The 125,283-nt window shown below is 45.3% G+C and overlaps 1 protein-coding gene and 1 long non-coding RNA gene across 3 annotated transcripts; one reads left to right on the forward strand and one right to left on the reverse strand.

The window, feature by feature from the left end:
* Nucleotides 1-18,149: 18,149 nt before the first annotated feature.
* LOC122424913 lies at nucleotides 18,150-115,715 on the reverse strand. Its single transcript, XR_006264610.1, has 3 exons — nucleotides 114,945-115,715; nucleotides 109,503-109,560; nucleotides 18,150-18,323 (listed from the first exon to the last, which is right to left on the reverse strand). It is a non-coding gene; the product is annotated as an uncharacterized LOC122424913 (long non-coding RNA).
* A 4,415-nt stretch (nucleotides 115,716-120,130) lies between these two features.
* Nucleotides 120,131-121,240, forward strand: LOC122424880 (ATP synthase subunit gamma, mitochondrial-like). 2 transcript variants are annotated; one of them, XM_043443135.1, is made up of 2 exons: nucleotides 120,132-121,051; nucleotides 121,088-121,240. In XM_043443135.1, the coding sequence occupies exons 1-2, from the start codon at nucleotides 120,162-120,164 to the stop codon at nucleotides 121,089-121,091; spliced, it is 894 nt and encodes a 297-aa protein (XP_043299070.1). In that variant the 5' UTR covers nucleotides 120,132-120,161; the 3' UTR covers nucleotides 121,092-121,240. The 2 variants fall into 2 exon arrangements, with proteins under 2 accessions (XP_043299069.1, XP_043299070.1); XM_043443134.1 differs by having other exon boundaries at nucleotides 120,131-121,240.
* The last annotated feature ends 4,043 nt before the right edge of the window (nucleotides 121,241-125,283 follow it).

Here is a 125,283-nt window from a genome sequence, read left to right on the forward strand (position 1 = left end):
AAGAGGCCACTGGAGTGTTGGGGAGGGATGTGGGCCTTCCTGGGGCTGCGTCGTCCAGCGAAGAGTAGCTGGTCCCCACCCCCACCTCTTCCCAGCCATCCCACATGTGCAGAGCCTGATCCTGGGCACCTGGCCACGGTGGGCCTCCCTGCTCCCGCTCCCAGGGCCAGCCTAGGGTGCCTGGGTGATGGTTCAGTTGCAGCTGTGCCCCCCTCACCATGGCATCAGGCTGTGGGGAGCAGACACCCTCTCGAGGACACCTGGGGTGAGGTAAGGGTGTTATGTCAGGATTCAGGGGACACCTCAGGAATCTGGGGCTGGATCCTCAGGTGAACCAGGACGTCCAAAGGCATGGACACTGGGGATGGGCCAAGGGTGGCGGCGGGGGAGGGGAGGTATAATCTCTTCCCCTCTCCTCCCCGCATCCCTGCTTGTTTCTCCCTCCTCTTCCTCCCCTCCCCTCCCAGACCCCTACCTTCCTCCCTTACCCTCCCAGGGTGATTAGTAGTCTGTATCTCCAAAGATGAGTTGGTTTCCTTGGGCAGCCATAACAAGTCACTACAAACTCGATGGTTAAAATCAATAGCAATTGATGCCCTCAGAGTTATGGAGTCTGGAAGTCTGAAAGCAAGGTGTCCACAGGGGTGGTTCCTCCTGGAGGGTCTGAAGGATAATTCACTCCTCCCTTCCCTCCCAGTTTCTGGCGGCCAATCCTGGGCATTCCGTGGCTTCAGTGCATATCACCGCAATTGCTGCCCTGCCTTCACATGGCCTTCCCACTATGTGTCAAATCTCCCTCCACCAGTCATCAGACTGAGAGCCCCGCCTAACCTCAGGGTTATCTCATCTCTAGATCTTTAACATAATTACATTGACAAAAACTCATTTTCCAAATAAGGTTCTGTTTTGAGGTTCTGGGTGAGTATATATCTTTTTGGGGGGTGTGCTACTTATAACCCACTAAACTCGCCCTTTTCTCTCCACTGGCCCTGTTTTTATTTCCACACCCTTTCCCCACCCCTTCCTTCCTTTGCCTCCCCCTTCCCCTTCTCTCCCTCCTTCCTTCCCTCCACCACTCTCTCCCCTCACCTCTCCACTGACAATAACGTCGTGTGACTTTATAGAGCTGATATCCAGCAACAGCTAGTCTAGAAATTTTAATTAAAAATTCTTGGGAGAAAGGATTTGCTTGGGACATCCTAGTCAGGTGTCCAATCAGATGTGGGCTAAGAGGCAAGGTTCATCACCAGATGGCTAGTTACCAAGTGCGGGCAGGATGAGCTGGCCCCCGTGGAAGGTTGTGATGCCCCGCCGGACCTGCCTCTAAACGGATCCAGCATGTGTGTCGTCAGAACTGGCTGTCCAGTGACTGCGGCTAATGGGGCATCAACAGAACTTCAAGATCTCTCTCTCTTGCTTGGATTTAATAATTCCACTCTGTCTGGAAACTCACTTTTTCTGGGACTATATTTTAACGCCAGGAGGTATAGCTTTTCTAAATTGCTTGACTGTAAGACTCACGTAGGGAAGGAAGATGTTTTGTTAAAAATGTAGATTATCAGATGCCTTCTCTAGAATCTGCATTTTGACACTCTAGAAGATTCTTATAGTCAGTAAATTGTGGAAAATATCACCATAGGGTACAGTGTCTTTCCAATGTCAAAAATTCTATTTCTTATTCCCCCAAAGCCTGTCGCCTAAGCACAAATTCCTTTGACCAACCTAAGGAGAAAATTTGGTAAAATTGTGCAATGCCAGATGGGGAATGTGGCATCCGTGTGGTTAAGAATGTGGGCTTTGGTCTACTGCACAGACCTGAGCCTTCTGGCCGGCAACCCTGGGCTCTGTGACTTATCTAAGCCTCACAATCACCTGTAAAGTGGGGATAGTAACAGTCTCATTGGCTTGTTGTGACGATTAAAGACAGGAGTAAACACAGATTTTTTGAGCACTCCCTCTGTTGAATGCTCAAGCTGGGCCTGTGCCAAAGCAGCCAGCCCTGCAGGTGGAGGCTGTGGCAGAGAATGAAGGGCCTCATCCCTGGGGTTGGAGCTGCCACCACACCTGGCCAGGTAGCCAAATGAGCTTTACCTGCACAGAATTGAGATTCTCTGAGGGAAGAGAAAGCGTGGGTGGCAAGGGATGAATACTGGGTTAGAAGAAACCATGTCTGCCACATCTTCAGGCATCTCAGAGTGCTTTAATTCTCCAGGCAAGAATACTGGAGTGGGTAGCCATTCTCTTCTCCAGGGGATCTTCCCAACCCAGGGATTGAATCCAGATCTCCTGCATTACCGGCAAATTCTTTACCATCTGAGCCATCAGGGAAGTCCTTTAATTTTTGTTAAAGATTCGCAAGTTGAGAGAGTAGCACAGTGAGCCCCATGGACCATGGCCCAGCTGCAACAACCATCTTTTGCCATTTGTATTTTGTTTCTTTCCCTTCCTCACCACCTTTGGTGCCCACAACCTTGGAGTAGTATAAATCAATTGTTCCATTTTTGTTTTTTATTTCTTAAGTACCCTTTGTTTCTTAGAGCACTTTTAGGTTCACGCTAAAGTTGAAGGGAAAATGCAGAGATTTCCCTAAGACCCCTGTCCCCCTTATACATAACCTCCCCCACTATCAACAACCCTCACCCGAGGAGTACATTTGTACAACCGATGAAACTACACCCACATATCTTTATCACCCAAAGTCCATAGTTCACTAGGTTTCATTCTTAGTATTGTGCACTCTGTGGGTTTGGACAACTGTATAGTGACATGTAAGTGTTCCCCTTTTAAGTGCCACAGTGTGTAGTTCTGACAGATACCACCTGCCGTGACATGAGCCTTCTGATGGGATGTTGTGGAAAGCACTGGGCACCACCTACAAAGGAGTGTTGCCACAAATGCTGAGCCTGAACTGAAGTAAGCTCCAGAGTTTGCAGCAACTACAGGGAACGGTGGGGGCAGGGTATGTTCAAAATCACCACCTAGAAATAGTTATATCTATAAGGGAGGACATTCTACAGGCCAGTAACCCAGTTTTCTTTTTTAACTAATGAATAGCATAAAAACAGAAGGAAAACTGTTACAGATTAAAACAGACTAATGAGGCCTATCAACCACATGTAATGTGGGGGTCAGGAGAAAAGTTAAGTTTTTATTGGGAATAACCCAATCATAAAGACCGAGGGATTGGGCATTAAATGGTACTAGAGGATTACTGTTAGTCTGGGGGGGGGGGCAGTATTATAATGGCATGGTGGTCATTATTATCATTTAGATATTCACCAGCATTTCTGTTTCCACTCCAGTATTCCTGCCTGAGAAATCCCATGGACAGAGGAGCCTAGCAGGCTATGGTCCATGGCATTGAAAAAGAGTTGGACATGATTGAGTGACTAAATAACAATGATAACAACAACCAAAAAAGCGTTTCTTTTGACCTCAACGCACAGGACAGACTCAGAAGTAACCCAAGGTCTTGGGGCTCCACCAGTACGTCACTGGTTGTCCGGTATTGTACTCAGCATGGCTCAGCCTCAGCATCTTCATCTGCAAAGTGTGCAGGATGGAGGAGCTTTCATCTGCAGCCTCCCACCTCCTACCCCCAGCACCCTGACAAGGTCAGTTCCAGGGTCATCTCCACCCTTCTCCATGCTGACACCCTCCTGAAATCCAAGAGATTCAGTACGGGGACCTGATGGTTTAGACAAACCATGCTTCTGTGTATGTATCACACTAACTTCATTGTTTCCAGAGACAATATTATTGATTCCCATTTAGCTTGTGGGCCACTCTGAGATTCTTATCTCCCCTCACCCTGACAGCCTGCCTTGGCTCAGGCTCCATCCAGGGAATGACACTTCTATTAAATGCCCTCTGATTCCCATCTCCTTATTTTTCTACTTTGTCAAGATTATTTTAGCTAATAAGGTCCATGTATTATTTATTATTCAAATAGCTGTGGTCACTCTAACTCAAGACAGGTAGATCCCAGACTGGTTCTGGTAACCACAGACTCACAATAATAAAAATGCCTTCCGATTCCATACAGTAGCTCAAACTTTTAAAGTTCATTTGTGTGGATTATGGCCTGCTTTTAACTTCATAGTCACCCTAGATTAGGGCTAACAGGCATTCTTATCCCCATTTCACAGACTGAAAAGCTGAGGTTATAAGGAAGTGAAATGAGAATTGAAGAGTTAGGAGCCTGAGTTCCAAGCCCAGTTTCTACTACATCTTTATGACCTTGGGCAGTGCTGGGGCCCCACCAGGCTACAGTTGAGTTGACTGCACATCAGAATTATCCAGGACAACCCCAGTTTGCACCTGTTAACCTGTGTAATTATCATCCATGACCCCTTTCACTCTAAAAATATGTTCCAGCTTGAAAGATAAATTATACGGTTCAAAAGCCCTAGAACGTGAGGAGCATGGACCAAACCACCAGGTTTCGATCTTGGTTGCACAACAGAATCACTGAGGGAGATTATTTAAGCTTCCAAAGCTCAGAAACTGCCCAAACCAAATACATCAGAATAATTTCAGGGGTGGGACCAGGCATTGTATTTGGTTGGAGCTTCTTAGGTGATTCTAAGTACAGTCAGGGCTGCGACCAGTGACAGATGCTCTCATTCTGTATCAGCATCACCTGGGAGTTTGCTCCACTGAGGATGCACTCATTCCATCTGAGCCCTACTGACTGAATCAGAACCTGTATTTGCCCAATATCCCCCAGGGATCCACCTGCAAGTCAAGTTTGAGAAGCTGAGTGCTTCTAAATGACTTGGCCAGTATCACTTGGCTGGTGAGAGCCCCAGCAGGGCCTCCCAGTCTTGTGTCACCTCAGTAGGTCCCAAGGTGGATGCCCTAGCTAACTATGCAGGTTAACACTTGGAGATACCATAATGTAGGCTGACATAGGGGGCTGGGTGTGATAAAGGGATAAAAAAGGCTGCCTCATATACTCTTCACAAGGAACAGGTGAATAAAAACCTTGATCAATTCAATGGGTTTGACCATCTTTGGCAGCTTGTGTGTGTTCTCAGTCACTCAGTCATGTCTGATTCTTTGCGACCCCATGGACTGTAGCCTGCCAGGCTCCTCTGTGCTTGGGGTTTCCCAGGCAAGAATACTGGAGTGGGTTGCTATTTCCTACTCATGGGGATCTTCCCGACTTAGGGCACAATCAAGGTCACATCCATTCTTATTATACACATCATTGGTCCTAAGCTCCCACCTGTCTAACTAGCAGCATACTCACTGCCTCGCTCTCTCTCCTTTGCCCTCCCAGCACTCCTGTTTTACAAAAACTGCAGGTCCTTACCTCTTCAGAGGGATCAAATCTGTGCCCAAGGATGCAGAAACTGATGGGTCTACTCAGAACCCAGTTTCAGGTTCAAAACTTTCCCTCTCAAAGTTGATGTAGGAAGTTCATCCTGCCCTAAGTGTTATATCTGACTGCTGATATACTCAGAACCCAGTTTCAAGTTCAAAAACTTTCTCTCTCAAAGTTGATGGGGGAAGTTCATCCTGCCCTAAGTGTTATATCTGACTGCTGGCAGATATAGTCCCTGATGATCAAGGTGCCTGGTCCAGCCTCCCAGAGTCTTAAGAGGGAATCTCACAGTCTCTATGCAGCCACCCTTGACCAGAGCAGCCCAAGCAGGGTTCTGCATTGATGGGGCTGAATTTTCAACTTAGAGTAACTGACAAGAAGGACCTCTTACCCCGAGATGATTTCCCCCGGCAGGGGGGCGGGGGGTGGGGGAGGGTCTTTGGTATCTATCCTGGTAGCTGACCTGAGGTGACACCAATGCCATCAACACAGAGTTTAGCACTGCTCAACCTCATGAGGGTTTCCTGGTTCTCCCAAGAGGTTTCACGGCCTTCATGCAAATTTGCCTACCCTGTCCCAGAGCTTAGTATACCAGGAGGCACGGAAGGGGACAGATGGGCATTACCAGCCATACAAAGGCCTGGTGTGCCTCTGGTGGGGCCAAGGGGCCCCCACCTTCTGTTTCTCAGAGGGTCCTTGTAGCTTTCTTCTAGACCAATGCATTGTTGGCAATTTGAAAAGTCACCCCCTGCTCCAAAACTAACTACAGAGTTTTGAGGTAGCCATACTCCATGCCAGCATCATGCTGGTCAAACTGCAGGCTTTGTCTCTGCCCACAGCCTCCCCAACTGCCTATTTCACTCAGAGTAAAGTCCAAAGCCTACAGATTCCCAAGCAATCTGCCCTGGGGCCACTTTCTCTCTGCCCACCTCTCCTGGGGCTCCTCCCCGTCCCTGCCTCACCTCTGTCCCCTCTCCACGAGGTATGCCAGCTCCTCCGACACAGAAGGCACATTCTTATCCTAGAGTCTTTGCCCTGCCTATTACCCTGTCCGGGTGCTTTACCCCCAGACACCAGCAAGACAAACTCCTGCCTCCATCAAGCCTTGCCTCAAATATTGTCTTCTCCTTGAGACCTATGGTAGCAGTTCTGTTTAAAATTACAACCAGGACCCATGCTGCCAGCTCCCTCTCCACCCACCTTATCTTGTTCTGTTTTTTTGCAACTGAATTTGCCTTCTACCATACCACATACTTTTCCTCTTTATTCTCCTCATTCCTTATTGTCTGTCTCCCTCTGGTAGAATATAAACTTCGGAGCAAAATAGAGAACTTTCCTCTTTCATTTGCTCATGGATATGTCCCTAGTGCCTAGAACAGTGCCTGCAGCATGGAGGCCCTCAGTAAATATTCACTGAATGAATGAATGAATGAATGAATGAATGAATTTTCAAGATGTCTGGAGGTCGGGAGAATTACAGTGCCCATTTTACAGACAAAGAACTGAAACTCAGAGGCAGGAGGTCATGCAAGAGCCAGTTACTAGCACCAGGGCACACAGGCTTTAGAGTCAGTCACTGGGCTTGTTCAAAGAATCCCACAATGCCACTCCAGGGCATATTAGAAAACTCTAATTCAAAAAAGATATACGCACCCCAATGTTCACAGCAGCACCATTTACAATAGCCAAGACATTGAAGCAACCTAAATGTCCATTGACAGATGAATAGACAAAGAAGATGTGGTACATTATACAATGGAGTACTATTAAGCCATTTAACAGGATGAAATAATGCCATTTGCAGTAACATGTATGAACCTAGAGATCCTCATACTAGGTGAGGTAAGTCAAAGAAAAACAAATATCATATGACATCAGTTATATGTGGAATCTAAAATATGACACAAATGAACTTACCTATAAAACAGAAACACACAGACATCAAAAACAAACTATGGTTATCAAAGGGGAAAGAGGGGAGAGATAAATTAGGAGGGTGAAACTAACAGATACACACTACTAAATATAAAACAGGTGAACAACAAGAACCTACCGTACAGCACAGGGAACTATACTCAAAGATCGTGTAATAACAAATAAGGGGAAAGAATCTGAAGAGGTATATTTAACTGGATCACTTTACTGTATGCTTGAAACTAACACAACATTGTAAATTAACAATATTTCAATTTTTTAAAAAAAGGATCTCAGCGCACACAAAAATATGGCTACTTTAGGTACAGTTGAGGAAGAAGAATTTAATTCTGTTTTGTTTTTAGGAGAAAAATTCTGGAAGTAGTAGAGTGGAGATGAGAAGGATATGACTTTGGTCACCTAAGAATTTGGGTCCACGTTATAATTCTGTCCTTAAAAACAGATTTGGAATCTGCACCCCAAGCTGCTAGAGAAAAAGAAGACCAGACTGATCTTCCTTTCTGGAGACTTCAAAGTATTAGCCTGTCTATTGAATGGAGATAGTGTCACTTGAGGTCAGCTACTAGGAAAAATTCCAAGATGTACTGTAAGAAACTACCTTAACACACAGGGGTGGAAACAATAAGCCTTTCTTACTGCTCTCTGGGCTGTTTGTCAAACTAGGTGTGTCCACGGATCTGGGCCTGGCTCAGCTGATCTCCTCTGGGCTCACCAAGGCAGCCGCAGTCCCAGGCCGGGTGCTGGGGCTGGCTAGCCTCCCATGGTCTCAGTCACATGTCTGGAAGGCTGTCGGATGGGGCGATGGAGAGGCTGGGGTATTGTGCCCCTCATCATCCAGCAGGCTAGCTCTGGCTTGTCCATGCGGCAGCTGCAGCACAGTTCCAAGAGAGCAGTGGAAGCATGCCAGGCTGCCTGACTTGATGCAGTCAGCCACAGTCAGTCGGCTGCAAGTTGTTAGCTGGGGGCCAGCACAGATTCAAGGGGGTGGAGAAATAGATCCTACACCTTGATAGGATTTACTGCAAGGATTTGGTGCAAGGAAAGAGGCCTTGTGGTCATTTTTGAGACACAAACAAACAGAAAAACAAGTTGACTTAGGGTAACAGAGATGCACAATATAAAGCTATAGGCCAAGCGATAGGTAAATAATGAGGGTTAGAAAGTAAAGTGGGCAGAAGAGAGAGTCCTATGCCAGAAAACTAGTTTATCTTTTGAACACATATTCAGTGAGCATCTCCTATAGACCAGGCACTGTGCTGGTCCTGGGGGTGATAGTGGGGATGGATCTGGAACCAACCCCCCCCAGGGGGGGGGCGCATTTTAGAGCAGGACACAGATCAGGGAGGCCACCTTTTAATTCACCATGATCAGTGCAAGGGATCTGTGGGAACTCATAGGAGGGGAGCCTAACCTGTCTGGATCAGGGAATGAAACATAGATGCTTTCAGAGAACAAACTCTGAAACCCAAAACAAGGTTCATGGCACCAATGATGCCCCAGAGAGGTGCAGAAGGGGAATGGCATGTGCAGAACCCCAGACGCAAGAAAGGGTGAGACTATGGGACTTCCCTGGCAGTCCAGTGGTTAAGATTTCGCCTTCCAATGCAGGGGGTGCAGGTTAGACCTAGTCAGGGAGCTAAGATTCCATGTGCCTCATGGCCAAAGAAACAAAACATAAAACAGAAGCAATATTGTAACAAATTCAATAAAGACTTTAAAAATGGTCCACCTCAAAAAAGTCTTGAAAAAAAAAGAGGGTGAGACTTGTGGATTCAATAAAGCTGGAGGGAAGGAAGATGGGAGTTGAGGGGATGGGTGGAGATGCAAGAGAAGCTAGGGAACTGAGTCTTCACATGGAAAGATCTGATCTGTATTTAGAAAGACCACTTGCCCTATGAGCATGAAAGATGAACTTTTTTTTTTTTTTGATTGGGAGTGCAGTGGAGGAGGAAAACAAGATGAGAAGTCCAGTTAGGCTGCTCCAGCAATCCAAGGATGAAAAAGAGACAGATTAGAGAAAGATTTCACAACAAAAACCTTCAGGATGGGTCCTTGCCACAAGGAGACAGAAAAATTTACAATGTTGTCTGGGATTTCTGGCTTCAGCCAGTTAAATAGATGGAGGCACTATTCAACAGGATAGAAAATCTTGGCTAAAGGAAGTCCTCTTAATTGAGCACAAAATTTGATTCTAAGCCTCCCAGCAGCAAAGGCAAAGAAAAACCAAAATAAATGACCTCATCTCACTGCTCCTAACAGGATGCAGAGCTGTGCAGCATGGAAACCAAATTTTCTCGTCAGGTGTATGGGGGGATTCCACCGCGGGGATCTTCACGGAAAGGACCACAAACCAAAGACAGACAACAGTTTTATAAAAGAAGCAGAAATGTTCTTGCGGGATTGTTCTGTGTATTGACCTCTGATAAGGGCTGCGAATAAGATATTAAATCACAGCTGTGTAGTCATTTGTGCAAGGAAGTCTGTATAATGGCCTTGGGGTCTCTCATTTGCTGAAGAGCTTTGAGTTCTTGGCATCTAGAGAAGTGAGGGGTTGGATACAAATGGAAGGAACTTGAACTGATAAATACACTTTATAAACTTGCAACTAAGAGTTCATGACCTTAGTGTACAAGTTAGTGCCAGGATAATTTTAAAGGAGAAAAATACAAAAGCTCCAATTCCAGCAAACACCACAAACAACATAATCAAGTAACTTAGAGTTTCATTTTTAAATGTTGAAACAGTTAGAATCCATTGTGGGGTTTCTTTTAATTAATTACATTTCTTCCTGATTAACCTGGGTTTACTATAGAAACTGGAAAAATTCAGAGACACAGGAATGGAAAAACCCTAGATCACCTCTGATCTGAGCAAAGATGACCAACTGCTGCTAATACTGCAGTGTATTTATCTTTTCAGTTGTTTTTGTAGGCCCACAAATAAGCAAACACTTTTCTTTTAAAAAAGTTGGGATAAGGCTGGATCAATTGTTTCATATCCTGCTTTTTCTCAGTCGCATTTGCCAATGACAAATAGAAAAGGAACTTACTTTCTCATGACCTCTCTTAATTTCTCAAAATGTATGTCTTTTGTCACTTATGCAGACTTTCTGTAGTCTCTTTGCTTGTTCTCACTAGCTTCCTAAAAAAGAGAACTTGATTTTTTCTTGCCAAGGACTTAATTGTGTCATTTATAATAGAAATCTCGGGGCTTGGCATTTTAGCACAGGGAGAAAGAAATATGCTTAACGCCGTGTGCTTCACAGAAAGCACTAGAATAATTAGCCACCCAAGGCCACTTCTGAACAGGCTGTGGCCTTCCGGCCTCCTCTGCCGGGTAAACTTCCCTGGGGAAAATTCTCCTCCGGTAACTACTCCACAGGGACATAACCTCCATTCTTTCTTTCTCCTTCCTGCAATGTCACTACAGTAGATGGTAAAAATGGCCACAGTACTTTATTATTTCTCCCATCAAGAGAGAAAGTCTATCTCCTTCCCCGAGGATCAGAGTCTGTGATTTGCTTTGACCAATGGAAGTGGCACGTGGGACAGTGGGTCAGTTCTGAGCCACAGGCTTAAGACACCATGCAACTTCTCCTCCTGTTGCTCCCTGCCATCAACATGCAAACAAGCCTGGGCTAGCCTGTTGGGTGATGAGAAACCACATGGAGAAAGGCTCCAGGTGTTCCAGCCAACACCATTATAAACCAGCAACCCCAGCAGACCATGGTGAGCCTGGCTGAAATCAGCTGAGTCTAGTCCAGTTCAGAAGAACTGAAATTGATGAGATAAAGTTGAGAACTAGGGGACTTCCTTGGTCATCCAGTGGTTAGGACTCGGTGCTTCCACTATAGGGGACGTGGGTTTGATCCCTGGTTGGGGAACTAAGATCCCTGAAAACTAAATAGTTGTTTTGAGTTAGAAGGCGTTGGGGTTGTTTGCTATATAGAAAAAGGCAACTGATATAGTCACTGAGCATATGTGAAGTAGATTTAAGCACATTTTTGAGTATAAGAATTCGAGAGTTCAAATGTTACACTGATGAGACTAGATAAGTCTCAGAAAGGCAGCTTCCACATGTGTTTTGATCCCTGTGGCAGCTCCATGTCTAACATGCTGGGCACACAGTAGGTGGTGCCTAAATGATAATAATGGCATTTATCGAATGCTTCCTATGTACCCAGCTCTATGAGACATGTTTTTATGTTGATTATATTATTTTGTGCTAAAACTGACACCTTCCCACCCCCTAAAAAAGATGTCTGCTCCTCATCCTCAGAACCTATGGCTTTGTTTACCTTACACGGCAAAAGCGACTTTGAAGATATGGTTAAGGATCTAGAGAGGGAGAGATTATCCCGGATTATCTAGGTGTGTCCTATATGATCACAAGGGCCTTAAAATAAGGAAACAAATCAGAGGAAGAAGTGACCATGGAACTAGAGGTTGGAGTGAAGCCCTTTGAAGATGAAGGAAGCAGAGAAAGGTTCTAAAGGAGGTGATATAAGGAGGACACCCTAGGCAGAGGGGTTGGCGAGAGGTGAAATGCTGGGAGATGGGGGGGGCGGGTGGGGATGGGGAAGGGTGGGACTGAATGTTCAAGGTTCTGTGAGCTTTGTTAGGAGCCTATTATACAGAGTGAAGTAAGCCAGAAAGATAAACACCAATACAGTATACTAACGCATATATATGGAATTTAGAAAGATGGTAACGATAACCCTATATGCAAGACAGAAAAAGAGACACAGATGTATAGAACAGACTTTTGGACTCTATGGGAGGAGGCGAGGGTGGGATGATCTGAGAGAACAGCATCAAAACATGTATATTATCAAGTGTGAAACAGATCGCCAGTCCAGGTTGTATGCATGAGACAAGTGCTCAGGGCTGGTGCACTGGGAAGACCCAGAGGGATGGGATGGGGAGAGAGGTGGGAGGGGGGATCGGGATGGGGAACACATGTAAATCCATGGCTGATTCATGTCAATGTATGGCAAAAACCACTACAATATTGTAAAGTAATTAGCCTCCAACTAATAAAAATAATTGGGAAAAAAAAAAGAGCACTCACGCTAGGAGCCAGGGCAAAGACGACGTATACTCAGGTGGGATGTCAGTGCTCGCTTCGGCAGCATGTATACTAAAATCAGGGGGGATGTCAGCAGACTCCATTGAGCATAAACAGCTCTGGGCCCTCTGGAAGGACCACAACTTGGCTTGGTCTCAGATGGCCTGGGGACTGTGGAATCCTTCTGACTCTGCCCAGAGGATTGGCTGGAGGGAAATAAAAGGCTTTTTCTTGGAGAATTTTGTTGTTGTGTCTGACTCCCGTAACTTTACCCGTCATGCTCCTCTATCCATGGGATTTTCCAGGCAAGAATACTGAAGTGGGTTCCATTTCCTTCTCCAGGGGATCTTCCCAATCCAGGAATTGAACCCTCAGCTCCGGCCGAGTCTCCTGCATTACAGGCAGATTCTTTTACCACTAAGCCACCAGAGAAAGCCCCATTGGAGAGCTAAAGTTCACTCATCCAGGAGTGGCTTACTGGGTTAATGGTGTAGCCCAGTGAGAAATCAAGGGAAACAGTCTTTTAACTCAGCTATCTATTGCTGCATAACAATTAATCCTTAAATTTAGAAACTTCCAACAACAAACAGTATCTCACTGTTTCAGTAGGTCAGGATCTTAGGAGCTGCTTAGCTGAGCGCTTCTAGCTTGGGTCTCATTTAAGGTTGCAAACAAGATGTAAGCTGGGGGCTTTCCTGGTGGTCCAGTGGTTAAGAATCTGCCTTGCAATGCAAGGGACACCGGTTAGATCCCTGATCTGGGAAGATCCCACATGCCTTGGGGCAGCTGAGCTGATGGGCCACAACTAATGAGCCCACACTCTGGACCCTGTGAGCCACAACTACTGAAGCCCATGTATGCTAGAGCCCGCACTCCACAACAAGAAAGGTCACTGCAATGAGAAGCCTGTGTACTGCAACTAGAGAACAGTCCCCGCTCACTGAAACTAGAGAAAGCCTGCTTGTAGCAATGAAGATCCAGCACAGACAAAAATTTTAAAAAAAAAAAAAAAAAGTTAGCTGGGCTTTACTATGTGAAGAATTGGCCAGGACCTTCTGATGACCCACTCACGCGTGGCTCTTGGCTCACTGCCTTGGTGTCTCGCCCCATTGGCCTGTCCACGTAGGGCTGCTTGAGTGAACTCACAACATGGCAGCTCGCTTCTCCCAGTGCAGGTGATTGGAAAACAAGGAAGAGGCCATGGTGCCTCCCGTGCCCAATATTATATGTCATCCAGTGTCACAGCTGCCACATTCCATAGGAACAGAATGAGTCTCTGAAGTCCAGCTTGCACAAAAGGGAGAAGAATCAGACTCCATCTATTTTTAAGACTTTCTCTTACTTATTTATTTAGGTTGCACCTCGTGGCATGTGGGATCCTAATTCCCCCACCAGGGATAGAACCTTCGCCCCCTGCATTGGAAGGCCAAGTGTCAACCACTGGATCACCAGGGAAGTCCCCTAGGCTCCCTCTATTGAGGGGAGAAATATTAAAAAATATTAGACATATTTTAAAACCACTATAAGCAAATCTAGAGTAGTGGTTTTAGGAATGTTCTTTGGTAGGACAGTCTAGGCAGGAACAATATGTCCAGGTTAATGGTTCTCAGATTTGGGTGTGAATACGATCCACATACGGGTGCTTTTTAAGAGTTAAGATTCTTTCCCATACCCACCTTCAAGATAGTATACACTGGGAGCTGGGACCCAGAAACTGGCATTTTTTTATAAGTCCCTCAGAGTATTTTAAATCAGGTTATTGGGGTCCAGGAATCTCCATTTGATAAGTCTCCCAGAATTATTCTGACACTGGTAGCCTGTGAAAACAATACCATTGGAATTGGTGATAATTGCCCACTGGAACAGTAGGGTCAGAAATTTCAGTACAAATGGGAATAGCCACGTGGATAGACGGGTCAAAGGCTAAAGAGGAAAGGAGCAGCCCTCGGACCCAGCTCTCCGTGCACATGCCCCTGATAGAGCAATCACAACCTGCTGCCCACTCTCCTGGACAGAGTCCTGGAAGCCTCCTGGTCCAGCACTCCAGCCAGCTGCCTTCCATCACTCAGAGTTGCCACAAGACTTGAAGCTTCTTTGCCATCCTTGTCCAGGAATATCTGTCTGGTTCAGAAACTCCTGGCAATACAGCGATTTCCTCAGCGTGCTCAGGGAAGGAGCAGAGCTATTATGTATTGTACAGTTGAATGGGGATGATGTTGGGAGGGTCTGGGACCTCAGGGGGCAGGAGTGGCACTTGACCAGCACTTAGCCCTGGGAACCTGTAGTCTGAGTCAAATGCTGGAACACTTAGCACAGAAGCGATCCTCCCCTGAGGAGCAGGGTTTATTAGGTGGCCCCCGAGGCGGCTCTTTGTCTAGTGCTGTCTGGTTCTTCACCCTTGTTGTCAGGAAACTTGCCAGGAGCCCCTGTGAGTTTCCAGCCATTGTCTGGGTCCCTCTTGTCCTCTTTTTATGGGATGGTTTATGTCTGCTCCTCAGTCCTGGGAGTTGCTAAGCAGCTGCTGGAGCCTTTCTGTTTTAAGCTGGGCCACTATTGTGGCTCTCTTTATCCCCATAAGGAGCCGTGACCCAGGTGGCTACAAAACTGCCGTGAGAGTCTGCGGTGTTATTGGCTCATAAAAGGGCAAGGAGCACACAGAGCCACACAGTGTGAGGAGCAGGTGATAGTGTTAGACCCTGTCATCGACACTGTGGCAAAGCCTCCTGCAAGTTCACCTCCAGTCCTCAGGGATCTGACCTCTCACAGACTCTGGCCTTGGGCACTTTGGACCACAGGTCTTTGTGGTTGTTGTGTGCTGGGGTTTTTTTTAACCCAATTTTCAGAATCAGAGAAACCATTCCCCAAGAGAAAGACTTGACATGGCAATAGCTTGAACCCCTGAAAGACCTACCCTCCCCAATTCTTCTTCCTCTCTGCTGCTTATAATCCACTGAACCATTTCTAAGGCAAATGTAACTATATAGCTTTCTCCACCCCTCCTCCCACATTCAGTCATGCTCTGTTTAAAAAAAAAGAAAGGTTAGAAAATAGAGATATGGAAAAAATTCACCCTATACCCAAAGATAATGACTATTAACATCCTGAAATATTTCTTCTAGATGCTTTCTCTCCACAAGTATATATTTGTGAGTGTGTGTGTGTGCATATAGTTGATCCTTGAATAACACAGAGTTAAGGACACTGACCTCCTGCGCCGTTGAAAATCTTCCTCCTGCTGTCTCTGCCTCAAAAACAAAGGAATTTATAAATGACTCACCCAAAGGCAGGAAGCTGAAACAGTTTGGATGGGATCAGGACTCCAACTCTATTTCTTCTGACTCCACATATTGTGATCTCTAACTGAATACAAACTTTCCCCCACATTTAACTTAAGGATCTCTAAGATGAAAATATAGATACTATATTTATTGAAAAAAATTCATGTATGGATGAACTTTTGTTTAAGTGGAATTTCAAAGTTCAAACCTGTGTTGTTCAAGGGTCAACTCTATCTATTAAACTACCAACAATTTGAGTAGGATAATTCTTTGTTGTGATGTTCAGCAGTATCCCTGGCCTCTACATTTGTGATAACCAAATGTATTTGTTGGCATTGCCAAATGTACCCTGAGGGGCAAAATCACTCTCAGTTTAAAATCACTGATCACACATACGCACATTTACAAAATGGAATCATATTGCAAATACAGCCTTGTCTTTTTTTTTTTTAACAAGTTATTATGCCATGAACTTATTTCATGTCAACCATTAAAAACCTACTGTATTATTTGTAATATCTGCAGAACTGTCCATCAGTTGGACTCATGTGAAGTAATTTATGTCATCAATCCCCCATTACTGGATCTTCTGTGTAAAACTGAAATTATATGGCACACCCTACATGATAAACTGCTTTTTATATTTAAGATGTCATGAACATCTATCCACATCATAGCTGTGGGATGGTGACCAAATTATTCCACCTCTCTAAACCTCCACTTGCTCATCTGTAGAATGGGAATGTTCTGGGAGGATGACATACCAGAATGGGTGCCTGTGCCCAGCACAGAGAATGTTCTCAAGAGAGGACCAGAACTTTCATTCAAGTCCTTGCTATCATCACCATGTTCTGGTTTTTTAATGGCTTTTGGTAGCCATTCCCCATAGGAAGATACCATACATTAGTAAATTGCCTCTGAGGATGGACTTTTGGGGGGTTTCTGAATTTCCATACTTATCAACAACCCTGTTGTTAATACAATCATAGATAGCTTCTCCTGATGCTTTGAGAAATCAACGAAAGAGAAGAAGCTGATCCACCTGTGCTAACCTGGGATGAGTGAAGCAGAAGACTAATCATATTTCTCATGGCCAAGTTCTAGAAACATTAGTAAGTGCTATGGTCCTACACACCTTGCACCCTCAGGCCCTGCCAAGCACTAGTTACTTGGTCCTAAGTCAAGACGCTAACCACAGGGCATGACTCCCAAACTAAACCCTGGATGGTTTTATTCTGCTTTTGTGTTGAGCCCAAGTCCCCTTCATCTTGCCTAAAGACCACCCCAGGATGGTCTTCAAACACCATGAGATTCCCCTTCTATTCTTTAAGTTATGAGTGTGCAGTGTGTGATATATACAACACATGTATGCATATGTATGTGTGTATGAAAATGTATTTGTACCATTTAAAGAGCAATAACAAAATAAATCCCTCTGTATCTACCATCCAGATCAAGAAACAGAACACTTAATACCAAGAAGCACCCACGTGCATACTTGCCTCTCCTTCAGGGAGCTTTCCTCGCAGCTGAGGACTAGAAGGAGGAGGGCCCTTGGAAATAGCGGTCAGCAAAACAGCCCCTACCAGGGTTCTGCTTGCTTGCCCCCGAGCTCGTGGCCCTGGTAGCTGGTTATCTCTGAGAGCTTCAGTTCCTCATCTTTGAATGGAACATTGTTTTGCAGAATAAATGAGATGCTCCTTTGGATAAACACCGAGTCTGATGTCTGGCATCCGAGGAGGTGCCAAACCACAGAAGCTGTTGTTTTTATCGTGGTGGAGCATTTCTGGACAAGGAAATCGGAGATGCAGTGCTCACCTGGCTCTTCCAGTCCTGAGCTGTGTGATTCCAGGCAGAGCAAGTCCTGGGTCTCAGTTTCCTCGGGTGGGAGGTAAAGACAGGAGCCTCACTAGAAAATTTCAAACCTCCTTTCTTCCCAACCCTGGCCTTTTGGAATTCTACTAATTCTTAAGCCACAGAGAATGGGGGTAGGATGAAGCACAAACTTAATACAAAGAATCAGTAGATCCACAGCTAGATCTTAGAAAATGATAGTGTGACTGGCTCAAGGTCACATGACCAGGAGGTCATGCTCTGGTTAGCAGTGATGATATTTTAAGCACTTGTGGGAGATCGGTGCTTGAGAAGCACATTGACCCTCTTTAATGTGGTGATGACACATGTGGGCATCCTCCAGTTAATGCCTGGGCACGTGTTCCTTTAGACCAGCCCTGTCTCCTTCTCTTCCACTCACTCCCTTTCTGCTCACATCCTGGTCCTTTGTACTTTCTAGGTCTTCTGAGGGCTGTTTGGTTTCTCAGTGTCAGACTTCAGGTGGTGAATGTGCCTCTCCCTCTGTTGGAGAGAATTCTCTTTCAGCTGTGACTCTCTGAGCTCATCCAGCCTCTTCCACAATAACCTTGGCCCTCATTCACCCATAAACTGAGAACTTATCTGCTCTCTCACTCCTCTAGACTTAAGAAACGACCATCTTAAGGTGAACTGGCCTTCAGAGGCAAGTAACTCCCAGGTAGAGTAGCCATCCGCCAAGGGCCAGAAAACAACACTGCTAAGACCAAGGCTCCAAAGGAAGAGTCTACAGGCCCGATAAGGTCTTCCTGGGGCCCCAGTGATGACATCTGTTTGTCCCCAGGCCTCTTTCTTCTGCAAATCCCAGGAGCTCTTCTCCTCTCTGTCCCAGACATGAATCCCTCCTGTCAGGGAGAAAGACAACACGTTGAAAATCTCCCTGTAAGAGGCAACAACCACAACACATCCTGCAAAATCCTCGCTCAGTCCTGACTGCTGCTCTAAATAGTGGTGCTAAGGTAGAAAGAAGGAGCAATTTCTTTACTCCCAAAGAAGGGCTATTTTTATTACATCCCAGGAAAAGAAAAATTAGGGCTCCACTCACTGCTTCTGACTGCTTCTGGGTCTGACAGACCAAAAAGGAAACATTTCCTGTTGACAAGAATTATCAAGTTTCTCCCACTGGCCATGTTTACTTTTTCCTGACTTTTGTTGAAATCTCTGCTCTGGATCTCTCCCTGTGGAGGACAGGGACTTGCAATGCGAACTCTCAGTTATTTTTTAACCACACACTTCTGCGAGGGTGCTTGACCTCCAGCCCTTCACAAGTGGGCTGTCAGTTTCCGGTCATGGCATCACATTGATTTTGGCTACCACCAAGGGTCTCTGCTTTATCCTCCCAGTTATACCCGTTAAGTCTGGGAGGGGTTTTGCATAAAGGCTATAACGATACAAGAAGTCTTAGATGTGTACATATAAAGTCAAAGAAAGAGTAAAACATTATTTACTTTCCCCAGCAAGTCATTCTTTGGCAGGAAACTGGGCTCTGGGAACCTCTCAGCACTCTGCTCTCCCTGGATTCCCCACCTCCCACTGCCCTCTGCTTTCAGTCCTGCCAAGCTCTCTGCACCCTTCTGCTCCTTTCTGCTCTTCTTCCTCCCTGGGTCCTGGTTCCATAAGAAAGTAGTGGCAGCAGTTCCGTCCTTTAGAGTCCTCTGGGGAAAACAGCTGGATGACAGAAATGCTCCTTTCTTTGACAAGACTGTGGTGCACTACTGTGCAAACAGAGACCCTGTAGTCTCCTTTCCCGGGCAGTGTATCAGTAGAAAAGGAACTGGGGGAACAGAGAGTCTCATCTTCCCCTGGCACTGCTGACGCTGCTTCTGCAGTGTCCCATGCAACCTGGAGCTGAAGAGTGGGACTTTGTGGCATAGAGCAGGATGCAGCTTGCCCCACGATCACAGAAGAGTAATGGCCTTATGTTAAACCAGTGCTAATGGAAGACGGGGTTTATGGTGTCTAGGAAAGCATTTGTCTGATGAGCACAAAGATGAGCAAGGTTACATTGGGAAGCACCTCTCAGACTTGATGTGTGCTACAAGGTGACAGAGTGAATTGTGGGCGCTGTAGGGTATAATCATGGTTCGCCAGTTGGGCCACAGCTTTAAAAGGAGGTGATTTGGGAAAACTGGGGGAACTTGAATACAGTCTCTGCATGTTACATAGTATTGTATCAGTGTTAAGTTCCTTCCGTGAGATCATGGAATATCTGGCTATGCAGGAGAATACCCCTTGTTCTTGTTGGCATGTACTAAAGGATTTACAGGTGAAATTACATCAAGTTCTTCAACTTACTTTCAGATGCTTCAGACAATAAATAAATAAATAAATATGAACAAACATACATAGATATTTACATAAAATATATCAAGAATTTTACAAGAGAAAGTCATGTTTGTCTTGTGTTTCCCACTGAAGAGTCTAAATATATACATATTTTGTCCTGAGCATATTATAAAATATAATAAAAGTATAACTATATAATATACAGCAGGTGTATATGTATATAAAAATATATGTACTGAGAAAGAGGGAAAAGAAGAGAGAAAGCACCCATGGGAACTCACTATCAATTGGTGAAACTGGCTGAAAGGACATATACATTGTTTCAATTTTCCACTGGTCAGAAATTTTTCTAAATAAAACATTGGTAGAGGAAGTACACTATCTCAACCAGTGAAGTAATCATCACTGGGAGGCAAGACGCTGTCCATCTGTCTTAATTTGGGTTTCCCCAGAAGCAGATCCTGAGATAAAGGTTTAAGTGCAAGTCATTTATTTGTGGAAGTGATCCTGGGAAACACCAGTGGGGAAGTGAGAGGAGGGGAGGATGTCAATAGAGAGGACGTTTCCTAACCACTTGCCTCCCACAGTAAAGGGAGTTTCAGCCCGCTGGGGAATTCTAGAGTCCTGTAGAACATCCCAGAAGAGAGGCAGGGAATTTCTGCACCAGTGCAGCACTGGTAACTCCCACGGGTGTGGGCTGGGACGATGGCAGCAGCCAAAGGCTCCCCAGTGCTTAACGGTTAGCCAGGCCCAGCTATGGTGAGCCTGGCTTTCCAGACTCCTTCATCATCCATCCATTCAGTCATCCAACCAATTTCTACCTAGTGTCCACTGGAGCCAGGCCCCGTGCTAGGTGCTGGGGTTTTATTCATTTGCATTAAGACAGATACAATCCTTGCTTCTACAGGGAGGTGTAAACAAGTCAGGAAAGAAACAAAAGTCAGGACACAGAAAATAACAAGAGTTGGAGGAATTACAGCCATTCATTCAGCGAATCCTCAAACTTTTACTAGGCTTATACCTTGTGCTAATCATAATTCTTGACATGGGGACACACAGATGAAACAAGATTTGTAGGTCCTCTGACAAATCATGGATTTTTTTTTTTTTTTTTTTTTAAGAAAAAGTCTAATTAAAGGCCTATTGCTGCAGATGGGTGATGAGGCATTGAAATCCAGCTGCGGAGACACTGAATGGCCCCATCATTTGCATGTACTTAGAGAAGCCTCCCTCCTCCCCTCCCACCACCCCACTGCGCCCAGAACGCTAACCCTGCCTGTGAACCAACCCAGAGGAATAGCCTTCTATGAAATGAACTTGCTTCTGAAACAGCTACAGTAGAAGGGTGCACTCTGCCCCCGTCCTTGGGACACAGGTCTTCTGGGTGGTGTGGCAGCTGTAAGGGGCCCAGTGACCCCCCGGGGGAGGAGGGAGACCTAGGGTCCACTGAGAGACACCACATGGCTTTCACTTCTGCCCAGCAACCAAACGTCGCCCCTGATCACATGAAAGTGGAGACATCAACCAAAGCTGGTTCCAGTCCTTCTAAACACCAAATGACTTCCTTGTACAAGATTCATCATTTAACTGACGCTGGCAGAACACTGTGTGACTTCAGCCTCAAACACATCCGTCTTCTGTAACAGTGTCCGTCCATCAGGACACAGAGACAAAGATAAGAGGAAGTGTGTGGCACGAGCTACAGACATCAAACTCTGGGATTCGGGAAGCGGCAGCTCTTTTAGGGAAGAGGAAAAAAAAGCAGGAGGTGTAGCTTTGAGAATTGCAACCCTATTGTTCTGAGTTGTTTTTTTCCCAGAGTGGTGTGGAATGGATCCTTTTCTTTCGGTCAAGCTTTTATTGCTTTCCTGTAATTTGGATGAGGAGGGAAACCAACACTTTGTAACAAGAAGCCGGAGGAAAGCCATGGTGTGCTGGTTTCTGAATGGTGCTGGCTGGTGGTGGTGGGAAAGGCTCAGCCCCACCCTTCCCTGGGCCAGCTCTGGGCAGCCCCGCTCAACTTCATTCTGGGTTCAAAGGCCTCCTCAAAGCTCCTCCTTTCTCTCTTTTGCATACAGTCTGTCTGAGTCCTACAGGCCTTGCATTTGTCTGTACAGGCCATGCATCTCCTCTCCTGGCCACCCCTGGTGAAGCTGGCCCAGGACCTATCATCTCCAGCCGGATGTCAGCAAAGTCCCTAACTGGCCTTTGAGCTCAGCCTTGCTGTCCTCCAACCCCTCTCCACAGCAGTCTTAGAGAGCCTCCTACAATGTACATCTGCTTCTGGGGACCTCCAGAGCGCCGTGTGCTTCTCAGGATAAAGCCCTCACTCCCTGGCACAGCCTCAAAGCCCCCATGACACTCCACTTCCCAGCTTCATCTCCCTTTTGCTCCACCCTGACACCCAAGCAAACCTCTGCCTGACCTGTCGAGAGCATATGGAGACATCCACAAATGTTGCTCTCTCTGCCTGGAAAGGACTTCTTCCTTCCAGGCCCTTTCACTGTCCCAGATCATCATCATTTCTTTTTTTAACTTTTTATTTTGTACTGAGGTATAGCCAGTAAGTTAATGTTGTGATAGTTTCAGTTGAACAGCAAAGGGATACACAATGGATATACAAGAATCCATTCTCCTCTACACTCCCCTCCCATTCAGGCTGCCGCGTAACATGGAACACTATACAGTAGGATCCCAAACCTTCTTTTCACTGAATCAGTTTTTCCTCCTCTTTCTAGGCCTGCCTGGACCTCACCTCCTCCAGTGGGGCAGCCTTGAGCCTGGACACTGGGGTGAGCGTTTCCTCCCACCCAGCTCTGCCCGCCCCATCACAGCCCTGCCTCACCAGCAGGGTATGCTTGCCTCTATGCCCACCTGAGCCCTGGCACCACATCTTAGCTTTCCTGGAATGTCTCACAGAGTTCCTGGGGTGGAATGCAGGCTCGATTAATGCATACAGGATATACTGGTAAATAAATGAATAGATCTTTGTTAAGACATTCAGACCGCTGCTGAAATGGGGTTCTTCATTAGTGCCAGGAAGAGTGTGGACCATCCACTGGTGACCAATTGGTTACAAATTAAGTATAGAAATTGAGGGTGTTTAGAAATCTTTATAACAATTTACCTGAGAACTTTCATGTCTGCTCGACCTATTACTAAAAATGTTGGCCTTGTATTTTGTTTGTTTGCTCTATTTATGTATTTTTTATAGTTTTCTATTGTATTTTTTCTATTAATTTATTTTCATGGTGTTTTATGCAAGCATTGGGCTTCCCTTGTGGTTCAGCTGCTAAGGAATCCACCTGCAATGGGGGAGACCTGGGTTCTATCCCTGGGTTGGGAAGAACCTCTGGAAGGAAAGGCTACCACTCCAGTATTCTGGCCTGGAGAATTCAATGGACTGTATAGTCCATGGGGTTGTAAAGAGTCAGACACAACTGAGCGACTTTCACTTTCATGCAAGTATTGGTTTGCAGGGGGTTAAAAATCTAAAACACTGATCCTTGTATATGTATAATTGAATCATTTTGCTATACATACACCTGAAACTAACACAGCAATGTAAATCAACTGCAATAAAATGAAAATTAGAAAAAAATGAAATCAATGAAAATCTTAAAGGTCTTAAAATCTCTAAAGTTCTTTATAACCCACTAAAATAAGGAATCACAAAATAAAGAAATCTTCAGAATACAACATAAAAAAACACAAAGCTGGGTCCTTTACCCCAGATCATTTGAGAAGAACTGGTTTTATACCCTTCCTGGGATGATGAGATAGAAGTGATGTGTGTGTTGTGGTGGGGTGGGGCTGCGAGGGGTTGTGTGGAAAAGGAAAAGGAAGAATTCGAAGATAAACCTGGTTGAATCGGCATTTACAGGGAATGTTTTTGCATAGGATGTCATCAAAAAACTTTCTCAGAATCACACAAATCAGACAATAAACAGCTCATCGAACAGTCTCCTGAGCCCTGAGCCCCAAAAGGAAGAATAAATTGCAGCTATTAAGATCATCCTGTTTGCCTAACTGACCCAGACAGCCCCATGTCACTGGGCCCCCCACCATCAAGACATGTCTCTCTCACCCACACTGGAGACATGACTTTTAAATTTGTTTCCTCACTTTCCCCCAATCTGGCTTCCATTAGAGAACTATTTCCCAAATTAACCTCTGTGCCCTCCCCAGTAAAGAATGCAAGAGATTTCCACCAACTCTTTTCTCCTGTTTCCAACATGCCACATGTGTTTAAGAAGAGGCAGCGATTTCCAGGCGAGAAGTGGTTGGGAAGGGATCATTTCGGTAACTGTTCTTTGAAAATCTGCACAAAGTTGTTTTTTTTTTTAATGAGAGGCATCCCTTTGCTCCCTGAATGATCTCTCACATTGCCATCCTGAGGCCAGTGTTTAACTGATGTTAAAGAATTTCACATGAAATCACCTTCCAAGTGCTGAGCAAGTAGAAAAATGATGTCTATGGAGCCAAGAGGCTGCATGGTGGGAGACCAAGGTAACGGTTGAACTTTATCTGCGTTCGTGAGGGGAGATCAAATAAGTCACCAGTGGCCCCAGCAACAGTGTTACCATTCTCCACAGTTGTTCAGAAAAAGGTCAGAACACGGTGCTGATCATGCATTCAAAGCCCACATCCAGTCTCCCCCAGAAACGGTTTTCTTAGCCGTGTCCTCCAGAATCAGACACACTGGGTTATTTCCTTGAAGGCAGCACTAACCACATGTTAGTGAAAAAGTTCAAGGTCCAAAGTATAATTTCAGAAACTATGAACCAAGTTTCCAACTCACACATTGAGGTAAATGGACACAGACTGTGAGTTCAGAATCAGAAGCAATGCTTTTCTTTAAAGCTGCCATAGTCCCATCCCTTCATCCACACCCTGTATTCACATCCTTCTATGCTAACTCTGGGCTTGGCTGTGAGATTTGATTTGAAAAGCGATTGTGCCCTGCTGCTTGCCTTCTCCTGCTGCTTTTTGGAACCCTGAGTCTTTCATGGGAACAAGCTTGGGCTTACCCACCAGAGGAAGAGGGGGCACATGAAATGGAGATGAACCATCCCAGGTAAGTTCCTTCAGGACCAACTAGCCTGCCTACAGTCAGGTATGTGAGAGAGGCCAGCCTGCTAGATGAGGCAGCCCCAGCTGAGCCGCCCACTGATCACAGAGACCAGCTGAGCCAGTCCAGAGAACCACCCAACTGATTCACAGAATTATGAAAAATAAGTTTGTCATTTTACAACAGTAGGGTGGTTTGCTACATAGCAGAAGTTAACTGCTATACACATCCATCCATTTGTCCATCTGTTCATTTGACAAATACTTGTTTATTCCCTCCTGTAGGGTCACTGTGATAAGAACAGAGGCAAGGGAGCCTCACCCAGGAGCCCCTTGAAGCCAAGAATGCAGCTATGTGTCTCTGTATCCCAGGCCTAATAGAGTCTGGCATACAGGAAGTACTCAAAAACTTTGTCTTATAAACACATAATTTGGAATAAATCCCAAGGGGAGAATTATAGATCTCAAGCTTTGGAAGTGCATACTGCTTGACTCAGCAATTCCACTCGTGAGCATTCAGCTGAAGAAAATATTTTCAGGATGTGTGCAAAAATTTAATTACAAGAATGTCCTATCACAGCCTTGTTTACAGTGGCTTCATTTGATGTGGCTGAAAATCCATTGGTTGCAATAATGATTTGGTCTCTATGAGAATGTGGTTTTGAAAAAAACATTATCAGTCATGGGCATGGGTAATTGTGATCCTTGATGGGGTAGCTGTATGACCTTTCTGTATCTTTATTAGACACAAAATATTGAAATATTTTTCAGAAATGTAGAGGTTTTTTTCCTGGTTTTAAATTTCAAATTCCTTTGGGGTTGCTATTAAGAAGAAGCAGCAGCAGAAACTAAGGTTTATGTTGATCAATAGATAGTTGGTTGGGTGGCAGCAGAAGCATAAAATGGATACTTCTTGGGAATTCCCTGGTGGTTCAGTGGCTAGGACTCCACGCTGTCACTGCCAAGAGAGATATGTCTCTGCTTACATCAAAAGATAGGCAGGATTGTCCAGAGAGCCAGAAGACACAGAGAGAGACAGAGGTGGAGAGAGAGAGAGAGATTTTTAGAGACGGGTTCACATGATTTGTGGGGACAGCTAAGTTTCAATTTGTTAGGAGGAGCTGACAGCCAGAAACTCAGATGGGAGTTGATATTATTATCTTGAATCTGAATTCTTTAGGGTAGGCTGCCAGGCTGAAACTGAGGCAAGATTTCTGTTACAGTACAATTCTTCTTCTCCAAGAAATCTTGGTTTTTTATCTTAAGGCCTTCAATTGATGTAGGCCCACCCAAGTTATTAAGGGAAGCTTCCTTTAAAGTCAACTCTTACTGAGGAAACCAGATCTGAAAGAGACACGTGCACCCCAATGTTCATCGCAGCACTATTTATAATAGCCAGGACATGGAAGCAACCTAGATGCCCATCAGCAGATGAATGGATAAGGAAGCTGTGGTACATATACACCATGGAATATTACTCAGCCATTAAAAAGAATTCATTTGAATCAGTTCTAATGAGATGGATGAAACTGGAGCCCATTATACAGAGTGAGTAAGCCAAAAGATAAAAGAACATTACAGCATACTAACACATATATATGGAATTTAGAAAGATGTAACGATAACCCTATATGCAAAACAGAAAAAGAGACACAGAAATACAGAACAGACTTTTGAACTCTGTGGAGAATGTGAGGTGGGATATTTCAAAAGAACAGCATGTATACTACTATTGGTTGAAACAGATCACCAGCCCAGGTGGGATGCATGAGACAAGTGCTCGGGCCTGGTGCACTGGGAAGACCCAGAGGAATCGGGTGGAGAGGGAGGTGGGAGGGGGGATCGGGATGGGGAATACGTGTAAATATATGGCTGATTCATATCAATGTATGACAAAACCCACTGAAATGTTGTGAAGTAATTAGCCTCCAACTAATAAAAAAAAATAAAGTCAATTCTTAGAAGATGTGAAACACAGCCACACAGTATCTTTATAGCAAGCTTCTAGACTAGTGTTTGACCAAACACCTGGGCACCACAGCCTAGCCAAGTCAACACAAAAATGTAATCTGCATTGTTGTGATACAAGTTTTTGAAAAATCCAGTTACAAAGTAGACTTATTGAGTCCTAGGTTCAAAGATAAAAATAATAACATGCATGTACAGAAATTAGAAAAGGTTGTCTAATATACTAACAAAGTTGTCTTTTGTGTGTGTTGGGGGGGCAGATAATTGTGGGTCTCTCTCCTCTCTGCTTGTCTGGCTTTTCTGTTTTGCCTGGAAAGAGATGGCTTTGCTATTGAAGGAAAACAAATAAAAGGCAACACTGAATTAAAGAAAAGAAATCTTGCCAATGCTTTCAGCCAAAGACTACCAGGAACATGCTTGCCATTAAATAAGCTGGGTTTATGACTTGTAATGACAGGGAGTGCACACCATAGAAATTAGACGGAACCTAGTATCAGATTCGGGCTCCGGCTGGGGAATGTGGAGGAAGGTCTCATGAAGTAAGCTCACGTTAGGTTGGGTGCTGGCAGAAAGCAGTAGTTCAATGATAGGGGATCACAGCATCTTAACTCTATAGAAGGTAGAGTAAAACTATAGAGCAGCATCATTCACTCCTGTTAGCCGAGAAAGGGAGGTGTTTGGTGTTTCGTGGGATGCAACGTGACTCCGACTGCAAAATGACTTTGTCTGATACCGATGTTCTGTGAGATTGTGTCTGACCAGCAGGACTGTCAGACCATTTCCTGGATCTCAGAGATGACTTTTTTCCCTTCTCACTCTAGATTGGGATAAGAGTAGGAACTTTATTTGTACTTAAAAATAAAAAATCAGATTTATTTTTAGTGACTGATTCTTTTTCTGTTTATTTAACTGCATATTCCTGAAAGTTTTTATTTAGCAAATTGAACTAAGATTAATTTTTCAATCACTGGCACACACGTCATAAATTTTGAGTGTTCTGTTCTAGGAAGGAAATGAATAACACTTAGGCCATTTCCATCTTTTTAGGTGATGGCTGCATAGGTTGTTTCCTTCTTAATCCAATCCCAAACAGAGTATTATTAATGGCAAATATGAAGACATTTAAAAGTATACAAGTAAAAAACAAAAATCTTCCATTAAAAAATTGACTTTATTGCTGAAAGACGCATAACAAATTGCAAAACCATTCCGAACAAAATTTCCCCTTTGCACACAAAAATTTCCCTTTTGTATAAACCTAAGAACGAAACATTTTCATTATCAGTGGAGTCAACATCCTAATCACACTGACAGCTTAATCAATTTGCTTTAGGCCAAACGGCTCTTGACCAAATTGTTTGCTCTGATGTGTAACAGTAAAACACTGGAAATAACCTAAACACCCAACAAGAAGGTTAATAAACCATGCTAAATAAATCATGGTTTGTCAATACAGTGAAAGCCATGCATTTATTTAGAGCAATGTAAATATGGATTTATTGCAAAGGCAGTAAATAAATTCTTTAAAATGCTAAAGAAAAAGAGTTACAGGCACAAATAAGCCCAATTTAGTTGACTATGTAGCAAACTCTAGGAATTTAACCAATAGAGAAAGACACTCTTTTCCCTTTAAAATCATCCACATTTCCACTGTTTGTTCAGTTCCTCAAACCTATTGTGTCCTAAATATTCTTTCCTGGCTATTTCAGAACATAGTATCAAGCAGAAACTGAATCCACTTGGTTCCAAAATGGTAGGGGTGATTCCACTGCTAAACCTGCCCACCAAATCCTAGGAAGAAGAGACTGACACATAAGCTGGCGTCAACCCAGGGATAAAGTGCTTTTTTCCAGACAGAGATTTTGGTCTCTAATAACCCATGATGCCCTCCTTCTCCTGGAATTTAGTTTTTAAAAAATCTTTTTGAACAGCTTTATTGAGGTATAATTGTCAGACAACATACTGTATATCGAGGAGTTTTGATATATTCATCTACCCATGGAACTATTAATAAAACCATAATCAGGATAATAAATCTATCCGTTCCCTCCAAAAGCTCCCCTGTGCCCTTTTGTTTTCTTTCTATCTTGTCCCAATGCCCCCTTCAGGCAATCACTGATCTGCTTTCTGTCACTGTAGATTAGATTAGTTGGCATATGGTGGAATTTTATATTGTTGCCAGTAGTTCATTCCTTTTAATTGTTGAGTAGTATTCCATTGTATGTATGTAGCATATTTGGTTTATGGGTTCACTGGTTGATGGAGTTTTGGATTGTTTCCAGCTTGGTGAAGCTAGAAATAAAGCTGCTATGAACATCTGTGTCATGGTCTTTGTATGGACACACAGGATGGAGAGAAATAAAACTGCAGGAGCCAAAGAATCCAGAAGGTAGACCAGGAAAGACGGTGGGTCACATTTGTTTTTCGTAGGTAAAGACAGTTGACCATCCATAGCCATGGGTTTCACACCCCAGATTCAACCAACCGCAGGTTGAAAATATTTGGAAAGAAATTCCAGAAAGTTCTAAAAAGCAAACCTTGAATTTGCTATAAGGCAGCAACTATTTTGGGCTTCCCCAATGGCTCAGTGGTAAAGAATCCACTTGTAATGCAGGAGATGTAGGTTCTACCCCTGGATCTGGAAGATCCCCTGGAGGAGGGCACGGCAACCCACTCCAGTATTCTTGCCTAGAGAATCCCATGGAGAGAGGAGCCTGGCAGGTTACAGTCCATAGAGTCACAAAGATTTGGACATGACTCAGCACGCTGGAAAAGATTGGAGGCAGGAGGAGAAGGGGATGACAGAGGATGAGATGGCTGGATGGCATTACCAACTCAATGGACATGAGTTTGAGCAAGTTCTGGGAGCTGGTGATGGACAGGGAAGCCTGGCGTGCTGCAGTTCATGGGGTTGCAAAGAGTCAGACATGACTGAGCAATTGAACTGAACTGAACTGAGCAACTATTTCTATATCATTTACATTGTATTAGGTATTACAAGTAATCTAGAGATGATTTAAAGTATAAGGGAGGGTATGCGTAGGTTATATGCAAATACTATGTCATTTTATATAAAAGACTTGAGCATCCATGGCTTTTAATATCCACAGGTACTGGAACCAGTCTCCTGTGGACTCAGAGGTACATTTGTACCTAGGAGTGGGATGGCAGGGTCATACGGTATGTTAATCTTTTAAAGAAGCTGCCAAACTGCTTTTTAAAGTGGTTGTACCATTTTACATGCCCCTCAGTAGAGTGTGTGAGGGTCTGGACTTTTTTAAAACCCACACAGAAGTCTGAGGAAGAGCTATCCTTTACATAAGCATCTTTAAGAGACGTGGGTGGAAGTTGGGGACAGAACAGTATGCAGAAACCAGCAATGGTCCACAATGAAGTGGGGAGGGCCTGTCTGATGGGTGAGCTGGCTGGCTCTGCATCTACTCCCTGCTCTTTGTCCCCGCCTGGGAGTGGGTGTGGGAGAGGAGGGGGAAAGAATTCCAATGAGCTGCTGTGACTTGATGCAGTTTTGCTGGTGTCAATAAATATTTGTTGAATTAATAAATGAATGTCAAGGGAGGCCAAAAGGGAAGAGGCACAGGGCTCGTGTTCCAAAGAGGGAGATGAAAGTGCTTGTGGAGGAGGAGCAGAGTGGAGAGCCATGGCTGGGCTGACACAAGACTCTCATTTTACAAAATGCCTAGAATCGGGATTACAGAGCCTTTTCATTACTGGGGAAATGAGGTCCCCAAGGCTTGCATTCTCAAAGCCGCAAAAACAAATCGCTGTTTTTAAATTTCACAGTTAAAAAGATATTTGATGTCTCTTGAGCCTGTGGGCAGAGAGAGATTCTGATAGGACTCCTTGATTGGATATAACAGAACATGAGACAATAGAAAGAGGCTAGTTTCTCAGGGCCCACCTTCTTTCCTGGCCTACCTTCTAGATTCTTCTGTGCTCGCAGTTTTATTCCACTCCATCCTCAATTTCTCAGCCTCTCTCATTCACTGAAATAATGGCTCTGGGATCCTTGCTGGCTTCCTAGTTGCTACACCCAATAGCCTTTCTCAGATTCTCACTCCTGCTCTCGTGGCAGCACTGGGTCCTGCTGCCCATCTTCTCCTTCTGGATCTTTCTCTTTCCAGGGCCTGCAGGACACTATTCTCCTGACTACTTCTCCCATAGCTGCAAGCTGACTTCCCTGCAAAGCTGACTCTGAGATGCAGATGATTAGGGGTGCTCTGTGTATTAATACCCATGGAAGTGGGGAGTAGGAGCAGAATGAGGGGGAAGCTGAGCTCTGATTCAGTCTCAGCAAAATCCTCAGCCAGCCCCCTGGGAGCTGGGGAGCTGGTATGGCATTCTGAAGCCTGAGCTAGAGCAGAAGGGCCAGCTCTTTAGGGTCCCTGCAGAGCAGCCACGGGATGAGGGATGCCCTTGGAAGGAGAGGAGGCTTGGAGGCAGCAGTGTTCTTCAGCCAGAAGCCACTTGACAGCATCCCCAGCAGCTGGGGGAATCAATCCTTCCCTGCTGGGGATCTGGGCAGCTCATGACAGCATGCACTGTATCTACCTTCCCTCCAACTGCTCCATCCCGGGCATTCCTGACCCCTTAACCATGGCCTCAGGCTATAGCCTTCTGCTCTTCTCTATTTACCATCTCCCTTTTGTAAAACACTAGCAAGAAGAAGAACTAAAAAGAGGAGCTAACATTCAGGGGCTGCTGTCCCAGGCACTGTCCTAAGCATCACCGATGTATTATCTCACTTAAGTTCACAGAAACCCAATAATGTAAGTAGACTGAAACTCCATTTTACAGCCAAGGAAAGTGCCAGGAAAAGTTCCTTAAAAAACTATTTCTGCCATGTCATCTCTAAGCTCAAAGATCTTCAATGACTCCCAGCTAGGATAAAAGTCTAATCTCTTAAATCAGCACTCAAGGCCCTCCGCCATTTGCTTTGAGCATATCTTCATTCGTCATTCATTCACTTCTTCGCTGGTTCATTTATTAGAGACCTAAGGTGTGAGGCTGTGTGCCAGGTGCTGGGGACACAGTGCTGACTGGACATGACTCCTCTGCTCCTTTGGAGCCTTATATTCAGACAAGAAACAGGAACATTATTCAAATAATTGCCAAAACTTTGTCAAGTGCTAAGACAGAGCTTCACAGTGTATTGAGAGCTTGAGAAACAGTGACAAAGAAACACCAGGGACTCTCCAGGAAGCAGGCACTCTTTGAAGGCCACGGATACAGCCTCCTATACCAATCACCTCCCTCCCCCAACTTCATATCTCACTCTCTTTGTGGGGCCCTATCCAAGCATCCCCGCTTTGGGATCCTCCACTTCCTCCTTTGAGCATCTAAACCACTTGGCCAGTAAGAGCCTTGCTCTTACTGTAAAGTACCTCTCTCTCAGATAAATTTTAAGAATCTTGCTGATACTAGTTATCACTTATTCAAGGGCTCATTCTGCGCCAGGTTTTCCATATGCTTAGCATTGCCCAATCATGCAATAGTTCCCTGAAAACCCTGCTTCTTCTCGTTGCCCCCATTGTCTTAGTTCTCCTAGAAGTCAACCTTGAGCAGGACTCCAGTACAAGTAGTTCATCCCGCAATTGAATGAAGTAGAGGAAGAGTGGTGGGGAAGGTAGTCAATAAAAGGCAGACCTGCTACAAAGTGAGGAGAAGGCAATGGCACCCCACTCCAGTACTCTTGCCTGGAAAATCCCATGGATGGAGGAGCCTGGTAGGCTGCGGTCCATGGGGTTGCTAAGAGTCGGACATGACTGAGCGACTTCACTTTCATTTTCACTTTCATGCATTGGAGGAGGGAATGGCAGCCCACTCCAGTGTTCTTGCCTGGAGAATCCCAGGAATGGAGGAGCCTGGTGGGCTGCCGTCTATGGGGTCACACAGAGTCGGACACGACTGAAGTGACAGCAGCAGCAGCAGCACCAAGTGAGTTAGACCCACAGGAAACTGGAGCTGGATCCCCTGGGGAAATTCTGGGAAATGATGTAGAACAGTCACACCTCAGAGTCACCGTATCCAATGGGGAGGAAGTTGGGGGTATTTATTCACCAATTCCATCAGACATGGGTTGAGAGCTATGTTTGCATCTGTGTTGGGGGAGGGGAGGGGAGGGCAGCATTAACTTCTGGGCACTTCTGGCCACTTCAAGGGCAGATAAAGTGATGGTCATGAGAAGCCAAAATCCCCTGGTAAAGAAACACAGGTATTGGGGTGCCCTGAAGAGGTAAAGGCATGAGGCCCATTACTCCCATATTACAGACAGGTAAATCAAGGCCTGCAGAGTCTGGCCTGAGGTTTCAGGGCCAGAAATGATCAGTGCTAAGAGTCTTTCTGTCTCTGAAACAATCTAAAATGTCCCTTGAGAGGCATTATCTTGTGTTACCCTTCAGTAACCCTTCCTGCTCTTCACACAGGCTAAGAACCCAAAGGAGACTCCACAATGGCTTCCTGATTGATGAGCCTTAAAGACTTGTTAAAACCACAGAGTAACATGCTCTTAAATGTGCCTCCTTCCTTCATGGGAACAGGTTCCATGTCCCAGTTTCCTTATAAGATCCTGTGCTTCTCAGATCCCTTGTCACAACATCCTCTCTGGGATTTTGTCACGTGAAGACAGGGAAACTGAGGCCCGCGGTCCTTGCTGGCTTCTCTGTGTGAAGCGGAAGCCAGAGCTGGAGTTGCTACTCCCTGGCCTCCAACAAAATCCAAATGCCCATCCAATCCTTTTTCCCCTCCATGAAATTCCCCTAACTCGATTAAAGAAAAAAAATCAATCAATTTACATGGTAACAGAAAAGGACAGGGTCATGTATAAAATATTCCCCCATCTGTACCAGAGGGCACGGCCTACACGCTTCAAGAGCGCAGCCAAAGGCCCTGGGGATTTGTTTTTCTTTCCCTGACCCGAGGACTCTGATCTCTCACTTAACCTCTGACCTCTTCAATTCAGATAACCGGGGAACTGGCAGCTGGGGCTGGGGGAGCTCAGAATGCCACGCTGCTCTGCCTCAGGCTCATTCTGGCCATGGAGATGAACAAAGGGAGGCGGGGAGCCCCAACAAAGCCCTCCAGAGCCCCAGAGTCCGGCTCCCAGGACGGCAGCCAGTCCTGCAGGGACTCCTGCTCTGTAATCACTTCCCCACCACATCCCCCATCCGGCAACGCAGGGGGCCACCTCATTATAGCTAATGCCATTTAGAGCCAGCTCTGCGCAGGGAAAAAATCATCAAGCAACATGAAGTCCTTGCTTTGACTCCATTTTCCAAACTCACATTGAAACAGGTTTCACCCAAGCTCCATGACCTCCCCCACAATCCAAATAGGCCTTTTTAAATTTTTTTCCACCTCAGGCTTCATTTAAAACAGGGCCAGAGCCTGGATTTTTAACAGCAGCTACTCAGAGGTGGGTATGAGCCACTTATTTGAAATTGAATCAGCCGTTTTTATTAAACCATATATTTTCATTCTTGCCAGCGAAGCTGGGAGAGGATTTTTGTCCTCTCTGGTATACTCCCCAGCGCAGTTTCATGGCAAAGAGAGCTACATAGCCAGCCCTGCAACCCCAATTACCCCACTTCCAGAACACAGCTCTGGGGCCACGTCCAACTCTCCGCTGCAACTCCAGAAACAATGCACTTTAAAGATCCCCACCCCCCAAAACTCATTTCTAACTTGGTGGTTCCTTCCCCTGTCCCACTCCCCAGCCCCCACTCTTGCAACTGCTCCAGGTTCCCAGCTCTGTGGCTGCTCCCTGAGGCGACTTACTGGTGACTTGGCAGCTAGCAGTGACCACCATGGTCAGTCGTGCCCCAGGGCTAGATGACTGCTTAATCTCTGCTCTGGCAACAGGCTGTTTGCTGCCCACTAGACAATTAGACGTCTTAGTGACAGGCATTTCTTTGGAGTCTCCAGTTCCCAGAGGCACGTGGGTGGGCCTTTTCCTCATTCATTCATTCATTCATTCGCTCACACATTCATTCACTCATGTGTTCATTCAGTCTCTTAGAACAGTGGCTGGGAACCCAAAGCTGATGCTCTGGGACAACCTAGAGGGGTGGGATAGGGAAGGGGGTGGAAGGGAGGTTCAAGAGGGAGGGGACATATGTATATCTATGACTGATTCATGCTGATGTATGGCAGAAATCATCACAATATAGTAAAGTGCTGTGCTGTGCTTAGTCGCTCAGCCGTGTCCAACTCTTTGCAACCCCATGGACAGTGGTAATTAACCTCCAATTAAAAATAAAATTAAAAAAAAAACAAACCAGTGCCTGGCACTTAGGGACAGCCTGTCTGCAGTTGTCATTTGGATTCACAGCCGACATTTACCAGGGGCCTCCTAGTATGTGCCAGGGACTGGAGATGAAATAAGTAAGACCTAGGCCCTACCTTCAAGGACTTCATGCCATTGAATGTGGTTTTCCACCCCAACCCCAGAGACTCTGCTTTACTTTGATGTGGGGTAGGGGGCAGGTCTGCACAGTAAGGGCCCCCGGTCATTTCTAGGACACAGTCATAGCTGCACATGGCTCTCTGGAGGGAAGGGCAGGCCGCACAGCTAAAGCCCAGGGTGAGGAGACCGAGAGCAGAGTGCTGTGCCTACAGCGCTGACTGGGGGCTGGAGGCCTTCCTAGGGGAGCTGAGACCTAGAACTGTGAGCCACCACAGGCTGGGCCAAGGTATTGGGAAAGGAAAAAGGGGCTGAAGATTCTAGGAGATGGGACTAGCACAGGTCAAGGTCCAGACTGGAGACAGGGATAGGCAGGGGCTGTCATCCACATAAGGGGTTTGGACTTTGCTCAAGAGCACTGGGGAGCAGAGGAGGGAAATGATTAGGTTTGCATTTTAGGAAGCTTCTTTCTGATACAGAGTGGATGGAAGGCAAGATACAATCCAAGTGAGACACAACAGAGGCCTAAACTAGGGATGTGACAGTCTGATTTAGTTTACCACCCCCAGGAGCAGGAAGCTGGAGTATCTGCCTACCAACTCCTATCTGGCACTGGTCCTGCTTCTGGGAGGGGTTGATCTCTCAGCATTCTGGCCTGCCTGCCCTCTGCCCTCAAGAACGCTCCTGGCCAAAGAAAGCTCCCTGGCAGAGTCTCAGATGCTGGAGTAGGAAGGCAGTCATGTACATGGGTATGGTGAGAGCCAAGAGGATACATGCAGGGCTTTACCTGACTAGGGCTTCACCCAGTGACTGAGGGGATCAAAGACTGTAGCCAGTCCCTCCTAGGAGAGGCTGGTGAGCGTGGTGTGATCGATGGGAGACGGGAGTGAAGAGGCAAGGAGCGATGCCAAAGGGGAGTGCAACCTTGCAGATGCCAACCGACCAAGGGCAGGCCCATTAGAAGCTGGGACCCCAGGGGAGATCAGCACAAACGAAGGCAGATACCAAACAACAGCCCTGTGAGTGGACGCACAGGGCAGAGCTGTGGGATCTGGCTGTTGGAGTCTCTTGGACTTCTGCTTTTCAGGAGGGAGCAACCTGCATTATTTGTAACAGGTCAGAAGTCAGGCTCAAGAAGACGCCCTGCTGGCTAGTCAAAACCGAGTTTTACAGTGTGGAGATTTCTTAAAAAACTGGAAATAGAACTGCAATATGACCCAGCAATCCCACTTCTGGTCATACACACTGAGGAAACCAGATCTGAAAGAGACACGTGCACCCCAATGTTCATCGCAGCACTGTTTATAATAGCCAGGACATGGAAGCAACCTAGATGCCCACCAGCAGACGAATGGATAAGGAAGCTGTGGTACATATATACCATGGAATGTTACTCAGCCGTTAAAAAGAATTCATTTGAACCAGTTCTAATGAGGTAGATGAAACTGGAGCCCATTATAGAGAGTGAAGTAAGCCAGAAAGATAAAGAACATTACAGCATACTAACATATATATATGGAATTTAGAAAGATGGTAACGATAACCCTATATGCAAAACAGAAAAAGAGACACAGAAATACAGAACAGACTTTTGAACACTGTGGGAGAAGGTGAGGGTGGGATGTTTCAAAAGAACAGCATGTATATTATCTATGGTGAAACAGATCACCAGCCCAGGTGGGATGCATGAGACAAGTGCTCGGGCCTGGTGCACTGGGAAGACCCAGAGGAATCGGGTGGAGAGGGAGGTGGGAGGGGGGATCGGGATGGGGAATACGTGTGAATCTATGGCTGATTCATATCAATGTATGACAAAAGCCACTGAAATGTTGTGAAGTAACTAGCCTCCAACTAATAAAAAAAAACAAACAAAAAAAAACCGAGTTTTAATTCTGGTTCATCCCCCAGCCCCAGCCTGTGCCTCCTGCCTTCTCTCCCTGTAATACCATCTCTAACCTCACCCTCCATTTCTTTTCCTTGTCTCCTCTGCCCCATGCTATGCTATGGTATGTCGGTTGTAACTATCTGGTGGTCAGCAAAAGAAATCCACTTAGACCAATGCGAGTCCCAGAGGCCATTTTACGGGAAGGATACAAGGGGAAGAAGCTGAGGGCAGGGCGTGTGAGCAGGCTCCCTGTGGGTGCAGAGGCAGGGGCCACGAGGACCTCAGGGACAGAGAAGACCTTTCTCATTTTCTTCCTGAGGTCATAGTGACCCTTATCTTGGTCTCTCTCTCTCTGTTCATCTGCTCCATCTCTCACTCTTGTTCCTTCCTGCCACCTTTCCTCTGATATGTCTGCCTAGGTGAGCACGTGGCCACTCTGACCTGTGCACATTCGGTGAGCTCTTAAACTGACATAAGTGAACTTCAGTCTTTGTGTCTCAATTCCTACATCTCAGAGGAGAATAACCTGGTTTGTAAGTAATAGAAGACCCAACTCAAACTGGCTTCAGGAAAAAAAGCAAATTTATAGGCTCAAGTAACTTAAAGTGTAGGCTGCAGGGGTGGGGGGCTTTCTCAGTGGCTCAGCAGTAAAGAATCCACCTACAAGGCATGAGACGAAGGAGACACGGGTTCAACCCCTGGTTTGGGAAGATCCCTTGGAGGAAGGTATGGCACTCCACTCCAGTGATCTTGCGGAGAAAATCTCATGGACAGAGGAGCCTGCAGGGCTGCAGCTCGTGGGGCCGCAGGGTCAGCCGTGACCGAGGTGACCAGCACGTGCGCACACAGGCTGCAGGCACAGCTCGTGCTGTTTCACTGGGGATTCCCGCATCAGCACTGTTCGGCTCTGCGTCAGTTTCATTCTCTGGCACGTTACCTCTAGGTTTAGATCCTCCACTGTAGCTATCTCAGTAGAAGTTCCGTTCAGTTCAGTCGCTCAGTCGTGTCCGACTCTGCGACCCCATGGACTGCAGCACGCCAGGGTTCCCTGTCCATCACCAACTCCCAGAGTTTACTGAAACTCATGTCCACTGAGTCGGTGATGCCATCCAACTATCTCATCTTCAGTCGTCCCCTTCTCCTCCCACCTTCAATCTTTCCCAGAATCAGGATCTTTGCCAATGAGTCAGTTCTTTGCAACAGGTGGCCAAAGTATTGGAGTTTCAGCTTCAGCATCAGTCCTGCCAATGAATATTCAGGACTGATTTCCTTTAGGAAATCTTTCTATCTCAGTAGAAAGAAGGCTCCTTTCTACCAGAAGTTCCAGTCACATTGCTAACGCTGACTCTCTTTGAGACAACCAGGATCACAACTTCACTGCTGAACCACTGGCTCTGTCCAGTGGATGGAAATGCTAATGGGCCAGACCTGAGAAACATAGGTACCCTCGTACCAAATGGACTAAGAATGGGAGGAGGGTGTTTCCCCGGAGGGAAAGGAGGGACTGGTAATCATAAGGAGGTGGCATGAATAATCAGAAATAATAACCAACATGGCCAAGGGGTGATACCAGCCCTGCTACCTTCCTGGGAGGGCTGAGAACAAGGCAGTTCCCTTATGACAGTGTGAGAACTAAAGCCATCACCAAACTTACTGTCATTTCACCTGAGCAATCTTTCTGAAATCTGCCTCAGTCTCTCCAAGACCCAGGAAAAAGCCAGGGCTGACTAGGCTGCTTGTGCTCTTACAACCATTAGCATTGTGAAAATATCATACCACTGCCATGTCTACTGGTAAATATCCACTAGCCTGAGTCCTCACCTCCCCCTACCCCACCCCACCCAGGCCCCCCAGGCCCCTCTCCTGGAACCCCCAGATTGCCAGGGTCTAGCAACTAAAGGGTTAGCACTGAGTACAGCAGGGACACCAAGACGTTGCCCCAGCCCCTTCTGGCTGTTTGATCTCAGAACCTGCCACATGTTCCATTGCTCTAGGGCCAGCAGTTAAATATTTCAAATATCACTTTGATTCTAGCAACAGCTTTCTACCTGTTCTCCTTCAGGCCACTCTGTCCCTCAACTCCACAGTCCACCCTTCACACAGCGGCCAAAGAGCTTCCTAGACTCCAGTGGCCTCCTAATCATTCCCTGATGTGTCAGTTCCAATTCTTTCGCAGGTCTCAGCTTGCCCCTGAGGATCTTGTCCCAAAGCCTTTTTCAGCCTTATCTTCCCATCCACTCCCACTCAAACTCCCTGCCTTTCCAGAGGGGCATGCCTCTTCATGCCTCACTGCCCATACCCGGGTGGTTTTCTCCATCTGATGCCCTTGGTAAATTTCCCCATTACCCAGAAATTTACAGAAGGCCCAGGACGTGTCAGGCACCAGCTTGGAGTAGAAGGAAAACAGAGGAAAAACAGGACAGAGAAATGCTGTGAACTATAGACAGAGCAGCTCAGCCCTGGGGGGCACTTCACCACAGTTGGAGGAGCTCCCTGGAGGAAGATTCCTGGATGGTGGGTAGGAAGTTATGAGGTCTGGGGCACGGAGATGAACTCCAAGGAAGCACACCTCCCACTTACCGAGCGCTTTCCCCTGCGCACGCATGGCCTGCACTCACCCCACTCCAAGCGCGATCTCACTCAGCCACAGGATGGCTGCAACTTATACACAGATAAGTATGGTAATTTTTTTCCAGCTTATACACAGATAAGTACGGTAATTCTTTTCTACCACCTCCCAGCAGCAGGGATATGAATTGATTGTCAGAAGCTGTTTAAGGGCCTGTGATTGAGGAGATGATCTGAGATAAGCTGCTCCAGTGAAATAAAGGCCAACAGCTGCCTGCTTCCACGTCAGCCAGCCGCTGAGCTTTTCTAAACAGCAGCACCTGCCCCCCAGCCCTACACAATCCCAACCCTGAGGAGGCAGGGAGCTCTCTCCCCACGCCTTAGGGGAAGGAGATCCTATTTTGTGAGAGATGAGATGTTATGTTGAAGACTAAACCCAAGGGTGTCAAAAAGTGCAAGAGCTGGGGCTAAAAATGTCAGCTTCCTGTTCTTCGTGGGCAGGGTCTCAGCTATGAATAAAAATTTCACGGAAATCTCAGGATGGAAAGGAAGGAGGAGTTGGAGGAGACTCAACCCCACCTCAAGTCAAAGCATGTGAATTTCCTAGCTTTCTCTGAAGCATTTTGCACAGAATCAGTTCTTTCATCAGAAATCTCATCCATTCATACACTTCTTCATTCATTCAACAAATACGAAATGCAGAAGAGCCTGGGCTTTCGCAGTTGACAGATGAGTTCATTGGGTTTGACCACTTACTAGCCATGACCTCAGGCAACTGACCTCACCTTTCTGAGCCTCTGGATGCTAATACCTACCTCATAAGACTATCTGAGGATTACTGAGATAGGGCCTAAACCCAGTGCCTGGCATGTACAAGTGAGCAATTGCTGCAGAGTGCCAGGGAGTTGAAGAGGAGCTTCAGAGAGTTCAAGATGGAATCACAGAGCTCCTTAAGGCGCCCACAGGCCAGGACATAGAATAACCATGCCGCCAAGGTGTTAATGTTATAAGAGGCACAGAAAAGCTGGCATGGCAAAAGCTTTCTTCCAACTGAGAGGACAAGGAAGACAAGGGGATCAGGACCCACTTTTGAGCTGAATCCTAAAGGCTGCACTGAGAGAAAGAGTCTTCCCGGGAGGAGGCGACTGTGCAAACAAGTATATGCCTATATTTTTAGGACCTTGCTAGGCCAAGTATGGCTCATAGGTGAGCAGGGGAAGCTTGTTCAAAACAGTAGACTCTTAGGTCCACCCTGTCTCACCAGATCAGAATCTGCATTTGAACAACCTGGAGGCTTAAGTGCAGATCAAAGTTTGAGGGGCTCTGGGCAGATATCACTGACCTCTGTGAAATGCCCTTGTGGCAAAGAAAGAGGAAGAGAGATGACCTCCCTACATGTTTGGGCTGATGACAAGGGTGTACAGATGTGCCCATGCTGGACCCTTGGCTGGGAAGTGCTTCCCGGAACCAGGGGCCCCCAGGAGCACAGCCCCAGAGGCACCTGGCAGGTAAGTGCTTCAGCCTAGAATGTTCTCTGGAGCTGCATTTGAACCTGTTGCCTCAGGGGCAGGGTTGCAGTCCTGGCTGGTCACTCTTTCATCCATTTATTCCACAAGCATTTGGGGGCACTTTTATGAGCCAGGTGCCCTGCCAAGCTCTGCCCTAAAGAGAGTCCTCAGGCAGGTTCCTTGCCTTCAGGCAGGTCCTCTTGGCTCCCAGCTTCTCTACTTGTCAAGTCCAGCCTGTGTGCATTGATAACCTGAAAACACAGCGAAAGCGACTTAGGAAGTGGGGGAGTAGGACAAAGGGGCTCCATCCTGAAGGAGAGTATGGAGACAGTGTGGGTCAGACCTCAGGGCTGTCCCCAAAACCAAGACTGCCAGGCCAGTCATAAATTCCCAGGGACTTCCAGCGCTACATTGGCACAGACTAAAGGAGGTTCCAGCAGCCTGCGGACAGCTCACGAGTGAGTCAGCGACGGCTCAGGTGCAGGCTGGGGAGACAGCGTGCAGAGCAGCAGAGAGGCCCAGGGAGTAAGGGAGGAGCGCTGACAGCATCCACCACACTCTCTAACCGCCATGCTCAGCGGAGGTTCCGAAGACGGCATTGTCATCATCACCACCGCCATCAACATCACGTCACCATCACCGTCACGTTAGTCTAAACCTCTCCTTTTTGGAGCGCTTCTTCTGTGCCAAGCACTGCCCTACACATTGACTGCATGGTCTCTCATTTCACAGATGGGAAGGGTCTCTGAGGTCTTTTCAATTTTCCTAATGTCCACACCACCCCTAGGCCACACACCACCATTATTGCTTTGATCTTTCCTATTATAAACAAAACAATTAACATGTATGAAGGCTGCAGACATGAACTATGGAACCAGAATGGAGAAAAATCTCAGGCAAGCCAGAGTGTTTGAGGAATCTTCACCCCACCCCACCCTCGAGACTTCCCTTCCCTGCCAGGCTTTTGATAATTATCTGGAAGACAGAATGATTTCACTTCCCAGGCACTTGCACTCGGACTTCCCATTGGTCCTTTCATGCGCCTGGAAAATTCTGTGCAGCACTGGAGACACACAAAATCACACAGACTGGATTTTATGGTGATTTAAGGCATTTTTCAAGGGTATTTTGGACTATACATGATATCCAGCTGACTTTGGAGCCTAACCCTGTGTTAGGTTCTATAGCACAGGGTTAAGTCCTGTAGGCTCCATTAAGTCTGTAGCACAGTCAGTATTTTGAGACTGTGACACAGAGAGGGCATATAATCTGCTCGGGGCCACACAGCTAACTGGGGAGGGGGTAAAATTGCAAAGTAAAGCCACAGAAGTACCAAGTCTGTGTTCTTGATTGCAGGGCTATGCTCTGCCTGATGCAGAAGAAAAGGGAGCACGTGAGGGGCCTGGTCACTGTGGACAGCGCTCTGTGCAGCCCTTGGCTCTGCCCCTCCTTGGCTCCACAGAGAGGAGATAATCCCTCATCCATCTTTTTACCCAGCCTCCTGTGGTCCCTATTGGCAGCAGCTGCCCGACACCACCTCTGAAAGATGCTTAAGACTCTGCCAACCCAGTGTTTAATGCATGCAAAGCCCTTTCCAAAGAAGTCACTTAAAAAGATTACAGAGGACAGGATCACCCCTCCCGCCTCCAGCTTAGGGAGTCTTTGCAGCTGGCCTGGAGCTAAGCTAAGGAAGCAGAGTCTTTAGCAGCCTGAAAATAAAGTGAGCCTTCATTTGAGAAATCACTCAGAATACCAGCTGCAAGGGCTCCATTCATTGATTTGCTCAGTAACTATTTGCTGTACACGAAACAAGTGCAGGCACTGCTCTGGGCACTGGGACAGCCTGGGGACACAGTCCCTGCCCTGCTGTGGCTGACGTTCCAGGAGAAAGTCCCCACTGTTAGGAGCCCTGCCTGCCCACGTACTTCCCTCGTGGTGGGGGTTCTCTCTCCTGCTCTCCTCTGAGAAAAGCTCAGATGCTGAGAAGCTTCTGAGATGCTGAGAAGCGCTTCTCTCCTGTAGCACTTTGGGGAAGCAGGTAAGGTTCATGCATGCCCTGGGGACGGAGCCAGTCTGATTTCATTTTCGTTTCAGTGTCTGGTCTCTCCTCTTTGGGGCTTCCCAGGTGGCACTAGTGGTAAAGAACCCACCTGCCAATCCAGGAGAGTAAGAGATGTGGGTTTGATTCCCTGGGTTGGGAAGATCCCCTGGAGGAGGGCACGATAACCCACTCCAGTATTCTTGCCTGGAGAATCTCATGGACAGGGGAGCCTGGTGGGCTATGGTCCATAGAGTTGCAAAGAGTCAGATACGACTAAAGCAACTTAGCATGCAGCTCTCCTCTTTCCTACATGTATGGACCAAGAAAGGAGAAGAGGAGAAGGAATAGAATGTTAGTGAGTGGACAGAAGAAGGAAAAGAGTTGAGGGTGAGAGGAGGGGAAGGGAACAGAGAAAGGTCCAGGCTGATGGCACTCTGGCCAGCTAAGCGATGGAGGGTGGGCTGACCATGCAGCTGCAAAGAGCCTGGCCACCCCCTCCCTCATGCCAAAGCACTTCAGGCTCTGGAAGGACCAGGAAAGGAGGAGAGGATTGATGGACAGGAAGAGGTTGAAGAAAAGCATGACCTAACTTTGCAGCTGCATTCCCCAAGGTCACCAATCTGCTCAGGTATTTTAAAAAATATTAATTAACCATCTTTCCACATGTATCAGTGCCCTAAGGCAAGACTCAGCAAACTCCAGCCCATGTGACATATCTCACCTGCTGCCTGATTTTGTAAATAAAGTTTTATTGGAACCCAGCTGCACTCATCTGTGTATCATCTATGGCAGCTCTCCCACTGTAAAGGCAGGGTTGAGTGATCACACCACAGACTGGATGGTCCACAAACTCTAAAACATTTACTAGGCAGTTTTTTGTAGGAAAAGCTTGCCAACCTCTGGGTATTATTCCTAGGATCTTCAGCCTTCAGAGTTCTATAGTTTGTCAGTTCCTCAGCACGTCCTTTAAATTCACTCATCAAATATTTATTAAAGCCTTCTGTATTAGAATATTATCTTTTGGTGCAAGTGATGGACAATTCAGCACAGGTGGGCTTTAGCTAGAAAATAGGGAGAGGATTATTGTGTCCTGTACCTGAAAAGCCCAGGGATAGGGCATGTTACATGCAGCTGAGCCCAGAAACTCAAACTCTGACGTTAAGCTGGTGACCAGGGAGACTGGCTTCCAATCGATGGAACACAGCAAAGGTGACAGGATGTCACTTCCATGATTATGTTACAAGAGTCTGTTCCCTCTGTCTTGCTACCAGACTCTATTGCCCTCTCTGCTTGCACATTTTGATGATGCCAACTGCTATACTGGAGAGGACATTTCTTTTTCCACGTGGCAAGAAAGGGAAGGAGGCCTCTTCCTAGGAGTCAGCAAGCAACTGAGACCCTCAACTATATAGGAACTGAATTCTGCCAACAAAATCGTGAGCTTAGAAGCAAATCCTTCCCCAGTCAAACCTTCAATTGAGACCCCAGTCTTGCCTGACTCTCTCATGGCAGTTTGGTTCCCCAGGCTGACCACACAAGCAAAGGGCCCAGCCAGCCTTTCTCCTCACAGAATGTTCCCTCTCTGGTTTTCTCTATATAGAAAGTCTATGAGAAGGAAGTCATCAAGTTTATGATACTTTGATACACAGCAGTAGATAACAAGTATATTTCCTAGTCCCTAAGGAAGGCTGGGAAGATAGTTTTTAGCTTGGCATGTTATCATCACCAACTAGACTAGGGTTCTCTATTAAAAAAAAAAAAAGAGAGAGAGAGAGAAGAATGTGTATTATTGGAAAAGTAGAAGTTATCCATAGAAGCTATGGAGGTATTCCTGGGAGGAGAGGCTGGTGTTTTGGATTAGGGCCATGACAGCAAGAAAGAAGGGTAATGTTTGGATTCCTGATTCCTTATTTCTTTTAAAAGTACATCCTTTCATGCAGCACCAATCAACTATTACCAGTTTGCAAGGTTCCTCTCTGCCCCCTTATCTCATGACCTGGTTCCCACACAAAGTTCCTAAAGAGAAGCTCAAATCAGAAACACAGGTATAGCAGGAAAACAGACTGGACACAAAAGCCATTGGCTAGTTCACAATCACACATTTCCTCTCCTTCCATCCTACTGATCTCGTTACCTGTGGGATCTGGCGGCAAACTAAAATCTATTTCATGGGGAGTGGATAATGTCTGTAACTCCAGATGCAGAAATAAAACTTACCCTTTAAAGTGTCTGCAGAAATGAAAAGAAACCCCAGACCCTGTATAAACGTTTTAAATGTAAACAGGACAGATTTGAGGGGTCTAGACATGAACTTTACGGTTAAAAATCCAGCTAGCCCAACCCTTCTAAGTCTTCACTTGGGGAGTTTGGAAAATGCATAATTTTAAGTGAGGCTGAATTTATGAGCATTGTAGTTATAGCAACAGACACTTCAGCTTCTGGGAGGCAGGTCTATGAGACTCTTACATAACAGTCAACTCCATGGAGAAAAAATGCGGGAACGCCAAGGCTGCTAATATATATACATATAATAGGACCCAAAGAAAAGGAGATGGTGGGCAAAGGAGAGCATTGAAGGCTGGAAAGGCTTTTTCAAAGAGCATGAGGAATCTTTGTGTGAAGGGGTAGAAGCTTCGTTTTGCAGGCTCACTGCTGCCAGCTCAGGCATGTAGGAAGAAACTCATCAGACAAAAGAGCAGACAAAAATATGGATGCAGCACTCAGGGGCCTGCCAAGCAGAGGATTAGGAAACACCAGAAAACATGAATTGTGGAGGGAAGATTGTTAGATTCAGAGAAGGTCGAAAGGAAGGCACAGGCCATTGTCAGTGTGCTTCCAATTCTGTTTTCTCCTCTGATTTCCCTGATTCCAAGACATTCCTTCCTATCCTGGTTAACCTTCTCCTTGGGAGGCAAGAATGACAAAGATTCATCTCCCCCAACTTCAGAAATGCCATATGAGCCTGGTCTCCAAATTGGAGATCAGAATTTCAGGGTTGTTAGCATGAACAGAAGAGCCTTTAGAATCAGGCAACATGGTCTTGCCCCTGTCCCCCATTTTAAAGGGTCCCTCTGACTCTCTTATGTCCTCGTGTTTCCCCACATAGAGTCTATGAGACCAAGGAGATGTCTCCATGTGGCCCCAAGGGCCTACTCCTTCTAGACTCCAGGCTGGGCACCTGGGACTCCATAATTTCCTGCCCAAGTGGCCCTGACCCTGTCTCCATAGCATGAGGGCACCCTCCTTTTCTTTCTTCTTTGGAAGACCAAACCTCCCCACCAGCATGCACACCTCAAGCTTGAGAAGTGGGGACAGAGCATGGATACAAACGCTAGAGTGTCCTTAAGTAAGAGAGCCTGCTCTTCATGATGCAGGAGGGGGCCAAGTTTGCAATAGGAGACTAGTGGGTGAGGACTAAGGGCAAGGAACACTGAGGATCCTGAGAAGTCTAAATCCATTCCTGGCACTTTAGAGCATTAGGAAGGTGTATTTGTCAAGGATGGAGGGAAGAATGTATTTTACGTAACACTCTGCTGGTGAAATATATCATTCTGAAATACTTAGACTTAGTGTATGCAGACTCCCATCTGTCCTCTTGCTCCAGTTCTATAGGATTAGGGGCTCTGCCTGAACACAGACTGGGGGTTCTGCTCTGCTTGGCTCCCTTCATCCTGGCAGGAGAAGGAAGGGAAGTTATAAGTGCCAAACCCTGTCCCACCATAGGGCCAGACACTGGAGACTTTTGAAAGCTATAAAAACCAAAGAAAATACACGAGACTCTTTGCTGGAGCAACCGAGCAGCTCTTCACAGGCATCCTTCATCCCGCGAAACACACAATGGCTGCAAAGACTCTTACCCTGCTTCCGACACACGCCCTCTCTTCTATCACCTTCAGCCAGCCTCTCCCCCCCACACCCCCACACCCCTCACACCCTCCACACCCCCAGCCGTCCTCTCTGAGCTGGCTCACACAGCTGACGCAGAAAGCAGTCTCTTGTCTCAGCCTCAGACCCTAGCAAGAAAAATCAATAGCAATTTGGCCTCTAGCCAACCTCATGTCATTCTGGATAAGCCAGTCTTATATGCCATCCACCAGATAAAGCCAGGGCGCCAGAGCCTTCGGACAGAAGGAAGCTCAAATCCTCTTCCTGGGCAACCCTGGCACTGCCTGATTTATTTACTGCCTCATGGACCTGCTCTGGCCAGAGGTGCCCCAGCCAGGCCACATCTCTAGACCGAAGGACAACCCAGCCCTGCATTTAGCTGACAGTGGGCACAGCTGTGATCCCAGCGTGAGTTTGGTAAATGGATGGGCTGGGCCTCTGGAAGTTGATCTGCTCATGGACTGAGTTCGGAGAGTTTCCGGGGGAGGACCCACCATGAGGGACCACAGAGCTGAACCCTTAAGTTCAGCCCCGTAACAAGGCTTCGATTGTTAAGCCAAGCACAGAGACTGTGGGGTCTGTTCCTACGTTTTATATTCCAGTCTGGCGTCCCAGGGACGTGGGTCAGTACTAGGTTAGGAGGGAGGACCGGGTACACACTGCAGGGGGAGAAAAAGATTTTATGAAAACTCTGTAAGGTCTTTCTGAGGGGACATTGCTTTTAAACCTCCTTTCTCATTCCTACTTCCCTCAGGAAGACACAAATTAATAGCAATAACTTTTAGTCAGGACTTACATTGTGCTAGGCTGAACTAAGAATTTAGTTCCATTTTTGCATTTACCTTTTACCACTACAACTTTATGAAACAGTACCCTTTTCATCAATTACGTTTTGTGGAGAAGAAAACGAAGGCCCAGAGTGTCACCCAGACAGTAGGTAACCAGGCCAACCAGGGCTGAACCTGGGCAGCCTGATGACAGCCTCTGACTTTTAACCATTGAGCCACACTGCTCTGATTGGTCTGTTCCAGAATCGCCTTGGATCAGGTCTGCAGTAGAATGGGGTTATAATGCATTAAAAGATCAGGACATGATGGTAACTTCTACCTTCTTTTCCTTCCTTGTAGCCAGGATGCAAAAAATATCAAACTTTGGTATCTGCAAGTTGTGGGGGGGAATTCTAGGGGTCAGAGATCACCAGGTGCTCTGGTTTAAGATCCAATCATTTGAAACCTAGTGTCCTCCCCAAAATTTGTGTCCACCTGGAACCTAAGAATGGGAACTTATTTGGAAGTAGATGCAATTAGTTAACAAGGGAGCATAGTGGATTAGGATGGGCCACAAGCACAATAACCGGTGTGCTTACATGAGGAGACCACACTCAGAGGTCAACAGAGGGAGACAGTCTTGTGTGGACAGAGGTAGAGACTGAAGGGACACAGCCTCAGGCCAAGGAATGCGACGGGTTGCTGGCAACATCAGGAGGTGGGAGGAGATGAGGAGGTGAGGCAGGACACTCCTCTCAAGCGTTCTGAGGGAATGTGGCCCTGCCGATGCCTTGACTTCAGACTTGTGCCTTTAGAGCTATGAGAGAGCAAATCCTGTTGTTTTAAGCCACCCAGTTTGTGGTCTTCTTTGTATGGCAGCCCGAGGAAATAAATTCACCAGTTTAGGAAAAAAGAAGGGGCTCCATGTGGTCCAGTTAAGCTACCAAAGTTGTTTGTGTTGCAGTTTGGAGCCCGACTACCAAAAAGTGACTCTGTTTCCTATCGGCCATCGTTTCATGTGTACATATCTCTCTCAGATTGGTGGACAGGCATCGTTTTTTTGGCTGCTTTCAGAATTCATTCTCCATCCTTGCCACACCCAGATTTCTTTTGGGAGAATTACACTTTCCTTGATGCATCATCCTCACCCATTCAGGGATGCATTAGAACTCTAGTGAGCATTAGAACTCTTGCATTAGAACTCCATTTAAAACAAATATTAAAAATTATACTTTATGACTACATTGGAATCAAGATGATTATAATTTAGGCTAGATTTATTATTATATATTTCCTATTATTTATTTTTCTATTATGTTCTAAAAAGACATTAAAGTCACAACATTATCTTGGGCCCTAAACAGTTATTTGGGCCCTAGGCACTGTGTCTATTGGACCTAATTAGAGAAGTCAGTCCTGCCCCCATAAATAAATATTTATTGAACACTTATTATGGGCCAGGAGCTGCCCTAATTTCAGGTAAGAAAAAGAGTTTCTGTCCTATGGGACTTATTTTCTAGCATAAACTCCATATCATTCCTCAAAACTTCTGAACGAAGAATGGAGTTTTCTGAGGATTTTTGCCACCAGTAATTATGGGGTATCAGAATTAAAAGGATCCTCCCTTCATTTCTTTTACATTTGGATTTAGGAAGAAAAGAAAGAGTCACTAGACATGCTAATTGAAGGATCTGCAGTTCATTTTGGTCTCTGAGAGCAGTGAGAGGTGGTGTGCATTTCTGTACTGCGGGGCCTTCCCTTCTAGAATGGAGTCCTTTGGGAGGCAGCACCAGGCAGCAGGTACTAGAGTGTTCAGATTCCAGCCGAGGTCCTTCCTGGATGCATAGCCTTGGGCAAGATACCCTCACACCAAAAGTAAAATGTTCCCAGTGTGCAGCATTTTTATGAAGATTAAAGGGGAAACTCACTTGTAACACAGGGAGAGCTCAAGAAATGTTCACTATTAATTAATGTTTGAGCCTGTCAAACATTGAGATTGAGAGTCCATCTGCAGGCTGGGGCAAAGAGGGGCTCAGTCATTAGCTATGTTGGCCATGGACAGCTCATTACTTCTGTATCTGTTACCACAAGAGCAAGCTTGGGGTGCGGTGCAGTGGGGGTAAGACCAGGGCACCAAGACAAGGATGGCAGGAAGAGAGCCTGCACTGGCTGAGTGTGCCCTGTGGGTGGAGTCCAGGCTGCTTACTTGACTCACCGCACTTCGCTTAATTCTCTCAAGTCAGTGGTGAGGCAGGCATTACTGTTCCCATTTTACAGTAGAGTAAGTGGAGGCCTGAGAAAGTAAGTAGGTAGGATGGTAGAGGGGAAGCCACAACCTTGTGGGAGTCATCCTCGCTTTGGCTCTTCCCCCTTTAGTGGAGTTGGAGGTGGAAGTGATAGATAACCCAGGCATCAGGGAAAACCTGGTGTGGTGTCAGTACAAGTTAAGCCACACATTGCCTAACTCTGGCAGACAGGTGCTTTGTGGATATGTCACCAATTCAAGAGAAAGTGTCTTCTGGCTGCTGCTAAAGTGGAATTTAAGACTTCTCCGGCATGTAACACTTTCCAGACTTGGGAAGAGCAGCTGAAGAGCTGTGAACAGTGCTTAATCCTTTCCCCTCTTTCTTTGAACCAATGAGGCCATTGAGCACTTGGTTTCACCAAGCCTTTGAAAGGTTCTCATCACAGCTGCCAAGGACAATAACAGCAGCAGCCATTGAGAGATTTCTAGAGGCTGTTCGCATCTTCACCTCTCAAAACTGTAAATAATACAAAGCTCCCGCAAACCACATGGTGTGTCCTTTAGAACCCCTTGCGCTGAATCTCTAATTCCAGCCCCTGTCCACCTCTCCCAGCTCGGCTCCTCCCCAGCATCTCTCCACCTGGCGTTTTGCTCTCTTAATATTTAATCGCCTCTAACTACTCCAATAGCCCATTCTTTTTCCTTCTATGTGGTTTTTCAAGATGCACTTCTCCATGGATTCCCTCCCCATCTGACAATCTGCTCTTCAACTCCCAGCTCAGGAGTGCTCTTACCAGATATTTTTCTCTTCCAGAATGGTGGCTTAGTGGAAAAGAATCTGCCTGCAATGCAGGAGACCTAGGTTCAATCCCTGGGTTGGGAAGATCCCCCGGAAAAGGGAATGGCAACCTACTCTAGTATCTTGCCTGGGAAATCCCATGGACAGAGGCGCTTGGTGGGCTATAGTCTGTGGGGTCACAGAGAGTCGGACACGACTGAGTGACTAATACATAACACAACCTATTGCTCTGTAATAAGCCACCCCAAACTTAGCAGCTCAAAGCAACAGTTATTATAATTGTTCATGGTTACTCAAGGGGCTCTGGGTTGCTGGAGCTTAGCTGAGTGGTTTTCACTTAAGGCCTCATATGCAGTTCCAGTCAGATGACAGGGGCCACGGTTGTCTGAAGATTCATCTGGTTGTCTGAAGGTTCACCCAAGACAGCTCCTTCACATATCTTTCCAGCACTCGACTGAGACAGATGGAACTACTGGCTATTGGGTGGGTATCTTTCCATCTTCTTGCATTGCCTTCAGAGGGCTACAGTGTGTTTCCTCACAGCCTGGTGGCTCAGCATGGTCAGGCTTTTTACATGATAGCTGGTTTCTCCCAGAGCATGTGTTCCAAGAGACCAAGGCAGAGTTGCAAGGTTTTTTATGACCCAGCCTCAGAAGTCACACAGGGCCACTTCCACTGACTTCTCTTGGTTACACAGGCCAGCCCAGATTCAGCATGGAGGGGGTGTACCCAACAGCATGAATGCCAAGAGGTGCAGTTCACTTGGAAACCGTCTTTGAAGCTTGGTTAACATACTCTCCTCTTCCCCTCTCTCTGCTCCCACAGGAAACACGTACACTCCCACCTCTGCATTCCTCTCTGGGCACTGCCCTTGTTTCTTTTTCTATGTCCCTGCTCCACTGTGAGTGACTTTGGTTGGTTGGTTTGCTTGGTCATTTTTGAGCCTTCTGTGCCTGGTCTAGAGCCTGACCCTCACCAAACACAAATCTCCTAAGTGGGACTGAACTAAGCTGTAATTTAGAGCTCCCCTCACCTCCTGCCACCCACCTCAGATGTACTCAAGGCTCCAACCAAATCAAATGGTACCCTCACCTCCAAACTAAAGACAGTCACCCTGAAAACCAGATCCACTCCAGGCTAGTCACCTGCCAGACAATGCGGCATCAAGCACTTCTCTTTTTTTTCCTTCCTTTTCACGGTAAGTTAATTCAGTTCTTCAAAAAAAGACACCAACGGGCACAGCCCCACAGATTGAGGACATATGTCTTTCTCCAGAAGGGCCCCTGTGCGCCGAGAAGCAGGAGTGGATTCTGAGGGGGGCAGCTAAGTGTGGGCACACGCCAAGACCCCGTCTCAGACCGTGACTCCCAGGGGCCAGCCCTGCCTCTTGAGCAAGAGCCAAGTAGGAAGGATGCTTCTTTAACAAAGATATCACCTCCGGGCACAATCTGACAATCTGACAACCTGCCTGGATTCAAGCTTCAGTTCTGCCTGAGTTCTTCTGTCTTTACTAGATTAAGGGTGGATTGGAGTGAGAAGAACAGTGAAGAGAAAATCTGTCTTGATAGTGGAGACCAAGGGGAGGATTATAGGATGAAGTAGGAGAGAAGAAAAGTGAGCGAAAAAACATCTTCCTTCAACAGGCTACGAGCAAAATAAATGTTCGATAGTTCCTGTCTGTACGAATCACATTCACTCACCTTTCTCCAAATCATGACTGAAACCTTCTTCATTCAAAATAACAAATATAACAAAAGCTACCAGTTAACGAGCACTCAGGCTTCCCAGGTGGCTCAGTGGTAAAGAATCTGCCTGCCAATGCAGGAGACGCAGGTTGGATCCCTAGGTTGAGAAGATCCCCTGGAGAAGGAAATGGCAACCCACTCAAGTATTCTTGCCTGAGAAATCCCATGGGCAGAGGAGCCTGGTGGGCTACAGCCCAAGGGGTTGCAAAAGAGTCAGACACGACTTAGGGACAAAACAACAACAACATGCACTCACTCTAGACCAGGCACTGTGCTGAGCACTTCATGTATACTACACCCCTGAATCCACGGCATTCTGGGAGATGCTTATCCAGCCCTCCCTTCCGTCATGTGCCCAGTTTCCAGAAGACATTGAGAGCTCTTCAGAGAGACAGAAGACTTTGGCAAAGATCACAGATTTTGAAGTAGCACAAGATTGTCACGCTGGCCTGTCTTCCTCTAGAGCTTTGACGCTCAAAACTGGTCTGAGCATCAGCATCACCCGGGAACTTATTGGAAAGGCAGACTCTCAGGCCTTACACGTGACCCACTGGATCAGAACCTGCATTTGAACATGGCCAGGTTGGTGGTTCTTTCACACAGTGCAGTGTAAACCGTCTCAGCCTGTGTCCTCCAGGCAGAAGACAGTCCTAGGTCCACTGGCTTGATACAGTGGCATTGACTCGGGGTTGGGTGACTGGTGATTGTTACCCAGCATTGTGTCAGAAAGAGCACATGAGACTGGCTATCTCAAAACGGGGCTAAGAACACAAGGCTACTACTGTCAAGCTGCTCACCCCAGGCATGGTCTTTGGGATGGCTCATTCTGCATTCCCTTCAGACAGCCCTACCAGTGGAAAGGAATTCTCTTTTTTCTTTTATATTCCTTTTCTATTAATGTTTAATTTACATGCAGCTCAGTGCCCAAATCTTACTTGTGTAACCATCACCTGGATAAAGATATCAAACACTTCCAGAACCCTAGATGGCTTCTTTATATGCCTTCTCCCAATCAACACTTGCTTAACATTCGCTCTTCTATTCTTTACCATCACAGGTCCACTCTACCTGTCTTTAAGCTTCAAAGGAATAGAATGACATAGACTGTTTTATCTTGCATGTGGCCATGAGATTCAGCCATTTTGTTGTGTATTTCAGCATTTCATTCTTTTACATTGACCAATAGAATTCCACATTCTAGAATACTAGAATTAGTTCTAGTATTGGTGAACATTTGGGCTGTTTCTGTTTTTTGGCTTTTATTATTTAAGCTGTGGTGAATACTACTGTACATGTGTTTAGCTGGACATATACTCATTTCTCTTAGATAAGTATAAGCATTAAAATTGCTTTTATTCAGCACATAGGAGGCTTTGTTAGCCACTGTCAGTTTCTCTAAGCAGATGTACCAATTTATACTTCCACCAAAAGCATGTGAAAGTGAGGTTTCCTTTTTAATTCTGGTCCTACAGTTGGCCAGGATTCCATTACCCTGCACTGAGTCATCCTCCTTTGCAAAGGAGAAAGAAAAATTTGCTCCTAATTTCCTATCTAAGACATGACAGCATTACACGTCATCTGAAACTAACAGATTTCTTCGTGCGTGTTTGTCTGACATCAACTATCTGATGCAGAATCCTTTTATGGCCCACGTGAACAGACACTTGATCCCAATGAACTGAGACAATTGAAACTTTACAGCTTCTGCTCACATTAGGAAAAGGTCCCAAAGATGTAATCAACCTTTAAAAAACATATGGGGCAAATTTCAGGGCAGTGTATGGGGAATTCAGGGCACAGCTCACAGTAATGATAACCTGAAATAACAGGAGCTCCATAGAGAACTCTGGGCAGCCAGCAGAAATTACACCCCTGAGGTCTCCTTCACATTAGAGGCCATATATTAACACATACTTCCCTCCTGGGACCCTGCAGTTTACTAGAAAGAACCACGACTTGGGTCTAAGAAGTAAGGGTTAGGGGCTCAAAGTCCGTGCTCATTGTTCAGTGACCCTTGACCGGCCATTTAGCCTTTCCATGCCTCAATGCCGTTTCCAGTAAACCAGCAGCTGAAACTTCCACCTTCTCTCTTTCCCTTCCCTGACTCTCAGCCTATACATTCTTCTGTTCCACTCATTTAAAACAAATCTTTTCATTTTAAAATCATTAGAATCATATAGGAGAATGGTAAGAAGAGAAGAAGGAACTCCCTTAGACATCTTTGCCCAGTGTCTCCAGTGCTAACATTTCAGTGTATCTGTTTTAATCACTTTCTCAGTCTAAATAAACAGAAACAGTTGAGAGTCCACTGCAGACACCATACTCTTTTATCCCTAGTGTGTGTGTGTGTGTGTGTGTTAGCTGCTCAGTCCTGTCTGACTCTGCGATTCCATGGGCTGTAGCCCTCCAGGCTTCTCTGTCCATGGGATTCTCCAGGCAAGAACATTGGAGTGGGTAGCCGTTCCCTTCTCCAGGGGATGTTCCTGACCCAGGGATTGAACACAGGCCACCTACATCGCCCTAATAATTCAGCCTAAATTTCCTAAAAACAAGGACTTGCTCTTATAGAAGAAAAAAATAAGACTTCAAAAATATCAGTACAAAACTGACTTAATCTACAGCCCCTATTCAAATTGTGTGACTTGAATAAATAATACTTTTGTAGAGCTCCTGCTTCTCCCCAGTCTGGACCAGTTCAGGAGTGTGCCTTGCATTTAGCTTTCATGTTTGTATAGACTCTTTTAATCAGAGACAGTATTTAAGCCTTTCTTTCTCTTCCATAATGTTGACATTTTGAAGGTGCTGACCCCTAGCATTCTATAGAACACCCTTGAACTTGTCACTCTACACTCCTACCACACACAGATCTGCAAGTCCACAGAAATGTTTTCTTTCCACCAGGCTTTATTGCAGGCAACCCCTCAATCCCAACTCCGTTCCTCTTTCCCCTGGGAAATTCCCATTCTCTGAATGATCCGCTAAGCTTGGAACCCTTCCACAGGTTCCTTCTGCACCCCAAGCTTAGCCCCTCTGAGCATCTCCCAAACTGCACTTTGTCATCTGTGTGGTGAGATATCATTGACGACTTCCGTACTGGGGGCTATCATATCTGCCCTGTTCAGGATCCCCCCTAACACCACAAGCAGGAAGCCCCCTTGCTCCACACCACCCACTGTGTGCTCAGGGCCCCTGCCTGGTTTCACAAGTAACTGGGCACAACAGGGTAGAGTGCACCTAGTTCTGGCGGAGATGGCATGGCCAGCCTGACCAGCTAATCCTGGGGAGGCCCTCTGTGGACAAAACAGCACTGCAGACATCTGAAGATCAGCTGGGCCCATGTGACAATAGTAACTACAACAACAACAGGAATTATAGCAAACACACAGCACTTACTCTGTGCTATGTCTAAATCATTTATGGAAAGCAAACCATTTGCTTCTATGAGTGAGGTATTTTGGTAGTGTGTCGGTGGTGGCTTTTACTAGTTCAGGAGGGGTGTGTGTGTGTGTGTGTGTGTGTGTGTGTGTGTGTGTGCTCAGGCAAGTCCAACTCTTTCAACCCCATGGACTGTAGCCTGACAGGCTCCTCTGTCCATGGGATTCTCCAGGCAAGAATAATGGAGTGGGTTGCCATTTCCCTCTCCAGAGGATCTTCCAGACCCAGGAATTGAACCCGCATCTCCTGCATCGCCTGCCTTGCAGGCAGATTCTTTACCACTATGCCACAGGAGGACCAATTGTTAAATATTTAGGAGTTTCACCATCTGGTTTTTAAACCATTGATTGCTTAAAACTGACCTCTGTGGGAGTATTTATACCACAGAAATCAGCAAATGCTAAAAATCATGGCTTTTTTTTTTTCTTTTTTGGAAAGCTGATTAATTAGCACACTGGATATTATAATCAAGCTCATTTCATAAATGAAGAAATTAATATGTGTATATATAATTTTTCTCTGATTGGATGAGATGTCACCTCAGGTAACAAAAATGTCTAATAACAAAAAATTCCTTGAAAGGAGGATTACAAGAAAAAGCTGGGCTTTCAAAGCAGGGTCAAGGGAACTGTCACAGTGTGGCCTGGGGCTCCTGCTTCCATTCTGAGACTGAGTAAAGATTTATTGATAAGGAAAGCCCAGAGAGGAGCCAGCAGAATTATGAAAGAGGATTAACTCAGGGACAGAGTGACAAGAGGAAAAACAGGAGTAGTCATCAGTGACAAGCTGGCCTTGGCAAAAGGCTGGCATAAATCTGAGGGCAAGAAGATGAGAAACTTGGAGGTCAAAGGTTGAGGTGCCAAACCCAGGAGGCGCAACCGAAGTGGCCTAAGTGAGTCAGCAGGGCTCTGGCCTCTGTGTACCCAGTGTCAGGCAGGAAAACTCGGTTCCCAAAATGTAGTTCAAGTCAGTTACTGGGAAAGGAGGCCTTTCTAACTCAAAACTGGGGATCACTGTATTGGTGTAGGCCCCTGAGAAGCAGCCTCAGGATGAGGATTCAAGTGCAGGTGGTTTATTTGGGAGGTGAAAGAGAAATGGCTAGGGAAATGGAGAAATGAGACAGGTGAGGGCACATAGTTATTAAAGGGTGACCACTGTAGGCAACTGAAGCTTCATTCCACAGGGATTTCTGCAGGTGTTGGAAGTCTGGAAAAACACTCATGAACGCCCAAAGATAGGGGATTATGTCAATAAATCATGGGCTATGCTCTCAACAGAGAGCAATGGAGAGAGAGGGAGGGAGAGACTTTAGTAGCAATTACAAGTAATTTTCATTGCAACCAAAACTTTTGCTTATCTGTTCTCAGATTTTTCCATAATCAGCACAGATAATTTGTTTAATAAAAATGACAGACGTTCTAAAAAAAAAAAGAAAGAAAGAAAGGAAGTGCAACTCTAAAATATAATAGAAAATTTGGCAGGTAAAAAAATTCTAAGGCACATCCTTCTGAAAAACAAAGCTCCCCCCGTCCCCATCCCATAAAGACAGCATGGCTCTCTAGTTTATCTTTGGTACAAAAATACAATTTTAAAAGGAAGAGGGGGTACTTCCATACAGAGTGGGCTCAGAGCCAGGGTCACCTCCATCTATTCCCTGAGCCAGCCAGAGACTTGCTGGGTTCTAAGGAACAACACCTCTGGCTCAAGCGGCTCTCCTGGCCACCTCTTGCCATCCCATGATAAGGAACCACCAGTGTACCCCATCTCTGCACAGAATCTGAAGAGTCAGTCTGGGGCCATATTGCTCTAACTTTTCCACCAGGTCCTGGCAAGCCAGAGCCTGTTTGCCAAGGCCGAGCCAAGTGGGAGCCTAGAGGCTGAGTGACGGTGGCAGAGCCTGTCAGGCAGGACCAACCTGCAGGTCAACCTGCTCGCTGCCATTGTGGGGGCAGAGTCTCCCTGAGAAAATAAAGCTGCATGCCCCAGGGGAGTTGAGGAAAAATTCTAGTTCCTTCACCATACAGGGGCATAGAGTTCCTTCCTGTTGGATGGCAGCCATGGGGACTTTGAATATTCTTGCAGACCCTGGCGGGTGGTGGGAGGGAGCTCATATCACTTGAGGATCATGATGGGTGAAGTTAGAGGGGGCATTACGATGCACATGAAGATATGCCCCAGGGACAAAGACCCTCAGCTCCACACATGATAGGAAAGCAGATCCGGTGCTTCTTGGCTCTTCTTTCACCAGGGTAAGGGTCTTCTGCTTCAATCAGACACTAAACTCTTTGCTCCCTGCTTCTTTTCCCCTTCCCCTCCCCCAGTGGGCATCCCAACCCTATTTCCCCTCTCCTCTGTACGTAATAAGCATCATCACTCCCTCCTCCTCATAACTTTCCAACTTCACGTTTTCTCAGTGCTTAAGGTTCAGTCTGATACTCATGGAAGAAAAGGACCTACTCATCCAACTCTTACAAAGTATGAATGAAGAACAATACTCTAATGTATTTAGACAAAGGAATGAATCTCTAACAGCTGAATTCTACCATTTGGCAGGCCAGGAGGCAGAGGTTTTGTTCCATTAAATACCTTCCTAGAAAAAAGGTTCCAGACCAGATCACTTTGCAACTGGGAACTAGATTCTCAATGTAATATAAAAACAGCACTGCCAACCTGAGATGCATAATTTATTCAAACTTTAAGGGAACCTAGAAACTATATAATAATAACAGGAAACATATGTTGAGTAATTATGCTACAAAAATTATCTTATTCAACCCAGGCAACAACTTTATGAAGTAGGCAGTGTTATTCTCATTCCTATTTTATAGACAAAGACCGTGTGCTTGGGGAGGATGTAGTTCTTCTAAGGCTACACAGCAACAAAGGAAGCTGGGGCTGGAACCTTGAAAGTCTAGCTTTAAGGTCAGGGCTCTTCTAACGCATGACTGTCTTCCACCTATTTTTTATAGACTAGAGAAACAAGATTGCATGGGTTACTGGGCTCAGCCAAGAATGATGAGTGAATGGCCAAGATCAGCATCTTCCTCCTTCTTGGCACTAGTTTTCTTTCACCAGCAAGCAGGAAGTGCAGTTCTATGAGTCACAGAGAGCACAAGGAGGCAGCAGAGATCCTGACAATTACTTCCAACAAATTGGTATTCAAATATCTTTTAACCATGACAGCTTTTGTTCTAACGAGATGTTACTTAAAAGTCCAATATATCTTGCAGATAAAAGTGAGTTACTCTGGTTGAGGGTGGAAGGAGGCAGTCCAAACTTGACCCAATGGTGGCCTCCTGAGGTTGTCCCATGAAAGCACTAGGCTTGAAAAGCACATGTAGAAAATCACTCCCTGTTGTAGATTACAAAAATGGCCAAAATTCTTTGTAGCCCTTCTCTTCAAGAGGTGGGATCCAGTCTAGCATTGGTGCTAGACTGCTGACTTGCTTTGATCAACAAAGTGAAATGGAAGTGTCATCATGCCAATTCTGAGTCTGGGCCTCAAAAGGCTTCTATGCTTGCTCTTGGAATCATTCTGCCACCAGGTGAGAAAGCTCAGGCTAGCCTGTTGGATGATGGGAGCCATTTGGCCCCAGCCATCCCAGCCGAGACACCATAAACCAAGTCACTAGCTTATGATGCCCATCTGAGATCAATTTCAGCCCTGACCATAAGGACTGCCCAGTTGAGATCAGCCCAAATTGCTGATTTACAAAATTTTGAGCTAAGTAAACAGTGTTGCTTTAAGCTATTAAGTATCAGAGTGGCTAGTTATGTAGCAACAACTAAATGATAAAATTCTCTGGTAGAAGAATCTCAAAATGATGTAATGATCTTCCCTTCAGATCTCAAAATGCCGGGAAATACACAGTAAGGAGTCCATCCCCAGAGCAGACCCTCTCCTAGTCTTAACCAAAGCCCTCCCCAGTCCACCTGTGCCTTGGGGTGTGGTGGATAGAAGCCAGACATGTCCCCTTCTGCCCTAACTTCAAACAGAAGTACAATCACAGAGGGGGACAAAGACTCTATTATTTGACCCCAAGAGGGCCAAACGTCCATCTACAGGATCCCATTCAGAATCCACATGTGCAGAGAAAGGGTACCTCCCAGGTTCCCCATAGATGCCTCCAGGCTCAGGGCATTCTTGAAGTTTGAGGCATGGGAAGAAGTTGCAGAGTAAAGGAAAGAAGGTCTTCAAATTTAAATCTAGCATGTTATAGCTGCTCAGAAAATGCCAAAAAATGTAAATGAAAATTTTTAGCCGTAGTGGGAGAAATCAAGGCCCAAGGCCCCAGGTTAATCTTTCAGGCTGTCGGGCATACTGCAAAGCTGTCTCCATTTATTTACTTCTAATTGAAAGCTGGCATGCTGAGGGTTACTCCACCCAGGCGTGAAGCGCAGCCATCCGTGAAAGATTTCCCAAGACCTCTCCCTCTGCAGAAGCATCCTTCATGTGCTTGAAAGGGAAAATGTCATGGGGACACTAAATTAAAACTCAGTTTTGTCTTTGAAAAATAGATCCAGTCCTCAATAGGATGTGGTTGGAGAGACATCAGCATTGGCATAATTCCTTAGTACACTTTATAGGCCAATCAGGAACAAAAAAAAAGGATATCTAGAAATCTACCAGAAAAAAAGATCTCATGGGGGCCACATGTGATAATTTTCACAGATAGAGACTTCTGAGGCTCACAATTAACAATGGGTGATTTTCTTTGGGAGATTGTTACCTCTTACAGGGTGGTTTCAAAACAGTTGTTCAGCTGGTGGGAAATACCATCCAGGAAAAAGAAGCTGACTTGCTTTTAAGACTGTTAGCTATGAAAAAACTCATTACTTCACTCCCTTACTCCTTCACTGATTCAACAAATCCTTATTGAAGCCCTACAGTGGGCAAGACAGTGTCTTGGTTACTGGGCATACAACTGCAAACTAGCTTCCTAAAATACTAGTTTACCAGAAAAGAGATATGGACAAACAAGACAGTCCTCTATTTACGTACGGACTCCCTTTGGAAAGCCTTCTGTGAGTCACTTTTGGACATAAAACAGAATTGCTAAAAACTGTGGACCCATTCAGCAAGTGTCCATACAACAGCACTGGAGACATCTGAACACACAGCAGGCAGCCTGAGAAGGCTCCTGTCTTGCTTCTTAGACAAACTCTTTCCTTAGCATAAAAGGCAAAGAACATGGGTACTGGAGCTGGGCAGACCTCCATCCAAGTGCTGGCTCTGTCCTACCATCAGTGAAGTTTTAGGCAAGGTTCCTGACTCTTAGAACCTCAGTTTCCTTTTTGGTAAAATGAGACAGCATTACTGAAGGTTGCAGTGAGCCCAGCTGAAAGACTATCTTGGCCAGCCTCTCTTGCAGCTAGGTGTGGCCATGGGAGAAATCTCTGGCTGATGACATTTAAATGGCAGTTGTTGGGTGGGATTTCTGGGAAAGTTAGCTCATAAAAGAAGCTGGCACATTAAAAAATATATATATATATTTTGGCTTCCCTCTTTGTCCCCATTGTCAGAGATGTAAACAAAGGAAGCAGTTACTGCAGCCATGCTGAAACCTGAGGTAACCTGGAAGATGAAACTTTGAACTAAGAAAGACAGAAGGAGCCTGAGATTCTGATGATCATGGGTCTACTCTTAAGACCATGGCCAACAAGTTTCAGGCTTCTTTTTTGTGTGAGAAAAGTTACATATTTCTTAAAATCACATTATTTCTGTTCTCTCGAGGCACTGAAGGCAACTTCTAATATAAGTAACCATAGTTTTACCGTGAAAATTGATTGAGTTCATTCACACTGAAAACTTAGCCTAGTACCTGGCCCATAGTGAGTTCTCAGGGCAGAAGAATTCGTATTGTGATTACTCATATGAAATAGTTACGTTGTCTTAGCTCAGGCTGCTAGAGCAAAACACTATAGACTGGGAAGCTTATATAAATGAAATCTATTTCTCATAGTTTTGGAGGCTGGGAGTCTAAGATCAAGGTGGTGGCCAATTTGATTCCTGGTGAGAATCCTCTTCCTTGCCTATAGATGGCCACTTTCTCACTGTATTTTCACATGGCAGAAAAAGAGGGAAATCTCTGATCTCTTTTCTTCTTGTTGGAAGGGCACTAATCTCATCATGGGGCTCCACCCTCATGATCTCATATCTTAAACTAACTACCTCCCAAAGGCCTTTCTTTCAAATATTATCACACTGGGGGTTAGGGTTTCAGTATATGAATTTGTTGGACCTCAGTCTGTAACACACACAGACCCTAACAGAAGTTTTAAATATAGTTAGTTTACTGAAGCTATAATAGCAGAAGTAGGAAACCTCCTGGATTATACTTTGAGAGTCCTCAGGAGTATAATAAAGGGATACCGAAGGACTAAAAGTCCAGCATGATGGCAGGACTGCAGATTGCATCCATATGTGATGCTTCCTGGCAGCACTTAGATAGGAGGGCCAGTCATTTGTCAAGGCCACTCCTAACTCATGAGAGTAAAACCACATCATCTGATTAAGAATACCTCAAACAATGAAATCTATGTTCAGACCACATATCCATCTTCTGTTTCATTTTTTGCTTTGTGGATGGCAAAACAACTTCAGCAGCAGACTATAAAGAGAATGTGCTATGTGCCAGGCTCTGTCCTAGCTCTTGCCTCAGCGTGAATCAGCAGAAGGGCCAGAAGAAACAGAGGGCATGCTCAAATTAGGAACTTTGAGAAGAGTTTAATAGAAAGAATTAAACTCTATTAAATAAATAGAATTGATGCTTTTGAACTGTGGTGTTGGAGAAGACTCTTGAGAGTCCCTTGGACTGCAAGGAGATCCAAGCAGTCCATCCTAAAGGAGCTCAGTCCTGAGTGTTTATTGGAAGGACTGATGTTGAAGCTGAAACTCCAGTTCTTTGGCCACCTGATGCGAAGAGCTGACTCATTTGAAAAGACCCTGATGCTGGGAGGGATTGGGGGCAGGAGGAAAAGAGGATGACAGAGGATGAGATGGCTGGATGGCATCACCAACTGAATGGACATGAGTTTGGGTAAACTCCAGGAGGTGGTGATGGACAGGGAGGCCTGGCGTGCTGTGGTTCCTGGGGTCGCAAAGAGTTGGACACGACTGAGCAACTGAACTAAACTAAATAGAAAGACCATTTGCAAAGATGTGGGCAAGAAACAGAAACCACAGGGAGAGTGCAGCACCAGGGGGCTATGAGTGGGCTGTTCCTCTCTCCCCTGTCCCCCTGGGCCTGCAGCCCTGAGGAGACAGAGCAGTCACCACATTTTATATGCTGCCCGACAGCAGTCACAGCCTTGGATCACAGGACCCAGGCAGCTCACCAGACCCCACAGGAATGAGCCTGGCTTCACTCCTTTCCCGCTCCAGCCTCATGTTCCCACGAGCTAAACTTTGCAGAAACCAGACAGCCGTAAAGCCTGTGACCATAGCCCATTCGGGTCAGTGTTCTAGACACAGAGCAGGGTGGAGAGTGAATTTGGAGGGATCTTGTGCCTTATTCTTTTTATCTTCAACAACTATCCTATGAGGTAAATACTATTACCTTCATTATACAGCTGAGAAAACTGAGGCCCAAAGAGAAATCATTTACACATTTGAAACATCTAGTTTTGTAAAGATGTACAACTTGGATTCTCTAGAATGAGATGTCAAACTCCTGTTACTTAATCTATTTAAAATAAGGTAGTATCCCTATTAAAATATTTGCAAGTCTGTGTCAGAAATTAGCAGACATGACAGCTCATGTCCCTATGAGATGCACACTCTCTGGTTATCTCTATTTTACTGTTGAATAAACAGAGACTTAATGAGGTTGAGCCAGGTGACCTCTACAATCCTTTAAAATCAAAATAGTCTCTAGTTTGGTGACTACTTAAACCATTACTCATGATTTGTAAAAACAAAAGCACAAAAAGTCCCCACCACCAACAACAAAAATTTGTACTGAAATTATAAAACTCTTTCCATCAAAATAGACCACTGCAGTAAATCCTTCTATTTAGGGACACAAAAGTGGTTAACATTAGTTAAAACAGCCCAGATAACCTAAAATCAGGGGCAAACATGTTCTGTCCCTCCCAATTACATTCTTGGCCATCATGCCCCACATTCTTTCTTTCATCCCTCTTTTGTATCCCAAGACCAAAGTTTCTTGGGGAGAAAGAAAAGGGTTTTCTGGAGACATGACATATCATAGTGTTCTTGGCCATAGTATTAGCTGGGATTCTGAGGATACCAGCTACAGGAAATCCAGCTCAAGCTGGCTAAAATTAATAACAGAAAGCTATTGGCTCATGCCCTGGAATAATGCAGGCTTCAGGTATTGATTGATTCAGGGCTCAAAGGATGTCACCAATACTAGTTCACTTCTCTGTGTCCTTAACTGTGCTCCTTGGTGTTGACTCCATGCAGCTGCAAAGTGGCTATGAACATTTCCACAGACCACCCTCTTTCAGCATCAAATCCAGCAGGAAAGTGGAATTCCACTTCTTCAGTAATCCAGATGAAAACAGCAGAATTGTGTCTCTGACCCAACAACCATGGCATGGATGCTATGGTATCTATGGCCAAGGAAACGTATTCCAATAGGCCAGAGTGAGGTTCACCAGTCCTACTACATGTGGACAGAGGCAAGGCAAAGGATAATTTTATAGAAGCATCAGGGCTGCTGATCAAAGAAAAAGGAAAGGATGTAATGTGGGGAAGGCAGCCCCTCTCCTCCACAGTCAGCAAAACCATCAGCAGAAAGATGGACTAGGCAACTTTGGCAGCCCAGAAACTGGTGGCAGAAGTCAAAGGGTTGTCCAAGCCACAGAGGGATTCAGGGACATGACTGTAACCTCCTCTTTGCACCCACCCCCATTGGTTTCCCACCCAGTCTTCTTCCCAACTTGGGGAAGGGGTCACAGGGTGGAAGACATGCCTCCCAAGACAAACCACCTTCAGTTCGCCACTCAATTCTTGAAGAATTCCTCCCCTTGCCCTTCAAACCTGAGCTGAAACCTTGCCTTTTCCCTGAAGACATCGCTAACAACTCTCCCCAACTTCCCCAAGAGCTACTATTTCCCTCTTCCAGGTACTTACAAAACTTTGTACATACATTATCTTCACTCAAGTGTTTTTTTAATGTATCACAATTACTTGCTTACACACCAGTCCCTCCTATTCTACATTCACTCATACACACACTTACACCTAACCAGATTAGAAGCTGTTTGAAAGTAGAGACCAGCTTTTCTTCACTCTGAGTCCCTAATACGCAGCCTGATATGTGAAATGGTATGCAGAAATGTTGAGTGAATGAACAATAAATGAAAGCCTTCTATAGCTCTTGACCAGCAGATAAAATGTGCAGCACTCATTTGGGCATTTAGTCAGTCAACAGTTTTTTGGAAAAGAATGAAATAATACTATTTGCAGCAACATGGATGAACCTAAACATTACCATATTAAGTGAAGTAAGCCAGACAGAGAAAGACAAATATATGATATTGCTCATATGTGGAATCTTAAAAAAAAAGAGCCAATACAAATGAGCTTATACACAACACAGAAACAGACTCATAGACCAAAAAAAAAAAAAAAACAAATGTATGGTTACCAAAGGAGAAAGTGGGTAGGGAGAATTTATGAGTTTGAAATTAACATGAACCAAAAAAAACCCCAGAAGCAGTGTTTAATAAAGGCTTACTGAGTATATATTAGGCATGAGCAAATTGTCAAAATTAAAATCAAATCTGTGAAGTGAAAAGCAACAGTATGCTTATTCTGCTTGTTTTAAAACGGGAAAAAAAAAGAAACAAAATAAAGAGAACATGCCTGGTCTAAGCATTCTCATGTGGGAGCTACACCATCAGGTGGGGAAAGGAGGCCCAGAAAGGGTGAAGAAAACACCGTGAAATCCAAGAAGTATATCCAGTTTGTCCCCACAAGTGCAAATGCATGGGATGTGCTGAAATCCAACTGCCTCCCTCCCGCTTGCCTGCTGTGGGTCTGAGCCTCTGCTGACTGGGACGAACATCCTTGGCATCCAGAGTTCAGTCCCAGAGGTGCCCTGAGTGAGCGGTGATGCCAGCACAGCCCCATCGCAAACACCTGTCTGGTCCACTAGAATCCTGAGTCTGGAAGGGGAGGGGGACCCATACCCTCTGGTCAGTGTAGCTTCCTCATTTACTTTTCCCCGTCTTGACTTCTCCTAACTCTTCTCCACCCAGCAGACAGAAGGATGGTGCCGATGTGGATTATCCCCAGCCTGTCCTGCCTGAAGTCCAGAAGTTTCCACCATAGCCCATGAATCCATCCGTGCCTGATCAAGTCTCCTCCCTGGCCACACACCATGTACCGCCTTGTCCACCTGCAGCTCCAACATGCTGACCTTCTATCCGCTCCTGGATGTGCAACTGTGTCCTGCTTTGGGATGTGGCCCTTACCCTTCCTTCTTCAGGGCAGCCTGAGTTCCTAGATTTTAGCTGTTGCATTCTTGCTGTCCTTCACATCTCCCCTCAGCCCTCCCTGACATCACATGCAAGTCCAACAGGAATAGTCTTTCTGCTACCTGAATTTTATTTTCTTCATCACATGGATTACTGCTTGAAACCATCTTATTCGTTTGCTTAATTGCAACCAAACTGGACTGTCTGCTCCACCAATGCAGGGATGTAATTTGGGGTCTCCAGACTCTAGGATGGTTCCTGGCACATAATAAATGCTCAAAAACTATTTTATGGTTACATCACTTTGCTGGTAAAGGTTCGTATAGTCAAAGCTATGGTTTTTCCAGTACTCATGTATGGATGTGAGAGTTGGATCATAAAGAAGGTTGAGCAGTGAAGAACTGAGGCTTTCGAAATGTGGTGCTGGAGAAGACTCTTGAGAGTCCCTTGGACTGCAAGGAGATGAAACCAGACAATCCAAAAGGAAATCAATATTCATTGGAAGGACTGATGCTGAAGTTGAAGCTTCAATACTTTGGCTGCCTCATGCGAAGGGCTGACTCATTGGAAAAGACCCTGATGCTGGGAAAGGTTGAAGGCAGGAGGAGAAGGGGGTGACAAGATGAGATGGTTGGGTGGCATCATCAACTCAATGCACATGAGTTTGAGTAAGCTCTAGGAGACAGTGAAGGATGGGGAAGCCTGGTATGCTGCAGTTCATGGAGTGACAAAGAGTTGGATGCAACTGAATAAAGAATGAATGAAAGGAGGAAGAAAAGAAGGGAGACAGTGGGGGAAGCACATCCCCCAAAGGATGATTATAGAGACTCCATTGGACAATTGTCCTAAACGTCTCAGACAGTGCCTGGTACTCAGGGATGACTTAATACACCAATTATTATTCAGTTATTAGGATAGAATAGTGGGCAGCACACATACGGGAGAAAGAAAAGCAAAAACAGTCCCGGCACTTTGCTTGGATTCACCTGGCCTCTGAAGAGAACATTGGAGGCCTCTAACAAGCAACATCCCACTCAGCTCCCCTGAAACTCTTGCTTGAACCCAGTTCAGACCCCAAGGGTTTGGAGTTCATTTTCTTTTGGCAAACCATCAGCTCTTCTTTTCTAAGGGAAAAAATAAAATACAGAAAGACACTCACATAACATCTTGGAGATCAAATGACTCTTGGAAAACTGCATTTTGATGAGTGAGGGAATCAAAACCATATGGATTAAATTCTCCTTAGGTCTCCTAGGGGGAAATGGGAGCAGGAGCAGGGGAAGGGCATGGATGGCGGTGAAAGTCTGCATTGACTTTTCTGAACACAAAGCTAGCCGTGAAGGATGGCCTGGGATGTCTCAGGTCCTTCAAACCAGTTTGTTGACTACATACCAGCTGACTCAACAGGAAAGGAAATGTGAAGGTTTTATTATTATTATTATTATTATTATTAACTCCTGTTTTTTTTCCCTTCTATTTCCCCTCCTCTATGGAATTGACTTTGGGGTCTTGTTAGTGACCCAGAAAAGGTACTGGGTGGACACTAAGTGTGTAAAACTTCTCCCAGAAAGCAACCTTCAAGTCTCTCTCTGAAGAAAGGGCCTGAAATATCAATAAATGCTGAAGCTAACTATTTGTAATCAGGTCCTTAGATGAGCGTCATTCTTTTTTTTTTTTTTTTTTTTAATGCTTGTGTTTCTATCTTCATTTTGCTGATGCAGGCAAGTCGCAAGAAAGAGACTCCACATAAAGCATGATTCACACTGTCACTTGCTGTGAGAGGAAAACAAGGGGAACAAGTGCTTCCAACTTTTTTACCTCAAACACATAGAAACCTCAAAAGCCATTTCCTCTGTTCTGCTAATCCTAATTTCCTGAGAGCAAGTGACACTGCTGACCACCAGCCTCGACGGGACACTGAACTCAGGTAACGCTGCCTGTTTACACTGCTTCAGACCCCTAGTGTCCTCTTATTTCATCCTCCCAACTACTTGAAGGCAGGTGTTCTTAATGTTCTCATTTTACAAATGCAACTGAGGCACAGAAAGGTTAAGCAACTTGACCAAGGTCACACAGTGAAGAAATTGTAAATAGAATTGAGTAAATAGTAAATAGAATTGAAGTAAATAAGTGAATACACTTGAATAGCAAATATATTTGAACCAAAGTTTTGCCAGTTCCAGAAGTCTGTACTCCCAACTGTTATTTCCCTCAAAATATCCTGTGTTTTTGGAATTTGTGTCTTTGCTTTTGCTGTTTAATTCATCTAAAATCCTTCCTCACTACTAGTTACCTTTTCTCCCAGCTGCTTAATAAGAATCATCCTTACCCTCCAATGTGTGTCTCATATGCCCAGGAAAGCTTTACGCATACAAGCATGCTCAGTCGCACAGTCATGGCCAACTCTTTGTGACCCCCTGAACTGTAGCCCGCCAGGCTCCTCTGTCCGTGGGGTTTCCCAGACAAGAATACTAGAGTGGGTTGCCATTTCCTCCTCCATGGGATCTTCCCAACCCAGGGACTGAACCTGCATCTCCATCTCCTGCATTGCAGGCAGATTCTTTACCACAGAACCACCCGGGCTTCCTAGGAAAGCTTTTTGGAAACCTCCAAATTGGTTTGGGACTCACACCTCTGAACTCCAGGACACCTGGTGCCTCTCTGTGGCTGTCCAGCCCATTCTGTGTCATAAAGCCAGCCTAACGCTGCCTTGGCTTTAAATGGGACACTATACATTTACATACCACTCCAAGATTCAGATTCCTTATCTACAAAAGGGGGAAATTGAGACAACCTATGTGAGCAAGTGGCCAGCTAATATATGCCAAGACAAGGCACTCAGCAAGCATGCCCTCCACCTCATGTTACTTGGCTGCTTGAGCTCCCCCACCTGACTGTAAATTCTCTGAGGAAATGTAATAGTCACTGATTTAGGCAGTGATTGGATTAGGCATTTGGCTAACTGAGTTTAAAGAAGGAGAGAGGAGAGGGGGCTAGTGGGAGCAGCAGATGGAAACACATCTCAGAGGGAATAAGGTCAGTCACTGTGGCCTCAGGGCCTGTTGTATGCAGGGTTTTCAGGATTAGTTCATTTAATCTTCACAGCCATCCTGGCAGCTAGGTCTACTATTATTTCCATTTTACAGATGAAGAAACTGAGGCTCAGGGAGGTTGAGTGACTTGCCCCATGCCAGATATGTAGCTGGCAAATTCAGTCAGGATTTGAACCCTGACATTCTGGGTTCAGACTCCAAGGTCTTACCTGCTAAACTAGATTACCACTAAAAGGGGGGGCTTTAAAGCTTTCAAATAACAATAAATCAAAAGACTGGGCATACTCAACTTGGATTGGCAGGTATTTAATGGGAACAAATCTGTGACAACTTTACCAACACATTCCTGGAAGTTCATTCAAAGGGAAGAAATATTTCGGGCTCCCCCGCAGGAAGCTGTGTTGGCTTTGTGGTGGCGCATGGACTTGATTATAAAACAGAAAAAATACTGACTGAGGTGAGGAGGCTTTGGGTGGGATTGTATACATATATATTTTATCAAGTTTGCATAAAGTATCATTTCTTTTCTTGAAGGACTTGACTTCACATATACCTCAAAGTGAGGTTCAGCAAACAAGTTCAAGACTGGGGAAAACATGAGAGATCAATATGATGATGAAACATTTAATTAGTGCTAAAAAGGTGAGGGATCAAGGGAGTCTTCCAAGAAGAAGGGACAGCTGGACTGAGACCAGAAAAGCGAGTCTGAATTGGCTTAATGAAAAGGACACTGAGAGTTGAATCAGTCTCTGGCCATTTCCAAACACTTTCCCTCCACTATAGACACTTGAAGAATGAGAAGCTTCCAGCCTCCCTTGAAGCTGGAGGGGTCTACGACTCCAAGTTTGGCCAATGAGACACCACACAAGTCTGTTAGAGGTTTTTCTGGGAAAAAGTTTTACTTTCCTCATAAAAGAGACAAAAATGGCTGGTTTAGTCCTTTCCCATTATGCGTATGGGAAAGGAAGGATGTAATGCCTGGAGCCATGGTAGCTATGACCATGAGGCAACACAGAACCAACCCTGTTGTCATCATGCTGCTGAAGCAGAGCCAGGTGCTACCTACCTCTAGATTTCTTACATGAAGAAAAGGAGCCCTACTTTAGCCCATCTACACCCATTGTTTCATTCAGTTCAGTTGCTCAGTCGTGTCCGACTCTTTCTGACCCCATGGAATGCAGCACACCAGGCCTCCCTGTCCATCACCAACTCCCAGAGTTTACTCAAACTCATGTCCATTGTGTCGGAGATGCCACCCAACCATCTCATCCTCTGTCGTCCCCTTCTCCTCCCGCCGTCGATCTTTCCCAGCATCAGGGTCTTTTCAAATGAGTCAGTTCTTTGCATCAGGTGGCCAAAGTATTGGAGTTTCAGCTTCAACATCAGTCCTTCCAATGAATATTCACAACTGATTTCTTTTAGGATGGACTGGTTGGATCTCCTTGCAGTCCAAGGGACTCTCAAGAGTCTTCTCCAACACCACAGTTCAAAAGCATCAATTCTTTGGTGCTCAGCTGTCTTTATAGGCCAACTCTCACATCCATGCATGACTACTGGAAAAACCATAGCCTTGACTAGATGGACCTTTGTTTGCAAAGTAATGTCTCTGCTTTTTAATATACTGTCTAGGTTGGTCATAACTTTTCTTCCAAGGAGTAAACGTCTTTTAATTTAATGGCTGCAGCCACCATCTGCAGTGATTTTGGAGCCCCCCAAAATAAAGTCAGCCACTGTTTCCGCTGTTTCCATATCTATTTGCCATGAAGTGATGGGACCGGATACCATGATCTTCGTTTTCTGAATGTTGAGCTTTAAGCCAACTTCTTCACTCTCTTCTTTCACTTTCATCAAGAGGCTCTTTAGTTCTTCTTCACTTTCTACCATAAGGGTGGTGTCATCTGCATATCTGAGGTTATTGATATTTCTCCTAGCAATCTTGATTCTAGCTTGTGCTTCCTCCAACCCAGTGTTTCTCATGATGTACTCTGCAAATAAGTTAAATAAGCAGGGTGCCAATATACACCTTGATGTACTTGTTTTCCTATTTGGAACCAGTCTGTTGTTCCATGTCCAGTTCTAACTGTTGCTTCTTGACCTGCATACAGATTTCTCAAGAGGCAGGAGAGGTGGTCTGGTATTCCCATCTATCAGAATTTTCCACAGTCTGTTGTGATCCACACAATCAAAGGCTTTGGCATAGTCAATAAAGGAAAACTCTCCACTATGACCCATCTGTCTTGGGTGGCCCTACTAGGCATGGCTCATAGTTTCATTGAGTTAGACAAGGCTGTGATCCATATGATTAGATTGGTTAGTTTTCTGTGATTGTGGTTTTCAGTCTGTCTGCCCTCTGATGGAGTTGTTTCATTACTTGCAATCAAAAGCATTTATAACTCATATACTAGGTGAAGAAGGAAATTAGGACAAAAATGTGCTGGTCAAGACAGAGGGTCCAATATGTGCAAAAACCTGGAGGAGAGAAAGACTGCTGTGTAATCTGAAGATGAGAGATTCAATATACATGAAGTACATGTTGTTGGTACTGATGCTAGTGGTGTGTGGTGGCAGCTGGCTGGGGTGAGCAATGAGATTGGAGAATCACACAAGAGCTATAACATACAGGGCCTTGCACAACTTTAATCTTAGCTTTGGATATTATCTGTAAAAATGGTACACCATGGAAAGCCAGTGTGTGTGTTTAATCAGGGGAATAGCTGGGATAAAGTTAAGTTCTAGAAAGACCATTCTGGCCTGAATTCACTCATTCAGTAAATATTTTATAAACATGGGAAAGCAAACCGGTAGAATCAATTTGGAAAACTGTTCTGAAGTATCTAGAAGACTAAACATCCACTACCCTACAAACCCAGCAATTCACAACATAGGACATATGCCAGAGAAATAATTGCATGTGTCCTGCAAAAGACAAGCCTAGGCATGCTCATAGAAGTTTTGCTAATAATAGCCCCCAAGAAGTAGTAACCCAAATGCCTGTTAAGTCTAGAAAAGCAAAATAATTTGCAGGTGTCCTCATACAATGAATCAGTACACAGCAATAAAGAAAAGGGACATCTTACTGCTGCATGCAACAACATGGATGAAAATCCAGACTTAATGATGAGGAAAAGAAGCCTACAGAGAAAAGTGGACATTTGTCTGGGTCATCCAAAAGGAAGTCATGACAAGACTAACTGTCCAAGAGATGACTAAGGGAAATACCTCCAGGCAAATGGGGAGGGAGCCTAAGGAGGCTGGGAACAATCAGATTGTGATGCAGAGAGGGATCACAATCTTCCCCCTTGTGAAGGAGAGAGGGAAGGAAGGGATGGAGGGAGGGATATTGGTTAGATGGAAACATCTAAGACCACCATGCAGTTCTAACAAAGCTCAGAGAAACTGATGAAGAGTACTTGAGGCAAAATTCGTCAGTGGAGCTGCCCATCTCTCAGGAATGGTCTACACTAACCTCCCTGCTGCACCTGGTCAAAGAGAGGAGCAACCTGTGGGAAGTGTGTCCTCTCTTAGATGCGGTGATGGATTTCAGAGCCCAGGAGAATCAGCTGTAGGTCAAGCCCTACAGTCAGAAATCAGAAAGATACATTTTCAAGACCACAACATTGAACAATTCCATAGACAAAAGTCAAGAGCAGGTGAAAAATCAATGTTCGGTGATAAAAGTCACAACGGTGATTTATTTCCAGAATGGGTTGGGCTAGGGTATGTCAGAGAGGGCATGAGGGAGCCTGGTGGGGTGACTGGAAATGTTCCATATCTTGATGAGGGGGTGGGGGTTGTGTGGCTAAAAATTCTTTTGAAATATCACTGAAGGGTTTGTGCATTTTGTAGAAAAATTGAAGAAGTTCTCATTGAGCAAATGCTTTCTGTCAAATCCTCAACTCTGGGCACTGAGGGATGACTAAAGCTGACAGGGGTGCTGACCCCAAGGGACATGGTCTAAAACACAAGACAGGGGCAGGGGGGCCCATTTGGAGGCCATTTGGTGTCCCCACTGAGGACAATTGTGGCAGGGTGCCCAAGGCATAAGAGACTGTCTGCAGACAGCCCAGCCCAAGAAGCATTTTTGTCAAAGACTTTTGAAAACAGAGAGTAAAGCAAAATGACTGACTTGCAAGAAATGAGAACTAGAGATGTGAAAGCAAGTCAGGAACCATCGGAACTGCTTACAGAGGAAAATGCTTTCAGAGAGATCAGTGACAGGAAAATTCAGTGTAACTGTTTACTGCCGGGACTGCAGGGAGCAGAGCCCTGGGAATCGCATCTTTCCTGGAGCCAGGCTCATCTCCCTGTGCCCAGCCATCAGGTTCATTTGGTTTACAAGGACCCACTGGGAAATTATGTCTGATATATTTCAAAGTCAGCAAAGGATTTCACACCTTTGTGAGGACTGCTGGGAGGCAGGTAAAAGAATGTAGCCTCTTGGGGTAAGGGGTGCCAATTAGAGCTAATTAGAACTAAATTGACCAGGGTCATTTGGTAGAAATGCTTCATGGAACTCACCCTGTTCTAGAAAACTGAAGATTTCTCCTGTGAGTTCATTTGCTCAGAGAAAGTTCTCTATGGAGAAGTACCTATAGGGATCATTCCTTAAGGGAAAAAAAAATTCTTTTAAGTAAACTCATCCAAGTGACTATGTTTTTCCATTGCTTCCATTATCAGCTCTGAATTTCCAACCATTTTCAATTTGAAAGGGTGATGTTGACTGTCGTGCTGTGAAACAAAAAATGTTAATATCTGTGTATTTTAAACCAGCATGCCCTCAAAATGTGAACTTGCCATAGCTTTCCAGAAGGAAGACCTATAAATAGAACATTTTACACATGTCTAACTTTTCCTAGGCTTTTAAAAAGCTGTCCTATCTTTTCAGTTTGTGATAAAAGCAAAAAAAAAAAAAAAAGTATTTATCCAATAATTTACTGTGCGAAGATGGCAGCATAATTGAGTCACCCAAGTCAAGTGCTTTAGGAAAATTTCCATCAGGTGCCATCATGTTCTCGGTCAAAGCTTTATTTAAACTCACTGGATCAATTTGAATCAATTTGACCTGTACACACTTTAGGGTATGGTTAGTTTCAAATCAGTTAAGCTCTTTATGACTTTATGATTAAGAACCCAAGGTTATAAAACATTAATATAAAAATCACAAATTATAAACTGAAAAGTAAAATCTCCACCCAAGGTTTCATAAAAATCACCAGAATCATTATGTAAGCTTCATTAAACAAACAAGGTGAGAGTAATTAGGTGGTAAATGAGTACAGTGGTTTCAAAAGGCTCTAACTGGTACGAACCAAACAGTTTAATGAAAATTAGGAAGCCAGGGTCCAGGGCAGTTTCTTTCAGTAAGTTCAGATCTGAAAAGAGTTCTTCAGATATCTGGTGGCCCTTGTAGCAGGAGCTCATGGCTCCTATAAAAACAGACAGTGGACCTTCAGGCCCTTCCCTGACCTTGGCTGGCCTGCCCTTCACCACCAGACACAAGATGACAACCTCCTTTTGGCTGGGGCCAGCGAGCAGCCACGTGAAAGCATTTTAAGGATCACAATGAAATGTGATTCCCACCTTCTTGAGTTACATGGAATTTTTCTCTCCTGGTTTTGGACCTCAGGAAAAGGAAGTAAGGAGGAGGAAGTGGATTAGCTTTTACCTTAAAATAATAATGGGGGCTTTCCAAGGGTCAGGTCCCTTGACAAGTCTGATCATTGTCATTTGTCTTTACAAATCCCCATAAGGCTGAGCTGGGTTCTAATTCTCATCCTATTTTAGAGACTGAAGTACAGACAAGTTAGGTAACTTCCCCACTGATCACGTGGTGAGCAAAGGGCAAAATCCAGGCCCACATGAATCCAAAGGATAGATTCTTCACCTCCAAGGGGGGAGAGGTCACTTAAACTCATTCATTCAACATTTATCTCAGTTCAGTTCAGTCGCTCAGTCATCTCCAACTCTTTGTGACCCCATGGACTGCAGCACACCAGGCTTTCCTGTCAATCACCAACTCCTGGAGCTTACTCAAACACATGTCCATTGAGTCTATGATGCCATCCAACCAACTCATCCTCTGTCGTAGACCCCTTCTCCTCTCTCATTCAGTCTTTCCCAGCATTAGGGTCTTTTCCAACGAGTCATTTCTTTGCATCAGGTGGCCAAAGTATTGGAGCTTCAGCTTCAGCATCAGTCCTTCCAATGAATATTCACAACTGATTTCCTTTAGGATGGACTGGTTGGATCTCCTTGCAGTCCAAGGGACTCTCAAGAGTCTTCTTCAACACCAAAGTACAAAAGCATCAATTCTTCGGTGCTCAGTTTTCTTTATAGTACAACTCTCACATCCATACATGACTACTGGAAAAACCATAGCTTTGACTAGATGGACCTTTGTTGGCAAAGTAAAGTCTCTGCTTTTTAATATGCTGTCTAGGTTGGTCATAACTTTTCTTCCAAGGAGCAAGCATCTTTTAATTTAATGGCTGCAGTCACCATCTGCAGTTATTTTGGAGCCCAAGAAAATAATGTCTCTCACTGTTTCCACTGTATCCCCATCTGTTTCCCATGAAGTGATGGGACTGGATGCCATGATCTTAGCTTTCTGAATGTTGAGTTTTAAGCCAACTTTTTCACTCTCTTCTTTCACTTTCATCAAGAGACTCTTTAGTTCTTCTTCGCTTTCTGCCATAAGGGTGGTGTTATCTGCATATCTGAGGTTATTGATGTTTCTTCTGGCAATCTTGATTCCAGCTTGTGCTTCATCCAGCCCAGCATTTTGCATGATGTACTCTGCATATAATTCAAATAAGCAGGGTGACAATATACAGCCTTTCCCGATTTGGAACCAGTCCATTGTTTCATGTCTGGTTCTCACTGTTGCTTCTTGACCTGCATATAGATTTCTCAGGAGGCAGGTCAGGTGGTCTGGTATTCCCATCTCTTTAAGAATCTTCCATAGTTTGTTGTGATCCACACAATCAAAGGCTTTGGCGTAGTCAATAAAGCAGAAGCAGATGTTTTTCTGGAACTCTCTTGCTTTTTCAATGATCCAACGGATGCTGGCAATTTGATCTCTTGTTCTTCTGGCTTTTCTAAATCCAGCTTGAACACCTGGAAGTTCATGGTTCACGAAATGTTGAAGCCTGGCTTGGAGAATTTTGAGCATTATTTTGTTAGCGTGTGAGATGAGTGCAGTTGTGCAGTAGTTTGAGTGTTCTTTGGCATTGCCTTTCTTTGGGATTGAAATGAAAACTGACCTTTTCCAGTCCTGTGGCCACTGCTGGGTTTTCCAAATTTGCTGGCATATTGAGTGCAGCATTTTCACAGCATCATCTTTTAGGATTTGAAATGGCTCAACTGGAATTCCATCATCTCTACTAACTTTGTTCATAGTGATGCTTCCTAAGGCCCACTTGACTTCACATTCCAGGATGTCTGGCTCTAGGTGAGTGATCACACCATTGTGGTTATCTGGGTCATGATCTTTTTTGTATAGTTCTTCTGTGTATTGCCCCCTCTTCTTAATATCTTCTGCTTCTGTTAGGTCCATACTATTTCTATCCTTTATTGTGCACATCTTTGCATGAAATGTTCCCTTGATATCTCTAATTTTCTTGAAGAGATCTCTAGTCTTTCTCATTCTGTTTTCCTCTATTTCTTTGCATTGATCACTGAGGAAGGCTTTCTTATCTCCTCTTGCTATTCTTTGGAACTCTGCATTCAAATGGGTGTATCTTTCCTTTTCTCCTTTGCCTTTTGTGTCTTTTCTTTTTGCAGCTATTTGTAAGGTCTCCTCAGACAACCATTTTGCCTTTTTGAATTTCTTTTTCTTTGGGATTGTCTTGATCCCTGTCTCCTGTACAATGTCATGAACCTCGATCCATAGTTCTTCAGGCACTCGTCTATCAGATCTAATCCCTTTGAATCTATTTGTCACTTCTACTGTATAATCATAAGGGATTTGATTTAGACCATACCTGAATGGTCTAGTGGTTTTTCCCTACTTCCTTCAGTTTAAGTCTGAATTTGGCAATAAGGAGTTCATGACCTGAGCCACAGTCAGTCCCAGTCTTGTTTTTGCTGACTGTATAGAGCTTCTCCATCTTTGGCTGCAAAGAATATAATCAATCTGATTTTGGTATTGAGCATCTGGTGATGTCCATGTGTAGAGCCTTCTCTTGTGTTGTTGGAAGAGGGTGTTTGCTGTGACCAGTGTGTTCTCTTGGCAAAACTCTGTTAGCCTTTGACCTGCCTTGTTTTGTACTCCAAAGCCAAATTTGCCTATTATTCCAGGTATCTCTTGATTTCCTACTTTTGCAGTCCAGTCCCCTATAATGAAAAGGACATCATTTTGGGGTGTTAGTTCTAGAACGTCTTGTAGGTCTTCATAGAACCGTTCAATTTCAGCTTCTTCAGCATTACTAAATTACAGGATTTTGCCTCCTCTATATTCTAAGAGCTAAAGATATAGTGTGAACCAACCAGCTAGGTTTCTGCCCTCACAGGGCTTTCCCTGATGTGCAATGAGACAAGTGAAAGTAAGTTATTAAACAAACTGACAAACTCAAAGAGTGATAATTCTCTGCAGAGAATGTTCAGAGGGTAATGTGATAGTGACTGGAGGCTTCTTCCATTGGATGGTCACATTTTAAGAGATGGCACATGATTTGAGATTTTAATGACTAGAAGGTGCCAGCTTTACCAAGATCAGGGAGAAGGACACTTCACCTGGAGGGAAGGGTAGGCACAGAGGACCCCCAGGGATGAACAAGCTGATCACGTACAAGTAACAGAAAGAGGGTCAGGGCTGTGAATTGAAAATGGCCACAAATTCTTTGTATATATTTCTTCGTTTGAATCTGGGTGCATCTTGTGATTTGCTTTGACCAGCAGAATGCGAATGAAGTGTCTGTGTTTTGGTTCTTGGCCCAAGATTTTGGCAATTTCCTATTTCACTCTCTTGAAGCCTTGAGCCAACATGTATATGGATCCAGCTACACTGTTGGAGAAACCACATGGAGAAAAATAGATTCTTGACTGGCTCCCAACCAAGGAGCCAGTCATGTGAAAGAGGAGTTCCAGCCTCAGTAGAAGTCCCAGCCAAAATGCAGCCACATAAGTAAGCCTAACTTTACCACAGAGGAACAGAGACGAGCCTCCCAGCAGAGCCCAGCTAACCCACAGAATTGTGAAAATAACTTCTGGTTGCTGTTTCAAGTCACTAAGTTTCAGGATGGTTGGATTTGCAGCAATAGATGATTAGAGCAGTAAAGGGGATGGTAGAGAATAAAGCCAGAGGTCATTCTTCCAGCAAGGGCTGGATCAGGTAAGGTTGGAAAGCTAGCGTGAGTAGTTGGTACTTCACTCAAAGTGTGATCAGAACCATAAAAAAAGCCATGACATGATCTGATGATTTATGTATATTTTAAAGCTTACTCAGTGTGATGAATGAATAGTGGGGTGTAGGGAGTAAGAGAAGAAGCAAGCAACTGTTGTTTATGTGGCTGCCATGGGAAGGCCAGCAGGGGAGGATAGCAAACTGGGCCAAGGTAGGAGCAGTGGAAATTCAGTGAACTGACTGACCGTGTGTTTTGGAGATGGAGACAAAAGATGTTGCTAGATGGAGTGCATTCAGGCTGTGGAGGATAACCGCTCAGTCTTTAGCTTGGGGAACTCAGTTGACTGTACACCATCCTCTGAGATGAAGAAGACTAGGGTATAGGAGCAGGTTTGGAGAAAAGAGAACAAGAGTTCTCTTAATTATGCCATGTTTGATGCATTAGTAAGATATCCAAGTGGAAAGGTCACATGGACAGTTAACTGCAAGAGTGTAGCATTCTAAGGCGAGGTCACTCCAGGAGGCTTTGGAAGTCCTGGGAAAAGAATGGTATCTGAAGTCCTGAATCTAAAGAGAATGCTTATATATGTAAAAAAAGGGGGGGGGGGGCTCTGGATTGAGCCTCGGGGCATTCATCATTTGAAGATGAGAAGAAGGTGGAATTTAGCCACAGAGGCACAGAAGGAACAGCTAGTGAGATAGGAGGAAACCCAGAGTCTCTGGGATCACAGAAGCCAGGAGAATAAAGTTGTTAAAGGAAAGAGGAGTCAAATGAAGTCAAATAAGACAGACATGACCACTGGTTCATGGAAGCAATAGAAATCACTGGTGATCCATGTGATTCATAAGGAAACATCCAGAAGAATTATACACTTCAGGGGATGATGGCACAGAAGAAAAATTGACTCCCATTTGTGCCTAATCAATACCATGATAGTATTTAAACTATTGAGTCTTTGGTCAATACAGGGGAGGAAAGAGAATAAAAGAATCCAGAACTGAGTGAGCTTAAACTTTAAGCTTTAAGCTTAAACTTTAAGCTCAGGGGGCTGACGAGGAAGACAGGGGCCAGAGTATCCCACTCTAAGTCCCTAGTTCTTGAGAGGTACAGGAGTTGAATCTCATATGTGCGCAGGAACCCTAAAGTTGGCCATAGAAGGCAAAGGAGCACGGACACTGCACTGTGGGGCCCAAGAGGATGATGGTAGGATAACCTGGAAGGTGTGGCCAGAACCAGGAAGGGAGCCGCAGCAGCCAAGGAGGTACCAGGAGACAAGCCCATTGCAAGGCCAAGGGCAGGCAGCCTACAGAACCCTAGGGTAGTAACAGCGCCGGCCAATGGCAGAAAAGTCTGTCGACTTATCAGTAAAGGGCATGGGATGCTTCCTCTCTTTCTTGCCACCTTTACTAGAGCCAGTGCAAGGAGGGGTGGGAAGAGCAAAGGGTGTAAGGGAACATCCTCCCTTCCTCTCCCTCCAGACCCTTAGAATCAGAGTTCAGGTCTGGAAATGGGCTTTCAATCCAAAATGGGGTTGAGGTTTTAAAATGAACAGGATAGAGAGTAAAGAAGCAAAAGTGATGGTTTTAGTAAAAGAACTGGTACATTCTAGAATCCAGCTGAACCTCTAAGGATGTGTTTCCTGATGGAAAATGTCATATGGCTCAACTGGGGACAATGATTAGCAACAACAAAGTCATTTCTTATTTATCCTGCCAATGAATGGAGACACTTGAAAAAATAGGTTACAATGGACTGAGGAGTGACCCTGTGCCAGGCACTACCCAGGGCATTTTGTATGTTTCGTTCATCTCATCCCTCCTTACACATCCCACATGGTGGGTGCGGTTAGTACAACTGGTATGGTTAGTATTCTTTTGCCTGTTTCGCTAATAAGAAATTAAGGCTGAAGCACTGAGGCCACATAACAACTAAATGACAAGGTTAGGGCTCAAACCCAAGGTACAGTGACTTAAAAATCTAATATTTCAAGTGAGACCCTGATTCCTTCAAAATGTCTTATTTAATCACAACAGTAGAAACCAGGTCACATTGTAATACATGTGGAATTATAGGCTGCAAGCACAACCATAGAGGAATATTTCTCCTTTTTTTTTGACAACCAGAGTTAATTTCTTTGTCAGGTCTCTGACTCTGGAAGTGGCAGAAACAAGATCACTCTCATTTAGGAAATTCTCTGACTCTCTCCCAGGCTGAGACCAAGCTCTGGGGCCCTCGGGAGAATCAAGGTGCAGGAGGCAGGGGTGAGTCTAGCCTCCTTGAGGCTTCCATATCAGTTCTCCCATGTCACCCTGAGACTTTCTCAGACCTTTCTACCTGAACTCAATTGACCATCATCAGTCAACTAATCCCATGCTAGCCTGGGCATGGGAACCCTAGCCCTCCCCTCACTATCTAGGGAATGGCTAGGTATCCAGGCTCTGGAGTCAGATTAGTTTGGTGACCTTGGGCAAGTTACTTAACTGGCTTGTGCCTCAGTTTCCCTTTCTGTAAAATCAATGGTCTCGTAGGGCTGAAACAGGATTTTAAAATATAAAGTATTTGTAGAATACTTAGGAACAGTGCCTGGCACATCATAAATACTTAACTGAAGTTTACTTCTTTATTTGGGGCTGGGTGGGAGGAAAACAATGACTCTCACAATCAAGTCTTTTTTTTATGCTTGGACAGTAGCTTTGGAAATTATAGTCACATCCCTTCTTTTCCTAGGCAATATAGGAAATTATCTGGCTTCCCCCAAACTGGAGAGGTTGGGGTTTGGGTGTGGTCAATATCTCAAAATTCCACCCTGCCCAGTTATAAGTGGACAGGTCTGTTTGAAACCCTATGAGCCATCCCCCAATAATCTTGCAATTCCCACCCATCCTCTTCACACACTCCGCCCTCCCTCCAGCATCAGTCTCTACAGGTTAGAATTTGCTGGCATCTAACTCTCCTACAATTCAGTTTATCCTTCAGCCACATCCATTCTTTGGAGCCTTATCATGACCTTTGAAAATAAAGAAAAGGAGATTGGGGTCTCAGCTGCCATCCTCTTCTTTTTTTTAATAAAAAAATTTTTTTTTCATTGTGGACAATTTCAAAGCGGAAGCAACAGGACTTCAAACACCCATACATACACCATGCTCAACTCATGCCCAATCTGGCTTCATCCATCACTACCCATGTACTTTGAAGCAAATCTCAGAGATCATATAATTACATTTATAAATATCACTGTGTGCTTCCAAAAATTTGAAACGCTCTTAAAACACATTACCATTATCACAACTTAAAAAAACAAAACAACCAGTGATGATTCTTTATCATCAAAAAGCCAAACAATGTTCAAAATTTTAACAGTATCCCATATGATACATCAGGGCACGAGGGTGGGGTTGCAACCTCGAAAATTGTTTTAGGAAACAGCGTGAGGCCTGCCGGAAGAATAATTCCACCCCTCTGTTTCCTCCACAGACAGAAATGTCATAGCCAAATCCACTGCTGGTGGTGCCAAGAACTCCAAAAGATAACCACGTGTCAAATAACCATGGAGACACAGTGGCAGAAGGAATTTATTCCTTGCTCCCTTGTTTAGAAAGAGCAGTCAAGAAGCCACTGGGTGTGGAGGCAGAAGGCAGACGCTGTCCACACCTCCAGATGCACACCCTGGCACTCCTGATGCATCAGGGCATCAGGAGGGCCCACAAGAGCTCGTTCGGCAGCTGTCAGTACCGGGGATTAGCACGTGCGCTTGCTGGATTTGGCCTGACCTCAGTGCCGGAAGACTTGAAATTGCCTTGTTACTTCCTTCTAATGGTTCAGCAGCAGTTTTGAGCTGAATCTAGCAAAGAACTCAACTGAGGTATTTTGACTGACTGACTGATTGATTGATTATATTTTATCTGGTTCTAATGCTGGTTATTAACATGACAAGCCTTGTGATATCTTTAACTGAAGGGCAGTGCCAACCCCAATTCCTTGAAGTGACTGCAGTGTTGGATGTGTAGCCTTTAAATGGTTTTCCTTTAGACAAGTTACATAGATGGTGCCGGTAAAGCAAGAACGCAGTGATCGTATTTTCACCTTCAGAACATGTGTGTGCAGGGCTCCCACAGCTGATGCGCTGGCGCTCTGGCCCTGCTCCTAGGCCTTCCTGCTCCCGTGCCACTCTGCCCCATGCTTTACCTGAACTGCTGGAGGTGGTCAGGCCTGGAGTCAGGGAGGTGTTACCATCAATATTCATCAGTGAGAGACCCGGCTTAGTGGATAAACACGCTGCAAGTGGGGTCAGTCGGAGGGGCTTTCTAAAGCACTGTACAGAGCTCCCAAACTGGCCAGAGCCCCAGCAGTCCCCAGGGCTGACCTGCTCGTTGTCAGTTGCCCTCTCTTCCTAAGTCACGTTCCCATCCCTCTATCAGCGCTTCTTGTCATCCCTCCCATTACAGGGTGACATCATTCTTTGCGACCCTATGGACTATAGCCTGCCATGCTCCTCTGTCCATGGGACTTCCCAGTAAAGAATAGTGGAGTGGGTTGCCATTTCCTTCTCCAAGTGATCTTCCTGACCCAGGGACTGAACCTGAGTCTTCTGTATTGCAGGTGGATTCTTTATCATCTGAGCCACCAGGGAAACCCAGTTGGTACCTTATCTCCCAAATAAATCACTTGTACTCAAATCCTGGACTGTAAAGAAGGCAGAACACCAAAGAATTGATGCCTTCAAACTGTGGTGCTGGAGAAGAGTTCTGAAAGTGCCTTGGAAGCAAGGAGATCTAACCAGTCAATCTTCAGGGAGAGCAACCCTGAATATTCACTGAAAGGACTGATGCTTAAGCTCCAATATTTTGGTCATCTGATGCAAACAGATGACTCATTGGAAAAGTCCTTCATGCTGGGAAAGATTGAGGGCAGAAGGAGAAAAGGGTGTCAGAGGATGAGATGGCTGGACGGCATCACTGATGCAATGAACATGAACTTGGGCAAATTCCGGGAGAGTGTGAGGGACAGGGAGGTCTGGCGTGCTGCAGTCCATGGGGTTGCAAAGAGTCGGACATGACTGGGCAACTGAAAAACAGCAACAACACTCAAATTCTAGTCTAAGGCTTGGTCCTGAGACCCAAGCATATGATGATCCTTAACCCAAGGCACATCATATTCAGAGAAGAGTAGGGAATAAAATGTGCATCTTAACTGGGTATCCTTTGTGAACAGAACCTTCTTGAATTGGGCAAAGGGGCAGTGCCAGACTCTTTGGGTGTCTGGGGGTGGCAGTGAATGAGGATGGTTTTTTTTTTGCCAAATCTGTATTTAATTTTTTACAAAGAACATATAGCATTTGTTTTTTTTTTAAAATACATAATAAAAACTTGGGTTTTTAAAAACCCAAATATTTGTTTTATAATTTTTAAAAGGCCATTTCCACTTAATATTTTTTAAAAAGAAGGAAAGAAGCTAGGGTTTAAAAAATTTTATAATGACTTAGAACAACAGTTTTTTTTGGTTTTGCTTTTTTTTTTTTGCTTCCAAATCTTTTTGTGATGGAATCCCTACATGGCTCCTCCAGTTACCAAGTGGCGCTTCTGTGACTAAAACAAGGTGTTGGGGCCTTCCCCACCAGACCACCATCCTCTTCCTCCACCTCAGGTAATCACTAGGTACTTTGTAAGAACCTTGGAGGTTTTGTTGGGACCAGCATGAATGCTGGAACCAGTGTGAAACCACTGTTGTAGACTATTTTCATGGTATAAAAAAAAATCATTAATGCTTTACCTTAAAACATGTTCTGAAATGAAAAGAGCCAGTCAAAAGCAACACATACAGTACTATCTTGATTTTTGTGGCAAGGAAAAAATAAAAAACCTGTATTCATGTACACTGAAAAAAAGCTAGAAGGAAACATACCAAAGATATTCATGGTGGGTTATCTGGGGTGGGGACAACCTGAATCCCCAGTATCTTTTTACTCTGGTTTCTGTGTCAATGCCATATTTCCTCCATTTTCTATGGTGGATATATGAATTATTCTTTAGGCAAATAAAAGCATAGCACATGATTTTAAGGAGGTGAGAGAGTAGGAACAATGATCCCAAAGTCACATGCAGACTGTAGCAGCATTGGACTAGATTTTCAGTGTTTTTAGATACTGATCTGAAAAGCAGGGCCCTCCCCAGGTTGACAGAGTTTAGACACTGAAGCCTGCATAACTCAAGTTATGGCCTGTCAATTCCATGCTCAGCCAAGTCTTTGAAGTTTCTGATGATGATGTATGAGCACTGCCCACAAAACAAGCAAAACAAGGAGTAACTCTCCTGCCTCTATTGCCATGGAGTGGTTCAGACTGTGAAGTGGGTGATGCCTCCCACAAATGTGGGCACAGTCGGGTCAGACTCATGGCCAGGGAGCCTTTGAAGGGAGATGGAAGCTTTGCCAAACCTGAAGTTAACGTAGGAATTAGAGTGTGTACGTCAGTTGTTCTCTAAGCTGGCAACCCTTTAGAATTACCTGGGGGCCTTCTCAAAAATGGGTTCCCAGCCTACCCACTGATCACCTGATTCAGGAGACCTGGATGGAACTTATCACCTGAATTTTTTTTTTTAATATCTTGGTAGTATTTATTTATTTATTTACCTTTTGGCCTTGTAGCACGTGGAATCTTAATTCCCCAACCAGGGATCAAACCCTTGCCCCCTTCAGTGGAAGCATGGAGTCTTAACCACTGGACTGCCAGGGAAGTCCTATCACCTGCATTTTTAACAGTCATACTTGGGGATTCTCATCCAACAACTTGGTGAAGTTCATCATCATTGTTAGTTTGTAAACTCTGGGAAACCTGTTTGCGGTTGTAACCTGGATACTGTTGGCGCAGCCCCTAATGCCCTGTAAATATTCAGGGAGGTGACCCTTTATTGAAGGCCCACTCTGTACCCAATATTTTGCAAAGTGGTTTCAGGTCCTTTTACCTTAATTACAACTCAGAGGAAAGCATTCCTATATCCATTTTGTAGGTAATGAAGCAGATGCAGAGAGGTTAAGAAACTTGCCTAAAATCGCTTAGAGAGGCCACATTCAAATCCTGACCTGAGGCCCAACTCTAGCTCATCCCTCTTGGCCATGTCACTTGTTTCCTGGGAGAAAAATGGTAGCAGAATTCTCCACTCACCTTACTCATCTCCTATCTTCTACCTGTTCCTCTCTTCATCCACGCATACATGCACACACACACACACACACACACACACACACACACACACACACACACACACACACACACACACACACACACACCCCCCTTCTAAGTTTGCCCTGCCCTGGTGGCTCATTGGTAAAGGATCTGCCTGCCAGTGCGGGAGATGTGGGTTAGAAACCCTGGGTCAGGAAGATCCCCTGGAGAAGGAAATGGCAACCCACTCCAGTATCCTTGCCTGGGAAACTCTATGGACAGTGGGGTCTGGTGGGCTACAATCCGTGGGGTTGCAAAGAGTCAGATACAACTTGGCAACTAAAACAAACAAACAAAAAAATAGCACTAGAACTCTACTCCAAGATATGCTATATAGACCTTTATTCTCACAATTTTCTGACTTGTCATAACACGTCTTTCCTAAGTTAGAGGAAACCCGTTATTCCTTGATTCCACTGTAATTCTCTTACTTATTTGAAAGCAATTGTTGCAGGCTATTCTAAGCTATTTGGCTATTAAAATTACAAGGTGTTTGATGATAGCTTTCCCATCCCCCCAAAAATAAGAAATCCATGAAAGCTTCCTCCCCAATTTCCTAACCAGATGATATGATATAGAGAGAGCCCATCTTAGTCTGAATTCCACCACCAAGGAAACAGTTATTAGCAAGCAGGCACGTCCACAGCCATACAACCCATCCTGTGAGCCAAGGGACCCCTCTGTGATCTGTCTTTTAGACACTTGGATAGCCTCTTTCATAAAAAGTTCATTTGAGATGTATGTGACAATCCTGTCAGTGCAATACTTAGCTAACCCAGTCAGATAAGTGAACAAATCAACACTTTAATATTTAGACTCAAGACTGATTGAACTTCAGAGCTCAGGGCCTTTCCAAGAGACTGAGCAACTGGTCTTGCTCAATTTATTTGCAAAGCTCATATAAGACAGGCTCACCATGAAATGTTTCTAACTATCTACCTTTTTTGAACACTATTATTTTCATCAATGAAAAACCATTTTAGAAATCCATTATGCTAATTAATACACCCGTAGGTGCTGAGCTAAGCCAGATGATTGAAGCACTTAGGGAAACTTCCTCTGGAATGTGGGGCTGTGATCTTTCCAATATTAGAAAACTGCCCCTACAGTGCAGAAGAAAGCGTGCATGTGCATGCACACACAAACACATGCACGTAGGCACATGCAGCATATTATCTAAGCTTTAGCTTTAGAAGTAAATCACAGACAACACAGCATAATAGCCACCTTGTAAATGAGAACTTACTAGATGCCAGGTACTGTGCTAAATGTTTGACCAGAAAGAAAACTGATCACACTTAATCCTCACTGAGGAAACTGTGGCCCCAGGAAACCCAGTTAGGAAGGATGAGCTGGACTCACACTCTGGCTTACTTGAAAGCTGTAAATCTCAATCAGGAGACTGGTTGCCGGTGAGTTCTTCTGGGCCTCCCAGGAATTCCCTAGCCATCATCAACAGTAATTTTTCATTGTTGGCTCGAAACTTTGGCCAATAAATAAAATCTCAGTCCCCAGAAAGTATTCCACAACACGACTTCTGAGCATAATCTGTCCTGAAGCAGCTTGGGAACTCTCCTCTGAAAATACTGTGTTCCACCTGGAAATGTGCAGGGAGGGCAGCCTGATCTAAGAGATTCTAAAGGCAAGGGTGACTGGAGTTTGAATGTCCTCAACTTTCTGTTAGGTTCCCGCATGGACACCCCTCTTCTGCATTCCTCTGCTTTGTCATGTATCTGAATTTATCAATCAACCAGACAGGTCCATACAGAAGCCAAAGAAGAGAACAGCCAATCACAGCCCAGGAATGCCCTCCCTCTCCTGCCTGGGGGGTACAAGGACCCCCAGGTCCTCTATGATAAACTATAATGCTATCAAGGAGTTTATGAAGGGATAGAGCAATGTGGGTAGTGAAACGTAGTCAAAATCTGGATACATTGAGAAAGGAGAGTGAAAAGAATTTACTGGTGGATCCACATAGGGACTATAAGAAAAACAGGAGTCAAGGCTGACTTTAAGATTTTGGGACTGAGCTGAGAAGAAGTGAGTTGTCACGAGTCAGATGGGATAGACTATGGAGAACAGCTGAGCACTTTAGGGTTGAGGAGCTTATTAGGTATATCCAAGGTGTACTTGCTTTTCTATTGCCACATAACAACTTGCCACAAACTGAGCAGCCTGAAGCAAACCCATGAGCCCAGTTCTGTAGGTCACAGGCCAGGCAGATTCGGAGGTTTGTCTGCTCAGGGTACCAGGAAGCTGAGGTCCAGGTGTTAACGGAGCTGGAATCTTATGAGACTCTAAGGAAGAACTGAATTGCAAGGCCATTTTCCTTGCTGGGAGGCTTCAACGCCATGCTCTTACAAGCCAGAGGCCCCTTCTTTCCTTGCCGGCTGCCAGCTGAGAGCCACTCTTGGCTTCTAGAAGCTGCTCACTTTCCTTGCCATGCAGCTTCCTTCATCTTCAGGTCACAAAGGCTGAGTCAAATCCACCTGCTTTGCACCTCTCATTTGCCTGCCACCAGCCAGAGAAAACTCTGCCTTTAAAAGGCTCTTGTGATGAGATCAGGTCCAGGTGGATAATCTCCCTTTCTTAAGGTCAAAGGTATCTTGTAAGCTAATCTAATCACGAGAGTCTTCAGATGAGTGCACACTGGGATGGGGGCAGGGGCAGAAAATCTCGGAGGCTTCCTTAGAATCCTGCCTGCCACCCAAGTGGAAACATGGTGGAGATGGTCTCCTTCAGACAGTCTCCTTCCAGGGCTGAAGGATGGAATGGGAGGGGCAGCAGACAAGCCCATCTGGAGCTCTTTAGCCTCTGGAACCTGGAGCACTCAGGGAAGAAGGCCTGGCCCTTTGAAGCCACCCCACAGAGCCGTGTCTCCGAGCCTCACAATAGGCCTGCCTGCCAGTTCTCCTGCACGGGCCCTGAGGCATCTTGGCTGCAGCATCCCCATGTCTGGCAGGTGAGTCAACATTTGGCTTCTCTCCTGGGCTTTCTTGGAAAGGGCTATGTTCCAGGTTGGCAGCTGTGCTGGCGGGGAAAGAGAAAAGAGGAAAGCCAAGTTCCGGGGGCCTTGCTGCCAGGCAGGACACCTGGGCCTTCTCCCCTGCAGCCACTGAAAATGACGGGAGGAAATTTTACTATCATTCCAGGGAAGCTGGAGCGATAGGAAAACAGAACGCGAGCGGAGTCAGATGGGTAACTTGGCCTCTCAGTGTCCCCATCCATAGAATGGGGACAGTCATTAGCAGCTACCCTACTGGGGTTGTGACAATTAAACAGCATGGTATCTGTAAATCATTTAGCACAGTGACTGGTGTATAGAAAGTACCAATGAAGCTTGCACAATGGATACTATTAACTGAAGAAGAAAGAACTGGCACAGTTCAACCAGATGAGGTTAAAAAGGAGGAAGGGATGGAAGGGATTAGGTAAAGAGGTCAAGGGGATAGCCAACTCCCTTTACAAGAAGCTCTCATGATACTGGAATGCAAGTTGGTTGTTTCCATAAAGACCTTTGAATTTGCAAGGGACAATTACTAAACTTCAAAGCATGATGGATTTTGATTGGGCAATGTGGTAAATCTGGATAATGATGTTACTCCTGGGTAGCCAGAGAGGTTTTCTACTTCCTATAGAAATTTAGGAGCGAAAAGAGGGACAAGCAAGGGGCAGATTACTCTGTGGGTATGTTGCATGCTGCATTTGGTTGAAAGGAATAGAAATCTACCCAAGTTAGCAGTGGAGGGTAACATGTGAGCATTAACAGTGGGTTCACCCAACACTTCCATACTTATCAGGTTTCTTTGCTGCATCCTGAGGAATTCATTCCTCATCTCTACCTGCAATCTCATTCAGCAAGAAGTGAGTCGATTACTTTGTGGAGAAATAAAGCAAAGACATCTTACACTCAGGACAGCATAGTGGGGGGAGAATAAAGAGCCTCTCCCCCAGCATTGCAACAAGGAGCTGAGAGTTCCCTGAGTTAACATAAGGCATCTCTCTTATCTGACATGGCCCACCAAATCCAATCAGTCATCTAGTTTGCAGTGATGTATCCCATGGATAACACCCTTCCCTCCTCCAGTGACCAGACAAAAGCCTCCCAGGACAGAGGGGCCCATGGAGACCACTGGACCCATTGAGTGGTATCACTCCTCATCACATTGGATAAGCTGGGACCTGTTTTGAATCCCCACTGAGTGGAAACTTAAACCACGCTTATTCTAAAGATGCAACAGGCAATCCCATAGGCACCCAACAGTTGGAGATTGAGGTAGCCAGGCCTTGCCACTGCGTGAGGGTCAGCTCGTTTCCCCATTTCCCTTTACAGATTGGCATGCTCTCTGTCTGCCTTTTTAAGAGTGTAGGTGACATTAGAGTCCTTCCACCATTTCTCAGTTCAAGTGGAGAGTGCTGCCTGGCTGGAGTAGGTCACTTAGTTCACATGTCTGAAAGGCAGAGGCTAATTGACTCATGGACACCTGGGTCAGGAGTTTACCTTTGATCCAGCTAGTGGCAAGGGGTGGGGTGAGGTGTGGGGGTCCCCTGGCATAGATATGGCTGCCTCAACACACCTCTTTCGCCCAGTGGGGTTGTGCGTGCCTAGATTCTCAAAGAGAATTGGCAGGCCCCCGTGGGGCCCAAATATATCCACCGCAAACCACCCTCAACCCAATTCAGATTTCACATGTTCTCTCTGACCCATCATGACAGGGTTCTTAATATCTAATCTATTCCAGAGCATTCCCAAGTGGACCAGGAGGGAACCAATATCTGTGTATCTATCTCCTCTTTCTGCCAGAATCAAATTTCCAGGGTTATTTTGAAATGAGCTATACAGAAATGCCATTCTGCAAAACAAAGTCTGTTGTGGTTAAATAATTGTCTACCATCTATCTTTTCAATAAGTCTCAGTTTTCACAGAGCGGGCTTAAATATGGGGTACACCCATATGGGTATTTCTAGGGCAACAGTGTTTTACAGAACAAGCCAATTAATGACAGGAGAATTCATGGCCTTGACCAGGTTACTAGTAAGGCCAAGGACCATTTGCTGCGTCTTCAGCTCTTCATTTGACTCAAATCCCAGCTGTAACTTTCCGCTAGGTCTGAGAGTTCTGACTTTCCTTAATCTGCCAGATAGAAGCAGAGCGACAGCAGAGGCTGTAAATACTCTGTCAGGGCATGAAGAATAACAACAATAAGGCATTCATATTAGGAGAGGAGATTCATTCATCACGGTTTGTTTACCCTCTCAACAACCCAGTAGATTTCGTGTCGCTGTCTCTGGGGAAGCAGCTGGCGTAAGGAAATCAGATTGCAGTGAAAAGAATGTGAGCTTTGCAGTCACATGGACTTCATTTCAAATCCTGGCCTAGGCCCTTCACTTCTCTGATGAGACAAGCCTGTATGGAAGCTCTGATTGGTCAGTGCCCATGCCCTGACCTTAGTTACAGAGCTTGACTGTCAACCTGTTTTTCTGGTCCTCAGTTTTTCTTCTGAAAAATGGGGGAATGATAATACCTACTTCATAGGATGATTGTGAAGAGTATATGAGACCATATATATGAAAATAACTTGTGTCTAGTGGGTGCTTATTGTGTTTACTTCTTTCCCATTATAACTGACTTTTTCTAGGTTTGGGTTTGGGCTAATCTTCTGTTAAGGTTTTCGAAAACTTTCTCTTACCAAGGTTTCATGACAGAACACTGCAAAACAAAGAGAAGAAAGCCAAACTGTCTTCGTTCTCATGAGAAAAAAAATCTTTCTCAATCAGTCCTGCCTCAGGTTTGAATCCCATCCTTTTTTTCCAGACCCTTCCTTCACTGTAGCAAAGCCTTCTCACTGTCCCCTAATATCAAGACTTCCCTAATTCTATAACATAATTTTCACATGCACACACACCCAAGTTTAAGCTGAACATATAGTCAACAACAGAGAAGGCAATGGCAACCCACGCCAGTACTCTTGCCTGGAAAATCCCATGGACGGAGGAGCCTGGTAGGCTGCCGTCCATGGGGTCGCTAAGAGTCAGGCACAGCTGAGCAACTTCACTTTCACGCATTGGAGAAGGAAATGGCAGCCCACTCCAGTGTTCTTGCCTGGAGAATCCCAAGGACGGTGGAGCCTGGTGGGCTGCCATCTATGGGGTCGCACAGAGTCGGACACGACTGAAGCGACTTGGCAGCAGCAGCAGCATAATCAACAAAAGAGAGAATACATTCCCCAGCAACACTTGCAGGTCAACATAGACCATGTGACTAAGTGACCACATGACTATGCTTTCATCAGTGGGATATCAGAGGAACTGAAGTGAGTAATTACCAGTTACTAGAACTGATTGAGCTTCTCTTTCCCCTTTCCTACTAACTGGAAGGTGGACAAGGAACTAGTGAGCCAGTTTTGACCACATGTATGAGACAACACTCTGAGCAACAAAATAGAAGGAACCTGGGTCCCTGGACAACCTCAGGCAGCAGAGCTGTCCCAGACCATCCACCTACCTCCAGACTTTACATAAAGTAGAAACACACTTCTATAAAATAGAAACACACTTCTATCTGGTTACCAATACTGTATTGGGAGGTCTCTTTATTGTACCAATTCAATCTACTCCCTAACTAATACCTTCCCTTGTCAGAACTCATCTTTGGAACTTGTCTTGAGCAAAAATGATCTGGAGCCAAGATCAGCCATTAGGATGGATCACATTTCATAATTTGGCTGCTTATAAATCAGATCCAGCCCACAGACATGCTTTGGTTTGCTTCTACAGTATATTTTTAAATTTGTAGGTTTGTTGTCAATATTTACAAATTGAGAAATTTCACATAAAAATCTAAATGCCCAGTTTTTCTTGAGAAATCAGAAGGTTTGGCAACCCTAGGCCCATATTCTTGCTTGGCAGAATTCAGCTTTAGTTCACCATAGTCAGTGTTTGTTGCATCCTCGGGTCTTGCCAGTTTGGAGTGCAATGGCCTGACTTTCAATCCCCAGAACCCATGTTCCTTTGCCTGAGGACTTTCTCTGCCCTCCCCCACTCCCCCTGGAGCCTGCTCAGCCAGAAGGGTGAGAGAATTAAAACTCTACTATCTTCAACAGCTCCTAACCAACCAATGAAAGAAACTGAGGTATAAAGACCCCAGGTTCCTAGTCCTCAGATGGGAAAGCTGAAAGGCACCTTTTACACTTGCTCCCAGAGTGTGAATCCCAGCTGCCCACAGTGGTAATTCACTCCATAATATACCTTTATTGAGAGGTTGCGTTCCTTTCCGTGTCCTGGTTTCCAGTTCTCTCTCAATGTTTCCCAAGGATCACCTTCCAAATAAATTAATTGCATTAGATCTTACTCTCAGAGTTTGTTTCTGAGACTGCCTAAATCACCAGTCACCAGTTTTCCACGTGACTGTTAGCATTTATCACCATGTTGCACTGTCATTTTTCTCCTGGTAGAGAAATATTTATCTGTATTTGATCTTTATTAAAAGTGAAAAGGGGAAGGCAGCTCCAGAAAACAATGTGGTTTAGGGGAAAAAAAAAAAAAAAGGTGAGAGTATCTCTTTGCGGGAGTAAAGAATATTCCTGCATATTTAACGTGCAAATACAGGCCTGGTTAGCACACTGACATTATCTGCCTGACCCTCTGCTGTTCGTGCTTGTGATCCCTGGTTTACAGCACTGAAAACTCTTGTTAAAATTCAGGAGTCATTAACCCTTGACTTTGAATGAGGCTCTGAGATTAGCTGGGCAGCCCTCTGGGAGCATACACTGGGAAGAGGAAGGAAGGCACAGACATTCAAATGGGAGGAAGAACTAGAGGAAATCTTGGCACTTAGGCCAGGCAAGGGAGCTCAAGATGGCATCAGGGTAGGGGGGCCTGAAGGGAGATGAGGTAAGTCATTTCCTGATCTTGTGGAAATATCTTGCCCCAGAGTGTCCACTGGTCTCCGTGGACACCCTCCATCAGAGCTTGGCTCTCTTTAAACCAACACAGCTTCTGGGTGTGTCTCACTTCACTTGATAGGAATCCCTGGAGGGTGCAAGCTATACCTATTCTACTTGTATCCCCAGGGCCTGACACAGTTGCTGCCTAATAAAGGTTTGCCTTACATGTTTGTGGGCCAACTTGACCCTAACGTGAGGGATCTGAATTGCTAGGTAAGCCAGGGGGCGCTGTAATTCAATGTTCATTTCTCAATTGGGAAGCTGAAAAGGATATTATTTTGAGCAGTACACTGCAGTGATTAAGAGTACACAAGCTGGCCCCACGCCACTAAAAGCCAGGAGCATGGACTTTTTGGAAAACTAGCCATCTCTTACCTAGTTTGCAACCAATAAGTTTAAGACTGTGTGCTTTGGAGTCAGACTACTTTGGAGTCAAATCCTGGCTCCCCCAATTACTAGCTGTTTGACCATGACATGTCACTTAACCTCTCTGTGCCTCCATAAAAAATTAAATGAGCAAATGCATGTAGAGTGCTTTGCACTGTGTTTGTACAGAGGAAATGTTTGAAACATTTCAGCTATTAGTGGCCTGAATGAGGACAACAGGATCCTAACTCAAAAGAAAGACAGTGTAGAAAATGACCCAGAGGGAGATGCCAGTCTGAGCCCCAAAAATAGACCAAGACAAACAGAACCTATATGTTCCAGAAAAAGGTTCTGACCTTTCTTGTGTTGGCATCCAGTAAAGTGATGAACTTCAGTGATCAATGCAAAGAAATAGAGGAAAACAATAGAATGGGAGAGACTAGAGATCTCTTCAAGAAAATCAGAGATACCAAGGGAAAACTTCATGCAAAGATGGGCTCAATAAAGGACAGAAATCATATGGACCTATCAGAAGCAGAAGATATTAAGAAGAGGTGGCAAGAATACACAGAAGAACTGTACAAAAAAGATCTACAAGACCCAGATAACCACGATGGTGTGATCACTCACCTAGAGCCAGACATCCTGGAATGTGAAGTCAAGTGGGCTTTAGGATGCATCACTATGAAGAAGGCTAGTGGAGGTGATGGAATCCCAGTTGAGCTATTTCAATATGCCAGCAAATTTGGAAAACTCAGCAGTGGCCACAGGACTGGAAAAGGTCACTTTTCATTCCAATCCCAAAGAAAGGCAAAGACAAACTACTGCACAATTGCACTCATCTCACATACTAGCAAAGTAATTCTCAAAATTCTCCAAGCCAGTCTTCAATAGTACATGAACTGTGAACTTCCAGATGTTCAAGCTGGATTTAGAAAAGCCAGAGGAACGAGAGATCAAATTGCCAACATCTGCTAGGTCATCGAAAAAGCAAGAGAGTTCCAGAAAAACATCTACTTTTGCTTTATTGACTACGCCAAAGCCTTTGACTATGTGAATCAAAACAAACTGTGGAAAATTCTTAAAGAGATGGGAATACCAGACCACCTTACCTGCCTCTTGAGAAATCTGTATGCAGGTCAAGAATCAACAATTAGAACTGGACATGGAACAACAGACTGGTTCCAAATTGGGAAAGGAGTACATCAAGGCTGTATATTGTCACCCTGTTTATTTAATTTATATTCAGAGTACATCATGTGATATGCCGGGCTGGATAACGCACAAGCTGGAATCAAGATTGCCAGGAGAAATATCAATAACCTCAGATATGCAGATGACACCACCCTTATGGCAGAAAGCAAAGAAGAACTAAAGAGTCTCTTGATGAAAGTGAAAGAGGAGAGTGAAAAAGTTGGCTTAAAACTCAACATTCAGAAAACTAAGATCATGGCATCTGGCCCCATTACTTCAAGGCAAATAGATGGGGAAACAGTGGATACAGTGAGATATTTCATTTTCTTGGGCTTCAAAATCACTGTAGATGGTGACTGCAGCCATTAAATTAAAAGACGCTTGCTCCTTGGAAGAAAAGTTATGATCAAACTAGATAGCATATTAAAAATCAGAGACATTACTTTGCCAACAAAGGTCCATCTAGTCAAAGCTATGGTTTTTCCACAAGTCATGTATGGATGTGAGAGTTGGACTATAAAAAAGTTAAGGGCTGAAGAATTGATGCTTTTGAACAGTGGTGTTGGAGAAGACTCTTGAGAGTCCCTTGGACAGCAAGGAGATCCAACCAGTCCATCCTAAAGGAAATCAGCTGTGAATATTCATTGGAAGGACTGATGCTGAAGCTGAAGCTCCAATACTTTGGCCACCTGATGCAAAGAACTGACTCATTGGAAAAGACCCTAATGCTGGGAAAGATTGAAGGCAGGAGGAGAAGTGGACAGTGAAGGATGAGATGCTTGGATGGTATCACCAACTCAATGGACATGAGTTTGTGCAAGCTCCAGGATTTGGTGATGGACAGTGAAGCCTGGGGTGCTGCAGTCCATGGGGTCACAGAGAGTCAGACACGACTGAGCGACTAAACTGAACTGAAGTGGAAGTGATGAATCTGTTTTCAGAATAATGGCTTCAAATGCACAAAATAAAATACACAGAATTATAGAGAAAACCAGTTACATGGTTCTCAAAATATTAAACAAATTTATGGGCTGATTCATATCAATGTATGACAAAAAAATAAATAAATAAAAATTAAAAAAAAAAAAAAACAAATTTATGGTGTAGCAATACTGGCACTACTTTATCAACACATTAAAAAGCAAGATCTAGCAGTGGGTCTAATTATGACTGATTTTTAAATGGAAATGAGCATAAAATGTCATTTTCAGATATCTGTGACAACTGTAGAGTGATATGAAAATATCTCTCATTTTAATGGATAACAAAGTCATAGGCACAACTAATGTTATTGTGGGGTCGGATGTCTACATTTTGAATAGAAAGAAATGCCAATTTTCACTTAGAGATTGGCAAATACAAACAATACTTCTCCCACCCAAGGTAAGAACCTTTTGCCTATGGGAAGGAGGCCCTGAGTGCCTTCAGGCAAATGAAGAGACATCCAAACTGGCCTGATCACCACTCCTTCCTTCTTTCCCTCCAACCTGTAATTACAAGATACTGGGGATCTGAGCAGGAGTGTGAATACTTGGGGAGATGGATGAGTCTCCTTTGAGTCAAGGAAAGAATACTCGGGGAGAGTAACTTAGAGACTGCAAACTCCAGGGAATGCCCTTCATGTTGTCTTCTGTGGCCCAAAGGAGAGAGGAAGGGAGGAGGGGCAGGCGAAGGGGAGGGACCCTTAGAGTCAACCCAGCTCCCTCCTCACTGCAGCTCCTCCAAGGTGAGTCAAATCTGACCAGGGCAGAGGGTGACCATGAGGCTAAGATTTTAAACTGGACCTTTCTACATCATAGAAGGGCGGATAAGTTTGTTTTCCCAGGGACATCCCTCCAACAATGGAGGTGGCAGCCAGTGGCTAAATGCCCAGCCTCCCCACCCTCCAACAACACAAAGGGACATCACAAAGGTCCATTCCATTCCTGCAGTTCCCTGCAGGTCACCCAGTTTGTACCCTGAAGATAAGGTGCCATTTTGGGCCCTTCTCCCTTCCTTCTCTGACCACCCCTCCCCCACTCCTGCTTCCTGGATCAATTTCAAGATCAACTACTGGCCTGGTGCCCTTCTCTCAGGACCAACTTTCAGTTCAGTTCAGTTCAGTCGCTCAGTCATGTCCGACTCTTTGTGACCCCATGAATTGCAGCACGCCAGGCCTCCCTGTCCACCACCAACTCCTGGAGTTTACTCAAACTCTTGTCCATCGAGTCGGTGATGCCATCCAGCCATCTCATCCTCTGTCGTCCCCTTCTCTTCCTGCTCCCAATCCTCCCCAGCATAGGGTCTTTTCCAATGAGTCAACTCTTCGCATAAGGTGGCCAAAGTGTTGGAGTTTCAGCTTCAGCATCAGTCCTTCCAGTGAACAACCAGGACTGATCTCCTTTAGGAAAGCTGAATGCCGAAAAATTGATGCTTTTGAACTATGGTGTTGGAGAAGACTATTGAGAGTCCCTTGGACTGCAAGGAGATCCAACTAGTCCATCCTAAAGGAGATCAGTCCTGGGTGTTCATTGGAAGGACCAACTTTAGGAGGAGCCAAAAATAGGAGAGTGATGGTCCCCTCATCTGACTAAATCAGGCTTCCTTAGAGGGTCACCTGTAAGGCTTCAGTGCTCTGGGAAGGAAACTGGGGAGTGGGGATGGAGAGGAATCATGGCAGGCAAGGAAAATCACTGGGAAATTATAAAACTAAGTAGCTTTTTAAAAGCTGAAACCTGGATGGGAATTCCTTAGAGGAGCACAAATTGAAAAATGTGCTCGTGACAGATGAGAATCCGTCAACTGACAAGAGAGGGCTTTGTGGAGAAAACGAAGCAGAGCGCGGTGTCAGGGGGACAGATTGGCCCAATTAAGGACGTGGGAGGCCCCGGGGACGGGGTGGGGAAGAGTGAGTTATGAGGCAGTGGGGAGAGATGGGTCCAGACAGGAGGTGGGCAAGTCAATGGGGTGTCCATGTGCTCCATCCCCAGTGTCAGGCAACCCTAAGGAGAGGGATGAGACGCTGAGTCTCAAAAGGAGGGGAACGGACCCTGCAGAGGCCTGTGTGCTCCCTCCTCGCTTAGGTGCATCGCTTCACAGAAGGGAGCTTGGCAGTTCCTAAATGTGTCCGCTGTGGAACGCTGGTTATGTACTAGTCTCTAGGAAAAAGAAGATAGGGTGGGGGTTCCGTGGAGAGCCCTGCTTGGAGATTCCTTCCTCCAACAAGTGTCCATCCATTGAGTCTGTTCCAGGCATGGCGCTGGGCACCAGGACTGCAGGAGTGGATGGTACAGATGACATCCCCGCACCAGGAGCCCAGCAGTCCTTTAGGGGAAGCAAGTTTTAAATTACACTGCCTCACACAGTGCACAGGCAGCGCTAGCCTAGCTGCTCCACATGCACTACCTCACTGAATCCGCACGACAACCTGTGAAGTGAAAACTACATGTTTGTTATTTTAGGGGTGAATAGACAGGGGCACAGAAAGGGCAGGTAAAGGGCTACGGTGACAACACAGGTGAGGTGTGACCCAAGCCCAGACAAAGAGGCTCCCGAGTCTGCGCTTTGGCCCCCCGCTGCTTAGTGCCTTTTGTGCTAAGGGGTCTGACAAGTTCTGCAGGTCAGACCCAAAGCAAATGGAGAATGAGCAGGCCTGGCTGGTGGTGCTGGCAGCATGGGGGAGCTTACCTCCTCTTCCCATGGGCGCCCCAACGCACAGTAGATGCGTGGTCCTCAAGGGATGACAACCTCCTTGGTACCTGGGTCAGAGGTATGTGAGAGGCCCCCAGCAAACTGTCTGCCCAGCGTGTCGTGGCACCGCCAGCCTGGCATCGAGACAGCTGCCACCTTGCCCGAGACCAGCACTTCCCATGCACTGGGTATTAGACCCTGTGGGCACTGGACCCCAGCTTCCCCCCTCACAAGCACCTAGGCCCATGTAGTTGGCAGAGAGTGATAGAAGACCACTCCACCCCAGGAGTGAACCAGTCTCCGTCTTGAACTCCATGATCTGAGTGCCCTGATGACATGTTTCTGGGCAGGGCAGGGGGAGCCAGTGGACACCAGGAAAGAGAAGTAGGCAGTCAAGAGCCCACCTTAAGGAGACAGTGAGAAGCAGTCTCCTGGGAGTTGAGACACACAGTGTCCAGCACCAACTCTATTGTCCTATCAATCGTCACTTGTAAAGCACGACTTCAAAGATAAAATTATTGAGAATTTCAAGATAGCAACAGCAGGGCACGAAGCCCGAGTGCAGGGCCCTGTGGCTGCTCCTGCACACAGCCACAGGCTGGTCCTGCCGGCAGTCAAGGACGGTGGGAACGGCTGGAACGTGTTTATCACGGTTGCCCGTGTTCACTCCAGCACAGGACCCCTTTGGGGTTAACAGTCCCATGCACTCCCCTTTTGGAAACACTGTATCAACTTATCCAAAACCTAGTAATAGCCCTGAGAGTCAGGCAGGACCGGGGTTATCACCACTTTCCCAAGAGGGAGAAACTGAGGCACAGAGAGGCAAGTGTTTCACTCAGAATATGATAGAAGGTAAGAGGCAGGGCTGGCTTTCAAACCCAAACTTCCAGGCTCTGGGTCCAGCGCTTCCCCGTTACGTACCAAACTTCCCAACCCTCTCAGATGCTTTACACATCCCTTGTTTGTCACGCAGGAGAGGGCTGTAATGATGGCAGGTTGCCAGCCTGAAGCTACTGTTTATTAGGAAATCTCCAGACATGCCAGGAAATTACAGACCAGCAAATTAGTTTAGTCATTTCACTAGTTTATTTAAGGAACTCTTTGCAAGCTCTGGGGGAAAAAAAAAGCTCTTTCAAGCACAAGTTGTTGGAAGGGGTGTTTTTTGGTGCCTCTAAGATGCCATGTTATCCTGGGCATCTGAAGGCCACCTTAGTGAAGAAAATGCCCTTCAGACTAAGAAGAAGCTTGAATGAAAGTTAAGAATACCACTGCTCCCTTCATAAGTGCAGCAGTCAACCTCTAAGGGGCTCCCGATGACCACTGACTCCTGTTATTCACACCCTGGTGTAGCCCACTACCACAGTGAATAAGGCTGAATTGCACAGTCAGTAGAATATTGCAGAAATGATTCCTGCGACTTCCAAGACTAGGTCATAAAAGATATTGCAGTTTCCACCTGCCTCTGTCTTGGATTACTCATTCCGGGGGAAGCCAGAGGACAAGCCTGAGGACACTCAAGCAGGTCTGTGGAGAGGTTAATCTGACCAGGACTAAAATCTTCTTCTAACAACCATATGAGTGGACATCTTGGGTATGGATCCTTCAGCCCCAGTTAAGCCTTCACACAAAACTAGCCCTGTCCAATGTCTTATCTTCAGCCTCTTGAGAGACCTTGAGCTAGCTGAATCCCTGACCCACAGAAGCCATATGTTAAAATCTGATTGTTTTTTAAAGATACTAAGTTTGGGTTTCATTTGTAATACATTGATAGATAACTAATACACTCTGTAAGAAAGGTAATGGGAAACCAGCTGCTATGGAGTAGTAGGGAGCTAATCTTCTTAAATAAGATCCAAACACAGTTACATCCTTCAGGCCACTGTGCTGTTTCTGCCACTGCTACTTCAAGAGAACCCCAGGGACAGGAGAGTCACCAATTTTGGAGGGAGATGGCGAGGGTGGGGAAGGGAGCTTACACCAGATCACAAGGGTGGTGTGGGGTAATAGGAGACTACACACCAGAGATGAGAAGCAGCACACACTCTAGTTATGTATTCTATAGCTGTGAATGGTGACCTGAACAATACGCCTCACTGATGATCTGCATGCTGATAACTTCACATTTGCTTTTGGTCCTTTACCTAAATAATCCCGCACAATAACCCAATGACACGGTTCATTGGTCAGAACACATCCAATGTGAGGGACAAACCCAACTCAAATTGGTTTAAACCTAAATGGTGGTACTGATAGGCTCATTAACTGAGAAGTGCCAGGGGTCTGTGGGCTTCAGGAACTGTTGCATCCAGAATCTCAAAGTTTTTTCCCTCTCTCTCTAATTCTTTCTTCCTTCTCTCCCCTCTCCCACTCATCTCCCTGATTTCTTTTTCCAAGAAAATTGGACACCAGTAGGTCAAGTCCATAGTCTTAAAGTTCACAATATAAAACCAAGAAAGACCCTTTTCTCTAACAGCCCTGTATCAGATCCCATAGAGGTACTCTCCTGCCTGCGTCCCTTAGGCCAGGTCGGGAGATGGAGCACAATAACTGGCTGGGCCTGGATTATGTGCCTGGCAGGTAGGTGGGGCCAAGTGATCGTCAGTCCCACCAGAACCACATGCAGTGGTAATTTCCAAATTGGAAAGGGGATGACAGGCAGACAAAAACAAGATATTTATTACTATTATTGTCCTCATGTTACAAATAAGGAACAAACTCAGAGAAGCTACAAACCTGTCTGGGATCTCATAGGTGATAAACAGCAAAGCCAGATCTATATGAGTCCAGCTCTGAAGGATTTTTTTATCCATAATCAGTGATGATCCTTCCACCTTTCTTACTTGTAGGATCCCTCTGACAGACACAGGAGGTCCGCAGGGAGGGTTATATCCCTTTCAGAAGCCAGAATAATTACCTGACCCCTATCCAGCCTTTGTAACCAATGCTGTATCCAACCCAGTCTGCTTCTTCCCAGCCTACCCAGTTAACCCAAGGCTAGAAAGCATTTCCCCAAGGACCTCCCATCCCGCCTTTGATGGCATCAGCAGTCAATCACACACACACACACCTGCCTTTCCCCACCCAGTGAAACTCCTCAGAGGCGCCATGTTGTTGGAGTAAAGACTCAAACTCTTACCTCGGGTACGAGTCCTGAACATCTGACCCCTGCCAACCCCTGCCTTGTTTTTTCTGCTCTGTCCCAGCCACAGTGGTCTGTGAAAGTGCCTTGCTTCCTCTCACCTGAGGACCTTTGCATGTTGTGTTCCCTCTGCTTAGAGTGCTCATTTCTCTTCCCTCTGATTTAGAAAACCCATCCTTCAAGTCAGCTCCTCAAGGAAGCCTCCACATACCACATAGTTGGGATCAATTCCTCCGAATTTCCTCATGGAAATTCAGAGCTTGCACTGATGTTATGAGAATAAATTTGTGAATAAATGTGTGAATTATGGTGAAAATCTGTCTCTCCCATAGACTACAAGCTCATCAGAGCAGAGATCATGTCCATGTCTATATTCACTATGTCTAGCACTTAGCCCAGGGCCTGGGCCAGAGTAGACCCTCAAAGAACATTTATTGAATAAATAGAAGGAAGTGGGGAAAGAAGAAAGGAAGGGGGTGGAGAGAGAGAGGGAGGGAGAGGCTTTCTGTGCCTCTTATTAAGGCTCCATGGAGTAAATCACAAGCATTTCAAAGATGTTGATTAAACTCTTAAACTAGGATGAACACGAAGAAAATGAAACTATTACAAGCATTAGAGGATTTATTGGCTGAGCCTGGCTGCTTTTCAGTATTATTCCCTTCGTTCTCATTTCTTGAGAACCATGGGCTGAAAGTCCTGCAGTTGGGGTGGGGGGAGGGGGAGGCGGGGGGAGGGGCGGGGGGAGGAGGAGCCAAGAAAAGGGAAGCAGAAACAAGAAAGGGTAGAGAAACAAGGGAAAGATGGATAGGTGGAAAGGGTAAATAAAGGAAGGGAAGGAGGGAAGTTGAGAGGAGAAAGAGAAATAGAGATGAGGACAGAAGAGAAGAGGAGGGAGAGAGGGGTGTGGGGAGGAAGGAAGGGAGGAACGAGAGAGAGAAAGAGAGAGAGAGGAAGGGGAGAAAAGGAGGCAGGAGGAGGAGGCCTAAATGAAGAGGGACAGGAGATGATGCAGAACAATTCTGGCAAGCCCAGCATGGAAACCCATGAGCCCCATCAACCCAGAAGAAATCCTGCTCTGGGTCCCTGCCAGTGACAGGCCATCAGATTGCAGTGGGGATGGAGGTGGAGAGAATATGTCCCTCCTTTCCTTGGCCATGGGTGACCCACGGATCCCCTCATCACCTCGTCGGCTTTTGGACCTCTGTTTTCCCCTCGGATTGTGTTGACAGGATGAAGGGATGTTTATTGCTAACACAGCAAAATGTAGTCCAGTATCTGGGAGTCTCCCTGGCATGATTAATTCATGTTCTGAACGAATGAACAAGACCTTGCACTGCTGAAGGGGTTGCTGTACACACAGGGGTGTGGGGCCAGAGGCTGGGGATCTGGAATCCGGCACGGGCTGTTGGCAAACCACGGGAGGCACAGACACTGCGCCCTGAAGGGGACCCTGCAGTGTGCCAACTCCTGACTTGGGTTCTGGGAGCGTTTCCTCTTAAAAATCATATGTGTCCATTGCCTCTAGGGGTGAGAAGTGGTCTCCAGCACAGAATCATGCATCTCAGATATTTTAAGCAAGGACAGGTTTACAAAAAGGTAATACAAGTGGAAACAATGAATGGGATGACTGCAAAAAGGAGGGGGAAATCCCTAAGGCAGAAGCAGCTTGGTGAGTGAAGTTTCTCCACCAACCCCACCCCTAGGCCCCCATGTCTTGGCAGTTTACTCCTGTTGGGACCACTCATTCATCACTGGAACTCACACAGCTCTGACAGGCAAAAATGGGAAATTTATTGGCTTGTGTAACTGAAAAATCCAGGGATTGAGTGGCTTCAGGCATGGCTGGATCCAGGAGTTCAAGAATTGCCATCAAGGCTGTTTTCTCTGTCTCTGGATCTATTTTTCCTCTGTGCTGGCAGGCTGCCTCCATGTGGAGCTATCCCCACTTAAAGAATGCTTCTCTTTCCCAACAGTTTCCCCAAAATCTCAGGCCTGAGTTTTACTGGCCAGGCTTGGAACATGTGCCACCCCTGGAACCAGGAATTAGGGATCAGTCCCACCCAAATCAAGATGCTATTAACTAAATGATAATGAATGGCTGTTGTGCAGACAAAAACAACAGATGTGACCACAGAGCTGTGTTGATAGTTACAAGATGACAGCATCTTTTCCCAAGAATTTAAATACAAATGCTGGTTGCTAGGGAGGAATGCTGAGGACAGACCACACATTGGTACTTTTCTGGGAGAGAGCTAGGCAGAAAAGATCCTTCCTAATAGGTCTCTGGAGAGTTTACTTGGCAAGTAAACTCGTTTACTTGGCAAGTAATCTCATTTACTTGGAGACAAATCCTGGTGTCTCCAGAATTACCAGACCTGCAAGGAGGCACGTAAAGACCTCCCTAGGATGCTATTCAATCATTCATTCATTCATTCATCCATCTATCCACTCATTTATTCACCTATTCATCACTCTCTTACCTCCTCCTTACCCCTCAACTCTCTGCCATCTGGCTTCTTTCTGTATCTCTCAGGGGAGCTTGTCCTTGTGAAAGTTGTCAATGACGTCTTTTGTTCAATCCTGTGGACAATGTCCCTTCTTTCATTCCTTGCTGTCCCAGATGATTGGGTGCTGTTGCCTGCCTCCCTCTTGAAACCTGCCTGCCTTCTCCATGGCTCTGGCTCCATGGTGCTCATCCTCCCTTGATGAGCACATGTTCACCTGTGGTTTCCGTTTCCCTCTCTCTTCTTGTCTCTTGTTCAGGTGCACAGACCAGACCACTCTGTTGAGTTTTGGTTTTTTGAATCTAAGTATCTTCTAGAACCTCCACTCGGACATCCCCATGGCATCTCAGACTCAACATGACCAAAAATAAACTTCTCACAGCTCTATCCCAAGACTTCTCCTTCCCTAGGGTTACCTAAGAGCCTGGTTCCACCATCCACCCACTTGCTTAAACTAGAGACCAAGTCTTGACTCAGTGTCTCTGTCTCTCACCCCTACATCCTTTCAGTTCTTGGAAATACCCAGCCACTTCTCATCATCCCACATCCTTCTGTGGCTCTGACTCCCACCATTTCACATCAACATTCTGCCAACAATGTCCCAACTGGCCTCCTACCTCGTACCACTCCAACCTATCATCTACTCTGCAGTCAGAGCCTTCTAAACACATATCAGATTATGTTGCTTAATAATTGGCTTCTCGCTGCTCTTAGGAATAGGTCAAATTCCTTGAGGTGGCCATTACAACCCAGCCTCTGCTCACTCCTCCAGCTTCCCTTACTTTTTGTCACTCTTTTCTCAAAATCTACATGCCTGTCACACTGACTTGCTTGCCTCCAACTTTGTATAGGCTGGTCCCTCTGCCTGGATCACCCTTCCTTCTGCCTCTTCATTTAACTTTCTTCTTGGTCATCCTCCAAGTCTCCTCTTATATCTATTACTCCCTCCAGGACAACTTCTCTGACCATCTAAGACTAAGCTAACTACCTTTTCCATGTGCCTCCAAATGTGAATGAATGAATGAATCAATCAATCAACTAACACTCCAGGGAAGATGATGGTGGTGTTTAAGTTCTTGATGAAAAGGAAAGGTCATAAGAGGAGAAGGGAAATCTATAAGTATATTTTTAGCCAATAAAAACTTTTTTTTTGACACTTATTTTCCAAACAGCTGCAACTGTGCTGGATATGGATATACCACTGAACAAGACAGATAACTACCTTATCCTTTGATGTGATGTGAAAGTCGTTGAGTCATGTCCGACTCTTTGGGACCCCATGGACTAATACAGTCCATGGAATTCTCCAGGCCAGAGTACTGGAGTGGGTAGCCCTATTCCTTCTCCAGTGGATCTTCCCAATCCAGGAATCAAACTGGGGTCTCATGCATTGCCGGCAGATTCTTTACCAACTGAGCTATCAGGGAAGCCCACCTTATCCTTTAGGAAACGATAATTGAGCAGACAATATATATACAAAATAAATAATTTGGCAACGTTTACTGTGTACTAGACCCAACACAAGGGAGAGTCCCTTGGACTGCAAGGAGATCAAAACAGTCCATCCTAAAGGAAATCAGTCTTGAACATTCATTGGAAGGACTGAGGCCGAAACAAACTCCAATACTTTGGCTACCTGATGCGAAGAACTGACTCATTGGAAAAGACCCTGATGCTGGGAAAGATTGAAGGTGGGAGGAGAAGGGGATGACAGAGGATGAGATGGTGGGATGTCATCACTGACTTGATGGACATGAGTTTGAGCACACTCTGGGAGTGAAGCCTGGTGTGCTGCAGTGCTTGGGGTCTCAAAGAGTCAGACACAATTGAGCAACTGAACTGAACTGAGCCCCGACCCTCTTGCAGAGAGTGTATTGTCCATAGATGGCTGTACCAATATACATCCCATTTGATATGCCCTCTAACAATGTGATACTCCACCATTGAGTTGTGGAGTCTGTGTTCCTGCCTCCCAAAACCAAGTGGACTTTGTAACTGCTTTGACCAACAGAGTGTTGTAGAAGTGACACTATGTGACTTTCAGGTCCATAAAGGGTCACATAATTTCCACCAATTTCTCTCCCACCCCTCTCTCTCTTTCTCTTTCTCTCCATCTTCCTCTCTCAACTCTTCCCTCTGGAACCCAGTTCACCATGTTTGTAAGGAAACCCAGACCACAGCAGAGGCCACATGTAGATGTTCCAGTCAACGACTCTAGCTAGTGTCTCTGACGACAGGCAGCATCAACCTGTACTTGTGCAAATAAACAAGATTTCAAACGAACCCAGCCTTTGGCCCTTCCAGCAGAGTCCCTAGACACCCAGAGACAAAATGAAGCCATCCTCATTGTTCTCCATCATATTCTCAATACACAGACTCTGTGAGCATAATAAGTGGTTGTTTTACGCCACTAGATTTTGGAGCAATTTTTTCTGCAGCCATGGTAACCATATTACCTCTCCAGGCTTACTCTCAGAAAAGAACACTGGACTTGAAAGAGGGTGAAACATACTGCCATCTCTGTCTTTTAACAACCGTGGATACTCATGGGCTCTGTGAACTTGGGCATGTCATTTTCCATCTCCAGGTTCTTAGTCTTCCTGTGTATAAAATAAGGGGATGGGGCTGGATGATTTTTGAGACCCCAGGACGTCTGAAAATTCTTCCAAGGGAGACTCATTCAAGGTATCAGTTCAGTTCAGTCACTCAGTCGTGTCTGACTCTGCGACCCCATGAATTGCAGCACACCAGGCCTCCCTGTCCATCACCAACTCCCGGAGTTTATTCAAACTCATGTCCATCGAGTCGGTGATGCCATTCAGCCATTTCATCCTCTGTCGTCCCCTTCTCCTCCTGCCCCCAGTCACTCCCAGCATCAGGGTCTTTTCCAGTGAGTCAACTCTTCGCAGGAGGTGGCCAAAGTATTGGAGTTTCAACTTCAGCATCAGGTATAACCCAATCTAAATCACGTCAATTGATGTGGCAAGAGGTGAACTTTTGATTTGAAATTCCTGATTATTTTTAAAAATCTTTGTAGGAGATGAACTCAACTAAAGCCTTTAGAAAAACAAAGGGATTCCTCTAATGCATAATTCATGAAGGGAAAGTGGGCTTAACCCAGCAGGTCATTTGAAGTAAAAGTGCCATAAAAATAAAATATGTTTCCCTCCCCTTCTGCCTCCCCATCTCTTACACTAGCTAATGGAGGGGGAAGAGTGAATTAAACTGGAGTTCAGGTCAAAGGTTTAGTTGATTCATTCCAGAATGGTCATCCCCTCCAGCCGCTGCTCCAGGAACAACAGACGCTGCAGATGTTCAGGCTGGTTTTGCCCTCACCCCAGGGCCCCGCTCCTGAGTGCTAAGGCCCCGCCTCCTTCCCTGGGGAGATGACCTCACCTTCTAATGGCTCACAGAAGCCTGGTGAGAAGACACCCTCTCTACTTCAAAAGCTTTGGGGAAATTCCCCAAGGGGCCAACCTGTTTGACAGAGGCGGAGGGAAAAAAAGTAGACAGCCCGTAATTAGTATAATAACCTGTTCGGATTCCACCTGCCTGTGATTTCCTCAGCTTGTTCATCCATTCATGTATTCATTCACTCAGGCAACAAATATTTACAGAGCAGCTGTGATGTTCGAGCCCTGGTGATATGACAGGTCCCCCAGAAGGAGCTAACGATTTGTGTGCAAGCGATTGATTAAAGAAGTGCTCCCAGGGGCATCGGTGGGGAGCAGGGGGAGGTGGAGCAGAACAGAGAAGAAGACGCAAGCAAGCCCAAGCCTCAGCTGGATCCTGAAGGGAGCTCTGGAGTAGAAAGTACACCTTGGCATTTGTCCCAATTCAAAGCAAAGGAGTTGGGCTTTCACACTTCTGTACCAGTCACTGGTAAGGGCTGCCCAGTAGGAGTGTAAATCCCAGGTACCCTTGTGCTCTGGACTTGCAAAGTGGCTCCAACAGTCCTTTGTTGAAATGAAACAGCAGAGAAGCCAGGGGCAGATGTTTTTCCATTCTGCCAACCCCATTAAATCAGTACTATCTCACCTCATGGTTGCAAAATGGCTGCAACAGCTCCAAACATCCCATCCTCTCAAATGATATCCAAACGCAAGAAGGGAGCCAGTTCTCCCTACAGATCTGACTTATCAGGGAGAAAAATTACTCCCAGAAGCCTCCAGCACATTTTGCATCATGTCCTATTTGCCAGAAGTGGGCCAGTGCACACTTTTAAACCAATCATCCCCAAAAGGTGACAGGATTACCATGAATATTTTCCTGGATTGAGGAGGGGTCATTTCTTGAGCATCTTGCCAACCTACTTTGATACCCGAAGATGGATTTTTTTTTTTACCAGGAAGAAGAGGAAATGGCTTTTGGAGGGAAAATGGTCTGTGTGTGCTACAATGGCCAATCAGAGAGCACCATGCTCTCTGTGGTACAGTGACCGGTTCAGGCATGGGCACATCTTAAACCAATCAGAGGTAATTCTGAGCATTTTGCTGTAGTAATCAGGAAGAGACACTTACTTGTTCCTGAAAGCATCTTAGGCAAGAGTTGTGGCAGTCACTTGGTATCATGAGAAACCTGGAAAACAAAGCCAACGTAAGGAAGAAAATGAAGTGGAACCAAGAATGGTAGAGAGATCAAATCTCTTTGATAACTTACTAGAAATCCCTGAATCCAGGATTGTTCAAAGCCAATTCCAAACTTGAGTGGAAAGGAAGTCCCTTTTTGCCTAATCCAGCTTGGGCTGGGATTTCTGTTCCTGGCAACCAAAAGGTTTCCAAGTGATACAAATGGTGAACAAGGCAGACCCAGTCTCTGCCCTTATGAAATTCACAGTCAAATGGGAGAGGCAGGTGCTAAACAAAGAATTGACGATTGTAATCTGGGTCCAGTGCAGAAGACTGGCAGACCACATAAGACAGACAAGTCACACTCGTCTGTGGTCTGAGAAGCCTCTGTCTCAGAGGAGCTGTGGTGCAAGCTGAGACAGGCGGGAAGATGGCTGTGTTTTCCAACGTTTGACTCCCGTGTGACATCTGTACTTCACAGACACTGCAGCCTGTCACTTGGGGAAGCCCACGGACTCCATCCTTCTCTGACACACCTCTCACTCCTTCATCCATTCTCCCAACACTCCAATTTGTTCAAAAGCAGCCAAGAATGACCAGTTTTTGTTGTTCCTGCACTCCTTTAAAAGCTTTGCACTCTGGAGAAAGACTGTGATGCCTTTCACGGTCAAGTGTGTTTTCTTTTTCATTCCTTCATTCCCTGTATAAATCAGAACGATTAAGTCAGGTCTCAAGGTAACAGAGGGATGTAAAGAACTCCCAGCCAAGTGCAGGTCATTGTTGTAGCTGAGAGTGGCTGGAAGTGGGGAAGTGCTCCAGGAAATGTGTAACTTACGCTTTCCCAGACAGAAAAAGCACTCATTGCTCTCCACTAGTCTGGCCCAGAGATGTGTGTTCTCTGGCATCATGCACTGACTCAGAGAGAGAACTCGAGGTTCAAACATCCTGGTGTCACTACCTTTCCTAGCTACATGGTCTCACTGATTCGCCACTGCAAGATGGGAAGACTTGTATTCAAGGGCCATTGTGTCCACTGCTTGAGGCTGTCTAATCTGCTCCTCTTGGATCTAACTTTGCCACTAGGCCCTTCATCCTGGTTCCCAAATGGAAGAGCTGGGGCAGGTCCTTGGTGTTTCACCACCCAGCATGTAATATATATGAGTCACCCTGGAAGCCCAACTCATTTCATGTGATGTGAAGGTGACCCCTAGAGTTGTGCCACTCAATTTGGAGTTGACACTTGGACACAGCAACTCTTCTCAGCTTTGCAATCATCACTTGAGCCTGTGAGCATCTTAACTCACCAGGACTACCTTGGAAGGAGCACCAGCTTAGTCTTTAAAAGTAGAAGTCAGGAACAGTCTGAGAGCATGTGGGCAACCTTGGCCTCTGCTGCCCACCCTCGCTGACTTTCCACATGGTGTTCCAAGGTTGTTGCAGGGTCCCCAGAGGAAGGCGTCCTTGTGGGGGCTCTGCACTCCACATAGACAGCTCCCCCATATTCCAACTTCAGAGAAAACAGCTAAGATCCTGAAAGTTTCAGAAGAGGGCTCTGAATAAAAATGTGTTTGAAAGAAGGGAACGCAGGAAGTGGGACTGACAATTAGGCTAGTGGGTTGTCAAGACACGTCTGCTTTTCCCGTCTGATGACTCGCCTACAGCCAAGAATCTCTGATAGACATTTTTGTTCTAATGACTTCAAGGAGACAAAGTCATTTCACGACTGATGTGGAGTCAATGGATCAGCTGTTTCTTAATCCAAAACAATGCAAGTGGCTCTAAGATAAAAGATTCCTTAGATATGCCCAGGGATCCCCTGGGAGCTTGTTAAAAATCCAGACTCCTGAGCCCCACTCCCCAGGAGAGTGGCTGCGAGTTTGGGCTCGGAGCCAAGACCAGGAGGCCTGGAGGCCCCTCCACCACCCAGCAGCTCTCTCACTCCACACCAGCCAGCCTCTCTGTGCCTCGGCTTTCTCACCAGGGCAGTGGGTGTGGTCATGTACATACCCTAGGGTTTATGAGGCTAAAGTGAGTTAGGAAGTGAAAAAAGCACTTAGAATAGTGGCCAGCGCATAATACATGTTCAGTAAATGTGAGTTGCTGTTATCAGGGTACAGCCTAGGAAGCTGCCGTTTAACAAGCAACCCTGGGCGATTCAGCTGCAGAAGATCCCTGGGCCCCGCTTTGAGGACTTCAGCTTCACAGGTACACAGATGAGTCTCCACCACGTGCAGCCAACTCCTTTCCTTTTGTTAAAAAGCAAGGAGTAAGCTTCTTTGGGTCTACCAGGCCATCTTTTTGTCTGAAGAGGCAGCAGCTATTTTGCCCTCAGATGGAAACTGCTTGTTATTCCAATTAGACATGTAAGATATGCTAATTATCCTTCAAAATCAGAAAGATGGAAAGAAAAAAAAAAAAACTATAAAGAATCCCAGAACCCAGAGAAAAGTGAAAGTGAGAGTCACTTAGTCGTGTCCTACTTTTTAAGACCCCATGGATTATACAGTCTATGGAATTCTCCAGGCCAGAATACTGGAGTGGGTAGCCGTTCCTTTCTCCAGGGGATCTTCCCAGCCTAGGGATTGAACCCAGGTTTCCCGCATTGCAGGCAGATTCTTTACCAGCCTAGCCACCAAGGAAGCCCAAGAACACTAGAGTGGGTAGCCTATCCATTTTCCAGTGGATCTTCCTGACCCAGGAATCTAACTGGGGTCTCCTGCATTGCAGGAGGATTCTTCACCAGCTGAGCTACAATCCCAGAGCACAGAGAAACCACCTAATAATGTGTTGTTTCTATGTCCCCCCACATACAAGCACAGAAAAAAATTTTTTTTTTCTTTAACCATGATCATTCTTTTGCCTTTAATAATGTGATGGGAACATCTTGCAATGTGAGTAAGCATAGTCACGTAACATTCATTTCAATGCTGCTCAGTATTCCTAAGTACGGACATAATACAGACTTAGCCAAATCCTAACTGTCAGACATTTAGATTATTTCCTTTCTGGCTGGACAGATGATCAACCACACAGGGATATTTGAGTCACAGGTAGCCAAGCACTTTTCCTTTAGTAACAGTGAACATGTCTAGGTTTCGATCAATGTCGGCCTCACCTGCGATGCTAAAACTCTCAAGTCAAACCTGGTTCCACTGCCAATCAGCTCTGTGACTTTGGGCAGCCAGTGAACCTTGATGAGTCTTGGTGTCCTGGCTATCAAGTGGGAACAGTGATGGTGGCCTCTAAAGGGCTCGCCCTGCGCAGTCTCTGAGGGTACACATGTGAGGTCTTAGCAGGGCACCAGGCACCAGCTAAGTCTTGGTCACTTACCAAGCACTTACCAAATACTTAATGGAACAAAATATCACTAAATAGCTTTTATACTTTAGTCAAAACTCCTTAGGGTAAGTTTCTAAGAACAGAAGGGCTACACTTTTTAAAGACTTAACTGATACTATCAAATTGCCTCCAGAAACAACACATCACCCACAAAACATAAGAATCCTGGTTTCTCGCCAACCCTCCAAACACAGCTGGGTGTGTGCTGGGTTACTGTGCCTTCCTTTTGTGTGGGGAGGGAGAGCCGAGAACCTGCATAGCAGATTCTCAAGGCTGTAGAGGTGAGGCCTCCAGAGTCACATCTCTCTAAGGAAGAGTAAGACGGTTGGTGTCCCTGAGGGCAAAGAGGCATTTCTCACTGTGACTAAGTCACATTAGACTTGCCTGGACCTTGGAGTCACGACTGCCAAAGTGTATCAGTGAAACATTTAGGCATCTCTATCCTAGAACCTGGCCCTCAACCTGGCATGTCTCTAATGGGCAAGGGAAAGGTCTGGAACCAGCACCACCCCTTCACAGTGAGGCCTGGGGACCAGCACAGACGCTTCTCTGGGTATCCCAGCTACCCAGAACCCAGGCCTCCCTCCAAGGCCCTTCTCCTCTCCCAGCTGTGACCAGCTGGGGCTATTTCCAGCTGCCAATAGCTAATTCCAGGATTACACTTTGTAAGTTGATGAAATGTAATATCCAGAATGTAAAAGTTGTAGACTTGCTCCCAGCAGCCAAGCCTGGGGCGTTTCTCCCGGGATTGAAGATCTCGTTTAGACCACAGTAGAGCATGGCCTGCACCACTAAACCCTTTCATGACCCATGGTCCCGTGACACCAAGGGAAAATGCAGGCCCAGAAGTATCAACTTTATCACAACATTTTTTTGGCTCCTGAGGAATTGAAAAATCTGCTCTAAGTCACGTTCTCAAAAATGTGTGGAAAAAGGACAGGGCAGGGTAGGGGGCAGGGGGCTGGGGGCTGGGGGCGGGGGTGGAGTTTCTTCCGGGTGCTTTGACATTCTCTCTCCAAAGTTTCACACTCAGAGTGCATTTAGGAAAGGGGTTTTGAGGATCATAGAAAGAAAAGAAGCATGTTTAAAACAGGGAGCTATTTCTCATCTTCTGTGGTGAATTGACACCTATCACAAAATAACATCAATCCATGGAAAGGCCTTTGTTAGGGCTGTTTTGTTTTTTTAATTTCCTTCTCACCTGAAGAATGATGACATTTTCCCCAGATTTTTTTTTTAATTAGACATTCAGAGAAATCTAAGCCTAAGGAAAATTATTAGTAACAGAAATAACAAGAAGAATCATAGCCATCGTTTATGAAGCACCTCGTGTGTTTAAAGGTTGTCACTATAATGCTCACATCCACTAAATCTCAGTATAACGATAGCTCTGAAGATGAAGGCTGTATTATCCGTTGTTTTATAGATAAGGAAACCAAGCTGAAAGAGGCACAGCAATTTGATCAAGGTTGGCTAACGTGTTATTAAATCATCATCAGAAAAATATACATATTGTAAGTAACCAGGGGGATGGATTTCATGAAGTGAACACTTCCATGTAACCAGAACTTAGATAAAAAAGCAGAACATCATTACTAGCCCCCCAGGAGCCCCCTCTTGGTCCTCCCACCTACTAATCCCCAAGGACAACCTATACTCTGATTTATACCATAAACTAATTGTGCTCATTCTAAAATGCACAGAAATGGAATTGTGCAGTCAATAGTCATTCTTGTCCAAAATTTCCTACAACGTCCCGGCAGTGAGGTTCACCCACATTGCCCTGTGTGGTACTAGTCTGTTCATCCTCATTCCAGGGTAATAATCCACGGTGTGGATTTCCAAACTGACAAGCTTTTGTGTTATTGCCTGCTGGTGGCTCTTACAAATGGTGAGTTCATGGCCATTCTTGAAGGTGACTTCTGGTGCACGGAGGTTTACTTTGTCAGCATGTACTTCAGAGTAAAAGGTTTAACTCTGGTAGAGTATGCTTTCCTAAGTGTTTGGACTCATCCACATACCCACCGTAACCCACCTACCCACATACCCACCTACCCATGGTGTAGAAGGGTTCCAGTTGCTTTATTGCCTCATTCGATTTGGGATTTCAGGACTTCCCTGGTGGTCCAGTGATTAAGACTCCATGCTTCCAATGCAGGGGTATGGGTTCGATGATCCCACATGCTGGGTGGTGTAGCCAAAAATATAAATAAATAAATACACATTAAAGATTTGGGATTGCCTCTCACTTTTGTTCTAGCCGTTATGATGGTCAGATAAATTTTGGTTGGAGGAATTGAGCATCAGACCCACAAATTTCTAGAACAATGTCTAGCCTGGTGCCTGGCAGCACTTGTCATGCTCACAAGATATTGATTAAATGAATGGCCCCAATGCTCACAGTGTTTTTCCTACAGTATTCTACTTGTTGCCACTACCTCACTCCCAGACTCCCACATATCAAGCTCCCAACTTCTCCTCTGAAACCACATGGTTTCATATATCAGGCAAAACAACCTGATGTTACACCTTTGGTCTCTCAGATTTAGAGTCAGCAGTAAAAGGAAGCCAAGGCAAGCTGTGAGTTGATCCAGGAGCCTCGGCTATGGGAAGTAGGCACAGCCATGGGGTGGTAAGGTCCCAGGCTTCAGACCAAGACAAATGTCCCAGGTGGCTACCCGGAACCAGATGGTGACTAGAGACTGTACCTCTCAAAGAAAGGTTGATGGAGCAAAGGGCGGGAGGAAAACAAGAAGATGGCTGTGCCAACATCCCCAAGTATGTGCGCTAACACATCATACAGCAGAGAAGAGTGGCCGCAGGATGATGAAGAGTCTCTTAATTCCCTTGCAAACTACATGGCTTCATTAGGGCAACTCTTTCAGAGGAAATCAAATAAACAACTGTTTCAATTTTAAATGCTCTCCTGAGAAGAGGATTAAGTATGATTAAGACAATTCTATTCATTGGGAAAAGCAGGCAGCTGCTCAGGACCTGTTTCCCTCAAAAAATATAGGGTCTGAGAGAGCTTTCTTCCTTTTGCACCTTCTTTGTTATCTTGCCAGTCAAGTCTGTGAAAGGAATCATACTAGTAATAGCATTTTGGAGTACTTACTATGTTCTAGGCACTGCCCTGAGCACTTTGCCAGAGTCACTTCGTTTAACCTTCACTAAGATTCTGCCAGATAGGGACAACCATATCCATTTGAAGTAAGGGATAGAAGCTTGCAGAGGTAATAAAGATCAAATAGCTGGTTAGCAAGTGGTCAAGGAGGGCCTCGAACCCTGATGCTCCAGTGATATACTGCATGTAGTAAATCACCCCAACATTTGACAGCTTAAAACAACAACCAACCATTCCTTGTGATGTTGACTGGGGTCACCTGGTGGTACTCAGCTTGCGAAGGGGCTCATCAGGAGGGCTCTTATGCGACTGGTGCCTTGGCCAGGAGGCTGGGCTGCTCAGCTGTGACTCACCTGGAGGGAACAGGTATGATCTCTCCACAGCTATTTTGTGGTAACTACCACCCAGCTGGCTTGTGGTAACTGCACTTTGACAAGGCAGCTCAGGGCTCGCAGAGTTCTAAGGAAGTCAATGGAAGCTGCCTGAGGCTTGGGAAAGCATGACTCCAGGGCAATCAGAGAGCCCAGCCAGACCCAGCAGAGGGGACACAGACTTGACCTCTAGAGGAGTGCCAAAGAATCTGCAGCCACCTGGTGTCACCACATTTTGTCTCTGTTGGATTCCAGAGCCCTCAGCCATAACCATGAACTTACACTGCCGTACTGGTTATTGTTGACTTTCTCCTCTGTGCCAGGCAATTGACACATTTACATATTCTGGTTTAGTCATAAAAGATTGGCAAAGTTGGGGGTAAGAAGGAGGAGGAGGAGAAGGAGAAGAAGGAAGAGGAGGGGGAGAAGGGGAAGAAGAAGTGGAAGGGGGAGGAGGAGGAAGGGGAAAGGAAGAAGGGGGAGAGGTGGTGGAGGAAGAGGGGGAGGGAGGAAGGGAGAAAGGAAGATGGGGGACAGGAGAGGAAAGGGGAGGGGAAGAGAGGAAACCTAGTTCAGTTCAGTTCAGTTCAGTCGCTCAGTCATGTCTGACTCTTTGTGACCCCACGGACTGAAGCACGCCAGGCCTCCCACCCAGTCCATCACCAACTCCCAGAGTTTACCCAAACTCATGTCCACTGAGTCGGTGATGCCATCCAACAATCTCATCCTCTGTCATCCCCTTCTCCTCCTGCCTTCAATCTTTCCCAGCAGCAGGGTCTTTTCAAATGAGTCAGCTCTTCACATCAGGTGGCCAAAGTACTGCAGTTTCAGCTTCAACATCAGTCCTTCCAATGAACACCCAGGGCTGATCTCCTTTAGGATGGACTGCTTGGATCTCCTTGCAGTCCAAGGGACTCTCAAGAGTCTTCTCCAACACCACAGTTCAAAAGCATCAATTCTTTGGTGCTCAGCTTTCTTTATAGTCCAAATCTCACATCGATACATGACCACTGGAAAAACCATAGCCTTGATTAGACGGACCTTTGTTGACAAAGTAATGTCTCTGCTTTTCAATATGCTGTCTAGGTTGGTCATAACTTCCCTTCCAAGGAGTAAGTGTCTTTTAATTTCATGGCTGCAATCACCATCTGCAGTGGTTTTTGAGCCCCCAAAAATAAAGTCTCTCACTGTTTCCACTGTTTCCCCATCTATTTGCCATGAAGTGATGGGACCAGATGCCATGGTCTTAGTTTTTTGAATGTTGAGCTTTAAGCCAACTTTTTCACTCTCCTCTTTCACTTTCATCAAGAGACTCTTTAGTTCTTCTTTGCTTTCTGCCATAAGGGTAGTGTCATCTGCATATCTGAGGTTATTGATATTTCTCCTGGCAATCTTGATTCCAGCTTGTGCTTCATCCAGTCCAGCATTTCTCTGCATGTACTCTGCATATAAGTTACATAAGCAGGGTGACAATATACAGCCTCGACGTAGTCGTTTTCCTATTTGGAACCAGTCTGTTGTTCCATGTCCAGTTCTAACTGTTGCTTCCTGACCTGCATACAGGTTTCTCAAGAGGCAGGTCAGGTGATCTGGTATTCCCATCTCTTGAAGAATTTTCCACAGTTTATTGTGATCCACACAGGCAAAGGCTTTAGCATAGTCAATAAAGCAGAAAGAGATGTTTTTCTGGAACTCTCTTGCTTTTTCGATGATCCAACGGATGTTGGCAATTTGATCTCTGGTCCTTCTGGTTTTTCTAAAACCAGCTTGAACATCTGGAAGTTAACGGTTCACATATTGCTGAAGCCTGGCTTGGAGAATTTTGAGCATTATTTTGCCAGCATGTGAGATGAGTGCAATTGTGAGGTAGTTTGAGCATTCTTTAGCATTCATTGCCTTTCTTTGGGACTGGAATGAAAACTGACCTTTTCCAGTCCTGTGGCCACTGCTGGGTTTTCCAAATTTGCTGGCATATTGAGTGCAGCACTTTCACAGCATCATCTTTTAGGATTTGAAATAGCTCAACTGGAATTCCATCACTTCCACTAGCTTTGTTCGTACTGATGCTTTCTAAGGCCCACTTGACTTCACATTCCAGGATGTCTCTGGCTCTGGGTGAGTGATCACACCATTGTGATTATCTGGGTTGTGAAGATCTTTTTTGTACAGTTCTTCTGTGTATTCTTGCCACCTCTTCTTAATACCATCTGCTTCTCTAGATCGATACCATTTCTGTCCTTTATTGAGCCCATCTTTGCATGAAATGTTCCCTTGGTATCTCTAATTTAGGAACTCAACATTTCTCTCATTTTACATATGAAACTGCCATTCGTAGAAGTATAGTGTCTTGTCAAATGTCACATGGCTAGTGAGTCAGTATTCCTTCCATCCTTCACACTTCCTTCCTTGTCAATGAGCCCTTTGCCCTGGCCAGTCTGCAGTCATACTTCTGCCAATTCCCAAATATCACCCTACATGTAAGAGGTAAGGGTATCCTTTGATCCTTCACCCCTGTTTAAAGAAGACCCAGTTTCCAGAACAGGCTCTCTCAAGAGTTTCCTTCCCTGAGCAGCAGCTCTGGTTTGTTCAAAGGGAGAAGAGTGATTACAGGGATCAGCTCTGATGGCAGAGAAGATTTTCCTCCATCTCTCCCCCTTTCAGACTCAATTTCCTCAAAAATGCTCTGTGGAGATGGATATTGAAACGACACATGCCATTCAGGGACCAAAAAATATATAGTTATCCCAGATGATTGACAATGTAGGAGCAGTTTTGAGGATGTACATGGAGCACCCAGAAAACCACCAATGAAACCAAAGAACTTTCTGCACAAGACTTCTCGTCCTTCATGCCCTGACATAACACAGGAGCTGCTGCCTTTCCTGCACTGTTTATTGCTGTAATGTGTCAGTGGGGCAAACAGAAAGCAGGCAAGGAAGGCTTAATTATAAAAAGGAATCTTTTCAAGACACTTTAATTCCCTCATTTTTTTTTTCCTGACAAGAACTCACACACAGACACAAAAATGTGAACCTACTTTAATCTGGGGCTCTTGAAATTACTGCCAATGTGATATCTTAATAGCTGTTGGTCCAATCTCAGAATTTCAAAATTTTCTGGCTAAGATTTTCTGTTGTTGGAGGCAACAAAGCAAAGAGATTGAAAGTGTGGACTCTAGAGACAGCCTTCTGCCTCTGAGTTCCATCCCATCCCTCAGCACCCAGGGGGTCTTGGGCAACACATGCCCAAGCCCCAGTTGCCTCATATCTGAAATGAAGAGAAGAAAATATGAAAAGAATGTAACAGTCCCTGGCACTTAAATACTAAGTGTTCATGTGTTTTAAATGTCAACTATGTTAATATCATTATATTTAAGTAGCCCAAAGAGTTCATATATCTTAAGTATCACATATAACACATGGATATATGTGTGAATTGGTATAAAATGACCAAGTATACATGTCTCTGTCAGTCACTCAAAAACATGTAAATTATTATAAAAGTAATTTGCTTATTGTGGGAAATGTTTGGACTATATAGAAGTAGAAAGAAAAAATAATCACCACGTATTATCTAAATTTGTTGTTGTTAATTTGCTAAATCGTGTCCAACTCTTTATGACCCCATGGACTGTAACACTGTTTAATGACATGTGACTATATTTATGATATATAACTTGCTCTATTCACTAGTCATATATCAGACGTATAGGCATGCCATTAAACATTCCTAGATATTTAAGCTGTCTGACCGACCTTCAGCAGGGCTGGCGCCACCATGTTCTCTCGGGCGGGCGTCGCTGGCCTCTCGGCCTGGACTGTGCAGCCACAATGGATCCAAGTTCGAAACATGGCAACTTTGAAAGATATTACCAGGCGACTAAAATCAATCAAAAACATCCAGAAGATTACCAAGTCTATGAAAATGGTAGCAGCAGCGAAATATGCCCGAGCTGAGAGGGAGCTGAAACCAGCCCGAGTGTATGGAGTGGGGTCCTTGGCTCTTTATGAAAAGGCTGATATTAAGACTCCTGAAGACAAGAAGAAGCACCTCATTATCGGTGTGTCCTCAGACCGAGGGCTCTGTGGTGCTATTCACTCCTCGGTTGCTAAACAGATAAAAAGTGAGGCGGCCAACCTTGCAGCAGCTGGGAAAGAAGTTAAGATTATTGGAGTTGGTGATAAAATCAGGAGTATACTTCACAGGACTCATTCTGACCAGTTTCTGGTGACATTCAAAGAAGTGGGGAGGAGACCCCCTACCTTTGCGGATGCATCGGTCATTGCCCTTGAGCTGTTAAATTCTGGATATGAGTTTGATGAAGGGTCTATCATCTTTAACCGATTCAGGTCTGTCATCTCCTACAAGACAGAAGAAAAGCCCATCTTTTCCCTTGACACCATTTCAAGTGCTGAGAGCATGAGTATCTACGATGACATTGATGCTGATGTGCTGCGGAATTACCAGGAATACAGCCTGGCCAACATCATCTACTACTCCCTGAAGGAGTCCACCACCAGCGAGCAGAGCGCCAGGATGACGGCCATGGACAACGCCAGCAAGAACACGTCCGAAATGATTGACAAATTGACTTTGACATTCAATCGCACCCGCCAAGCTGTCATCACCAAGGAGCTGATAGAAATCATCTCTGGTGCTGCGGCTCTGGACTAATGAAAATCAAGTTTCATCTCAGACAAGAGGTAAAGAAGAATTCAGCAAGCTGATTTTGTTTTTAGCTTACTGCTGTCCTTGTCAGAAGAATTTGTTGGTCCATTGTTCAGATTACTAAAGACAGCAAGATATTTGTAAATTATCTTACAATAAATGACTCAACATAAAAAAAAAAAAAAAAACATTCCTAGATATTTAATATGAATTAAATAGCTATATAATCTTCCATCTGAATACATCATAATTCATTTAACTGATCCCCAACTATTGGACATTTAGGTTGCTTCCAACATCTTTACAATATTAAAAACAACATTGAAATGAACAGTCGAAAATAAACTACTGTGCACTTCCAAGTTCTATTCCCTAAGGATAAATTCCTAAAAATAGAATTTCCAGGTCAAAAGTTCTGTGCAATTTTTAATATTATATATAGGACCATAGCACCCTCCAGGAAGGGTGTATCACTCTCTCAAGGGGTGTATGAGTATTTCTTTTTCCTGTATTTACCACCCCGAGCATTCCTTATTCAATTCTTTCAACTTTTTTTTTTTTTTAATTGCACTCCCACTATTTTCCAGCATTGTTGGGAATGTCTAGAACACAGACTCATTTCAGTCTGGCAGCTTTATCTCTCAACTTTACTTTCAGAGAAATAGGACTGTCTGAAAGTACAACAGGGCAAGGCAGGGCTTCTGTCTCTACGGGTCTCTAAAACAGGAATGTGCCAGTCCTAGTACCCCCTTCTTGCTGCTCTTGGGTCCTCTTCTGATCTAAGCCTTCTGCATAACGTGTGTCAAGAGCTTATAACTCAAGGTAGAGGGTTTCAATGCAAACACCAACTCTAGTGGATTATACCTGGATCTCCGATTGAGAAGGATTCTGAGGCTATATTTGAGTTCATTTGAAAGAGGACTGTGATTGATTAGTGATGTCTGCCACCAAGATAGGAATGGGAAATAGTGGTCTGTATACTTAGATTCTGTTACTTACTCAATTCCAGGTTTCGGCTGTCCTTAGGACCTTATGGATTCATGTGCCATTTTCCTATATTTCTGACTTCTTTTTCTCCTTTCTTGTTCCTTATATTCTCCCCTAATTTGCTTTGCTTTCTCCTTCTTTTGTTTTGGTACTTCACACATATTTCTCATCTCTGTAAATTTTGTCTCCTATAGACCACACCCCCATTGTGTTAAGCTTGCAGAGAGCTCACTGTTGCACTTTCTTGCATGCCCTTGATCTTCCCCAGCCTCTCTACTCCTACAGATCATCCACTCAGTTTCTCACGTGTTACCAGAAGCTGTCAATGGCAAACAGTATTCCATCAATTTATTCTTGCTAGACTGACCACAGGAGGGCTGTTTCCATCAGGAAGCCCCATTGTTCAGTCAGAAGATGCCTGATGCTCTGATAGAGTCACCAAGAATCCACACCCACAGGAAACAAAGCACATCATTTATGATGCCTTGTTCATGTTACAGCATCCGCTGACTGCTTCACGAGCTCCTGGAGACTGGTAAAATGTCACCTGGAGAACAGCTCGTTGCTGGCCCAGTCCTGTGGACAGGCCTCATGGGGTCAACTGTCTTTGGGTTTAGTATTACATTTCCCATAAACAACCTCCCTTTACTGAGCTCTGACATGGACCAGACATCGTGCGAAGGGTTTACATGTATTATCTTAAGGAATCTTCCTGCTCATCTGGAGGCTGATATCATCATTGCCCCATTCTATAGATAAGAAAACTGAGGCTTGGTGAGTCTTAAGTAACTTGCCCCAAATCACTCTGCTAAGGAGCTGAGGAGCCTCCAACTGGTCTGTGCAGCTCCACATCATACATGAGTCAATATAATACACTGCTCTTTGTGAGGGGACCAAGGTGTCCCACTTACCCATCCTGCCCCACTGAAGAACTCAGAAATAAGGAAGACAGAATTGCCATCTTGGAGTTAAACCATACAACCAGCATACAATGGATTAGATCAGCAAACTGCAAGGTGGTTTTAAAGAGATAGTCTGTCTTCCAGGTTTGTAAGAATAAAGATATTAGTAAATTTAAACAAAATAATTGTGTCCCTTTGAAGGAAGCTTGACTACAATCAGTAGACATTTTCAAAAAGGGGACTGAGGACTTGCCTGGTGGTATAGCGGAGAAGAATCTGCCTGCCAATGCTGGGGACACAGGTTCAATCTCTGGCCGAGGAAGAGTCCACATGCCACAGAGCAACTAAAAGCCCATGCACCCTAACTACTTAAGCCTGTGTGCCTAGAGCCTGTGCTCCACAACAAGGGAAGCCACTGCAATGAGAAGTCTGTGCACTGCAATGAAGAGAAGCCCCCACTCACCGCAACTAGAGAAAGTCTATGCAAAAACAAAGACCCAGCACAGCCAAAAAATAATTTTTTAAAAATCCAAAAGAGGGGGACTGAAAGGATGGTCACCAAGCACCACCCAGGAGAGAAGTGAGTACCCCAAGTCTGCTCTGTAAGGCTATGCGTTCATTAAACTATCATGTACAGAGCACCTGCCCCATGCCAGCTATGGTCTCAGCACTCATGGAGCCAACACTCTACTCAGAAGTTCACTTACCAAGAACTAAGTCTGAGCATCAGGGCCTCACCTGCCGTGGGCCCCTTCCAAGAGCCCCAATTGTGTTCATGGGGTCATGTGGTTTTATAAAATTTGCCAGAGTAATATCCTTCAGTGGCCATCAGTTAAGGCCATTGCCTCCACTTTTATTTTCTCACTGTATTTAAAATAAATATTCACTTCTGTGCTGACTTAATTTGGTTCCCCTGGAAGCAGCCCTTGGGACAAGAATGGGAATACGGTTGGTTTATCTGGGAGGCGTATTGGCAGGCATGTGGGGAAATGAGACCAGGAAAGGCAGTCAGCCAACAAAGGCTGCATTATCAAGCCAGCTCCCACTGTGGGTGTCTGGAACGTAATCCCATGGGGGCCTTTGGGGAACAGAATGTTTTAAAATACGGGTTTTATTATTATTTAGCTGAGACAAGGCCAGCAGATCAGGAGGCGACTGCCATTGAAAAGATAGCTTCTTACTCACAGTTCCCAAGAGGAGGGGACTCAGTACATTGGGAGCCACATGGAGAAGCACCAGGAGGCAGAGGGATGGGGTGCCATGAAGAGACTTTATTGAGGTTTCTTACGCCGGAATGGTTGAAGCAGGTTAAGTACATTTGTGACTGGCTAACTTGACTAATTTCCATGGGTTCTGGGTACAGGGATACTCTTCGTTGGCTGACACCTGGCCCTGGGGTAGTTAGGGAAAGGGATGATGACTTGAAGCATGAGAGCCTGACACACGAAGAAGGTGCTTGGATAGGTTGGTTTGAATGTGAAGGATACATGGACGGTGCATATTTGCTATCTCTAAGACTTGGCTAACCCTGCTGCTGCTGCTAAGTCGCTTCAGTGGTGTCCGACTCTGTGCGACCCCATAGATGGAAGCCCATCAGGATGTGGGTATTCTCCCACAGTGGGTCAGCAAGGCCTCAGAGGTCAAAACAACGGCAATACAGAAAATACATGGTTGATGCCCAGGATAGAACATACACCTCACTGACGTCCCACCAGAGGGACGAGGCAGTCACTGGCCGAGGGCTTCTGAGTGTTGTGGTAGGAGTTATTTCCCCAACACTGTTGGTGGGCAAAGGCCCTTGGAGAAATCTGGGGGTCCTCACGCTGAATGCCAGAGCCTGTGGGACATGAGTGGGGCAGCAACAGCTCTGCTCCCTAAATTCTACATTCACAGTTGTATATTCCTTTTTTTCTACTGGTATTTTTATTAAGAATGTATAGAAATCATTTATTGGAAGTTGACATCTTCAAGGTAGCAATGTTTATTTGTAAGTAAAATAAATCATGCCATTGCTACTTAATATTCTTATTTTTCTGCCTACAATAGTAATAGAAATTTTATCTCATAATTTCTTTAGGGGAAAGGATAGTTAGGGAGTTTGGGATTGACATGTACATACTGCTATATTTAAAATGGATAACTAACAAGGACCTACTGTATAGCACAGGGAACTCTACTCAATGTTATGGGGCAGCCTGGATGAGAGGGGAGTTTGGGGGAGAATGGATACATGTATGTGATATGTATGTGTATATATGTATATATTCTTTTTTATCAAGAAGCCTTCCAACATTGCACAAGCTTCAGGCTATAAAACTGGGTCTGTCCCTATCGGGAGATAA

This window comes from Cervus canadensis, chromosome 22 (assembly GCF_019320065.1).
Source record: "Cervus canadensis isolate Bull #8, Minnesota chromosome 22, ASM1932006v1, whole genome shotgun sequence".
In the NCBI taxonomy this organism is placed as follows: domain Eukaryota; kingdom Metazoa; phylum Chordata; class Mammalia; order Artiodactyla; family Cervidae; genus Cervus; species Cervus canadensis.

Coding starts and splice junctions, on each gene's coding strand:
- LOC122424880 (XM_043443134.1), top strand. CDS start 120,162: ATGTTCTCTCGGGCGGGCGTCGCTGGCCTCTCGGCCTGGACTGTGCAG.